Source organism: Thunnus thynnus, chromosome 19 (genome assembly GCF_963924715.1).
Source record: "Thunnus thynnus chromosome 19, fThuThy2.1, whole genome shotgun sequence".
Taxonomy (NCBI): Eukaryota; Metazoa; Chordata; class Actinopteri; order Scombriformes; family Scombridae; genus Thunnus; species Thunnus thynnus.
The window spans coordinates 3,914,373-4,032,287 of record NC_089535.1 but is presented as its reverse complement, the minus strand read 5'-3'; the positions used below and the strand labels follow the sequence as shown (position 1 = coordinate 4,032,287).

General features: G+C 39.9%; 1 protein-coding gene across 4 annotated transcripts; it reads right to left on the bottom strand.

The window, feature by feature from the left end:
• Window positions 1–56,441: 56,441 nt before the first annotated feature.
• LOC137171199 (unconventional myosin-XVIIIb-like) lies at window positions 56,442–117,630 on the bottom strand. 4 transcript variants are annotated; one of them, XM_067575018.1, is made up of 44 exons: window positions 117,442–117,576; window positions 112,391–112,622; window positions 109,202–109,347; window positions 107,054–107,464; window positions 105,549–105,612; window positions 102,805–102,917; window positions 102,542–102,709; window positions 100,937–101,147; window positions 100,707–100,849; window positions 99,722–99,822; window positions 99,551–99,614; window positions 96,738–96,882; window positions 95,944–96,114; window positions 95,654–95,744; window positions 93,265–93,457; window positions 92,574–92,654; window positions 90,255–90,375; window positions 90,020–90,167; window positions 87,023–87,206; window positions 86,787–86,937; window positions 85,567–85,676; window positions 85,398–85,463; window positions 85,183–85,311; window positions 84,055–84,198; window positions 81,554–81,643; window positions 81,324–81,443; window positions 80,979–81,084; window positions 79,478–79,602; window positions 79,230–79,384; window positions 77,892–78,015; window positions 75,022–75,222; window positions 74,820–74,930; window positions 73,057–73,161; window positions 71,832–71,993; window positions 71,626–71,739; window positions 70,109–70,225; window positions 69,942–70,025; window positions 69,601–69,738; window positions 69,015–69,200; window positions 63,005–63,138; window positions 62,852–62,893; window positions 60,218–60,391; window positions 58,623–59,554; window positions 56,442–56,678 (listed from the first exon to the last, which is right to left on the bottom strand). In XM_067575018.1, exons 2-43 carry the CDS (start codon window positions 112,425–112,427, stop codon window positions 58,633–58,635), a joined length of 6,402 nt encoding a protein of 2,133 aa, XP_067431119.1. In that variant the 5' UTR covers window positions 112,428–112,622; window positions 117,442–117,576; the 3' UTR covers window positions 56,442–56,678; window positions 58,623–58,632. The 4 variants fall into 4 exon arrangements, with proteins under 4 accessions (XP_067431119.1, XP_067431120.1, XP_067431117.1 ...); XM_067575019.1 differs by having other exon boundaries at window positions 112,391–112,613; window positions 117,432–117,572; XM_067575016.1 differs by lacking the exon at window positions 112,391–112,622 and having other exon boundaries at window positions 109,202–109,345; window positions 117,442–117,630.
• Between the last annotated feature and the right edge of the window lie 285 nt (window positions 117,631–117,915).

Here is a 117,915-nt window from a genome sequence, read left to right as displayed (position 1 = left end):
GGCACGTTGAATACAGATAGATCGCTTGATAAGAGGAATTATTATGAGCTCTTTAAGTTAAAGTGTGGCCTCCGGTTTGATCCAACTATAAAAATATACCCATATTTCTTTAATTAGAAATCAATAGTAAATGTTTTGTGAAGTCCACAGTCTTTACGGTTGAGTTTAAAAAGCTTCTCGACATGCTGTGTAATTAATTTCCTGTCATGTGTCAGAGAAGAAGTGTTGACAGCTTCCAGAGCTGCGCTGCTACCTGAGTCTCTCAGTCACCAGGTGAATAATTAAAGCCCAGATGTTGTGAAGTCCATTAAAGAACAGATTGTTTTTATAACCAGTTTCCCTCCATCGCAGTTTTCAAGGTTAATGTGCGCTGTTTAGTTCCTCTGAGGAGACGACAATAGACATGTTGACGAGGGCTGACAGACGTCTGGTATTTTCTGAGTTTTGTTTGATGGAAACTTGCTGTGACATTCGCTACTGTGACAGTTTGATGAGGACATTCAGCTCACTGAAAAGATTTCACACAGTGTGCAGATAAGACTGAAAAAATGAGTGATTTCATTAAAAAAATAATGAAGACGATGAACCGATGGAGGAAATAAATGACCTTAAAGCTCAGATGTATCTTATTGGACGACGTCAACAACTGGATTCTGTTTGGTTTGTTTGAGGGAATTAAATCTTTACATCTTATTTTCGAGTGCTAAACGAGATCAATGAGTTTGCAGATTTTTAATCCACCCCAGGAAACTGCAGCACCTTCAGTCAGAGGGGAGAAAATAATCTGTGAAAACAGCCGCTGCTTGTTTTCCACCAAAACTGCTGGAAATGCAGCATTGATACGTCTTGCAGAAAAGCAACAACAACAAAAAAACAAGCCACACACACACACACACACACAAACACGGGCGAGGAGGAATGATAATGCAGCAAAATAATAGTGAACGTTGGGCAGAAAAGGTTGTGTGACACTGAACTGTGACGAGAAAAGAACCACAGAGCAGAAAAAGCTAATAAAGAGGGACTTTCAACATGGCTGCAATGACGAAGCTCCTGTAAGTACTGACAGAAAGCTACATACAGTAACCCTCCCGCCTGTGTGTCAAAAATAACTACAATCTAGATCACAATCTGGAAACATCTGTTTGGGGCCTCAGAGAGTTGTCAAAATTGGTACCATGTACGACTTGTTTCCAGCCCATCATCTTACAGCAGCTATAATCTCTATTTTTATTATACTAATGTCTGAGCTGTCAGTGTGTAATGTGTTGGTTGTAGCTTGTAGTGATGAACCTACAGAGAATTATCAGTGACTCTGCAGCTCCTCTCGGCTTTACGGAGCTTTATAGTGAGTTTCAGCTCATTGTTCAACTGTCCGGCTGCAACTTTACTGTGTTGGTTCACTCTCAGCGCTCTCTTAGTGTCGTTTTCAGACGCAGCAGGCAGCTGTTTTCAGAGAAAAAGCTCTAAAAAGCCACCGTACACTATCTGCTCAGCACCAAACGGCAAACAGACACAGTTAGCTGTAGACTAGCTGGTGAACATAGTGGAACATTTAGCAGTCTTTTTTCCCCACATATTCTTCTGCCTTACCTAAATCTGGCACCTACATTACCCACAATGCAACTCTACTGCCAACAGTTCAGTTAAAGGTTTGGGTGTGTTATGCTAGTAGCGGCTAATGTAGCCTGGAGCTGCTAGCCTCCAGCAGAGATGAAAAGCTACAGAGGTCTGATAACCTCACTTCTCTTTAACTTTTATTACTTTTCAAACTTGTAGTCTTCAGCCTCAACTGACACTGACTCAAGTGACATCACTTGAGGCAATTTATCAGATTTCCCCTTAAACTGTTTTGGTTCAGTCCCACGGCTCTCATCAATGTTGTTTCCAGCATAAAAGCTCTACAAAGCCACTGTACACTACCTGCTCAACACCAAACGGCAAACAGACACAGTTAGCTGTAGACTAGCTGGTGAACATAGTGGAGCATTTAGCAGCTAAAGAGCCAGATATTTCCCTCAGGAGTTGGTAGAGAGCAAAAACAGAAGCTAAAAGAGAGTGAATATTGGACTAACATTCACCAGGTGGACAGAAACACGACTCCAAATGAATGATAATGTTTCAGATGAAAACAAATGGACAGAAAATGAATTCATACATGTTTAATGTCCTGAGTTAAATGGATAGTTTGACATTTTGCAGGATATCTGAGAAGTCTTTATAGTCCTTGAATTCAGTTCCGTCAAAAAAAGGCCTTAGAAGGTATTTAAAAGTCATAAGAAAAAAAAACATTTCACATGTTTTTTTACTAAAAATACACCCTCAGCTTCGACAGTTGAGGAGCAGTCAGTTTCTTCAAGATAAAAACAGGAAACCCATCCTGATCTTAAAGAAAGCAATGTGCCAGAATGTTGACATGTAGAACATAAAATGATAAAGATTGCATCTGAGTTGTGAGTGAACAGCTTCCCCTCCTCTCAGTAGTATGTGTTCAATCAACAGCACACTCTAAACAGAGCTGAACATCCTCAGCATTGCTTGTCCAGACAGGGAAGATATAAGACTTATTTTTTGTTGCAGCTGTCACAACAGATTGGATTGTTTGGAGACTCTCAGAATCAATAAAACTGTCTAGGTACTCTTCTGATGTTCTGAAATGGGCACAACTGTCCTGATTATCATGAGCTACAGTGCATGCTCCCAGGTTCTACAAAAACCCTTGTCAAGCAGCAGCACGTGGTTCCCTTTCATCCTTTCTTTGTGACAGAGAGGTCACACAGGTATCTCTGCACCCTGGGGAGTCCCCACACAACTTATTCCACAGGCCTTTGAAACATCAGACATCAAGGCTTTTCCCAAACAAAAAGGCGTATCTTCAGAGTAGCTGTCAGCTCGTGATGGTACAGTGACCTTTCACATCTGCCCGTGCAGACAGTTTTAGGCCATGTGTACAAACGGTCAACGGTATGGACCGGACCCCGACAGATTATCACCAGACTGATGGTCACCTTTAAATAGACAGTCGAGCACGCAGATTAAAAGCAAAGCTAAAAGTTTCCCTTTCAATATGAAGTATTTGCTGTCATAATTCAACAATTTTATTCACTTCATCAAGTGTCTTCAGAAGGAAGCATTAATGTTGATGAGCTGGTAGATAAAGGTTAAAACTCTTAGGTCACCGTAGTTATTATGTCCTCCATGGCTCCTTCTACATAACCATATAAAGAAAATACAATTTTAAAGCACAGGAACCTAAAGAGTAAGGCTGGTGTTAATGAAAATATGGAAAATAACACCAGAAAAATCCAGATGTAGTGCAAAATTTTAACAGAAATTTCAGAAAATCAGTTTTAAAGAATGCTAAATGAATGTGCATTTCCATCCACTACTGTTGTGCAAATATTAATAGTTGAGCACATCAAAGTAAACAGTTGGTGGCGCTGATTCTCCTATCGAGTGCAGCAAAGAAGAAGAAGAAGAAGAAGAAGGTGCAACATGATAACGCAGTTAACAGAGTGACAGTCAAAGCTGAAGCGATGGAAAATGTGAAGCATATCCTGGTGATGGAGAACATGATGGACGGCCTTGTGTCAGTTATACAGACATGTATCGAGCGCCGCCCAGAGACGAAGAAGAGAGCAGACAGTGAAAAACGTCTGCCGCCATGTTTCGTCTTCATGCTTCCTGTACGTCATCAGTTATATTCATCACGCTTTGTCACATTTTGCTTTTATGGATAGATCAACTTTTCCACTTCATCCAAGTGTAAAAAACGTCCCAGTGTTTCCACTCACGTTTTTATGCACAAATTGAACAAGCATAAAAAAAAAAGGTGGATGGAAACCGACCTAATAACACCATTAAAGCATAAATCTAACTGTTGTGTTTGTCTGCATGTAATATGTGTCAGAAAGGTTTTTCCCCATTTTTAAAGGTTTTTTTTAAACAATATCCTTAATGTTACCGAACACTGTCTTTGAATTTGTCGATTTGTGTTGTCAGTTTAATTAAAACGAGCGAATGGTCTTTTAGATGCTTGAAGACGTTTCTTCTCTCATCCAAAAGGTTTTTTGATTTCTTCTCTCAGGTATTTAACCCCTGTGGGGGCGTTTACACCTCATTTCACCTCGGTCGTTCAGGGCCCTTATAATCGACTCTCTAACGACTGTCACATGACAGACAAGAGGACTAACGACCCACATGTGACCTCAACAACCCTGGAGGCGTTAACGACCCCACAGAGGTTAAAGACCTGAGACCTGAGACCAGTCAGTCAGAGCTGAAGAAGCCTTTTGAATGAAAATGTCATCAAGAATCTTAACACTGAACACTTTTGGATACACAATGACCAGTCTGACTGAGAGTCTTCACAGTCCCTACCAGACATTGTGTTACCTTCTCCTCCAAAGTTTTTATATCCACAGGCTTGTACCTTCAACTTTTTTATCAAAGAACCAGATGTTTTCTAATTTAGTTGTTCAGTTTTTGCACTGATGATTCATCATGTTGAGTTTCATGCTGATCCAAACTGTAGAAGTGCTCAAACTTTGAGTCACCAACATTTTCTATGGAGAAAAATTAATGGGATTTTTATAACTGGAACCAGGAGTGTCCCAAAATAAGTCCTCCCTCTTGGAAATGTTATTTGAAGTGCTGGTTCAAAGTCACAGTTTGATAATTTGTGCAAATTCCTTTAAGTGCAAACATTAAAGTATTTTGATTTCTTGTATAACCGCCACAATAGCGCATTATCGTACACTTGCACACCTTGGAATTGGGACACAACTCTGGTATCTTGTGTGTGTCTCAAATTGCAGATTCACATCTGGCATCAGAATGCAACACAAATGCATCCTGAGAGGCCAGTTGCAGTTGGATTTTGTTTTCCATTCATAGCCGCCAGACAAGAAAAATACATTTTTGTACTCTGTCGTACAGTTTGTCCAAATTGTTTGTCATAAAACAGCCGAAACACATGACTTCTATGCTCACACTTGTACAGATTGCTCAATTGTCACTGAACAAAAACACCCCTGATCATTTTTGGTCCATTGACAATAAAGTTTCATTCGAACAAAATAACCACAACATCAAAAAAACGTTGACAAAAACGTGAAAGGCAGCATTACTTTGTGCAATTCTACAGCAAGAAGAAGAAGAAAAAAATTAAGTTGCAGACAGCTGGGACAAAGTGGTCTGTCTATTATGCAGTGATGTTCAGTCTCATTTAAATAACAGCACAGTCTGAGTCAAGACTACAGCCACAGAATTTAAAATACTTCACCAATAACACTAAAGCAATCTCACCAGAGGTTTCAACCAAGCAGCAGAGACCACGGCTTGAGTCTGAAGAACCTTAAAGTGCCACCGAAATTATTGCTCCGTTAATACAATTAAAAGGCTTTGATGTCTGCTGCTCTGGGACTCACACTGAGTTGAACTATTGTCACAATTTTTCACTAAGTTTAATGTTACTTGATTACGATACCTGCCCTGTTAGCACAAGCTAGCTAAAGTAGCTAACATTAGTCCAAGTGTGCAATGCTCAGTGTTCCCAGTAAGCTAGTGTTAGCTTTGGTCTGAGGTACCAGGGCGTCTTTCCAGAGTGTCAAAGGCAACACCCCGCACTCCTTATTTGGAAGTTTCTGGCTCTGAAATGGAAAAGGTGCAACTTTAGGCTTCAAATCGGCTCCCATGCAAACCAACAGGTGACACCTCGCTACGTTCATCTTTATATACAGTCCATGGTTGTAACAGATCTTTTGACAACAGTCATGTAGGAAACTGAACTGAAAAAAACCTGCAAGAAATTCATCTGGTCATCCAACGGCCAGATTACTGATGATTCTGGCAATTTATATGCGACTCCCTCAAAATGTACATCAAACCTGATCAGACAGAAATTTGTCCTGAATTTTAAATCACCCAGGTTTGACCAATTTCGGGTTAAAATGTACAGTGTCTGCTCACCTTTATGTGGACTATCGTGTCCTTCACCACATCCTATAATGAGCTGAGTCAACACATCCTCATACCAAAACAACAGGTCTATTTACAATGACTCCCAAAACAACCTATAAGAGTGTTTTCAGCGCCCTCTAGAGGACGGATGGAGACCAGAAGAATGACCTGTTTTATAATATAATGACGTTTTATAGTGTGACGACGCTGTGGTTAAGCTCTGGTTAAGTTTAGGCACAAAAATCGCTTGGTTAGGGTTAGGGAAAGATCATGGTTTTGACACTTGAGCCACAGCGACTCGCAGGGAAAGACATTTAGGCTTATCCTCCTGATAAGGAAGTCACCTTATATTGATGTCACCTAAACAGCGTCACTTCCCTGGCCGTTAGATGGCGTAAATGCAACTATACGTTGTTTTTGCCAGTCTGGCTGAGTGACTGGATCCCATTTAAAATGCCTCTTCCATTTATCTCATATAAAGAAATGTGCCGGTTTGGGAGCGTCGTTGTGTTTCTGGTTTGAATTCCCTGACTATGCAGGAAATGAACTGTGGCAGAAGTGAATGGGAGATGCGTTATATTTCATCGTTGTTTATGTGGTTTGTTATCAGATGGATGATTGAAGTCATGAATATTAGATGCCAAAAAAAAAAAAAAAAAATTCATTAAACCGTTCATTGCGTTTTCAGCACATTCCATTTGTTGGTGTAAATGCTACTTCTCAGTCTCTGCTAATGTATGTACACACAAGCATGTCTCACCGAGGAGGAGGCCCGGCACAACCTTAAACACCACATGTCGCTCTGCACATCACTCCATCAGCCACATTTAGCGTCTGAGATGTATAGAATGTGCTCCTCACAAATTAACCTGTAGAAGACTTCATTGCAGGAGGAAAACAAAGGCGACTCTGTGTGTGTGTGTGTGTGTGTGTGTGTGTTTGTGTGTGTTCATTTATTTGACTGAGAAGGTGAGGTTGTGCTCGCTACAGATTGAGTGTTGTGAAAGGAGAAACGAAGTTAGATGGAGACGGAGGCAGAATTCAATAGTCCTCAGTGACTGCAGACGTTCATTGCCACTCCAACGCAATCAAGTCTGAGGTTGTTAAGCGATGTCAGAAAAGGTTTCAACGGCGCTGAAAGGTGTGTGTGTGTGTGTGGGGGGGGGGGGGGGTCTGACAACAATGACGTTGAGCTTTTATGCGGTTTTGTTTATGTGTATTTGTGGGGTTTTTTCTGAGCCTGAACCACTGCGTTAAAAACAGAGGAAAAAAAAGCTCATCGCTTTGTTTTCTTTGTTACTCCGTTTAATTTGTATTCTAGGAGCTGGTGGCTGTTTAAAGTGCTTTATCAGACCAGAGACTGGCAGCAACTGTATTTGGAATACATTCCCTGTCTACCATATCCGTTCCCCATGGAGACCCACTGTGATAAACACACACATACACACACACACTTACTCACTAACAAACATACACACACACACAGCACGACTCAGCTGTCTGAATTCTGCGCATGCTATCACAGTTTTTTGGCTGCACTAATAAGGCAGGTGTGGTTTATCATTTTGGGTGTGCAGGAGGAGTAACAGGTTTTTGCTTTGAGCATTTCATGTCTGGGAAAGTAAAATGCCGAGCTAAATTCACCAAATTAAAGGATAAATTCAGTTCATTACAACTCGGGGATTATTTTCATAGTTTTGACCGTTTTCTATAATAAAGATGCTGAGATTATTATGGCCAGAAATATCAGGTAATTCTTCTGAAATATATAGTAAAAATACTTCACAACATGATCACCTTGGATTTAATCAAAACAAACAAACTGAACAGTGAGCTGTATATATTACATTTACCCTGTAAATGAACTAACTAATACCAGAACAGTCTGTTGTTAAGTCCTTCTGGTCATATGGTTTGTTTATGATTTATAGTGTTGTGTGCTTAAGTTTATGTAATTCTGGGATGGTTTGAATTATGCCGGGTTTAGAGTATTGTATTTTCTGGGTTTTGGTTTTCTGTTGCTCTGTGTTTCCCTTTGTGTTTTCATGTATTCCTCCCTACACCTGCCCTGCTCCCTGTGTTTCCTCAGCCAATCATCTATTCACACCCATTTCCCCACCTGCACCTCATCTCCTCGTTAGTTCAGTTGACTTTTTAAGTCCTGGTTTTCTGTTCAGTCTTTGTTGGATCGTTTGATTTGCCTGGTTCTGTCCTTGACCTCTTTGAGAATAAAAAAAAAAAGATTTTCTGTCAAATCTTCATTTGGGTCCATTCCTGCTACCCCAACTTGACAAAAACATTAAAACACCACACATTAGAGCAAGTTGGTTGTTTAAAGTTTAAAGGACATGTTCACAATTTTTAAAGTCTGTCTTAAAACAACAGTCAGGAGCTCAAATGAACATTTAAACATGTTTTTCTTGCTGTAATCATTCCTCCTGTTCATACTAACCATTAGAAGATCCTAATGGACTTACAATGGAAGTGATGGAGGACAAAATCCACAGTCCTCCTTCTGTGCAAAAATGTATTTAAAAGTTTATCTGAAGCTAATATGAAACTTCAGCATCCAAATGAGTCAAATCAAGTAGATATCTTTCAACGTTACAGTCTTTTTAGTGCCAAGGTCCCTCTTTTTGTTACTATACTTCCACCTGCAGCTCAACAGGGAAACACAAAGAGGAAATTTGATGCTAAAAAGACTGTAAATCAAATGGTCCAAAATGCTGCTGCAAGGCTGTTAACCAGGTCCAGCAGGATGACTCACATCTCTCCTATTTTAAGTTCTTTGCACTGGCTGCCCATTTGTTTTTAGGATTCATGTTAAGGTTCTTGCTATTACATATAGAGCCCTGCATGGACAGGCTCCTGAGTACATCATAGATCTTATCTATCCCTACGTCACCAGTAGGTCACTTAGGTCATCCAACCAGGACCTACTGGCTGTCCCTCGCTCGCCGCTGAAAACTAAAGGTGATCGTGCTTTTGCATTTGTGGCTCCAACACTATGGAACACTCTTCAGCAGTCTCTGTAGAAGCTTTTAAAAAACTATTGAAGACCCATCTTTTTAAATTGGCTTTTGTGTCTTCATGAGTTGTCTGATTGGTGTGTGTGATGTGTAATGATCATTTGTTTCCCCTTCTCCTTCTTCTTCTTCTCCTTTACTTTTAAATGACTGTGTGGACACACTGTGGATTTTGGCCTCCATCACTTCCATTGAAAGCACATTTGAAGGATCATTTAATATCCAGTATGAACAGGAGGAATGATTACAGCGAGGAAAACCTCTTTCACTGCTCATATGGACACCTGACTGCTGGTTTAAGACACACTTGATAAATTATGAACCCTCCTTTGAGACAGTTCTGTTAGATTCTATACAAGCACTGATATGTGCTGGTTATTAGTTGTGAAAGAACCAATAAAACCACAAACTTCCCATTTCAGTTAGCAAAGGAAAACTGTGCAGTACAGTGGAGGTCAAGCTGGAGGTCGGTGTTGCTGGACATTTTGACATTCTCCGCTAAAATTTTGGCTAATTTGGTCGTTTGTTTACAACCTGTGTGTCATCTTGCTGCTCCTGTTTCTTGCCTTGACTGACTTGTTTCAGCAGTGAGTACAGTCAAAAAATATGCTGTCATAAAGCAGAACAATCTTTCAAGAGCCACTTACTTTTCAAACTAGGTCAAGTTGACCACCAGTGTACCTCGGTGTTAATTATTAAAGGGCTCTGTATAATTGGATGAAGCCACTGGAAGCCAGGCTGTGGTAAACTGCAGCATTTGTGACCTCAGATGCGCCTGCCTCTCAGTTTCAGGCGCTCGGTAAGCACACTGCACTGATTTAATGATTTCCTGGCTGAGCTGATGACTGCCAACACAAACACATATACACACACACACACACACACACACACACACACACACTGATCGATGTTATCTCAGAATTGGCGCTTGAACCGCGCTCCGGGTCAGCGAGCCGAATGACCTGAAACTGAAAGCAGAGCAGCTATCGAACCGACCGATCAACGATGACCTCGGAGCAGATGAGCATGTTCAAAGATGGGCAATCTCCTTTTTACATAAACACAACCCAGACACACACATACTGATGCACATGAAATATAGACAAACGTCTGTATCATTCACACTTTGTGCCGTTTGTGTGCTGCCTCATTAAAACTAATAATCTTATCAAGTTTCAGCCAATATGTTTTTCAAATTTGCTGCATTAAGGAACAAAAATAATGATTCTTTACACTAATTGACTCATAACGACTAATTTTGACTGAATTTAAGGATTAAATAACACCATCCCTCAACTAATGATGCAAAAGAGTAGATGCAGCATTTTCAGACAGTTAATTAAAGTAATTAATTAAACCTGACTGATTGGAAAACAGCTGCAAAAACAAAGTTGTTTTGAAAACACCAAAACTGAGTGACTTTTTAAACTGTTCTTATTTAACTTATTTCTTAGTATAAGAGCAAAAATTCCTTGGCTTGAGTTCCAGTAGTCATTTTATTTACCATTTTGGATCTGGTTCCCAGTTGGCAAAATATCAGTATTAATTAAAAGAGCACTCCTAAAACACTGTTGGATTTACAGTGGAAACAAGCATCAAAATCGATGCAACAGAACCAGAGATATCGTCTTTGATTCTTGTTAAAACCTGGCACCTACATTACCCATTATTTTATTGTTGGCACATACAATTATTGGTTGTTCAATTATTTTCTATCATTGTCTTTTTTTCTGATGTAAACATTTATTATTCTTGTTAAACTACAATTCTAGATATTATTCTTTTTTTCCTTTTTTCCCCATGAAGGGTTTTTTAAGGAGTTCAACCTTATTTGAATCGAGGGTCTAAGGACAGAGGATGTTGTTTTGCTGTACAGATTGTAAAACCCCCTACGGCAAATTTGTACTTTATTGATATTGGGCTACACAAATAACACTGACCTGACTTGGTGGGATGTCCTCGTAAGTCCTTATCCCTTTTGACTCTTTAAAAATAATAATAAAAACATTATGAGTGTTTTGTGTCTTGACATTTGTGCAGATAAATAAACTAAAACTAAACTAGAGCTGAGACTACAGATTATTGTTATTATCGATCTGCAGACTATTTTCTCAATTAAACTATTCATTATTCATTTTTTTTTCATATTATTCATATTTTTGTCTATAAAATGTCAGATAAAAATGAAAAAATGCCTCTTTTCATTTCTTGGAGACCATGGTGACGTGTTAAAATGTCAAATATCCAGAGATACTCACTTTACAGTCATGAATGACACAGAAATTTTGGCATTTTTGCTTAAGGGGGACATATTCTGCATGTTTCCAGGTCTATATTTATATTCTGGGGCTCTACTGGAATATATTTGCATAATTTACAGTAGACTTCCGCCAGCACTGGAAGTTACGTCAACAAACCATGAAACAAACTATAGCAGTGGAGTTTCACTTATTTTTCTAGTTCTTTACTCAGCTTACGTCAACTCGTCGGCAAGGTAGAAAAAAATGCTGTAAACAAAGCGTTCAGAGCAGGTTGAAGCTCTTGACTTGCAGGGAGCATTTCTACATACATTGACCTGAAGTTTTTGGAACTTCGACCATGTTTAGCAAAGATATCCAACATCTTAACAGTATATAAATAACAGAAAACCACAAAAAGCATAATATGTCCCCCTAAAAAAACTATTATTTTCAATTATCAAAATAGTTGCCAATCAATTTTCTGTCAATTGACTAATTCTTGCAGCTCTAACAGTTGATATCTTCAGCTGCTCATCATTTGAAGTTGTATCTACAGGTTATGAATAATATTATTCAGGCAACGACTAAAAACCATAACGTTTTTAGATGCAGTGTGTGGATTCAACACTGGAGTTAGATTCAGTAAAATACTATCGAGCTGCATCCGTATGCAACACCTGTAAATCCTGTTTAGTTTGGTGTGTGTGTGTGTGTGTGTGTGTGTGTGTGTGTTTGTAGTACTCATGTTGTGAGGACATTGTGGGGACTCGCCTCCCTTGAGGACGTTGTGGGGACTCGCCTCCCTTTTGGGGAAAAAAAAAATCAAGCTCTCATAATGTAAATCATTAAATCTTGGGGTGAAAACTTAGTTTAAGGTTGGAGTAAGGGTTAAGGTTAGGGTGAGTCTCCAGGAAATGAATGTTAGTCGATGTAATGTCCTCTGAAGTAATGGAAACAGGACTGTGTGTGTGTGTGTGTGTGTGTTGTCAGAAGCAGGTGCTACTGCAGCCAGCTATGACCAGCTCAGTCGAGCAGATGGCATCATCTGTGGGCTGTTTCTCCCTCACATCATCCTTTCTCCCTCTCTCTCTCTCTCTCCTGTGGTCTTCCCCCCCTCCTCCCCCACTTCCATAATCGTGACCAGCCTGTTGGTGCAGCTGTGCTTCCTTCTCTACCTTCCATGTCAACTTTTACCCTCCTTCTATATTTTCACGTCCCTTTTTTTCTTTTCCCTGATCACAGCCTCTCTCTCTGACTCACTTTTTTTTGTTTGTTTTTTTTCTGTAAAGACATGCCTCTGTGTTTCTCCCTTGGGCAACACATATGATTAATGAGCGATAAATCCTGTTGCTCAACCATATAAATGGTTTTTCCCTTTTGGGTTTTAGCACAACGACTCCAAATCTTTATTCTAGGAGAGCGTCCTTATTTCACCCATCGACAACATGAGCTACAGTGAGAAATGCACTTTATACTGTCTCATCCAACATACCGTAGGTATATAACACAACACCCACATATAACACACATTAAAAAAGCTATTTTTGTGTTTTAGCCAAGGTCATTATCATCTCAACCTCTTCTTGGCTTTCATGACCTAAGCATGTTGTCTTAAACACAAACCAAAGTCACACTTTTGGATTAAAATATGTTACATCAGTATCGGTTTACATCACTCAACCAATGAGTAACAAGAAATGTCAGAACAGAAATATGTTTGAGGTAGTTTATAAATGGTGTTATCATTAGAGCTGCAATAATTATTTCATTAGTTGATTGGTCACAGTTGATTGATTCATTAAACAATGTTGTTCATTACATCAAGAGTCTACAGTAGGTGGTGTTAATGTCCTTGATGAGCTTGTAGTTACAGAGGTTAAAACTCTCAGTTCACTTAGAGCAGCATTTAGTGCATTGACCCAAATAAAAGCCAATATTTATATTAATAGACAATATTGTATTCTGGAAATTACATTTGAAAACATTCTTTTTGAAATGGAGAGATCACCATTTTAACACCTGCTCTGACACAGACTTGTACCTTTGACTTTTTATCATAGAACCAGATAAATGCAATAATGCAATTGATAAAGGGGACATATTCTGCACGTTTCCTGCTCTATATTTATATTCTGGGGCTCTACTGGAATATCTTTGCATGATTTACAGTTAAACTTCTTATTTATCTTATACTGGTCCTTTATGCAGCCCCTCAGTTCAGCCTCCATCTGAAACAGGCCGTTTTAGCTCCTGTCTCTTAAAGAACCCCCTCCCGATGAGCCCACTCTGTTCTGATTGGTCAGCTTAAGGAAGCTTCCTCCTCTGCGTAAACAAACTATACATAAATTCAGGGGAGTACCAGAAGTAAACAAGTGACATTACTGCAGTAGCGTCTCCCTACAATACGTGTGTGTTTGAATGCAAGCTGTTCTAAGAAGGGTACAAATTTCTACTTTCACCCTTAATTTCTATGTAAAGTTACTTTTGACAACAATGTCCAGGAGTTCAGGAAGAACCTGTGCAGTTCTCAGCTGCTCCAACAGTAGTGGCAAACTTCAACTCTCCAAAAAAAAAAAAAACTGAATGTAAAATATACAAGCCTTTGACTTCATGAAGAGTTTCCTTTTACATAGATTCCCTGGGTGTGCCAAGGACTGAGATGTTCACCAGAAGTAGACCAAGAATATTGACAGAAAGGACTTTTTTCCCCAATAACAACAGCACAGTGGGTTTTGGTTAACAGTAGTCAATCTCTATTCATCTCTCAATGACTAGCATGCAGCTGCCTAGTCTAACATCAGCTAAGTTAACAATGCTAAGCTAGCTAACGTTAGTGGGCTAAGACTATGTCTAGGAGCTGCGGTGGTCCCACAGAATAATTGATCTCCATCGACTAACTGTGGTGTTATTGTGAAATATAATGTAAGTTGCTCTAACTAAGGCAAACTAACGACCACAAAGTAAACATCATTCAATCGGCATCACAAACAGAATACGTACAATGGTGTTTTGGTTTAATGAGTGACCGTGATCACTGGCGACTCGTTGGTGACCAAATGCATCATCGTTGCTTGTAGTGACAACAGCTGTTGTAAACATGAACAGAGCATCTATGTGTCCTCTTAAAAGCCTTCAATTTTACTTTAATCAGTTTTAAATACATACTCATCTGTGTTTATTATCTACGCCGACCATAAGTAACATAAGTTACTATGAGCAACTACAGACACATTCAGCTGAAAGTCACCAGTTAACAGTTACTCGTTAAACTGAAACACCACCACTGATATATATATTTTTTTAACCATGGAAAACTTATTTGTTATTTGGCAGACTTCACTTAGCTGAATTCATTTAGAAAAAAGCGTAATGTTATTTCTTTACTCATTTGGAATTAAGGGTTATTTTTCTATTTCATATAGCTGTGTGATATCAAGGAGATTTGGGTGGCTTATTCAAATATAGGTGTTAAATTGATTGGTGCAAAGCAATTTCTATGACATGAAACACAATTTAAAGTAATGTAAGTGACTATATTTTAGGAAGAATTGTTGAGTTTTGTGATACTTGCTTCTAATCCTCATTATTCTTTACCAATCTCAAGCTGTGAGACTCCCAGGTATCCACCACCCAGTGTTGCAAGGTTTTATTCGTTTGCTTTTCAAATTGTCAGTTTTATATGATTGTTTTTGGTTTATCCTGTTTTGAAAAATGTAAGTGCATTTTTTTTCTCTCTCTGTCTGTTTTTCTGTCTTTCCTCAGGGGAAAATGTCGTCTGCTAGAGCCTCCCCCAAGAGAAGGATTTTGTTTAGCACATAGTGCACTATCTTTATATATTTGCCTTCTTCTGTGGCTGTACAGCCAACACATGATGTAAAATAGTTCCAGGTATCATGGGTAAACTAGCCGTCTGAGGGGATGAAAAGTGTTGAATGACATCTGCATTTGTCTCCAATTCTGTAGCAGTAACTTTCTTTTTCCTGGGTCCACAATCTGGCCCTTTAATCTTCTGTGTCTGGCACCATATTTTTCCAGGTGGACTAGTTCCAGGCACACACTTTATCAGTGCAGGATGTACCTGTGAAGCTTTGGGTCACAGCATCTTTCACCTTGGAAAGGTTGTGAAGGTGGTAAAGGTAATCCTGCTGTATGACTGCAGCACTTCCGTCTGTTGGCCGTACAGTCTCAGTTCACACCTACAACTCCTTCCTCTGCAGAGTTAGTTCAACATTATGATAATTGTAAATGGACTGTGATTATCAGACAGAATGATGTGTTCATCATCTGCTAGATTGTGCAATATTTGGCCGACCCATCCAGAGCTCAGTTAATCTATGAGTGACCTGTAGTTGGCATTTTGTTGCTCATCACATGCCAGGCAATTAACGAAATAATCTTGAATACCAATAAAGCTACTGGTCTGTAGAGACTAGGGATGTGCAGAGGGCCCAGTATTTGTATTTGTATCTGTGTTTGTTGAGGCAGCAAAATTATTTGTATTTGTATGCGAATAAAAGTAGAAAGAGGCTTAAAAATCCTGTTTTTGTTTTTATAATTTTAGAAAATTAAAGATGAAAATTATAGTGATGTCCAAATTAAGAAATATGCGTCATGTAGCAGGTGGATGTGACTCCCCTCATTGAGACCTGCTGATAGACGTCACAGCGGAGCAGAGGAGAGACACTGAGATAGCGACTACGGCTACAACAGTAATGGTGGCCGCCGCAAAATGCTCAAACACACAATCGGTTGCCGGATTCGTCTACAGTAGCAGGATTTCACTTCTTTTTCTCTTGTTCTTTACTCCAAATACAAACTTCTCAAATACGTCCGTACATGTTGGAGCCTGAATCAGATCTGAAATATGAGAGCAAACAACGTGAACAACCTCAGCAACAAAGGTTACAGAACGGACGGCTGTTCAGCAAGGTAGCAAAGGAAGCGCCGGAGTGGGTTGAAGCCCTGACTTTTGACTTGCAGGCAGCATTTTTACATACGTTCACCTCAAGTTTTGTAACTTTGACCAAGTTTAACATCCAAAATCATAACAGGATATAAATAACAGAAAATCACAAAAATCAGAATATGTCCTCTTTAATGCAGACTTTAAACTTTAGCCCTTTTAGCCATTAGCTAATAAATGGCTTTTGTGGATTCTTCCAGCACACAGCATTGTGTATTTCCCATCCAGATAACAAAAATATACCATTTTTTTCTCCTCACAACTTAAGATACATACAGTAGGAAATATACCAAGTAAACATAACTTGGGGCACTTAACATGTGATTAATGTCATGTCAAATGTGTACAAATAATCAAGTTTGTGGTTCAGGAATCAGAATTTTCCAAATAAATCCTCATTTCCGTAAAGTTTCTGGGACTCCGTTGTACTTTGTGACCATATTTGCAGAGACGCTCGGTCACATTTGTTGTGCGAAAGCTCACAGATGGACACAACAGTGACAGATAGATGACTATCAACACCTCCTGGGATGACTGAACTTCGAATGTCACATCAGCGATTACATTTTTTTTTTTTTTTTTATAAATATGTTTGTCATAGCAACAAGCTGATCTTAGCATGACGAAAACACTCGAGGCTTGACTCCGAGCGAGAACGTCTCTGGGTATGTGTTGGAGGCGATGAGGCGTGCGGGAGGAGTGTCGACTGTGTGTGAATGATGAAGCGGTTGTAGCCGCAGCAAGAATGAAAACACAGAAAAAAGTAGAAAATGATTTCAAGTCGTGCGTTCTTTGCTGTCACAGCTTTGGGACTCTGTGTGTGTCTTCTTATAGTTCTGTGAAAACATTTAATCCTCATGAGGATTAAGTGTTCTCAAAAAAAAAGAAAGAAGGGAGAGGAAAATATTCCCGAGTCAGAACATTTTTACATTTCTTCAGGCCTACTTCAGAGTTAGATGTGGGTTTAGGGCTAAGATTAAGATGGGATTAAGTGGAAATGTCAGAGTTAGTCGTGGTAAAGGTTAGGATTAGAGGGAAATGAATACAGTCAATGAAGTTCCTAACAAGTATGCAGCAGTAATACGAATGTGGGTGTCTGTGTGTGTGTGTGTGTGTGTGTGTGTGTGTGTGTGTGTGTGTGTGTGTTTTCTCGCCGCTTCACTGAGCAGAAACATCGCTGTGTGAGTGCACTTGCAGCCACAAGTCATTGAAACTCTCCTCACACTCCTGCCTGCCTCCAGTTAGCAGCGGGGAGGGATGAGAAGGGGGGGGGGGCAAGAGAGGAGGAGGAGGAAGAGGAGGAGGAGGAGGAGGGGGAGTAATGGAGGAAACTGATGCCAGTTGATGCCAGAGGAAGCAGACAGCTCCATCTCTCCACAGACCCAAACATCCTGCTGTGTTTTCACCAACAACCACGACTCTCTGATTTATTGATTGTGTTTTATAAGCTAATATTTTAAAGGAACAAACTGGTTGGTTTTGTATGTTTTAGCTCATACAAGCTGTATGTATTTAACATCGTTGTTGAGTCTTTTTCCAAAGCATATCATGTTTAAAATACAGTTATGTTCGAGCCTTGAAGGACTGTTTTCAATCAGCTGCTGAAGGACTTTCATAATTTAATATTTTACTTAACCGTCTGGAGTCCAGGATCATTTCTGGTTAATTTTTTTTCCTCGACTTTCTATGCATTCATTTTGGTCTTTTTCCTCTGATTTATGTGTTGCACTCTAAAGCGCTGCAGACGCTGAGAGCAGAGAGCGGAGACGTTCGGCTTGATCACGGCAGACAGATGAATGTAGTCTGTGTGAACGTGGAAGGTTCTCCGGTCTCGAAACACTCGTCTCGAATGATTTAAGATGCAGGTTTTGGGAGAAACGACACGATCTGGATGTGAAAGTGCTGTTTTGTGTGGAGTCGCTCATTAAACCAGCAGGAATGACTTGTTAGCTTCTGATTCAGTTCGTCAAACAGATGTTTTCTTGCATTGTAATTAGAATAAAAGCATTTAAGCTAATAAGAACCAGACACACATGATGCTGTAAAAGCAGATTTAGAGCCAGGAAAGCTAACAGATCAGTTTAGTAGATTATGACCTGTATTTTAACGACATATGATGACTATATTTTTAATATATAACTGCTTTTACTGGATCATCAGGACATATTTCTTGGCAAGAATGTCCAACAGTGAAATGCTTTTATATAAATCACACTGTTATAGTATGAACTGTTTCACTAGCACTGATTATTGATTAGTGGTGATTATTATAGAACAGATTAAGGTTTAGCAGCACAATGTAAGGAATAAAATCACTTATTTTAAATCTTTTCAAAGCTATAAAGGTGCTGAAACTACAAATATTAAAAGGCAGATGGTGTTTTTTAGAAAATAAAATGTGTGAAATGCATTTTTTTTTCAGTATCAAGTTTGAGATATAAGAATATCTGAAAAATGCTGTTTTTGTAAAGAAAAATCAAAGGCAATAAGGCCGAAACGATAAAAATCTGATCTGAGTGGACACTATCATACAGAGTGTGTGTGTGTGTGTCACAGGTATACGGTCTCTCTGCTTTTTAATCCATGAATAAAAGAAAAGGTGGATGTATATCTTCACCGGCCACATGAATAGTGAAAGGAGGCAGAGAGCGGAGCCGAGGAAAAAGAGAAAGGAAGAATGCTTTTAGTGTGAACCTCAGGGTGGCCATGACCCAAATGTCAACACAGAGAACACTCAGTAATAAATTATGAAGCAGAGAAAGAAAAATACAAGTGGATTGTGATAAAGAAACTGTATCGGTGTGTTACATCCTAAAGAAATGTGGCAGTTTCAGCTGCGGTATGCTGTAATTAATAATAAAGCCGACGACGTCTTTCTTTTCTATTTATCTTTTGATATAAGATTCATTCTCTTCTTTATGAATCAGCTATAAAACCATCGACCTGAGTGCAGCGTTGCTATAGAATAGTTTATGTGTCTCCCAGATGTCCATTATAGTCTTTCTATAGGACGCTCCAGAGCTATTTTTCCAGATGCTATAAGACGAAGATACACTGTTTTTTACTTTACAGGCTCGGATCAATCGGTCCTGACTTTCGACATCGATCGACGACCCCGCCTCGGCAGCTTTGTTCTGGTCCAGGACCTTTTATGAGTAAACGATCAAAAGACAGTGTTGGCTGAGTGGAGATTGATCACAGTTTAAAGTAATGACAGTAAATGATGATGATGATGATGATGATAAAAAAAACAAAAAAAAACGTGAGGATATATTTCACAGCTGCAGACTGGTGCAGAGCAGCAACATGATTGATTTATTTTTTATGTATCTCTCAAAGTGTCCACAAATGTTTTTCAGCAGCCAAAGTCTCGAATCATAGATACCAAATGCAGTTTTTAAAAATTATGATTATTACAGTGTCACTATTTGGTCTGGACTGAAATATCCTCACAACTATTTAATGGATTGCCTGGAAATTCTGCAAAGATGTGAATATTTCCAGAGGATGAATCTTACTGACTTCTGTGGTTCTTAGTGAAACGTCTTAACAACTATTGGATAGATTAGCAGGAAATTTGGTGCAAATATTCACGGTGTCCAGAGGATGAATCATAACAAAGAGCTGAAATGAAACCAGAATGGAAAACGTGTTCCTGCTGACATATTTAGTCATTTAAATAAACATCCAGCCTCAGAACAGAGCCAGCAGGTCATGTGACTCGCTTCTTATGTTTAGATAAGGACGATAGTTTTTCAAAAAAACGATCTAATGTTGTTGTTTATTCAATATTTGTTTTTTAGCTGCCTGGGGCTTAACATGTCGGCTCGGCAGTAGCAGAGAGAAGCAAACGCTGTACAGTAGGGATGTGCGGAGAGTCCAGTATCTGTATTTGTTGAGGCAGCAGAATTATTATTTGTATTTGTATTCGAATAAAAGTGGAAAGAGGCTTAAAAATCCTGTTTTTGTTTTTATTACGTTTTTAATTTTAGATAATTTAAAGATGAAAATTAAAGTGATGTCCAAATTAAGAAATATGCGTCATGTAGCAGGTGGATGTGACTCCCCTCAGTGAGACCAGCTGATAGACGTAACAGCGGAGCAGAGGAGAGACACTGAGATAGCGACTATAACTGACCTGCTCGCTGGTATTTGACATGTTTTTGTTTTTTTCTTCCCAAAAACAAATAATTTTAAAAATATTGGTATGAAACAAATATTCGGGGAAAAAAAAAAAAACAACACTATTTGTGCTTTGCCGAATAACATATTTGTATTCAGGCACTCCCCTACTGTACAGTAGACTAACAATTATTGTCATAATTGATTAATTTGCAGATTATTGTCTTGATTAATCATTTGGTCTATAAAACATTAGAAAACCGTGAAAAATATCCGTCCATGTTGCCCAGACGTCGAGGTGAAGGTCTTCAGATGGTTTGTTTTGTCCGACCAACAGTTTAAAACTCAAAATATTTAGTTTTCTATCGTGTAAGACCAAGAAAAGCAGCTAATTCTCACATTTGTCATTCATTAATCATTTTTGAAATGATTAATTAATTATCAAAATAGTTGCCGATTAATTTTCTGTCAATCGACCGATCGTTGCAGCTCTAGTAGAGATCACAGCTGAAGACAGAAAACGTTGGTGAGTTTTATAGATTTGGACAAACCAACTTATAATGATGTAAAACTGCTGCATTTGTGCTTTTTTACATTAATTCACTAATTTTTTTATTTGCACATAAAACAATCTTGTCTCGGAGCTCCAGGAACACGCTTTGTGTTTTTTTGCAAAGACCGATGAAAGAAACGCTGAGTGAGCGACTGCATCGAGTTACAGAAGCTAGTGGAACAGGAAGTGACATCATGACTTCAGCTCTTTATAACTTGGTGACTGAGACATTCCCGTTAAATATCTTGTACAATATTTTTTTAAACTCTTACGGCTCTTTTCATCTAAAATCTTATTTTGTAATGTAAAATTTAGTTTATATAATTTATAATCACCTGACTTTTGTGGTAATTGTGAGGTATTTTTGATATTTATGGGTATTTTTTCATCAAACCACCAAAACAAACCCCTTGTAAGTACAAACCTACTTGCTAATAAACCTGATTCTGATTATTACCCCACATAAATAAGCTAAATAATATTTTATCTGCGACATGTGAGTGTTGGAGGGAATGTAGAGAAAATCTATAAAAGAAACACGTTTCTCTCTCATGATTCTAAACTTTCACACAACCCAAAGTCACACAGTGTAAAGAGGCGTTTAAGTCAATGTTCTCTGTGATGGATTACCTGTCACGAGCAAGTTTCAAGTCACTGCGAGTTGATTTTTTATCATTCTGTACAGAAATGAATGTAAAGCAGTGGTTGTCTGGAGGGCAAGACATCAATCTGAAGATATAAAACAAAGTAAAAACATGCAACAAACTCCTACTTTTAGGAGTTTCCTGCCTTTTTTATCAGCCGACTGAACGGATCCAGCTGGAAATCGACAGCAGCGCCTCTCTCTCGCTTATTGAGTTTTTTTTAATGATTTTTTTTTGGGGGGGGGGGGGGGAGCTTGTGAAGCTATATTTCAAACATAAGAAGGAGTTTCAGTTTGTGAAGCAAGTCGACCCGACCATAAACAGCTGTCCTGCACTTCAGAGCTTCTGGAGATGAAGGCTTTGCATCTCCTCTCAGCCTTTAAATTCATCCTACATCACGCTTCAAAACTGTTGGACCATAAATTTCTCCAAAGCTCAGAGGGGCTTTTGTCAGTGCGAGAACTTTGCACAACCCCCCCCCTCCACCCTCCCTCCCCCACTACCCCGTGACAGGAATCAATCAATCAATCCAGGCGGCGGCGGAGTGAAGCAGCTGCTTATACATTGAACCTCACGGCCTAGACTGCAGCCAATCATACTGATAAAACACCAAGACGCCCTCTGTTATCCCACAATGCTCGTCTCCGCAGACCCCTTCTTCTTCGAGTCGAGGTATGAGGTGGGGGGGGTGAACAACGCGCACTGACTCGACAGCATGACAGGCACAGCTATCAGCGCTGCTCTAAGCGGCGTGCGGCGTGGATTATCATACACACAGATGCGGTTTGTCGAAAGCGTCGACAGACCTACTTCAGTTGGATTCCTGTATCAAAGGCAGATAGATGAGGGAGCGGAGCGGTGGCTTAGCCCTAAAGCTTTGAGGCAAATGGGAACTGAAATATTAACCTTTTAAAAGGCTTGGCGGGCAGACACACTTGATTGTGCCAATCTTCCCTGTTGAGTGAGTTTGACAAACGCAAAGTGTCGGGGCGAGTTTGTGTGTGTGTGTGTGTGTGTGTGTGACTCAGTCAGACTGAAAATCCAAATTGTCACTCTAATCCCAGACAACCGTGTCAAATCTCTCTTTGGATCACAATTCATCATTTGCCACGGAGCGAAAAAAAAAACAAAAAACAACATTTTCAATGCCCTTTCTAACCGCGCCTGTTGAGTCAGGCTTTAAAAATAGATTTGTCTTGAGGAAAGGAAATACTTTTTTTTTTTCCCCCTATAAGAAATTTGGCATGTCCTTATTCCTTCCTCTCCAGCCATGAATGAGGCTCGGAGCCAGTTTTGACGCCAACATCAAACAAGCAGAACATGTTTTTTGAGCAGAGAGGGACTTTAAAAGAAACATTTGTGTGTTGCCAGGTTATGAAAAATTTCCTGATGTTTACCCTGCTGAAGCACGACGCTTGGTTTGTCTCTTTAGGAAACTTCCTCTGAAATTAATTAATAAAGTGGTTTTTGACCTAATAAAACCTTAACCATAGTGTTGTCACATCTTTAACCCTTACATGCATGAATTATGATAACCTCAGTCAGTGTTTTTATTCCCCTTTAGGCATGAAAAAAAATATCTGAACTTCATTTTTTCAAGGAGTGGACAGATGATTAATTGTCATTTTCTCCCAATATAAAATCAATACTTGGAAATTTTAACAATTGTATTACTCCTTAGTTGTTACTTGATGTTACAAATTTTTATTTACCTGCAAGGGTCTATTACTATAGAAGGATTGGCAAGATATTCCTGAGCCGTTGAGCATTTCCGGCCAGCAGGCGGCCATCTTGGTTTTGAGAAATCTGTGTTGCACTCACAAAGGCTGGCCAATGGATGGCAGCGTATGGGACGACACACTAGAGTCCACTGATGTGCAACTATACCATTAAAAACCCATGCATATATAAGAAAACGGCTTTTGAACAGCTGTCCACTGTAGTGACCACTATGCATGAAAGGGTTAAATTTATTTATGTCTCAGTAGTGGTTTATAATGGTTTTGAAAGGCAAAGACAAATCAGGACTTGATGTAAAAGCCTTTAGAGGTGTTGGACAGGAGATTTATATCAATCATCTCATCAAACTCTGAGCAAAAAAAGTGAAAAATGTATTTCCCAAACGGTGAACTTTAAAAATGTTTAATGTCATCATTGCTTTTACACACAAAATTTGTTTAAAAATGTCTCTAACTTTTGTAAGTTTCCATCCAAATGTAGCACAAATTTTCACTAAAGTTCCAGAAAACCTGCAGAAGAAAATTTTTTAATAATACTTGTTTCCATCCGCTGCTGTTCTGTGAATATTAGCAGATAAACAGTTGAAAGAAGAAACAACACAGCGATTAAGTTCAACTATGGTCCATTTCTTTTCAGGATTTTTCATTTGGGGCCGTTAACCAGCACAATGAGAACATAAGCCACTATGTTTTATTACTTTTTATTCATTTAAATCTGCATTAACTGACTTTGTCCACTTTGTTTTCATTAGTAGTGAACACAACTCTGAAACATCATCATCTTTTAAGTTGATATGTTGAACTTGTTAGCAAACAGTTTCCACATCCAGCAGTTACGGAGCAACATTATCATTCATGTGGAGTCATGTTTCTGTCCACCTGGTGAATGTAAGTCCAATATTCACTCTCTTTTAGCTCTGTTTTTGCTCTCTACCAACTCCTGAGGGAAATATCTGGCTCTGAAAGCAGCTGCCTGCCTGCTGTGTCCCAAAACGATGCTATGAGAGCGCTGAGAGTGAACCGAAACAGTAAAAGTTGCAGCCGGACAGATAAACAACGAGCTGAAACTCACTATAAAGCTCCGTAATTCTCTGTAGGTTCATCACTACGAGCCAAACACATTACACACTGACAGATCATACATTATAATAATGGACAATATTTATTATAGCTGCTTTAAGAATAAAATTGATTTATAACACTGTTACAGATTGGTATCTGAGGGCAGATTTCACATTACTAATTGATGGCTGACAGCTAATTTTGGCTAAAAGTGATTCATGTGAATATGAGTTCTGTACTGATGTGTTTTTATTGGTTATCCTCACACGACTGGGATTTATTTTATCATCTACAGTAGATGTGTGGAAAAGTTATTATGTAAGCTATGAAAGTCAAAACCTCAGCTTTCATCAGGACCGTTATTTACCAACCGCTGTGCTTCCTGCGATGTGGTCGACCATATATGACACTCTGGGGGGCATTTCTGTATCTCACATGCATAAGGAGTGAGATTTATAATTGTAAATATCTACTTTCCTGTTTCTACACCGGTTTTGGTGAATGAGGCTCAAGAAATAGAGAAGGATGAATTAAAAAAAACCTGGATGGTTTAGTTTCTGCTACACACACGGATGTACTTAAGTCACTTTCGGGGTATTTACATTGACTTAACCTGACCCTAACCTTAACCACTGACCCAAAAATCAGCGTTTTCACCAATCGGGGACACAGCTTTTGTCCTCAGTTGCACAAGCCGTCCCCAATCAACTGGTCTTAAGTCTAGTATGTGTGTGTCCCTGAAAGTGACTTAAGTAATACACACACACACAAACACATATACACACACACACACACACAAACATACACGGCTTAAAACAGACACACACAAAGTTAAGCTTCAGTTAATTGCTTCCATTGTAGAGAAGTGTCAGCAGCATCCGTGCAATCCTGCAGCCATCCTAGAGAGGATAATCCCGGATACTGAGGCAGGCACCAACAACTCACACTGAACAACAAACACACACACACACACACACACACACACACACACACACACACTTTCAAACCCCTTTTAAACAGCTGCACTGTGTCACAAAGGTCTAAGCAGACCTGCTGAGGTGGAGACATCACTGCCGGTAAGAAGCGCTACTGATTCAGGCGTTCTCCTTTGATGTCAACACAGAGGAAGGTTAGCACCAAGAGAACATACACCTCCCCTAACTCCTCCATTGCTCACACACACACACACACACACACACAACTTTGAATAATTCACTGGGATGTTGTCGTCTCTGGTAAGTTTGTTGCAGAAGCCCGGACCATATGTCAGCGTGTGTGAGAGACCGAGAAAGCTGCAGCTCTCACTTCTGGTCCTAATGAGTGCAGGGACTAATTGAGTTGGCAGCTTGCACTGATCCAGCTGCAGAAAAGCAACAAACAAGTATAAACACACACATAATGTGCAGAGAAATCATAAGGTAGACCCCCAGACCCAACAGTTTTCTTCATGTTGAACTAGAAAAACTGATTTTTTTGAGTAAATTTAAAGGGACAAACAGGCTCTTTTGCTTTTGAGTGTGTTTTTTCTTGTTCATGTTGCATGTGAGAAGCACTAAACCTGCTCTCTAAGACTTTTTATGGGGAAAAAAATGTATATGTTAATTGAAATTTTGTTGTTTTTTTTGTCTTAATGTCCAAACATTTTCAAACCAGCACAAAAGTCCCCATAAGGATGAATAGAGGAGACTGTTGGGCTCATTCTGATGTCAAACATGTATTCATATGTAGGTTAGTGAAAAATGAAGAATGAGACAGAACAGGAGTTTACTTTCTCTACATTTACCCATAACCAGAACCTCTCTGGTCATATTTTGTTCTCGTCTTCATGAAAAGACCAACACCAACAATGTATTGAGGGATTTATCTTGTTCCTCAGTGCCTTAAACCTCCATTGTTGTCAAAAGAAGAAACACATCAGTGAGTCACAGCGCTGCACTGGGTGAAATGTTCCTGCATCACCATGAACACACACACACACACACTGTAGTTTATTTTCAATCCTACAATTTTAAAGATTTATGTCTTCAATAGGAACCAGTGAGAGCCATAAACAGGATAAGAAAATGCACAGAACTGATTGTTTTAACATCCTGCTGTGAGTGATCTGAAGGTTACATTTCCTCCAATTCTGGAGCGTCCTTGTGTGCACCAACGAGGACTCGTTTTTAAAAAACAATCTCTGGTCACAACTGTAATTATATTCCATTACGGCTGCAGTCAGAGTCAGACTGGCCGCTTGAGCAGCGTCGTCGGCCTGGCAGCAGCGCAGGTGGACCCTGGCCGCAATTAACAATTTCATAATCCATTAATCTTCCAATCACAATTTCCTAGAGCCTGAGGTGACGTCATCAAACGTCCAACCAACAGTCCAAAACACAGAGATATTCAGTTTACTATCATGTGAGACAAGAAAAGCAGCAAATTCTCAGATTTAAGAACCTGAAACCATCAAATTTTTGGCCTTTTTACTAAAAAAAAAAGACTTAAATGATCCAATTATCAAAATAGTAACTCTTTCATTAATCGATTAATCACTGCAGCTCTAAATTCAACAGTAGCATCATTTTCACAAGAAAAAACCATTGTGCATTTCATGTTAACACTGTCATGGATCGTCTATGTCAAACACCTCCCAGAGTCTCTGCAGGTTGATTCTGCAGTGACCTGAAACCAGCAGCGGTAGGAAAGTAGAAAAATCAATTCAAACCTGCTCAGCACTAATGTAACGTACGCATGATATGTAGTTAACAGGCTGAAAACTGCTGCTGCAGTCTTTTTTAAAAGCTGGACTGCAGTGATGTACTTCATCAGAACACGCAGCATTAGCTCTTCATTAAGAGCACAATGATCTGTATAATCATGTTAATCAGTGACTCATATTCTCCTCCAAATGAAAGGTTAACCCCCCTCCCCACCTCCCCTTTAAAGCCCACCTGTGCTGCTGCTGCTGCTGCCGGGACAAGAGCGATGCTGATTAAAATGGGGTCACCTCCAACTTTCTGTCTGTTTCTGTCTCTGCTGATTCCTGTTCGCTTTTGTCTTATAAGCACCTCTTTGCTTCTACCTGCTGTGACCCTGAAACCTGTCCTCCTGCCATGTGGCTCGACTCCGACTGCGCCGATTCCATTAAAATATTACTGATGCATAAAATGTTCGCTGCTGCTGCTTTACTTTCCCAATCTCCTTTTTTTTTTTTTTTTTTGGTGAACAAATGTTTATGGGTTTTACTACATCGTTTAAAGTCAGGAAGACGATATAGTTTATATACTGTGTGCCTACACCATATAGCGTGGCCCTATTTTCCACCCTTGTTATCATAAAATAATTTTTAAAAAACTAGCAGATTACACTGGATAATAATAACATAATAAATAGATAGACACCTACTGACCTCTGTAGCAGGGTCCATGCTCACAGGTGGGGGTACCAGAAGCTCAAAACAAGAGTCAATAGCAACAGCAAAATAAGCTGTTTGGCATTGGCAGAGAATATTTGGCAAATTTTTCATGGGCGCAACCCACATACTCAGAATGCATGTTCCTTACAAATGTGGCGGCATTTAAAAGGAAAATAAACAGGCTTTCCAACAGTATAAGATTTATTGCCAAGAAGTATTGTTACAACAAAGAAATAATCTACCAAACACAAATTCCCTTACTTTTTGTGCTAAGTTTACATATGTTGTTCACTGTTTCCCAAAGCCCAAGATGCAACCTCAAACGTCTTGTTTTGACCAACAGTCCACAAGCCAAAAATATTCACATTTAAGAAGCTGGAACCAGAGAATTTTAGCATTTTTTCTTAAAAAATGACTCAAAATGATTAATTGACTAATCTACTAATCATTGCAGCTCAACTCTATATCAAGTTAATGAGATGAAGATGAAGATACCGGCCTCCAAAACCACGATATGCCAGAACGCTTCCAGTACATACTGCATGTAAGAAAGAGCCAACCTTGGAGCGCCCTGTTAGCTGAACGGTTACCGTACATGCCAAGTAACCCCAACATCCCTGGTTTGATTCCAGCCAGGGACCCTTGTTGCACATCATACCCATCTCTCATTTCCTGTTCTTTACTGCTCATTATCCAATAAAGAAAGAACCAATCTGTTCATTCAAACAAGACTTGTGCTGTGTCTCAAATCGCATACTTCTGTACTTACACTTAACATTTTGAGTGCATAAGTGTGTTCACACTGAGAAGTATGGAAAAATGCAGTGTGAGTACCTGGATGGTGCACTCAAAACGATCAAAAAGTTGAGTGTGGAACTATGGACGCTTCTCGCCCTCAATGGTCGCCATCTTGGCTACGTAGCGGAAGGGGAGGGACCACTTTTCAAACTTGAAATGGCGGCCGGGTACGTTGTTACTACGGTGAACATCACCACATTATACAAATGTAAGTTATACATGTGTTTTTTAGCACTAAGCACCACTATACTGTTGTCAGATATAAGCCATCAGTATGTTTTTTGGGTTAGTTTAGCAGTCTGTAATGATTTGGTAGCGCGAACGATAACGCGAACGATAACATGAATGCTAACGCTAGCTAATGCTAATTTGCGATCGTCATTTCCGCTGTGTTTGATTTGAGACAACACTACCCTGTCAAAATGTGCACACTACGCCAGTAATATATAGTGTACACAGTGTACTACATGAAAGTGTATATATAGCAGAAATATGTGATTTGAGACACAGCTTAAGAGTCTATAGCCATGCTAGTGGCTTTTATTTTAGCATGGTAGCTTCCTAACATTTGATAATTAGCACTAAACACAAAATACAGCTGAGGCTGACGGGAATGCAGCCTGGTCGCCAGAATAAAATGTTGGCGTTGTACATTTCTGCAAACCACAGAAACGTTGACTATCTACATTTCAACACGTGAAATACGTATCATCTCAACATTTCTAAAGTGACGTAGTTCACATGCGATCTATAGGAGCTGACCCTAGGAAGCGTTGGTGGATGGTTAGGAAGTTTCTTGGCAGAAATTGAAAGTTGGCAAAGAGCACGGTTCGAGACTATATCGAAACCAATACCCGCTTCCTGTTTCAACCAACAAAAGCAGGTGGGTGTTTTTAGCAAGACGTCAGGACATTTGCACACCAAACCATGATCTTTCCTTAACCCTAACCAAGTGGTCTTTGTGCCTAAACCTAACCAGACCTTAACCACAGCGGTTGGGGAATGTCATAACAGCTCTGCAGATATTTGGTCATAAACCAAAGTATCAGTGTTACAATTTATCCTGAGGAGAACATGAATGTCTGAACCAAATTTCATTAGTCAAACCATCCAATAGTTGTTAAAACATTTCACTCAAAACCACAAACTCAACCTCATGGTGGCGCTAGAGGGAAAAGTCAGAAGATCACCAAAGTCAGTGGGATTCATCCTCTGAGGAACACGAACGTCTGAACCAAATTTCACAGCAAACCATCTAATAGTTGTTGAGATATTTCAGTCTGGAACTAAAATATGACTAAAAATTGCAAAGTGGAGAAGAAGAGAGAATAAGAATGTGATTTCTGGGAGTTAAATGAGTTCTTTTTTTTTCTTAAATATTTCTGTTTTATAATCAGGATTTATTCAGTTTCTCAGTCAATATCTTGGTCTTTATAACCGAGATCACTGCTCCAGAGGCTTGAATGGATAATAAGAGTCTACATATAGATTTTTAGTGAAAGAGAGTTTAATTTAGAGACTCTGCTGCTCGGCCTCTCACATCGAGCAGGTCACAGAGAGGTTCAGAGGAAGACTTGTATCCTATAAGTTCTTAATCTCCTCTTCAATTGTGTTTCTTTTTTTTCCGCCTCAGCTTTACTTACCGTTCATTCGGTGTCTTCTCTCTGATGCTTCCCTGACACAATATTCTCAAAAGTTCACAGCCTGAGGAGAATCTAGTTGTATAATAAGGCCGGAGTTATTCAACCATAAGAAACAATCTCCTCTGTCTCCCTTCCTCTCCTCTCTCACTTCCATTTTTCTGTCCTCTCACTCACATGTAATAGGAAGGAAAGAAAAAAAGAAGAAGAAGAAGAAGGAGCCAAAGAAAGAGGACCAGAGGAAGGAAGTTGAAGAGGAAACAGGAGATGGTGATGTGATGAGAGAGGAAAGGCGAATTACAAGATGAGTGAGTTTGAGAGAAAAGAGAAGAAGAAGAGGATTTATATATTTTTTTAAATGAAGCGGACATGCCTCATTGATATTTGTACTACAAAACAATGCCAGCGTGGGTCGATAAAAGGGCTCCGTGTTGCTCTGTGGATGCAAACTGCAGTTGGCTTTGCTTCCCAGCTGGAGCTCTCGAATCTCTACTCAGCTGTCAAGCTGTCTTTCCAGCAGATTATCGGTCTCACCCTGAGAAATTAGACCACGCAGTGATCCAGCCTATCTTCATACACAGGCACAATCCGCGCATTAAAAAAAAAAACCCAACAAAACAAACACACACACTAGCACAAACACACTCTAACCCATGAAAACACACACACACACACACACAATCCCTGTGCTGTGTGTGACTTTACATCTCTGCTGGGTGATCTCATTAACCACAGACACTGACAGTGAGATGAAACCAGTGATGCAGCGCTTGATACGGAGTGTGTTTGTGTGTGTTTGTGTGTGTTGAGTCTACAGTAGGTGTGTGTGTGTGTTTTTTCTGCTGCATTTACCAATCGAACATTTGTGCATTGTACATGAATAAAGAGATGAGTAACAAAGACTGAATTACCAACCAGGCAAAGCAGGCGACTGCACAGGAACCCAAAAAATAAAAAAGCCCACGTTGACTCCACATCATTTGGATCTACATAATTTGATGATTCACATTTTTTTTTTTTTTTTTTGTCAGAATTTGTTCCACTACTCTGACAACATGTCCACATGTACCTGCATCCACGTCGTTCACTGTGACGTTTCTGCTTTGAATGTTTCAATTAGTGTCAAACTAGTCTTGTTCAGTCCATATAACTCATATTTTTTAATGTTCATTTGTAAAGATTTTGGAAGAAGAAACACTTATTTCGGCGTATGAATAACACGCCAATCTCTTCTCTTCTTCGTGTTATCTCTACGCATTTTAAGCTTTTCACGTGTCGTTTAACGCCGTTGTTTGAGCGGAAGTGACACGTTTCAGATGACGTCATTATAATGTGACTTTCTTTTATTCATAAGGTGATTTCTCCTGATTATGAGGAGGCCTGTTGGTTGGTTGGTTGGTTGATAGTTTGTTGGTAAAAAGTTGCACGAGCAGCAGCAGAGAACTGTTCGAGACCACCGGATATTTTGACCATAACGTCAAGCATTTAAATGCTGTTAAATGGGACGTTTTTACAGCATTTTACTGTTTTAAACCCAAATGATGATCTTTCCCAAACTCTAACCAGGCCTTAACCACACCCTTGTCACAACATAAAACACAATTATTCAACTGAAAACAGACATTTAATGTGGCGTTAAATGACATGCGTAAAGCTTAAAATGCGATCAACATTGAAACGTAGAGATTCAACGTATCCGTGGTTTACAGAAACGTACAATGCCAACGTTTTATTCTGGTGGTTTAGTTGCGTTTCCAGTTAGTTTACAGCTGTTAAACCAGTTAATAAGATAATATGTTGTTATTGTTGGGTCCTCAATCAGTTTATTTGTATATTTAAGTGGTTATAATCAATATCTTTATATCAACAATGGTTCACACGACTACTTTTATGTGAAAGGGGTCGTTTGTAGTGATGAACCTACAGTGATGAATCATCAGCATCACCAGGTGCAAAAAACTAAGTCATTCTACCATCAAGGCCTCCAAACAAAATAGGTCAAATGTTGTTGCCTTCTAAAACAAGCGTGATCTCATGGGATTGCGTATAAATAGCACGCCACTTTTAAGGACACTCGCTTGTCATGTCTCAGCATTTTTTCACCTTTTTTGCGTGTCATTTAACGCCACTGGTTCGGTTTAGACACAAACACCACATGGTTTGGGTTAGAAGGCCCCGTTGTGTCGCCAGAAAAAACGGCTGCAAACATCCCGAAGTTTTGCTAAAAATACTCAGTTTTGTCGGTTGAAACAGGAAGTGAACAGCTGATCTCTGCCGCTACTAACTTTCAAGACAACCGCCCAACCCGCCTCCTCCTAACATGGACGTGAGCTCGTACAGAACTACGTCACTTCCCCTGTGATACGTATTGTAGAAACGTTGATGAGCTACGTACTGAAACATAGAGATTCAACGTATCCATTGTTTGCAGAAAAGTACAATGCCGACATTGTATTCTGGCGACTGGACTGGGAAAGCACCACCATCTCTTGACAGTATCCAGTGGTTATATTTCACATAAGAGGGGACATATTCTGCATGTTTCCAAGTCTAATATTTGGCTCTAATGCTATCTTTGCTCATCTCTGCATGATTTACAGTTCAAAATCCTTATTTATCTTATTCTGGCTCTTTACTGGCTTTGTCGTTTAAACTCCACACTCACACAAGCTTTCTGTTAAAAAATTGCAGCATTCAAGTTATTATACAACAGTTTTCACTGACCATGAAACTGAATTTTGTTGTGTAAAAATGCTGAAAAGACACTTTGAAAGTGACAGTGACATAAAAACAAAGTCCAGAAGTCTAATTTTAAGATGTAACACCATCAAACGCAACATTTTCTTCTCATCATCTGACTCCATGTTTCATTTCAAACATCATCAACTTTCCTCTTTTCTAACATTTCCTGTGTGTAAATGTCAGTAAAGGAATCCCCCCCCCCCCCCCCCCCTCCTCCCACCTCCCTGTGTGTGAGTCTAACTGCAGTGCTTGTTGACAGGTGATCTCTCTCTCTCTCTCTCTCTCTCTCTCTCTGTGTGTGTGTGTGTGTTTCTCTCTCTCTGCATCCCCGCTGATGGAGGCTCCCACGCACACGAGTGGGCTCTGGTCCACATTGACTCTCTCAGGATGCGTGTGCAGCCTTGTGCCAAACTGGTTGGAACTGCTCGCAGTTCAATAAATAGCCTGCAACAGCGTTTATTTCAAGACTTCAAAGGCTGCTTCAGACTTGTATCATCTCTCTCCCTGCTCTCTCTCTCCCTCTCTCTCTCTCTCTCTCCTCCTACGGTACGAGATGCCTCAAAACAAGACAGGGATGCCCGGAAAGACGAGTTGTTTTTTGCCCTAAGCTGAACTCAAGCTGCTGTCATTCTGCTTGGAAAGATGCCAAAACAGAGGAGTTGGATTTAGTGTTGCAAAAAGGAAAAACATGCAGAAGGTTATATTAGAGTTGGTTTGATCATCAGCTCTGCACATGTACTAGTGAAATGAGACTGTACCTCCAGCCGAGACGCTGCTCCACAGCAGTCCGATCCACAGCACCGCGTACAAGGTGTTGCGGAGTCCGACCGAGCAGGCTGCCGGCGGCATGGCGACCCAAAAAAAAAAACAACAAAAAAGCGCCGGTCCTCCAGAGGAGAAGTAAGGGGTGATGCACCGTGGAGAGACCGAACACAAAGGCGTGCTGTCGGTGTGAGTGGAGGGGGGTGGGTTGGAGGGGGTTGGTGGAGAGGGGTGGAGAGGGGGGGAATGATGTGTGCAGTCAGTGTAGGCAGGTAAAGAGAGAGAGAGAGAGCCGGTAACGACGCGGTGTGGATCAGAGAGTGCCGACGGTCCGCATGTCAGCGCAGCATCCTCCTCTCTGCAAGGAGCGCCTCCTGCTTTCTGCCTCCGATCTGTGTCCTCCTTTTCTCCTCCGCTTCTCTCTCTCTCTCTCTCTCTCTCTCGCTCTCCGTGTGTGCGTGCCCCCTCACCCGCCCACCCCCTCCACACACACACACACACGCACACACACGAGCTGACCTTAATGATAAATGAAACTTTTGCTGAGAGAGAGATAGTGTGTTTATATGTGTCAGGGTGACTTTTATTATTATTATTATTATTATTATTATTATTATTATTATTATTGTTGTTGTTGTTGTTGTTATTAAGCACAAGGGAAATGTGCAGAGGAAGATTGAGGAAACAAAATGAAGGATGGAATTAAATCAACAATGGTGGAAATGATGTTACAACACATTCGAGTAAACATAACACACACACAGAGAGGTTTCATTATACCTCAAAATGAAGAGAAAACAAACCAAACAACAGCAAAAAAAAAAAGAGAAACAATCAAGTAAACATATGAAGAACACAAGAGAGCAAAGAGACATTCAAAAAAAACAAGAAGCGACATAGATGTGTACATTTTTAACCTTTCTATTTATTTTTTCCTTATGTTTCACTGACTTAAAGTAGTTGGAGGAGTACCGCTCTTCCACTAACAATGTGATATTTATCCAAAAATAATTAAAATATTAACAGAATCTGAAATTTTTGCATCCAAGTTTCACGGTTTACTGTTGTGGAGATCAAGACACACTTACATAAGATGGAGAGAGAGAGACTGTCCCATGTTGGGAGGATGTGTGTTTTGGGAGGGGGGGGGGCATTTGGGGGGGTTGATTGATTGATTTAGGAGGCATCTCATCCCCAGCTGTTAATCTGTATAAGTAGCTGTATTTCACTCCAGAGATCTACTGGAATCCATGAAGGCTTCAGCGGGATGATTCATGCTGACAGCGTCACACAGGACACACTGCTAATGTCTAATTTGATGCTAATTAATTAATTGAATATTAATTAGTTTAATTATCATGTCGTACATCATGTCGTTAGTGATGGATTAGTGGTTGTACCTACTGTTTTTTTTGTTATTAACGTTTCCATTAACCAACAAAAACAACAACAAAATATATGTAAAAATAAATATATAGAAAGAACTCATACAAAAATAAAATGAAAATAATTTTATAACCTGTTTGACTCTACATACGGACATGTGAGTTTAAGACAGACTTGACAACGTGTGATTCTGTCCTTTCAATCTGCAATAACGGATTTTTAGTTCAGCGGAAACACTGATTTATCATCAGCTTTAAAGTTAAAGGCGACAAATAGTTTCCACATCCAGCAGTTATGGAGCAACAGAAATCCAATATTCACTCTCTTTTAGCTTCTCTTTCTGCTCTCTACCAACTCCTGAGGGAAATATCTGGCTCTTTAGCTTCTAAATGCTCCACTATATTCACCAGCTAGTCTACAGTTAACTGTGCCTGTTTGGTGCTGAGCAGGTAGTGTACAGTGGCTTATTAGAGGTTTTTCTCCGAAAACAGCTGCCTGCTGCGGCCCAAAACGACACTATGAGACGCTGAGAGTGAACCAGAACAGTAAAGTTGCAGCCGGACAGATAAACAACGAGCTGAAACTCACTATAAAGCTCCGTAAAGCCGAGAGGAGCTGCAGAGTCACTGATAATTCTCTGTAGGTTACAAGTTATCTGTTACAAGTTCTTATTTTAAATCTATTTTAAACTCTTTTTTTTTACATTTTCAACCGTTTTTTATTGTCTTGTGTGCACTTAAAATTGTTTTCACTGTTTACATTTGTTCTTTTATCAGCTTGTCAGTCATCTGTAAAGCACTTTTGCACGAAAATGTTGGAAATATTGATTGATTGTTAATGTAAAACATTGATTGAAGCCACTTTAATCAAAATTATTTCTACAGTTGTCCCAAATAACTACTGTTGTACTATTGATTGATGATTCTTACTTGACATTATCAAGGCAAGGCAGGTTTATTTGCAACAATAACATCCAACAACAACATCATATGGTAGCTGGTCTCACTGCTGTGACTAAATTGGACACCACCACCTTCTCTTGACTGTATTCAGTAGTTATATTTTATATTAAAGGACACATATTCTACACATTTCCAGCTCTATATTTATATTCTGGGGCTCTATTGGAATATCTTTGCATGATTTCCAATTAAAAACTCCTTATTTATCTTCTACTGGTCCTTTATGCAGCCCCTCAGTTCAGCCTCTGTCTGAAACAGGCCGTTTTAGCTCCTGTCTCTTTAAGGCCCCGCCTCCTGATGAGCCCACTCTGTTCTGATTGGTCAGCTACAGGAAGCAAACTATAGTAGCAGGATTTCACTTCTTTTTCTCCTTCTTTACTCCAAATGTCAACTTCTCAAATCCATCCGTACATGTTGGAGCTTGATGAGCTGAAGTCATCTCATTGTTAAAGTATAAAAACATTACAATCAAAGCGATTGGGCAGCTGAAACCTGGGCTTTGTCTTACAGGCAACATTTTTTACATACGTTCCCCTCAAGTTTTGCTACTTTGACCATGTTTAATGTCTGACATCATAACAGGATATAAAAAACAAAATCACAAAAAGCAGAATATGTCCTCTTCAACAGAAAAATCACTGATTAGTGCAACTTTAAAGTGCAGTGGGGGACATTTTTCTCCCCCTTCTGGCAGTGAAACTAATTACAAAAACACTCACTGCCGTAGCGTACTCTGTCGCTTCTGTTGCCACGTCACTACGACTGTACTGTGGTACCCCCGCGAAATGACTCACTTCACTATCAGAATTTGATCCATTCAGTCCGATAACATTCAGAAAGTCTAGAAGAGCTGCACGATTTAATTATTTTATCCCCATTCAAGTCAAGCAGAGAGCTAATCAGAGTTGTGTGGACTCGTTTGGCGAGGGCTCGTATGTAAGCGGACGTTCATTTATATGTAAAAGTTCCGCTCTGCAGGTTTAACTTCCGACTTGACCAAGGAAATGTAAGTATGATTGCCAATTTACAGCTCTACATTTTTTCCAGCACCTGTCTGAGCTTCATTCTGCTGTTATCAGTACAGCAGCAGCAGTTTCATGTAAATGAAAATATATAATTGAGTCTTAGGTTTCAAACCTCAAACTGCTCTCTCTCTGTCTCTCTGTAGGCCTGTGTATAGCGCAGGGCAAACGGTTATCAATGTGTCAGTGATATCACTTTAAAAACACGCTCTTCAGACAGACAGACGAGGACGAGGTTGTCTGTCCATCTGTCTGTCTTGTCTGGGGTTTCAGGGTTGGCTTCTAGTAGGAAGGAAGTAACACACACAGCTCATTAGACAGTGTGCTGCAACAGCTGTCTCGCCCCTTCTGCGTGATTTTTCACTCTCAACTTTCAGCTGCTGACACATCCAGACGGGCTGACGGGGGGAGCGGGGGGGGGTGGGTGGGGGGGGACAGAGAGGAAACACAGAGAACAGGACACAACTCGTACACAAAGAAAACATTTACCGTGTATTTTCACCTCCGGGCTCTGTCCATGGTGCTGAAAATAAATACTGTGTCACCTCTACAGAAGCAAAGAAAGGTCGTAATAATTAGACTAAATACCTAATTATGAAATTTTAACCATTACTGAACACTCAAGGTTGAAATTTTAATATGACTATATATATTGTAATGTATAGAATTTAAACATATAACTTTGAAAACCATCAATTTGAATCTAAATAATTTGAATTCCCCTCTCTGGAAGGTCGTCTGAGCTTCTCTTTCCTGGATCATGTGACTGACAGAGGGTGACCTGACGGGGCAAAATACAATCACCATCAATCAATCAAACTTTATTTATGCAGCACTTTTCATACAAGTCGAATGCAGTTCAAAGTGCTTTACATGTGATTGACAAACACACAGGATGGTAAATATGGATTAGAAGACTAATGCTCAACATGATACAAATAAAATACCAAAATTAAAACAACTTATAAAATGTAAATTAAACAAATAAATAAAATGGTTTAATGAAACCCACTTTTAATTAATTAATTGAATAAAACAACAATAAAAGATAAGTTAAGGGTGAGAGAACATTGTTGAAGTCTGATGTTTTGCCGCTAGATGGCGCTGTCACTGGACTTGAATGTAAATAAAAGTAACAACCGTAGCCTGTATATAAAGATGGATGTAGCGAGGTGTGACATCATCCACTGGTTTGACTGGAGCCAGTTTGAAGTTCAGAGTTGCAGCTTTTCCAGTTTGGAGCCAGGAGCTTCCTGATAAAGAGTGCGAGGTGTTTCCTTACACACTCAGGAAACTTGCCCCGCTACCTCGGACCCAAGCTAACGCTAGCTTACTGGGAACACCGAGCGCTGCACATGGATGTATAAAGAGAACTGGATACAGCGTCGGAGGCGGGGCCACGTTCATTCCTATGAAAGTTGCTCAGTAGCGCATGAAGCAAAAAAAAAAAATCGACTTCCGGGTATGAAAGTACCCGGATCTTCCGCATCGTGCGGCCCATTGAGCACTAGTGACTTTCGCTGGCCGAGTAAGCTACTTCCAGTTTAGCCCTCCAGCTAACTTGAATGGGGATAAAGCAACTCTATCATGTGGCTCTTCTAGGCTTTTGAAACGTGATTGGACCAAACGGATTTAATTCTGATAGTGAGACGCTCAGAAAAATGTATCCACTGGTTTACAGACGTCTCTTTCACAATGTAAGTCTATGGGAAAAAGTCTTTTTGGTCCAGTGTGCATCATGTGACGTTGTAATTACACGGTTTGGCCGCTATGTCAAATTTGCTTCAAAGCCTGTCGCTCTTCCTGTATCCAGTTCTCTTTATACATCCATAGCGCTGCACACTTGGGCTAACGTTAGCTACTTTAGCTAAATCATGCTAACAGCGCAGGTATCATAATCAAGTAACATTAAATGCCCACACGGCAGACAAGTCTTCAAATCTTATTAACGGAGCAATAATTTTCAAAATGACCACCAGCACACTTATTAGAGGGTCTGAATTTAGAGATTGAGACCAGAATAACTTGTTGAAAAAGATGACTGATTTAGTATTTGTAGAGCAAAGTTGAGTCAGTTGGAGCATGTAGCAGCTGTCGGTGGCACTTTAAGGTACTTTAACCTCAAGATGTGGTAGCTGCTGCTTAGTAACATCTTATTATGAATGACTGAGACGTTTATTTCTGGGAGGACAGCTAATCGCTATCATAACAGATAGAAACGACCGCCAACATGACAAAGATAAACAGATTATCCTGTTATGTACGGACCATGTTCAGAATTTCCTCAGTGTAACGACGGAACATCATCTGCATTGTGTTTCTCTGCTAATGTCCTGCCACGTTTATTATCCCCAGACTCTAAACAGGATCATTGTCCACATGAATAAACTCCTTGATTTTTGCCTTTTCTGTGCTGAGACAGGCAGCGCTGTGTTGTAACTGAGTGGCTGACTGCCAACATGGCAGAGCGCTGTCTCCTCCATCTCTGATAACCAAAGAATAAAAGGATTAGACAACGGCCTCTGAAGGAGAAGAGATATCATTATTTCTGTGAAAGATAACTCCACCACCACCATCACCGCCCCCCCATCCTCCCCCCCAGCTCACTCGCTGTGTCATCCGTCCTCATCCCATCTCATTCTCCCTCTGTCTAATCCCTCCTCCTCCTCCTCCTCCCCAACCCCCTTCCTCTTCCATCTTACCCCCAATCTCATCTCTTTTATCTCTCTACTTTCCTCCCATCGCTTCTGGTTCTCACGCTGCTGTTGTGTGTTTTTCTTCACAGATACATGTGAGGGAAGGATAAGCCGGCTGCATGCGACAGCCTGCTTCACTTCACGTCGCTTCTGTATGTCTCTCTTTCACACGGCGTGAGAGCAGAGGTCACGCTCAGAGACCGACAGCAATGGAGAGTAACTGTTATTAACATTTAAGCCAAATAACAATCTTTCACTCACCTTAAACAAAGTGCTTTCTGTTGCCTAAACCAAAACAGACTCAGGATGTGAACCTCGGTCTCTGGTCCTGCGTCTCATAAGCCCCCATGAACCGCGACCTCCTTCTTAGGACTTAAGTGTGATATGTGAATGTAAAGCTTCAATTGTTCAAACAAATGTTGCCTGTGAACATAATCCAGATGTTTGCTTGTTTAGTTGTATATGAAGGTTGGTCCACTCTAGTGTTTCTAGGTGATGAGAAACACCCGATCAACATTAAAACGGCTAAAATCTCTTCTTCTTCGTCCTATTTTCAGTAGACAAACAACAAAACTGCATCATAGCCAACATCTGGTGAGGAGTAAGACAGACCGCCAATCTAACCGAATCATTTTATCAGCTGCATTAACATTTGAACTGACTAATCACAGAGAAAATTAGAGATGCCAGGAAGTCGTCTCCTTAACTTCGCTGCCATACAGTCGACTGTGGTCAGGTTTCCATCCAGATGTAACGACAAATTATAACATTTAACATTTTTGATCGCACGTGGGCTTGTTGATAGTTGGTCTCATGTTTCTGTTATATGTTCTCTGACAATGCAGTTTGAAATAAAGTATAAAAACACTGTTGAATTCATCACCATGAACACACACACACCATCCTGCTGCCAGAAATACTCTCTAGAGCACCACTAAATGTGGATCCATCCGCCGCTGAAAGTAGTCCCCCAACAAATACACGTTTTTAGCATTACCGCCAGCTCTTCAAGGAGATTACTGAGCTTCTTTTTTAAAAATTAAACTTTATATTTGTGAGCTGTTTTTAAAAGATGCTTCAGGAGGAATTAACAGGCTTAGAGCTGAGAGCTGCAGACAGATTGATTTTTAGTGTTTTCATGGGATTTATTGCCAATAATAAAACTGTTTACTATCACCAACCTTATCCTGATCTCTGTGTATCCCTCCACCCACCTCAATGACTTCCATACAATTTGCGTGCAGCATAAAAACATACTACTTCCATCATTATAAAAGTGTTGCCAGTAAACATAATCGAGTTTTCTAACAAAATGTAAATTGGCTAAACAAATTAGTGGTATTTAAACGTAATTTGGTTGTTGTAGAAGCTGCATGGAAATGAGTTTAAGTGGCTTTATCGTTGAGAAGCAGAAAAACAGAAGACAGACAGACACAATAGATAAACATCATGCACCGACTCTTCCCGCTGTGCACACTTACCACTTAAGTCTAGACACAATACCGCGTCCACAAAAGCTGCCGGGGACGATATTTTAGGTCAGTGAGCAGGACAATTTATCCATCTATAGCTTGTCTTGAACTTTTGGAGGCAGACATAAAATTAACCAACAAACCCTCCTTTTTGTTAGCTCCAGGACAAAAACACAATGCATTTATTTCTCTCACATATATATACACAAAGCTGTAGCTGTTGCAGCATGTGTGTGTGTGCGCTGTAAGACGCCCTGAGGTGGTGGAGATTTGCTAAAGTGGAGATCCTCTATAGCTCCTCTATTGTTAAGATTTCCTAACAAGCCACATTTGGCTGCAGCAGCCTGCAGCAGTCAGATAACACACAATAGAAGAGCTATAGCCAACATTTGTTTACCTCACACAAACAGACGCTCACCAATCTGCGGACTGCATCGGCTGACATATAGCAGAAGCATCAATTATTCATTACTCAGGTTTCATTTTATTTGTCCTCCCTCATCAATTACATTAACAGTGAACTCAGGGAACATAAACGGAGATTTATATGAAGTCGTTAACGTCAGCGGTACTTTCAATCGCGAGAGTCGATCTTAGAAACATCAGAAAGTGAGTGAAACACCAGACGCTGTGAAGCAGGTCTATTACTGTAAATCAAACAGCAATTACAAGAGAGGACAATCAGGCTCGATATACATAATTTCTGCTCAGCGTGGATGTAGCAGGGAGAATATGTGGCAGCAGCGATGTAATCACAGAGGAAGGTCTCCTACTGATGTGGCATACCTAATGTGCAGCTGTTCAGCGGCTCCTAATGAGAGCTGGCTGCTTCGTTCGACGTTCACTGGTTTCATATCTGTAAATCATGCAATGAATATAGATTACATACACACACGCGCATGCATGCATGCATACACACACAAACTGAGGAGAGAAACATCATCAGCTGTTTCAACGAGTGACCCAAAATGTTTTCATTCAAGTGACAGCACCCGTTGTTCAACTTCATCAATGATATGAGCGAAAACTAACATCCAGAGGGGGGATCGGTGCTAACGTTAGCGAGCTAATTAGCTTCAAGGACTCAAGGACCTTTATTGTCATCACAGTTATATTTAGACTTCCTGGTTTGAAATGTGTTTCCTGGACTTGGTGAAAAGGGAGCATAACTTTAGAAGAATTAATAAAATAAAGAAAGAAAGAATATAAAGAATATAGTCTGCAAGGTTGAACTGGTGCAGGCATTGAAGAACTGTAGCAGTGTTTGTGAACATATTGATCTCACCATTTACTTTTCATGCTGTTGATACATGAGTTTGATCATTTCTATACATACAGCTTATTTCTTTCTAAATGGAATTCAAACTTACAGCAGCATGACGGAGACTCTCCTAAATGTTTAATATTGTAAAGAGACTGACGGCTTACACAGCCAACACGTGAGCTTGTTGAAAAAAAAGGGGGGAAAATACGTTGTATGAACGTTTGCAGGATATACAAGACGACATGTCAGTAGTGCGCCACGGTAGTTGACAGCTTGTCTCCTAGCAACACCAGCTCTCAGCTGTCAGTCTACAGCTTAAAGTGTTCAAACTTCAGTTCAACTTTAGGTGCATTTTAAAAACACTGAAAGCCTTTATAAAGCCATTAGAATAATGAAAAAAACAAGTTGAAATGATCAAATATCAACAACCTTGATGAGAGAGATAATTCTTGGTAGCAGTAAAAACAAAATATGGACAACTGCAGCAGCATCCAGGTGTAAATAACAAGCGCTCTGCCTCACATACACACTGCTGCAGACACTTTTCATGTTGTTGGTCCTTGAGTTTGATCCTTTTCTATTTGCCGGAGATCAAATCATTCAATGTCACTGCCTGAAGGTTAATTCAGATCACCTGTGTTATTGACCGCTGTAAAGACGGCATCGATGCAGGTCCTTCGCCAGTGTAAACATCAGTAATGGAACATCAGCCCTTACTGGGATTCACCGTGAGCATCAATCTGAAAAGATCAGTGGGGGTGAAAGAAAATTTGGTACTTTGAACAGCTTCTTTCAGGTTGAAAATTTTAAAGGGGAACTCCACTGATTTTACACACTGTTGCGTCCTGTGTAGTGCGCTCTCTGTACCTGCCCTCGTCTTTATAGTTTCAAGGAACTGAGACCAATCATTGCTCACATTCAAAGGCTTTTCCTCCAACTCTTCACTCTCTTTCAGCCAGCAGGAGAAAAGTCTCCTCCACACCACATCTTTTGTTCTTTATTCTTACTTATTAAACTGCCATCTGTTTTACTTAATTCAAGTTTCCTCGTTCACGTTATTTCACCCCTGAGCCAGGGTCGTAACACACACATAAAGTTGATTTGTCATGAGGAGCACTCGGTCTGTAAAAACATACAACTTTACTAGGAACACAGGGATCTCAGCAGTGTAACACAATCCAATACAACTGTAGCAGTCATCCATTTGTGGGACTTGCTGTCGTTTCCTTGTTCCGAATTCGTGTAGTTGCATGTCGAAATCCCTCCGGGTTGATTGGAGGGTTATCCAGATCACCTGTTGTGCAGGGTGTAGGGACTGGCTCCCAAATAGTAATTGAGAGCAGCTGGGTTCGTTCCCCCTCTCGGCCAATCAGGGTGTGATGACGCCCTTTTTCTGGGGTTTTAAGAGAGGAGAGAAACTGCACTCTGGTCTTTTCTCAACTGGTTGCAGACTTCATTTGTAGAGATTATCAGAAAGAAACTGTGGTCTGTTCAGACCCTTTTTGAGTCTCCTTTCCTGTCTTTTGCCTTCTGGATACAAAAAAAAAAAACAAACCTTTCAACCAAGTTACCTGCATTGGGTTGATCTTAGGGCTATTCGTGCAAGAGGTTGTGCTTACCTCATGATAGCCTAACACCTGCAGGCTTTATTTTGTTTATTTATTATACATGTTAAAGAGGCATTTGTTTAGTAAGGGGATGTTTCCCTATGAACAGAGCCTCGTGAGGTGGTTTTTCCAAGTGAATATTGTTTGGGGTTTTTAAATTTTTTATGTGGCTGGGAGCTGGTCCGAATAATTGTTCAGGGAGAATCGGTACCACCGCACAACAGCTCTGCCATAAATTCAACTTTTGCAAAGCTTAGACATTTTTTTGACATTTGTCAGAAAGGTGATAATTCTACTTTACGTTTATTATTGAGGTCGAAGTGGGTGGTGGTGTACTGGGGTGCGTTATATTGAAAAGTGTTCCTAATATGTTGCCCCCCTTCATATATATATTAATGGAGTGAAAAAATATTACCACCCACTACGACCTCAATAATAAACATAAAATAGAATTATCACCTTTCTGACGATGTCAACAAAAACTGAAAATGTAGAAGCTTCATAAAAGTAGAATTTATGGCAGAGCTGTTGTATTAGATTATAATTATATTACATTAGATTGCACAGGTGAATGAGAAAGTGTGTCCAAACTGTTGACTGATACTATACTCTATGTAACTATATTGCTGTCTTTTTTAATACATCTCTCGCTGATTTGGCTTCAATCCCTCCCAAAACAAATGAGGTTGAGGGACCATCTCACCTTTTTTTTTTTAAAATATAGCAGTGTGACCAGTCATATCAAAGACATGTGTGTTAGTGTTAATACTCCTGTCAGTACCACTGAGCACTGGCACTGGCAAAAAGAGCTGGAGTTGGTCCCCGGGCGATGCACTGCGGCTGCCCTCTGCTCCTAGTATACAGGATGGATCAAATGCAAAGGACAGATTTTGTTTCAATGTATGTGAGTTGTAATGGGGGAAATTGCTGATCACTCAATAAACACACAAAGAGAGCATTGTTAGGTTATGAAATAATGTAATCAAATGATACAATCAGAAGTATAATGCATCATAGTTCTGGAGACAAAGATACAAACCACCTAGATATCTTTTATTTGTCTCAAAAGTTAACCAGTCCCTTAAATACTACTGTACAGAATTTTAAGACATCTGTTTACTAACCTTACAGGTCAGCAACCAACCCTCAACTAACCTAGGAACAGTCTTTCTTCACAACCATATATGACAGTACATAAGCGCCAAGTAGCATCACAAAACAACATTACTACTGTATTAAATTAAGGACAAACCACACTATCCTCTAAAAGCTTATCAGATTTACACATAAACATCTACATAACTATAGTTTATCTTTTCACTGGCTCAGGTAAAAGTATAATAGAATAAACTTAACTGTTAAACACACGACTGCCTCATCTTCCACAGCAAAGAACTAAGTTTAGAATAGACACAGTACACACAAACTAGCACTAAACTGAACTTAAACACTATCTGAAACATGTATGATATATACAAGAAATACATCAAATGATAACCTGCTATTCAGTTTTCTTTCACAGAGTGCTGACAAATGACAAAAAAATCTTAATATTGTACGGAATAAAACAGATAATTTATAAATAAAAAATCAAGAAGCTACAGATTATAATAATGTCTTCAGTTTCAGCTGAGCTTAAAGATGAGACGCTATAAGAAACTGGCTGAAAATAAATGTTCCTGGAGGGAAAGTACGGGTTTCTCAACAATGTGAATCTGTTATTTGATCCTCAAAATTGAAATGCAAAATGTAATTTCACTTTGTGTGTGTGTGCTTATACAAAGTATCTATGGTTGACGTAACATAACCTGATAATCCAAACAGTAACTTTATCTGAGTTTAAATCAAATTCTGATGTTTGCTTTGGATCAATATGAATCCCAGTGAGACATTCCGGACTCCAGTCGTCTTGTAAAAAGTCATGTACCATTCAAATTAGATTGTCAGGGGGTCTGCAATTCAGCAGAGCCACTTAAGATAATTAGGATAGGAGTCGAGCATCAAGCCAATCGGGTGACACTAATGTATGACGTACTTCATCAAACTGAGGCGTTGAAGTGGGCCGCAACTTACTTATGATGCATTTACTTATTTGTTGGCCCATCACCTGTGTGAGAGACACCAAAATCCCTAAATCTCAAATTATCACCACAAGAAATTTATAAGCATTTTAATCTTCAGGATTTTTTAAAAATGATTTGTTCATCTCTGACATTGATAATACTTTCTCTATTACTCATCCTGCTGTGGCACTGGAAAACTTTTCATAATCTTTTAATGTTATTGCTGACAGACAAACATAGAAATAAAAATAGATACTGTCCTTCGATCTCCCCACAGCTCTCCAGTGCCATCCACAATGGAGACAAAACCTGGTCCAAGGCTAAATCCGGTGGCATCCCTGAGGATTGGTTTAACCTTTAGGCAACAAAGACACATCTGCACCAGTATGATTAGGAAGGCTAAATCAAATTATTTTCAGTCAGCTCTCTCTGCCTGTGATATATCTACTAAATTTTGGAACACCATAGCATCTCTTAAGAATTCATCACAGTCACATCTCCTACCACAAATCAAACAAGTGTCTGGTCATATTTCCCATAAATCATCCATAGTTGACGCTTTTAATCATCATTTCCTCTTCTCTGGTCTTTTATTTAATAATATGTCTGATTCAACTGTAGACAATTACGATATCTGTCCAACAGAGGGAGTCCCCAACGCCTCATCTTCCTCTGACTGCAAATTTTCTTTTAGTTTAGTAAGCAGTGCAGATGTTCACGAAGCTCTACTGAGGTTAAAAACATGCAAAAACACTGGTAATCTTGACCCATATCTTCTTCATCTAAGTGCCCTCTTAATCTGTCCACATTTAGCACATATTCTTAACCAAACCTTTTTTAACAGCTTTGTGGAAAAGCGTCTCAGTAGTTCCCTTACACAAAAGTGGTGACATCTCCAATCTTAACAACTACCATCCAATATCTAAACTTCCTTTTTTAGCAAAAATCTTAGAATCTTTGGTCAATTTACAACTATACACTGTATTGATTAGCTAAACGTACTACTTCACATGGGTCACAATAACAGCTGCAGTTTCAGTCATTAATTACATTGTCTCCTCCTTGGATAGATAACAATTTTGTGCTGCTCTCTTCATTGACCTCTCAAAAGCATTTGATACAGTTGACCATAAAGTCCTACTTCATAAACCGTCTAGCCGAGAGAATTCAGACTGTTATTGCTGATGGTTTTCAGTTGAGCCCTCGTACCATCAGAAATGGGGTGCCACAGGGGTCTATCCTTGGTCCACTGCTGTTTACATTACATACAAATAACATAATTCTCCCTAATCAATACTTCAATGTCCATTTTTTTGTAGATGACACTATTTTATATGTCCCAGACTCCACCCCAGTCGAGGCCCTGACTGGTCTTCAGTCTGCCTTTGTTGCGCTCCAGTTATGACTCCTTAATCACAGTTTTAAATGCAGAAAAGACCAAGTACATGGTATTCTCCACCTCCACCAGTGACTCTGAATATCCTGCCATTAAAACTTTAAATGACACCCATATTACTCTTGCTGAGTCATATAAATACTTAGGACTTTGGCTTGACAGCAGACTATCATTCAAAATTCATATTCAACGTTTGACTCAAATTAAAAATCAAAATAGGTTTCTTGTATAGAATCAAAGGATGTCTGTCTTCATCCAACCATAAAACTATTGTGCAGTCAACCTTCATGTCTGTCCTTGACTATAGAGATATTCTCTATTGTCATGCTGCCCCATCAGCACTTCAGCAGTTAAACCCTTTGTATCACAGCGCATTATGCTTTATCACAAATGACAAATTTCGTACTCATCATTATTCTCTCTATCACAAGGTTGGTGGGACTTCATTACAGAGAAGAAGAAAAAAAACATCTCATTATTCATCTATAAAGCTGTTGAAGTTTCCATTTTACCTTGCATCTCCTCTCTCATTTAAATCTAATAACTACAGAAACACCAGTAACTACTTAACCTCCAATATCCCTCATGTTCACACTAATGTTGGCAGAACTGGTTTCAGGTACTATGCACATTTTTTAAATGGAATGAACTGCCCTCAAACTTGAGTCTTACATTCCTCTTGGAGATTTTACAGCTTCATTATCTGATGTTTTTTAGGACTATTGTAACTGTTATCAATTCCTTGTTTGTTGTGTAGTTGTATTGTTTCTGTCTGCTAATTGTGTTCTTTTCTAATGAATATTTCTTGTTCTCAGGTCTCTCTTGGAAAAGAGGTCTTAATCTTAATGAGATTGCCTGATTAAATTAAAAAAAAAAAAGCTAATAGAGTTTGGTGCACAAGTTAAAGTGGGGATAATCAAAAAATCCTCCCAGGCGTTTGGAGTGAAAACACTTAATATAATAGCTGTTTTAATATCTAGTTCTGAAATAAGGTTTCATAAAAGGCTCTTAACTGTAGATCTGCCAGAGCAAAGAAACATGAGCAGGTTTAACAACTTCATGTGTGACAGAAAGATCATCACAAAACTGTCCATTCAATCCAAACCCATAATGTCACCTGTGTACTGTTGAAGCCAGCTGCATGGACATGCAAAGTGACCATTTTCTTTAACACCTAATAGCAATTGTGCAGCTTAGCAACCGTAGGCAGGACTGTCAGTCTTTGGATTTCTCCACATATTGAGGCGGTGATTCATGGAGCTGTAGTAACACAGATAATCCATATATAAAGAGTTTGGTGGGTGGTGTCTTTTTTTTTTAGCCCTCCAAAAACAAAAGAGCAAAAGTATGATGAACTGTATTTATCTCATGGATGTATTTAGAAAGCTCGATATGGCGCTGCCTTGCTACCATTTCTCCCAGTGGCTGCTCAAGGCAGCGCAACAAAAATCCCCCGCAGCCCAAAAAGCATTCTCTCCATAAACTTCCATTGTAAGATACGTCTGTGAACTGTTGATAGGATACCTTCATTTGTAAAACTTTCCCCCAAAACCTAGAGAAGCCATTTTAAAGTTTGCGATGTAATCCCAATGTAAAGTCTATGGGCTGAGGCGGGATTTGTGGTTGGGGGAAAAACATTACTAGAAAAGTAAAAACTTTTAAGAATTTTTTTGGTTCATGTGCCAGGTGAGCAATTTTAATCGAGTGAATAGGCGCCATCTTTGAGTCCTGTATCCAGTTCTTACAATACATCCGAGGTTTGTTTGCTCTAACAGAAGCTACAAACGTTAGCCTGTCTGGATAACAGGCTAAATACCAACAGCAGTAACCCGTTCGTAGGCCAAGAAGCACATGATTAACTAACATTAGTTTGTTGGGTTACATAAAAAAGGTTTGTTCTCTCCAATGTAAGCCTGTCCTAGATGCTGTCAGAGTTTCAGCTAATGTTAGCAGCTCACTCCGTCCTGTTTTACATGGATTTGGGGAAGTTACACCCCAGAAACGCCAACTAACGTTACCTAAGATAACGTTACATTTGTTAAATAAATGGGTTAGTCCTCTTCCTAAAAGCCTGTTCTCCTGTAGCATTAAAAACAGTGAAACACGGGATAGCCAACTGTTTTAAAACACAAACAAGTATGAATGCTAAGCAGCTAAACAGGGAGTTACAACAAATTAGCTAATCTTACATTTCCCCTCATCCTGAAGTGTAAAATATGAGTAACAAGCTCTACACTATAGGAACAATGCTATTTTCTTCCATGTCCTCTTCTATACATTTATAATCAACTGGGAATGTTGACTTTGTGCCTGCATGAGTTCTGTTAGCATGATATGCTGCAATCAAACGTATATAGAGTTCTTGATTTCAAATAAGCTAGCTGGAAACAACAAAAAAAAATCCAGTGTTTTCAACCAGCTCATGATGGAGATGTAAGCCTAATTGGGCAGCTGTGGCACAGGAGGTAGAGAGGGTTGTCCACTAACCACATCAGCGCCTTGCATGGCAGCTCTGTGAATGAGAGGTAAAAATTGTAAAGTGCTGTAAGTGCAGTCCATTTACCATTTTTAATTAGCTAGCTACAGCTGATAGCCTTTAAATTTATAAGTAATTCTGAAGTATTCTTGAACTTTTGTACAGACACTGTGTTGTGACAGTTTTCCACCCAACCAGTCACTGTACTGTACATTACAGCAGTTAATCCAGCGCCTGTCACCTTCAACCATACAATACAAACTAATCAGTGAAACAGCAGCTGCAGTGGATGGAAAAGCTGCAGACTCTTGACACTTTATAAACAAAGATTTTGAACCAACTCTGTTCTTCTTTTACTGCAGTATGTTTCCCTCTCCTCTGTTTTTTTACCACTTCTCTCCCTCTAGAAACAAGAAAAACAAGGAGAAATGAACAGAAACATTCAGCACTTCCCTCTATTTTTGTAAAAAAGATATAGCCCTCTCCTGTCCTGCAGCCAGTCATGACTTATTTTACTGTGCTATGATAAACATTTAATTTAAAATCCATCAGATCTTCAGATATGTAAATCTATAATCCATAATAATAAGACTATATCCCATCAGCCTATTCAGTCAGTCAGTAGCTGGAGATATTCTTAGATAATAATCCTGGTTGCCATGACTCATATCATTGATGTCACCTTAAGATTTCATTAGGCAGAGTAGGTTTAATGTGGTTAAGGTGACGTGTGTTTCCAAGGTAATGAAACAGCCGATTCCTTACAGCATCGGGACAGTTGGCAAGATGGAAAACATTAAGTTCAGGGCCACAAAAATAATTGAAAAGGCACTGAATCAAAGTAGGAGACACTTAAAGGGTAATTCCAGTTCATTTCAGGCACATTTCCCGTAAATGCGGCCACTGTGGCTCTAAGGGTCATGCTAACTTTGCACTTCCAGATCTATAGTCATAATTGTTATTCCAGTACCAGTTTCTGTGTCTGTGTACTTTCAGTGTGACTCAGAGTCAGAGACAAGCATTTGAAATGATTCATCTAAAAAACATGTTTTTTAAAAAAACATGTTTCCCTGAATCTGTCTAACGGAGCTGATGAGAGCAAAGTTTGCATCATCCACAGAGTCAGGATGGCCACATTTTTTTGGGAAACATACTAGGTAGAAATAAACTGGAATAAGAGTACAGGACAGATCTCCAGTTAAAGGACTAGTCTGGTGCAATTTTATTATTTTTCGTACAGTCTAAAAATCCATTTAAAAAGACCAAAACTAATGATAAATTGATCCTATGAAATGGTTAAAGCCAATTATAGACCTCAGTTGTTGTCCAAAAACACATCAATGAGTCACACCGCTGCACTGGGGGACATGTTCCTTCATCACCATGAACACACACTGTAAATGATTGTGACTCAATCCCACACACACCGTCCTGCTGCCAGAAATACTCACTAGAGCTCCAAATGTGGATTCATCCGCTGCTGAAAATAGTCCCAAACGAATGCACTATTTCCTCCTGTTTGTTTGCTTAAAAACTACAGTGACCAGCTGTTTTTAAAAACCTTTTTTTTAAAAAAAATTAAACTATATAATTGTGAGGTATTTTTAAAGATTTGTGTCTTTGGGTTTAGGGAAGTCAGAAAGTATTGAGACATACAACTGCACATTATTGGTTTTGGTGTTTTTCATGGGATTTGTTGACAATTTTTTAAAAATATCAAATAACAACAGCTTTCTCCTTTAACCTTAGACCCTGTAATAGTTCCATTAGTGTCTTTTGTGTGTGGCACGTAAAATGTTTTTGATAACAGATATATTAATATGCTGATCCATGAAATACTGTATATTTTCAGTGGTGGTAAAAATTATGAAATAATTTTAGGAAACGCCTTTGCTTCCATTTTTGTGGCAAATTGTTACAATGATCAGTGTCATTTTTCTTAATTTTCATGAAAACTTTATAAAATGTCCTTTTTATTAAAAGAGAACAATGCTTCTGTGATTTTTTTTTTAAAGGATAATACAGCAGAATTAACTACAGTATATGCAAGAAGTAGCTATAAACTGTAAATACCAGTCAGAATCATGGAGTCTGGTGGGAAGAAGTGTTTTACTGGTATGTGGTTTTGGCTGTAATGCAAGAGGATATAGTTAGTTGAAGGATATTTGCTGCTCTCAGACTTATTCTCAGAGTTACTGACATGTTACCTCTAGCTGAACTCTGGCTCAGCTCATGCAGAGCAACAGATGGGGGATAAAGAACATAGGAAACATATCCAGTGTACTGCTGACAGCGTGGCGCTAACCTTCAGGCTCACCAAAAAGGCTCACTCAATGCACTTCCCCGTTGAAATAAAATGCAACCCACCCTGCACATGAGGTCTATGGCTCACTTTATGTGTTCTGTGTTTCACAACATCTTCATTGTGGATCATGTTTGGAAGCTTTTCACCTCTTATTGACCCCCCTTGATAATCCAAATCCCCACATTAGATGGAAAATGAGGGTTGAGAGGCAGAGTAAGCCTCTATGATTTCTACTTTTGATTACAGGCCGCAATGTACAGGCTAATTATTCTTGATGTACAGTGTAATTTTCTTTGTACCAGTACAGTACATACGGTTACATACATAAATACATGTAGGTACAAGAGAGAAGGCTATGAAGTCAGAGAATAATGGGGTAACGGTCTGGAAACGTATAAATAATTTATACAGGAGGTATTCTTTTTAGAGCTGCAACGACTAGTTAATTAATTGCTTAATCAATCTAGAAAATGTCTTATGATCGATTAATCATTTCATAATAATCTTTATTTATAGAGAAGTTTTCAAAATCCACGTTACAAAGTGCTTCACAGAGCAGCAGAATAAAAGGGACAAATCATAAAATCATTAGATTTAAAAAAAAAAAAAAACAATTAAGGAGGATAAGAAAATGAGAATTTTAAAAGAAATGAAAATAGATATAAAAGTCAGTTTTAAAGAAATTACAAACTCTCTGACAAAATTATGTTCTAAGAAAATAATTAACAGAAGACATTTTTCAAGCAAAATGCCAAATATTTTCTAGTTCCAGCATATGGATTGTGTCTTATGTGAATATATTTGGTGAAACAAAGCAACCAAATTAACAATGTCACCTTGGCTTCAGGAAATTATAATTACAACGACATTTTTCACGGTATTTTTCAGTTTTTCTGACATTCTTATAGACTAAATGATTGATCAGTAATGAAATAGTTGTTAGTTGCAGCCCTAAAAAGTATCTTCAGTATAAATTGCATCTTGTTTCCTTGTACCTTCATGTACTGCACTGTACACCGCCAATAGAAAAAAACACACTGTAAACTGGGAATAATAACATTTTGTACAATGTGGGCTGTAATCCTCGTCCCTGATGAAGGCAGTTTACTGTTAATTGCTCCAGCTGCTGTGAGTCCAGCAAGAAACAATATGTAAGAATTGGCCACATGATCCAAACAAATAGGGAGCAGCATAAGTTACAACATAACTCTAAGTAACAATTAAATATTTACACACATGCCTTTAGGGTAGGTGTAAATCGTAAAATGTCAGTTATTTTTTTCATTAATTGCTGCCATTTAACAACACAGCAATCTATTTGAGACCTAATTTATTGATATCATATTTTAATATCAAACTATTTTACCACAATGTGCTAAAATGCCAAATGGCTCACGACAGCAAACACATAGCTGGTGCAACCAGTGCAGTTCATCGGATCAGCTGATACGACCAGCTGGTGTCTCCCTGTCTGCAGCAGCAGCTGGCTGCTCTGACGACATAAGTGCAACTTTCCAAGTAGGTGTTGTTTGAATCTAAAAGGTTACTTTCTCACCTGGAAGAAAGTAAAAAGTACAGCAGCTTTCAGCCCGGCTCCTTCTTCCTCTCATGTTGGACAGACTGGATGCTACAGTGACTCATTATCACCTCTCAAGACAGGACAGGCTGAAGCTAGCTGGTTAGCATGCTAACTTCAGTAGATATCTCTGCAACACAATACAGAGACGTCTTTCATATGATGTCAAAACTGTTATTTCTTTACATTCTGTTGATATTTTTAGTTCATTTTTTTTAATGTTTTAAACTAAAATTATGGCGAAATCTTACACATTGCACCTTTTGTAAGTCCCCCTCCACTTAAAAATGTGTTTTTTCTTATTGTTACTTGACTGTGATGTTTGAGATTCACCATGGAGAATTATTTACGTTCAGAGTTTGACACAGCTCACCTTAAATCTCAGTTTAACGTGTGAACCTACAAACAGGATTTGGAGCCAATTACGGTCCAGTACGCAACTTACACAAGTGTGATATGGAAACTTGAAGCCTGCAGTGCACAAACACTTATAATGGACTTTACAGTGATTTAGAAGCAGTTAAACTTTTGAAATGAACAATATTTGCATATTTATAGATTCTGGATTTTTCATTGAGGGTAAAAGGAATTTCTAATTTTAAGAATTTCTAACTAGTTTAAATTAAGGTTTTTGTGTGAAAACCTCAACATCAGACACAAATTATTATTCCAAGCACAGTATTTTGTCTTCAAACAGGTCTGGAGGGGATCTTTGAACATAAAATTTTAAAATACCTGCAGTGGAAGAAATATTCAGAACATAACTTAAGTCAAAGTTGCAAAACTACAGTGTGAAAATACTCAAATAATGAGACAGCTGATCAAAGGTGGAGATGATTTGAACTACTTTACGTACTGTTTGGTTGTTTAATCTTCATAAAGGACTCACTCCAAAAAAGTACAAAAGTAAATAGATTTTTAGGGTATCTCTACTCTTTTGTAAACATCAGTGAATCACCTGGTTAATGTACAACAAAGCATTACAGTATATTTGATGTGATCTGTTTTGTATGTAAAATCTTAATCTGCAAAGTTAACCAGTTATAAATGTAGTGCGGTAAAAAGTGCAAGAGTGTGCTCTGATATGTATAAAGTAGCATGAAATAGAAATAACGCAGTAAAGTACAAGTACGGAAAATTGTACTTGAGTACAGTAGTGAAGTAATAAATGTACTTTCCACCACCGCTTTGATGCAGCAGTTCTGAGTACAAGTGTCAATAAAACTCTGATTAATTGAGATCAAATGTAAACAGAATTAAAGCTGCAAGCAGCATTGGTCGGGACCTCGCACTCTGGCCCGTCGGGATCAGATCATTTTGCTTTTTAAAAATGAGGGATATTTCTTACAAGTGTGGTGTGCTTTTATTTTGAAAGTTTGATTGACATGTGTACTGTCAGAGACAATAAGTAACTGCAGCTGGACACAGAAAAATACTCATATTTGAATGGAGAGTGTGAGCGAACCCACATCTTTAGATACAGACTTCATTTGAACTTTAAATGAGTCACGAGACTTTGATCTACAAATCTTGAATTTACATGTTTTTTCTATCTTTCACGGTTTTTGAGATATTAGAGTGTGAGTTTTAAAGTCTTTTCTTGCTCCTCCTGTGATTTTATAATGAGTGTGTATTGCGGAATGTTTCACAGCACTGAGGGAGTGACATCACCAGGAGCAGTTGGAGAGGAGGATTTTAGAGTACGCTTTTTGTGAAATATCCTCATAAATCCCATGACTTTGGCCAAAGCTTACATTAAAAATCATATTTTAGTAGAAAATTTTGTTGCGATTCCATTGATACAGGTTTGAAAGTGGTCAGACTTATAGTTTAGACGTCAGAAGCCTCTGTTTGACACAAAGTTCATGCCCATAGATTGCCTCCCCATTGGTTTACATTGTAAGGGTGATGTGGCACTGCAACTTTCAGGGCTTATAAAATCTAAACCGTTCGAGTTATTACAAAGTTTTTAACAACTTTTTTTCAGCATAGTGTCATAAGTCATCTATTAATGTGTGAAGCCGATACCATTAACGCCCTTGGAGGAGACGGCGTTTGTTTGGGGGCCTAAATTGGGGCAAAGTCTTATTTTGAAAGGCTAATTGCGGACTTCCTGTTTGATTTAGGTCAGGGGTGTCAGTGTATGATTTGTAGGTCTTGATGAGATGAATAATTGAGTTTTGATTTGAGCTCTCTGACATTCCTACGGGCCGTGGCAGCCATTTTAGTTATATAGGTGGCGCTAGAGAGCACATTTTGGCACTTTAGGGGTTAATTTTTACATTTTATCAAATTTTTCACCAGACCTGACGTGTGTGCCAAATTTGGTGAGTTTTTGAGCATGTTTAGGCGGTCAAATTTAGGGTTTAAGTGACGTAATAATAAAGAAAGAAACAAACGAAAAACAATAGGCCCCTTTTGGGCTCAGGCCCTAAAAATCCAGCAGAGAAACTTGAAGAAACCTGAGATTGACACATGCAAACAGTACAAAAACGTCTGTGTTTGTAAAATACATGAAAAACACTCTTAACTGCGTGCATACTGGAATAAACTCACAAAGCAAAAAGTTCAACTCATTCTTTATTCATATACAAACAATGTTTTTTTCTGAAAATACAGTTTGACTGAGTGCTTGTGGACAAATGTACTTCAGTGGCTTTAATATTAATATGTATGTAGAGTCAAAAATCAAAAAAAACATCCTTGTTGACTTTTGAAGTATCTGATTCAGCCTTGATTGCAGCTTTACAAGTCCTCTCAGTCTGTCTGTGAAGCTCGCAGCTGGACACGGACACACTAAGAGGCTGATGGGAGAGAAAAACACAGAAAAGAGAAGATGGTCACTCCGGGGGGTGGAGGGGGGGTACAGTATGTGTACAGACACACATATATACAGGTCTGGGCTCGTATTAATCAAACACCTCAGGATTGTTCCTAGAAGTTGCATTGAATGTGGACTAAAAATACTACCTCTATACCTCATTTGGGAGAGAGTGATGTCATTTATTTACTTAACACGTCGTCTTTTCTCACTTTTTTTTTTTTCTTACAATCTGGCCCCTGTTTCCCCAATAATGATCAATTTTTTAGAAGTTAAAGTGTTTTCTAAGAGCATTTCTACAAGTGCTTTTAAAATTTCATGAGTTTTACACTAATGGTGCGTTCAGACAGAAAGCAAAGCAAATTTTTTGCCTCACCTCATTTGCTCATAATCGACCGCTGGATTTATTTGCTCCAAACAGCCAAAATACAAACTGACCATTAGCTGTAAACAGCAACAAATTAACACACACACACTTCTGTTGGGGCCCTCGTCTCCTCTCTCCTCCGTCCTCCTGCCCGTGACCCGGAAATCGATCTCAGCGCGCCATGTTTAAGGATGTCTCAATTCCTAAAATGCATCTCGAGGAGAGAGGAGCTATGAGCAAGGATGCACAGGTGTTTCCTTTGTGACGTATAGAAGAGGCGTGACACACAGCTGGAATATACAAACCATTTGTAATGCTTCACACAATAAAATATATAAAGGATATATGTGAGTGTGTGTACATTCTTGTCATATTATGCCATGTTGTAATTAGAATTAAAAGTAAATATATAAGTTGTCATGAACACTGTTCTGCTCATCTGTCAGAGATCATAAAATACAGCAGCAGGCTGTAACAAAACAATGGACAGATGATGCAACTCTGCAGCACGTTTATGTTTAATTGACATGACGGCTCTGAAACGAGGACGTCTCATTTTGTTAAATGTCTGGTTCCTCGACTCCTCCGTTCACATCTCAGGTGGGAGGGACTAAGACGCGAGGAGAGGAGGCGAGGAAAGGAATCGAGGATGTACAAACTGAGAAATGAGAAGACGGGTTGGAGTGATTCTGTGTGTTTGTGTCTCTGTACGTTTATGAAGTAGATTATGCAAATTTTTTGCTCAAGTTGAAACATTTTCAGTTTGCATGGATGCATCATTTCACACTGCCCCTAATCACACCTTTCCATTGACTTTCTATGTAACCACATCACCTCTAAAATTCACTTCACGTTCTGTCTGAACACACAATAAGAGTCTGCAGCCATGCTAGCAGCTCTGTGAGGCTGAGCTAAATGCTAACATGCTGATGTTGAGCAGGGATAATGTTTATGTTGTCCATGTTAGCATGTTAGCATGGGGACTACAGCTGAGGCTGATGGGAATGTCATGAGTTTTCCTGATATTGTTTAAGACAATTTGAAAATTTCACCTGTTGATGGCGCAACAAATGACATGAATGTCTGAACCAAATTTTATGTCGATCCATCCAATAATTATAGAGAGATTTCATTCAAAACCACAAATGTCAACCTCAATGGTACTAGAGGAGAAGTAAGAGGACACACCATCTGGGAACCAACCATGGCAAACCAACCAACACTAGTGTGACCAATAAAAATACATCAATCACAAAGTGGGAAATGTTGAAAATGACACAAACAAATTGTTATTCTTGGATTTATTCAATATGAAAACAGCTTAATGTTCAGTCGACAGGCTACAGCTTTCAACTTGCTGCCTTTTTATGATTCATGTTACTGTTTTAATCATTTCTAAAAGTGTTTTAAGTTATATTTTTGGAAACATCTCTTAAGATTAAGAAGGTTTGTAAGATACTTTTGAGAAATGGGGCCCTGAACTAAAAACTAAATTAAAGCTACTTTGTGTAAAATTTCTTATCTTCCTTATCTGTAAGTAAACAGGAATATAAATCTCACCTCATCTGGCTCAGTCAATCTCCTTCTTGAGGTATTTCTTCATGACTGAAGCCACGTCTCCTCCCTCACTGCCTTCTGCCTCCAGTCTTTCCCCTTGCGGCCTGTCAAACCTGCGTCTTGACCCTCCTGAACCCTGAGAACTTCCTCCTGAGCTGGAGGACTCCGTTTCAGAGCCTTTCCTGCTCCGGGTGGAAGGAGGCAGCTCTCCGAAGTGGACGCTCAGCGCCCTCCTGCCTCCTCTGACGGAGCTGGCCAGGCTGCTGGTGGACTGAGCTCTCCGGATGGCCGGCAGGATGTCGGAGGCTGCGTCGTCACGGTTATCACTGGTCAGCCGGCGGTTTTGGAAGACCATGGGTTCTGAACCCAGAGAGGCTTCACCTCCGTCTTCTGTGACTAAACTCCCCAGCATGCACCGCCTTGGCGCCTGAGGGGAGCGCTGCAACGGTTCCAACGAGTCCTCCTCCGGGATGGACAGGGAGGTACGAGAGACGTGGGAGGACGCCAAGGAGGAGAGGCGCGGCAGGGAGGGCATCGACGAGAGGGAGTCGCTGGAGTTGAAGCGGGAGAGTTTGGCTCCGGCTGCGGAGGCGGCTGCAGACGCCTGAGCGTCGCTGACGGAGCGAGCACTGGAGGCGCGAGGCAGCCGCGGGGAGGGCGGTTTGAGGATGCTGGGGCCGGGTCGGGGCTCCTGGAGGTTGTCTGGACTGAGGGAGAGCGCGGAGGCTCTGCGTCTGAGAGTGGAAGCTCCGGTCGTTTGATAAATCGGCAGGGAGATGGTGCTGCCGGCTCCGTCTGCTGTATCGGCGCCAGCTCTGCGCTTGCGAAGTCCGTCCAGCAGCTCGGAGAGGGCCGAGGAGGACGGGGCTCGACTGGGACCTCTGGAAGCGGCTCCTCCAGCCTCAAAGCCTTCTTCATCAGGGTCCACGCAAGAACTGTAGAGACATAAAAGAGACACTTCAGACTGTAAAACATCATAGACGGGCTATTCTGACTCATACAGGGTTTATATCGTTTCTGATGTGTTTGTCTGAGGATGTGCAACTAAAACCCTCCTTTTTAACCTGGTTTTTAATTATAATGTTTTATTGGACATTATTTATTTAATTAGATTATTTATTATTCTGTATTCATGTCTTAAAATGTTTAATCTATTTTTTGTCATTGTCTTTCATCTATTTCATCTAGTTTAACTATTGGTTTTATTATTACATTTTCCACATTTTTTACTTCCTGTGTGCATTAATCTCAAATAGTTTTCCTGTTTACAGCTTGTCAGTCATCTGTAAAGCACTTTGGATTGCACTAACCTGTATAAAAATACATTTTGATTGATATATTGTATGTGTAACTATGGACACGCTGTAGCAATACTGCTGATTATAGTAAGAACTAGTACTGTACCTTATTTACTTCATTTATTTTTTACTCCCTTTTATATTTAACTGCACATTTATGTATAAGCATAATATTTTAATTAACTTCCTTTTTATTGACATAATTAAATTGTTATAGTACTTTTTTTCAGTCCATATAGATTCAGCTAATGATCCAAATAAACAAAAAGCAGACCTAACAAACATCTATGTTGGATTTACCGGAAGCTGTAGGTGCTCATGGTGTCAGCGACAGACTGCCGCCCCCCGCTGATGGTGCTACCGCTGTACACGGAGCCGCCGCCGCGGGATCCTCCTCTAGGAACTCCCAGCCAGTGACGAATCCCCTCGCCGACATCCTCCGTCCCGATAGAGCCGACGCTGGACACCGAGTCACTGCCGGAGGAAATCACAGTTTATCCGCCTCCTCACAGCAAACAACACACATCTCTCCTCCGTTCCTTATCGTGCAGAGATGCAAACACATTACAGACCATAATATCTGACTACAGCTCAGACTGAGTTGATGATGTAACTGCAAGAAAATCATCATCATCTCTTTTGAATTGTCAAAACTTTTAATAGTTTTCCTTCCCTTTGCATAATTGTCAATCAATCAACGCAGGATCAAAGATAAAGTTTAACATGAGAAAGTTTTAGAGGCACTAAAGTAGATTTTTAGATCAATTAATGTGATTTTCTTACTTCCCAGGTACTCAATGATTTCTATTCTAGTCAGTCAGATTATTTTATCAGCTCACAGACACTTGAAATTGGTGGAAATATTTGTTAAAAACTGATCCTTTTTGGTGCATTCAAGTGCTTCTGGAATAGTAGGAAAAAATGCAAATTATCAAGCCCAAAACATACTGTATACTGGTATACTCTGGATGTAAAGATGACTTGTAATTCTCATATTTATAATGGAGGGAAACGTTGGCTTTTTCCAACTGTTAGTAGCCATGCATGCAGCTGTTTTAACTGCAGTCACCTTATAGGATGATTCAGGTTTATTGCAACTTGGGTTTTATTTGTGCAGTTTTTGGCCATCATTTCTATTAATAGCTGAGACTGGGTTTTAAACAATCATCAGGTCAGCTAAACGTATTTGCATGATTGAAGAATTAATTCATATTTGCAAGAAACTATGACCCAAACTGTCTGTTGTAAACATCCATCACAGTTTACAGTCTGACTTCCTGCTTCGACTTTGACCTGCAGTATTTATCGTTGCTGTGTCACGTTCATTTGTTCTGGATGGCAGAGATGAGAAATTGTTCTCATGTTTAAGACGAGCAGTCACACCGTCTGACGACTCCTGACTGTTGTGTTGTTGCACAGTTGTGCCGTGTAAAGGTTAAAAAAACACAGTGCATTGTGTCACAATCACATGGGAGGAAGGTCGTATGGAACATGAGCCTGTATAGCTATCAGGGTCGGTTCTTTGCTTGATCAGAACTAGTTGTACAACATGTTGTTTGACCGCGTTGGAAGTCAGAAGTGTTTCCCTGAATGGCCGCACTTTTCACTTTTCCTGGAAGGTATTTATATAATGTTGCACTCAGTTGTTCATGTGAAAAGTGACAGTTTGTTAGTAATTAACAGTTGTACGTAGCTCCTCTACAGAGAGCTGCTGCTGTAAATAATCATGATTTAAATACATCAGTACGTCACAGGAAGTGTGTTTCCATCCACCTGTTTCTATGGCGATTAAAAACCTGCATGGAAACGCAAAAAAATATCGCAAAAAAGTTTTAGCGCCTGACTGAAGTGGAAAAGTCGGCATATTGATAAAAGCAAAATGCAACAAAATGAGATGTTAAAGTGAATAAATGATGTCATACATGAATCATGTGACTCAAGCTTCCACTGAAGAGACAAAAACATCAGATCTGTTAGAAGTTTATTTTTATTTTCTCTTTTATTCTAAAAATTCTGTTAAAATTAACGCCAGATTTGGATGGAAACCAGCCTGATATCATGATGTCTTTATCAAATTAAGATTTATAACGAATGCTGTGATATGGAACGTTCAGTTTTGCCTCCACATAAAGTGGTTTTAGATAATCTGGATCTGACTTCGTTTACAATAGAAACAGCAGCCAATATTCTGCAAATAAAACCCAAGCTGTGATAAACAAGAATGCTCCTTTAATAAACCACATTCTCTTTCATATTGAACGTTATTATTACGATGAGATGAATAATGACGACACTTCAAGTCCTGATGCGACGTTCAGGTCAAACCTTCATATCTGCACAACATGAGATGACATTCGTTCCATAAATACTGAACAAAATCTACTAAGAATCAAACCAAAATATTTAATTTGTAAGTGAATAAAAATTGATCACAATATTCTGCACTTTTCTTTCACTGATCAGTTTTCCTGTTTCAGTTATTTTCCAACAACAACTCTTTCTTTCTCTGACTGGTAATCCTAATAGAAGGTGGTGCATCTTCTTAATTTCTCTATTAGTAATTATAAACAACCATATGGACACGTTGGGGGGAAATAATTGAAGTTTTACCACTTGTTGCACTTCTAGACCTTTGACCCGTCCCTCTAAAAGTAACTGACCAATAGAGACGCAGCTCTGTAAACACCTTTTGTGTCGCAAATGAGAAATTCAGCAGCAAAACTGAAAAAAGTGACGACTAAAGAGAAACCAGTCGATCAAATGTAGCAACCTTGCACTCTTATATCACCTCTGTGTTTCAAATTATTCACTTTATTTATTATTTTTGTTTGATTCTTGGGATATTTTGTTCAATTATTATGAAACAAATTATCCCACAGTACAGCCAGATACTGTAAAAACACACACACACACACACGTTCGTCAGTGTCTTACAGGTCTTTCTTTCGAGTCAGGGACTCCACAGCAGTTTGAACGCTGGATTTGAAGGGCAGAGTGGTGAAAGGTTGAGTTTACACACATATATATATATATATAAAACGTGTTTATTTGGACAGAGAGAGAGGGGGGAAGAGCTCCCTCGGTTACCTTTCAGTGTCGCTCTCGTCGCTCGACTCCACTTCCTCCAGCGCCGCCTGCAGATCCACGATACGGCGGATGGACGTCTCCAGATCGGCCTGTAACGCCTGTCTGACGGCGGAGAGCTCCTCCACCTGCATCTCCTGCAAAACAAACAAACAAACAAACAAACAAAGACGCTGAGATTAAAGGACGTTTGTTGACACGAGGGGGAGAGTAAACGGGGCCCGGCTGTGTTGTTTTTCATCACCCGGGGCTCATTCCACCACTGCAATTACCTTCAGTCCGGCTCATATTACCTCATCAGTCAAACACTGAATGACCACTGGCATGTCCTCTCTCACATGCAGAGCTACCGCCTGCCCTCTGCTGCCGGTGTTAGCACCGCTGCGCCTGGTTATTTGGAGGGAAATTATCACATACGCACGCTGACATTGAGAGAATAAAGTGATTTATTAATTAATTTTGTCTGTTTATTTTATTGTTGTTGTTGTTCTGTCTCTCCGGCATCCTGTCACACATGCCTGCACACAAAAGCTTCGAGGCTTTCAAAGTTATTGGCTTTGTTGGCTTTGAGGAGACGGGTGTGGGTGCAGCGGTTGTCATAGAGACACATAAGCATGTATGAATGTGTGTGTGTGCGTGCGTGCCGGTAACCTTGAAGAGACAATGAGGATTAATCACAGTCAGAGAGAGAGAAAGCAGGATGAGAGAGAGATGACGTTAAGGATGGTGGCGGGGAGGGAGGTGCAGGAGGAGAAATGTGTGTATGTGTCTCTGCATAGTTGGTCGGTAGGTTGTTAAAGGGCATCCGTGTGTGTGTGTGTGTGTGTGTGTGTGTGTGTGTGGGTTTTTGCTTTGTGCTAATAACTGAATAATTATTGAAGCTCCTTCTCTTTTCCTCGGCTCCAGAGGTCACAAAGAAATCTGCAGCGAGCAAGAACAGCGACATGACTGAGTGTAGAGCCGCAGCGATCGGTCGATTTTAATAGATTAGAAAATTAATCAGCAAATGTTTTGATAATCGAATAATTGTTTTGGGCTGCGACGAACAATTTATCTGCAAACTGTCAGAAAATAGGGAGTAATGAGGGTACATATGCTGTTATACTATTATGATGTCGGATATTAAACCTGCTCTTGTCATGATCCTGTATCTCCCTAACCTCTCTCTCCCTCCCTGTGTGTGTGTGTGTGTGTGCGTGTGTGTGTGGAGACAGGTGTGCAGGAGTCAGAGCAGAGCCACACCAGCTGCACCTCCTCTCAGTAATCAAGCCCTCTTCAAATCCTCATCCCTGCCACTTCCTCTCTGTCAGATCGTAGCCTCTCGCCTCAGTCAGTGTTACTACACTTCGAACCACTTCACCTGCATTTATCCAGTTCTCTTGTTGTTGTTGTTGTTGTTGTTGTTGCCTGTTTTTTTCTTTGCTTAACCCTGTTTTCTGTCTCCTGCAGTTCCATCAGACCTGCTTCCAGCCCCAGTCCTAGCTCCTAGTTACTGGCCCAAGTTTCCCCAAGACTGAGTTCCCTTTCGCCAGTCTTTACAATAAACAGCACTGAACGCTTCGTTTGAAAAGTTACCTCTCGGACTGACGTCAGATTGTTCACACGTCTGTCTCGTAGTCTTTGTTGCTGAGGTTGTTCACGTTGTTAACTCGCATATATCAGATCAGATTCAGGCTCCAACATGTACGGATGGATTTGAGAAGTTGACATTTGGAGTAAAGAAGGAGAAAAAGAGGTGAAATCCTGCTACTATAGTTTGTTTACGTAGTCTCCGGAGCTGGAGGAAGCTTCCTGAAGCTGACCAATCAGAACAGAGTGGGCTCATCAGGAGGCGGGGCCTTAAAGATACAGGAGCTAAAACAGCCTGTTTCAGACAGAGGCTGAACTGAGGGGCTGCATAAAGGACCAGCAGAAGATAAATAAGGAGATTTTAACTGGAAATCATGCAAAGATATTCTAGTAGAGCCCCAGAATATAAATATAGAGCTGGAAATATGCAGAATGTGTCCTTTAAAGCTCAAGGTGATGTCTTCAAATGTCTTGTTTTGTCTGACTAACAGTCTAAAACCCCAAAATATTCAGTTTATTATCATGTAAGACACATAAAAGCTTCAAATTCTCACATTTAAGAAGTTGCAACCACTGACTATTTGGCATTTGTTTTGCTTAAAAAATGACTACTGACTGTTTATGAGTCTTCCAAACAAAACAATCAATATATTAAAACTTATCCAGAACTCAACCAGGACAATAAGATCAGATCATATATAACTGCAGTCCTCCAGAACCTTCACTGGCTACCTGCTGTTTTTCAGAGTACAATTCAAAATCCTCCTTTTGCTTCACAGAGCACTCGCTGGTCTGGCTCCACAGTACATCTCAGACATGCTGTCAGTTTATAACCCCAGCAGATCTCTCCGGTCACACAGCGGAAATCTCCTCCATGTGTCTATAGAGCACTTTGAAAGCCTGGTGAGACGGCATTCACTATTTATACACCTAAAGAATAAGAACTTAAACCTGCTCCAACACTGATGTTCTTATAAAACCAAACTACAGACCTTCCTTTTTACACCGTATATGTACAGTATGTTTGTTTGTATATGTTTTTTTTATGTTTATGTATGAATGGATGTTTGTTTATTTGCACATTTTTGCTGTTTTATTTATTTATCTTTTTAATATAAAGCACTTTGAACTGCTTTTATATCAAGCAGCAACCTCCGGGGCTTTAAAATGAAGCCGATGCAGAAGAACCAAAAACTGCAGTTCCTTGAATGGCCACTTGAGGCTCCAAAAGCGAGTCAATCCCCATAGACCCCCATGTTAAAATGTCCAACTTTACAGCAGAAATAAACATGTTTACAGCCTGGTACAAAAAACGATTTTGGTCTCTGTAGCTAATTTCCTCTTTCATGACAACTGTACGGGGGGTGAATTTTTTATAACTCATCTGTTTAAATGTTATTAAGCCGTAAAGTTATGCATAATGAAGGACATGGCTGCTTTGAGTGACAGGGCCGCCAGCCGCTAGGTGGCTTGTTTCAGTCATTCGGCCCGCCTCTTTGCCCATTTTTGATTGGCTGGGAGTTAGACAGCGTCACGCACTGCTAAGATGGCGACGTCCAGAGCGGCTCGCTTTGAGCTTCAAAACCGCTCTTCAGAAACCAACGGGTGACGTCACGGTAACTACGTCCATATTTTTATACAGTCTATGGTGCACACAGATATAATTTGAATATGCATAAAAAGGAAGGTTCGAGTCCAAAGCTGTGTTTCAAATACACTGTGTACACTATGTACTTACTGGCGTAGTGCGTGAATTTCTACAGGGTAGTGTTGTCTCAAATCAAACACAGCCGTTGTGCACTTACCGGAAATGACGATCACAAATTAGCATTAGCTAGCGTTAGCATTTGCGTTATCGTTCGCGCTACCAAATCATTACAGACTGCTAAATTAACCCAAAAAACATACTGATGGCTTATATCCGACAACAGTATAGTGGTGCTTAGTGCTAAAAACACACGTTTGTATAATGTGGCGATGTTCACCGTAGTTACAACGTACTCGGCCGCCATTTCCAGTTTGAAAAGTGGTCCCTCCCCTTCCGCTACGTAGCCAAGATGGCGACCATTGAGGGCGAGAAGTGTCCATAGTTCCACACTCAACTTTTTGACCGTTTTGAGTGCACCATCCGGGTTCTCACAGTGCACTGCATTTTTCCATACTTCTCAGTGTGAACGCACTTATGCACTCAAAATGTTAAGTGTAAGTACAGAAGTGAAGCAATTTGAGACGCAGCACTGGTCTTTATCAGCCTACAATATGAAAAATTAGTCTGATTGGTTCACTAGTTTCTAAACAAGGGACCGTTTAAGTCATGTTGCATTTAATTTCAGCAGTTTTGGTTTGAGTGTCCGACTGTGTCATCCACCTATCTGTGTTGTTTAGGGAGGCCTCCTGTGACCTTGGTAACCATGGAGATGCTGATATACCCTCTATCAGAGAGGTTTCTGCCTTCCCCCAAAACATCACAGACAGCTGAAGTCTCAAGGAGAAGATATCTTAATCTCTGATGAAGAATTACCCTCAAAGCCAAGCCTGAGCCAATGTAACCCAATCTGTAACCTCCAGAGATGGAAAATTCCATAACAATTTTGATTTGAATACTTTTGCTGTGTCCTGTTTTGAATAGTTGTTGTAATATCTGTTTCCACTGTGATTTAGCTTATTTTACAGTTTACTGGTATATTAGATTCCTGCAAGACACTGATAAAAACAAGATTAAAATAAGCAAAAAACCTTATTAAAACATGTAGTTATTACATGTTTACAAGTGTTTATGTGATCATCCTCTGTGAGTGAGCAGGAACTCTCTCTGCTGCTGTTCCAGCTATCAAGATCTTATACTCCGCAGTAATGAAAGTGATGTTTTCAAATGTTCCAGATAATACGCCAGCTGTTGTTTTTTTGCTCATGACAACAGTAGAGAAATGACTTTTGTTTTTGGAAAGTGTGTTGTGCTTTCAATCATAGCCTGGAGGAAGTGTGTTTTTTTTCCTTGCCAGCCTCTCTAAAACGTCTCACAGCTTGGATATGATTAAGGCTTGTTGGTGGTGGAGATGTTTATATTTAGCAGCCTCAGTGGTGTCCAGGTAGAGCTGTGTGGTGATCAAATGTTAAATGAAAGTTGCAGCGAGGTGTTCTGTCCCTGCAGTTATTTCGTTTCTTGGCGAGGAGGTTTTCATCTGCTGTTTATGGTCTGTTTTACTTTTAACTGCAGCAGCAGAAGAAGAAGCAGCAGCGTAGCTCTAATGGATGTCAGTGTCTGTTCCCCAGAGACACATTCCCATCAGCCTCAGCTTTACTTTAAGTTTAGCGCTAATTAGCAAATGTTAGCATGTTAACTAAGATGGTAAACATCATACCTGCCAAACATCAGCATGTTAGCTCAAAGTCCTGCTGTTCTAAATACAGCCTGTACTCATGTTCATGTATAATTTATCGCATCAGACCCCCTGATATTATATTTTGCAATTGTTTATATTGCAGTACTTCTGCAATCTTCCAATATTTATGTGTATATTTTTTGTTTTGTTGCTTCCAGAATCATTGGTCTCAACCTCTCAGATCCTGGAGCCTGGAGACCCCCTCAGTCAGTTCTAAACTCTGCTCTCGTCTGGTCGGAGATATCAGACACTTAGATGGAGAGAAAAAATAAAACATGTTTTAGTAGAAGTTTTGTCTCTTCTGCCATAGCGGTTCATAATTCCTTCCCTTGTTAATCTCAAGAATGTATGCACTATGTAGGAATCTTTTTGTCTGCATGTATATGTGTAGCGTTAAAATGTTTCTATGGTTTGGATGAATAAATTTCCCTTTAGGGACAATAAATCTCTATATCTAACAGAAAAAAGGGGGAAACTGTCACATACATAATAATTATATATATTAATTAATTCATCAAAATAAATATGTCAGCTGTAATTAAGTAAATGCAATCAAGTCTGCACTTATTATGTCAGTTCAATATCTGCCAAAGTCTGCTGCGTAATTAAAGTCACAACTCTGATGTTTGTAAGTTTTTCTCTCCATCTTCAAAATCTTGTTGACTTCAAACTCAGCAGAGTATTTTTTATCCAGTTTATAGTTTAGTTATAGTGCTAATTATCTTCCTGCCTTCTTCTTTCCTGTGATAAAGAATCTTATGAATACTTTCCATGAAAACTGCCTCCAGCATTTGGAGTTTGATGTTTCTGAATATCTTGTTTTATAGATTGCTTTACATCTATATAGATTTCCCCAGTAATTCTCTTTTAACTGTGCTAGCTCTGAGTTTTTTGTGATTTTCTGACATTGTTATAAATCTTAGAGAGAGTGAGTTTATAGTTTTAAATCATAAATAATATAAAAGGGATGTTGCTCTGGAGAACTTTCTCTTTGTTGCACCTTTTGAAGACAGTTTCTAGCTTGTAAAAAAGAGAAAGCAGCAGTGTTTTGATGGTGTTACCAGCTCCATGCGTCTGCGGCTGCTGTCCTGCTCGCTCTGAGTCAGATCCTCCATCTCCAGCCTCATGTCCTGCAGGCGCTGCAGGTAGTAGCGGGCGTTCTCTCTCTCCCGAGCTTCAGCCTGGGCGCTCTGCTCCAGCTCCTCGCCCAGGCGAACCACGCTGTCCCTCAAACGCAACACCAGCACCTACACACACACACACACACACACACACACACGTCACGTTTTATTACTCATCATATCAACCCCTCACTTTGGAAAAAATGTATTGTTTGGATTCACTGAATATGACAGCTCTCAGTTTTATGTAATTATTTATTATTTTATATTCACAAATCAATATTCTTAAACTTTTCAGAGCTGATTGTCCAAATCAAACAATACATTTCTTCTATATCTGAATGTATGAACTCCTTTCAGCTTTACAAGATTTTAACCATTCCTTTTTCTTTTATTACAGCCTTTAGTCTCCCTGATGTGCTTCTAGACACAAGCTGCTACTGTATAATTATCTCAATCAAGCTCTTATAAAAAAAAAATGAAGTTAATTATAATTATGTGTTGAAATCGGGAAGTATTTTTTTACCTCAAACCTCTTGACTTGCCCTCTCTGAAACTCCAACTTATTTTCCAGGTCACATACACGTGCCTCCTGTTTACTGACGATGCTGCGCCCCACAGTGGACGACTCCAGGAACTGCACCCTCGACACACTCTGCTGGAGCTGCATCACGAGGAGTAGGTGGACAGAGAGAAGTGAGCCAAAAAAAAAAAAAAAAAAAGCATTTGGAGAGCTGATTTATGGACTGATACATCAGTGAATGTGACAAGAATCCACCTGAAGCTCTATTAAGATCTGCAGGTTTAATGATCCAGAGCTCCACTACAGCACATAAACCACTTAGTGCTGCATTTATTTTCTATTACCTCTTCCTGAAGAGATTGCCTCTGTTTCTTCAGCTCCTCTAGTTCAGCTTGTAGCTCTCTGATCTGTGAGATGTCGTTGGAGGACTGAACGAGAGTGAGAAGGATTTGCTTTAGAGATGTGAAGAGATTAACGAGAGACACACCGTGTCAAGTACAAAAAGCCATACCTGTGCGATGAGCGCTTTGTGCTTCTTCATAAGCTCATTGAGGTCTTCCTGGTCCTCCTCAAGCCTCTTCAGCAAATCCACCTTTTCATGCTGCAGCAAGGCTAACTGCTCATCCACCTGGACACACAAGGACAGAGGAGAGAGACTGAACTATATGCATAAAGTGTCATTTCCACTCATAAAATCCTATGTTTGCCTTCCATCAGTTTTGCAGTTTCAGTCCGATTCGCTCGATAAAATCTTTCTAAACAGAGTCCTCTGACTGACTCGCTGCCAAAATCTAGACAAGAGAAGATAGATGGTGATAAAAGTGTTATGTAGGACACTTTGTTTAATACTGTTTAATACTGATTCATGGAATAGAAGAAGATCTACAGACACGACTCATAAAAACTACTCACCCTCCTCTTCCACGGTGTTTGTGGAAATAAAAATCACTAAACTTCTATTTTGATTTACAATAGTTAATGTGCAGTTTTATTATTCTCATAAATAACATCTAACAATTGAACATCAGTCAAAGCTTAAGGCAGCAAAGGACAATGTTCCACTTTAAGTGACTACTATATTTATAGTATTTATATACTATATTTTAGTCTTAACCTGTTGTGTTTAGAGATGTAAATACAGCATTAACTCAGACTTAGCAACTCTTTTAATTGAGAACGGTGTCAATAATACAGACATTTTGGCAATATTTCTAATTCTTTAATAGATTTTTAAGAGGCACAAACAGAAATTTCATCATACTGGGTTATTTGCCAAATTAAAGGTGCCCTGTGGAGTTTTCTCATAAATAAATAAAAGTTATGCTTAAATTGTGTGTTTCTCCCTAAAATGCGTCTGTGAGGTCTAAAAAAACATGTTTATTATGCATTTCCTTCCTCCCTAAAACATTTGCAAAGCGATTTCTCTACATATTTTAAATCCTGCATTGTTTAGATCTGTGTTTACTAGAGTGCAGTCTTCTTTGTTGGTGTTTTTACTGTTTCTCAGCCCACATTACAGCCACCTGTTGATCAGTGGGATTGTGTGAAACCGCTTTTTCAGGAATGTGTTAGATGTCCTCGTGCATGAGACAAGGGGTCAGAAACTTCACACCTTTATTATAAATATATATATAAATAAACAGCATTTGCTTTTTTTGTCTTGAAGAATCTACAGGTGTGTCTACTTAGGAGGTGTTACAGCCGTGTTTTTCCGTCGTCCATCTCATGTGTCTGAATGGAGTAGATACTTTATTCTATTTCCTCTAAATAGAGATTGGGTGTTGATCTCTGAGCGCTGCCAAAGCTCGAGAGACCTAAACTCAATACTGTGCCTGACACATCCTGTATAGATACAGACAGTGGACTGAAGCTAGACGTTGTGTAATGTCTCACATACATATAGGTGACAGATGAAAGAAAAGTGCTTTAGTGAGGCAGCTTCAAAACTCCCAAGTCACTGAACTGTACTTGGAAGCACTGCATTTGTTATATTTGTCCTTTAATCATCACCTGTCTGTATACACTCACCATACTCTTATGCTTGCAGATATTCTCCAGTTCAATCTGAGTGTTCTCCAGCTCCTGGGAGAGCGTCGTCTGGATGCTCTCAGCCTCGAGGCGCCTCGCTTCGCTCTCCTCAAGCTAATTAAAGACATGAATGTTTCACGAAATGAACAGAAGGGGACAGTGCAGATGTTTATGGCAGTCGGGTGAGTGCGCAGGTGGGCGCGTACCTGGCAGTGCAGGCGCTCTATCTGCTCCTTGCTGCCGTTGGGAAGGTTCTGGCCCGGGTTGTCGATGGTGGAGAGCAGCAGCTGGGCGTCAGCCAGCAGAGCATGAGTCCTCTTCAGGTCTCTCCTCAGCTTCTTCTCCACATCGAAGTCTCTGTGCCCCACCTGCAAAACGAGAAAGGTTACATCGACCCTTCAAGATATGATCAGAACAACACAAAAACACAGGATAGAGTTATTTGGAGAGAAAAAACACACATTCTTCACTCTAAATCCTTTGAAAGACTTGAGCTGTTTGCCAGCTTGGCCACAGACCAGGTCCTGGCCACTTGTCACGAGTCTATTTACAACCCTGTAGTGTCAGAGACAGAGCACTTAATTAGCCATGCCTCTTTGCTGCATATGCTTGTTTTGTGGAGCTTGTAATGTAGGAATGACATATTCATCATCCCGAGAACATTAACCAACAATAATGAGACTCTGCGATGTGCCAAAGTTGGCCAGACGCTCATTCAGTCAGTCTCTGTAGGAATAAACTTCACATACACACACACCCGAAAAACAAAAACACGAAGAGGAAAAGCCAAAACTGTCACTTATATCTTTTTTATTTATTTTGTTTTGTATTTTCGGTGCACCTGTGAAGCAGATTGTAACTCTGGTTTTGTGTACAAATCAGAATCTGACTTTTTGACATCTGTTTTACTACATAAAAATGATTATGCACTGGAAATAAGTGCATAATAACTAATTAAAAAAATAAAATAAAATTGAGACAAAAAACAAAGCCAGACTGATTTACTAGTTAAGCAGTTAGCAGGAGGGCTGTGACAGCTAGCGTTAGCTAAAGCTAATTTACCGCCTTTTCTCCAACTGTTTCCTGTAAATTAATAAAAATAGATTGTGATGCTCCAACATCTTAGGAATTGAGTTTGTTATACCACATAAATAAAGCAGTAGGTAAATCAATTTATAATGAAGAAAAACGTAACACCAGATAAACTAGTCCTGCTAAAAGCTAGCTAGCCTAGCTTAGATTGTCCAAAAAAATGACCTTTTTATGTTTTTTTGGGAGGTTAATATAGCCGTTGCACCTTAAAAAAAAGTCTTTCCTAACTAGATAACTGTGGTGACTTCTGCCTGTATTGGAAGACAGAACAGTATAATGTGATAAATGTTTCTAGAACAAAAGACTTTGAGTAGTTTAATGTGTGTGTGTGTTGTGTACCTGGTCACACAGAGTTGCAATGAGTCCTTCCAAGTCGTGCTTTTCATGAATCACCATCTGTTTCTCTTCGTACTCCTGCTCCAACTGCATCTCCAATTGTCTCAGCTACACACATACAAAAAAAAATGAAGATGAACAGCCAGTCTGAAGGAGCTTTTATTGTCCCTGACAAGAAATTTTCCCTGCAGCAGGATGCATAATGGTAAGCATAAAAGCATCATCATCTGTGAAGGAGCATAAAAAAATAAACAGCACAAAATAACCGAGGCCTCCCAACTATCATCTGGCAAATAAATCAAGCAGAGTTTAGTGGTTTAAACTTTCTGCCAGAGGGAAGAAACTTATATGCTTCATAGAGGAAATACTTTCCTTACAACCTGCTGGTCATATATTAAGTCTGCTGGCTGCCTCAGCTTGACATCAGTAAACTCTAAAAGTGAAGGGAGGCCAAAACCTTGTTGCTGACATCACAAGCTCAGCCAGGCACAAGTCTGACTGAAATCACATTTAATCATCCCTCTTTTCAGTCAAAACTAATGTCTACATGTTTTTAAATGTATTAATAGTTTTGTATAATTAGAATGAGGAAAAAAGGGAAATATCAGAAATGCTCCTTTTTGTCTCACTCGGCTGCAGGGGGGTGTGTCGGTGTCTGTGTTTGATTGACAGCAGCTGGCAGGCTACTGGTGTTACACTGTACAGAACGGTGACAAAGTAAACAAACTGCTGTAGCTACAAGTCATGGACAGACAGTGTGTTGCTAACAGGGGTTTTGAAGAGCAACGAACAAACCAGCATCTAACAGGTCCGAAGTGACATTCGCAGGTATGTTTACATGCTGTTTAATGTGCTGCAGCTGAGCAGCTAATTAGCTATCTAGCTGCTAACTGGCATTAGCGGTGCACTTTTCCGTGGTGAATGTTTGTTTGGTGGCTTGTTCAACAAGCTAAACTGCAGGACAAGATGTGTGTTCATGTTTAGCAGGAAAGCTAATGTGGGTTGTTGTTCAGAGTCTGTGGCTCTTGTGTTGTGTAGCAGGATGCAATCAGGCTCAGTGTGACCGTCAGCTCTGCCGATGATAGACGACACGTTATCACTTTATGAAAAGATTTGATTTGCTGCATGGAAATACAGTCTCCAGCTACGTAAACAGTTGATGGAACAATATTTCATTGAAATAATGTAAAAATATCATATCATGAAATCAAAGAAAACAAAATATACATTTCTCCTTTTTGGTTTTTCTCAAAGGAGATTTACAGAGAAGATATGTTGCTGTAGGAGACAAAAAAGGCAATTTTATCCAATTTTATGTCAACCACACTAATTAGGCAGCAATAAATATTAAATATTTCATCCATTTTCTTCCTTCCCAAATGAATTATATCTAGTTTAAATATCTAGTTTAAAATGCTACAGAGGTATTTATATCATCGTCCTATCGGGGCTTTCTGAGATCAGTCTGCTCTCCTTGGGATGACCATGAACGTCTAGCAAAATCCCCAAATCCAAAATCTCTGAAAACATTCTTAAATTTTTAAGTAGGCATTATTTCTAGAAATCGCCCTCATGTACGAAAACAGAATAGCTATTTTCTGGCCTGAAATAATAACAGTTGTATAACAAAAAGCATAATAATTGGAAGTCTGGCTCAAAATTTCCACCACCATTGTACTCAGCTAAATCCAGACGTTTAATTGGTACTTTACCTCTGACTGGCCTTCAGTCATTAATGGTAAAATGGTTGCATTGTGTTGACGTACCCGTCTCTGAGAGGACTTGTGCACATCCTCTAACTCCTCGTCTTTATCCTCCAACTCTTTCTGATGGATCTGCTTCATCCTCTCCATCTCCATCTCAAAACGCATGTGGATCTATTAGAGAAGACAAAGGATAAATAAGTTGAGGAAAGCTGCAAGTAAATATATGTGAACATTTGAATGTGTCTGTTTGCATTGTAAGCACCTGTTGCTGCTGTTGTATTTTGGCAGTGAGCTTGGTGACTTCCTCCGCTCTCTCGCTGGCCTGGCTCTCAAGGAGGCGAAGCTGTTTCTTGAGGTCAGGTAGTGAATCTGCGGCGAGGTCAACCGGTAGGCTGAGGTCACGGATCTGAGCACACAACTCCTCTTTCTGCTTCTGCAGACGGTCCACCTCTGACTGGCTCTCCTACAAACACCCACAAACATAATAAAAAAATAATGTGTTCATCCTTCAACTTAGAAATGTTTGCTTTGTTTTTTTGGTCCTCTGGTTACTGCAGCACCTTCGGAGGCAGTACAGGTTAAATAGTCTAATCTTGCTCAAGGATATTTTGGCAGGTTTGGCCACAGGGGAGATGAAACTAAAGCACGCCAACACGTAGGAACAGAGACACAAAAACAAAGAAAATAATGAACAGCAGTCCACACAGAGTGGTGAAAAAAAAGAGAAAAGAGAGGGAAAAGTCTGTCTTATTTTGAAAAACAAATGCAATCTTACAAAAAGCATGACATTTGTTTTACTTAAAAGAAAAATCCTTTAAGTGTGTGATGTTAGTAGCAGCTAATGAAGCCTGGAGCTGCTAGCCTCCAGCAGAGACGAGGAGTTACAGAGGTCTAGTAACCTCACTTCTCTCTAACTCCACACCCACAGATTTCTTTACTTTTCAAAATTGAAGTGTTCAGACCAAACCGAGCGCTGACTCAAGTGACATCAATTTAGGCAATTTATCAGATTTCACAGCAGCTCCCTCTGGAGACTTAAAAGGCTTTATACTACTTTTTATACAACACCTGGAAACACATGCTGAGGTGGAAAATTGGTGGCATTCTCCACCTAGCTCTTCAGCTCTACAAAGCCTTTTAGCCTCCTTTAGTTCCTTCTTTTGGTTTTACACAAGCAGCAACCTCCGGGGCTGAGAAATGAAGCCAATGCGGAAGTGCCAAAAACCTGCATTCTATCTAATGGCCATCAGGGGGCGACTCCACTGGCTGCAAAAAGAAGTCTGATTGTAAGGAAGTCTATGAGAAAATGACCCTACTTCTCTACTGATTTATTCCCTCTGTAAACTGTTTCCTAATGAGTTTATGGTCTCAATCGCTAGTTTCAAGTCTTCTTCGATACAGCATGATACAGCATTTTGTAAATTATGGTCCCATTTAGAGTAAAATAGATGATAAAGCAGGGTATGCTTTAGGGCGTGGCTACGTTGTGATTGACAAGTCGCCACCACGACAACAACGTTGGTTACGTAACGTAACCATTATGTATAGGTGTAGCTGCTGCTATTTCAGTGTGTTTTCAGTTCAGTAAAGTTAATTGTAACATTGTGGTCACCTAAAAAAGTCTTGTTCAGCATTTAGTTGTAATAAAAGACCCATCAATGAGTCGGATGATCAGTTTTTCTAGAGGATACATTTTGTTTTAACAGTTTTAGGCCTGTTTTTCACTAGCGAAAATTAGCATTAGCATTATCACTGTTAACCATGGCTTGTAAATGCATCGTGCTAACCAAGCTAGCAGCTAGCACTATGGTCAGCTCCACCCTCTCATCCAAATATGGTCACTTCTGGCTCCAAAAATCAAACATGGCGACGGCCAAATCCAAGATGGCGATGATCAAATTGCTACACTCGAGGCTTCAAAACAGCAGTTCGCAAACCAATGGGTAACGTCACGGTGACAAGTCCATATGTTTTTATGGTCTATGGTTTTACAGCACATTTATGGTTTTGTTTCTCCCCTCCGCTTTGTTTCCAGCAGCAGTAGGCAGCTCTATTCAGCACCAAAAGGCAGACAAACAAAGCTAGCAAGAGCTAGTTGAACAGCTAGCAGCTAAAGAGCCTGATAAAAGAGCTAAAGTGATTGTGCATGAACATAATAACAGTGTTGTCAGAACAACCAGCTGTGACTCTGACTTGGCAGCGTTCACACATTATTCCAAGAAGGTTAATTGCATTGCTAACCTTGTAGTCACATGAATCAAAAAACCTGAATAAGTTGTTTTATTGTGTTTCATATTTATAGCTCCTTTTTAATCACTGATAATTCTCTGTAGGTTCATCACTACAAGACACAACCAACACATTACACACTGACATTATAAAAAATATTGATTGTAGCTGCTTGAAAGTTTAAAATATTCACATACATTCACTTGAAAAGTTTGAAATCAAATATAAAGCCATCTGTTTATCTGCTGTCATCTTGATGTTTGTGATTGACTGAATCTGCTATTTTCTTTTTTCATATGAGGAGGAAGTCCCTCTTCACTTCCTTCCTCCTCCTCTTCACACGTCCATTTAGTTTTATTATTGAATGTCTTTTTTCATCTCCAGTGAAGCCATCAGATCTGTTGCCGTTTCATTCTGTATTTCATGTAACACGCCATGATGTTAACCTTTTAGTCGGCCGTGAGCTGCCAAAAGCATCTTTTCGAGTCTGTCAAACGTTCTAATGACCCCGCACTGTTTTCATAGCACGGCTGTCTTTGACTCATCGGTCTACGGTGAAATTTGCCTCATTTTACTGGCATGACACCACGGCATGAATCAGACGTGACAACTTTAATATCCACCATAGATTATGTGCTCTTTTTCAGGTGATGAATGATAGCTATTGAAATTTTACCTTGAAGCGCATTATTTTATCATCAGTGCTTCTCTCTGTTGACATTATTGTAGAGATGAAGGCAACAAAGAGCCGAGATCACATTCACACACAATAATAAGTTATTGTGTCACTGTCAGTGAAGCTAAGTTATTACATGCTCCCAGCTCTTGTTCAAGTAAAGTTTCTTACAAGGTCTTTGTATAAACATCACAGAACATACAGTATACACGTGAATACAAACACACCTGCAGGTTGCGGCGCAGGGCGTATATTTCAGCCCCCAGAGCCGTGTTTTCCTGAAACGCTTTGTCCTTCTGCTCTCTCTCATTGTCGGCTTCCTCCAGGGCCTGCGTCAGCTCACTGTCAAACCTGTAACACACACAAACACTTTAGTGCTTCAGGTAAAAATGCTGCAGAATTCCTGTTGTTTAACTGACTGACAGTAAACATAATCTTAACCTCAAGATAGACAGCAGAAGAACTGATATAAGAAATAAGATGATGTAGCAACTACTATTGAATATCATCACTTTTTTAAGCTTCTTTGAGATGATTTGCTGCTTTTCTTGAGTTTATATCATTATAAACTGAATATCTTTGGCTACTGAATCGTTAGACAAAACAAGAGATTTGAAGACGTCATCTTGGAATATGATGGACATTTTTCACTGTTTTCTGAATTTTTGTAGACCAAACAATTAGGCAATTAATCGAGAAAATAACTGATTCATCGATAATGAAAATAATTGTTAGTTGCAGCCTTTATACATCCTTAATAGCTTATATTTATCTAGATCAAGACACTCGAGTTACAAACTGTAAATGACATAATATAGAGCTTTATTCATCCCAAAATCATCTTTTGTGCCAAAGATGCTCAATATATACGTAGTAATAATATAACAGCAGCAGAAGCCTTCTTAATTAGGAGCTACTTAATCAAAATACTGAAGGTCCTGGTTCAAAACTATTAAATTGATAAATGATCTGATATGGATGAACATTTAACTGGGAGAAAAGTATCCTCTAGAGAGAAGATGTCTCACTCTGATGACATTTGACACATTAACTTTCTAACAGAATTGACATTAATGGCATTAATTAAAGCAACAGTTAGCGCCGGTTAACCATGGAAATGAACAAGAATGAATGTTTTGTATATTACTATTCTTTGCTAATAAGAAAGAAAGAGGAGAAATGACAGATTTGTTAGTGTCAGAGTTTAGCGAATTTGTGTATTTTTCAATCCTGGTGTCAGAACTCAAGTCACACTGGTGCTCCCAAGTAATTATTCACCGTAATTTTCACTCATATTATGTAATGAAATGCTGAACAGTCGAGGCCGGCTGTCAAGAGCAGCTTTGCAGCAGACTGAAATAGTCAAAATGCAGTAGAGTGAAGAAAGGATCTGCATACTTTCAGGTTTATTTTAGCTGATATTAATCTATTAAAATATGTTCAGACAGGTCCTAATACGATCATTATGATTGGCTCAGGAGATCCATATGATATGATGATAGGATGGTATCATAGTTTGAAAGATACTTAGTAAAACAGTATGAGCAGAGCATATGGACACACACCTTCTCTGTTTGCGGTCCAGTTCATGCATCCGGCTCTGCAGACTGTCGGTGAGGACTCGGGCGTCCTGGAGGTCAGAGGTCACGCGGCGACAGTGTCGTTTCAGTTCTGTCCCACTCCTTCTGGACTGCTCCAGCTGGGCCTGTAACGCAGCCACCTACACACACACACACACACACACAGTCTTATTATCCTCAGACATTTAATCTCACATCAGTGTTGCCGTGCACGTCACAGTGTCCTGTCTCACCTTGGTATCGAGCTGTTGTCGGGTTTGTCGCTCTGCCTCCAGTTTTTCCTCCGTCTGCTTCAACCGTCTGCGGACGAACTCAACCTCTGTCTGGCAGCACTCCAGCTGCATGGCCAGCTCACTTTCTGTGTAAAGAGGGGCGGATGTGACTTTGTCAGAGGTGATGAGCAGGGTCACTCAAAATTTGAAACCTAAATCTAATGATGTGATCCAAGAGGCCCAAGATCATCGGTTCTTGTTGAAACTGTGCTCTCTCAGAAGAGTCTGCAGCCATGCTAGCGGCTCTGTGGGGCTAAATGCTCACATCAGAATGCTAATATGCTTACAATGACAACACTAGCATGTTGATGTTTGTCCAACATTTTAGTGGATATCTGCTAATTAGCACTAAACACACAGTAGAGCTGAAGCTGATGAGTTTTGCAGGTTTTTGGCCAAATCAAGCAAAGTATTGGACAACATGGAATTTTGAGCAAATGGTGAGCTTAGAATAAAAGTCAGGAGATCAAAGTCACTACAGTTTATACTGTGGTTAAACATACATACTGTGGTTGTTTAGATATTTAAATAAAGAACTAAAAAGTCAACCTAATGGTGGCGCTAGAGGAACAGTCAGAGGATCACCGAAGTTATTACATCATTACATCATCTGGGAACCATGAATGTCTGAAGAACATTATGTGTCAATCCATCAAGTAGACTTGCTGTGAAATATCACAACATGTAAATTTGTTTCAGACATTTATGTTCACCAGAAGATGAATTGTAATAACTTTGATCTCCTGACTTTGTTTAATTTGATGTTAGCATTTAGCTCAACTTGAATGTCTTTGCATGATTTCCAGTTAAAAACTCCTTATTTATCTTCTACTGGTCCTTTATGCAGCCCCTCAGTTCAGCCTCTGTCTGAAACAGGCCGTTTTAGCTCCTGTATCTTTAAGGCCCCGCCTCCTGATGAGCCCACTCTGTTCTGATTGGTCAGCTTCAGGAAGCTTCCTCCAACTCCATAGGCTACGTTAGCAAACTATAGTAGCAGGATTTCACTTCTTTTTCTCCTTCTTTACTCCAAATGTCAACTTCTCAAATCCATCCGTGCATGTTGGAGCTGAATCAGATCTGATTTACGCATGTGAACCTCAGAACCAAAGACGACAGAACAGATGGTTGTTTATGGATGTACGCAATGAGCTGACATCATCTCGTCAGGAAATTAATAAAACATTGCAAACGAAGCGTTCAGAGCAGGTTGAAGCCCTGGGTTTTGACTTGCAGGCAGCATTTCTACAGACGTTCACCTCAAATTTTGGAACTTTGACCATGTTTAACATCTGACATCATGACAGGATATAAATGACAGAAAATTACAAAAAGGCAGAATATGTCCCCCTACCCCACAATCCCTCCACACACCCTCTGGCAACACACAAGTGATCCTGGTTGGGAATCACTGGATTTAAGTCCCAACAGACATATGAATGACACACAGACGAGCTCTGTTTACCTGTCCCTGCTCCTCTGTGACTCTCAGCGATCTGGGCTTTCTGTTTCTCCTCCTCCAGCTGCTTCTCCAGGGTTTCCATGGTGACTTTACACTGGTCTAGACGAGCCTGAGGTTTAATAGAGAGGACACGCTTGACGATAAAGAGGATGCAATAATTCAAGGTTTGTAATAGAGAAGTGATATAACAGGCAGTTCAACAAATCACTGCACCCAGGAGGAGAAGAAGAAGAAGAGAGAAAAGTGTCACATTACTTTATTACTTCATTCCTCAGGATGGAGTAATGAGTAGCTAATAGATTACTTTTTTTTTTTCTGTGACAAACTCCTTAGCGACAGTCGGTCTACCTGCAGGTCTTTGTTTTCCCTGCTGAGCCGAAGTCTCTCTGCCCTCTCCACATCCAGAGCCTGACCCACCGCGTCACCACGGAAACGCTCATCGCTTAGCTCAGATGTCACAGCTGTAACCTACATACACACACACACACAGAGATCACAACATGAGTGTGTGTGTGCATGTATTTAAGTGTGTGTTGGTGTGTGTGTGTGTGTGTGTGTGTGTGTGTTGCAGCACAAACCTTGGTCTCCAGGCTGTCTGCAGTCTGCCTCAGCTCATTCCTCTCTTTCTCTGATTTCTCCAGACGGCGTCTCAGTGCTGATATCTCATCCTGACAAAAAAAAAATAAAATAAAATGAAAAACAGCATCTCGCAGCCTCGGGAAACATCTTTTTTTTCATATCACATCACATCTTAAGATCGGTTTAATGACTTGTTTGTTTTCCATTATTCTAAGTATCTTTTAAGTATCTATGTTACTGTGATGGCAGCCCACCTGTTGCTCGCGGTGATTGTTCCTGTCTGCAGGCTGCAGGTGCTGCACCAGCTGAACTGAACTCCCATTATTCTCACTAATCAATTGTCTGTCTGTTTCCTTTTTGTTACTTTTATTCACCTAAAGAACAAATAGTGCACTTTACACCCTTCAAATGTCTGTTAGAAAACAAGCGATAGAAAGTACTAGGGGTGTGCCCGAATACAAATACGTTATTCAGAAAAGCACAAATAGTGGGGTTTTTTTAACTAATATTTGTTTCATACAAATATTTTTAAAATTATTTGTTTTCAGGAAGAAAAAAAATCATGTTAACTACCAGCACACAGGTCGGTTACATCACTATCTCTCCTCTGCTCCGCTGTGACGTCTATCAGCAGGTCTCAATGAGGGGAGTCACATCCACCTGCTACATGACGCACATTTCCTAATTCGGACATCAGTCCCGGAGTTGGGGGATGTTCCCCAGAGATAAAGCTGAACTACTGACAGACATGAAGTGCTCCCAAGGGAACACTTCATGAACACTTATTGTAACACCTTAAATTTCTAAAATCAAAAGCGTAATAAAAACAAAAACAGGATTTTTAAACCTCTTTCCACCTTTATTCGAATACAAATACAAATAATTTTGCTGCCTCAACAAATACAAATACAAATACTGGGCTCTCTGCACATCTCTATTAAGTACATTTACTCAAGTACTGCACTTAAGAACAATTTTGCAGTACTTTTACTTTACTTGAGTATTTCCATTTGATGCTACTTTATACTTCCACTCCACTACATTTATCTGATCGCTTTAGTATTAAGTTGAAACTGACAGACGTATATGGTATCCATCAGTCTTTATTTCACATTGAATATAACTGAAACTTTGCTTTTGATTTACAACTTAACATATTATTTAATACAATAAAACAAATTAAAATGGACAAAAATATTGGTACTCTTAACTTCATATTTTGTAACACAGCATTTGGAGGCAATAACTGCATTATTCTGTAACTCTGAATAAGGTTTCTACACGTCTCCACTGGTAGTTTGGTCCACTAACATACTGGTCCAGTTCTCTCAGGTTTGATGGCTGTTGTCTCCCAGCTGCAGGTTTCAGCTCTTTCCACAGATGTTTAATGGGATTCAGATCAGGACTCATAGCAGCCGCTTCAGAACAGTCCAACGTTTTCTTCTCATCCACTCTTGGGTGCTTTTTAATGTATGTTTGGGGTCATTATCCTGCTGGAAGACACAGCTTTTTGACACTGGGCTGTCTTCTGATTTCATTAAGCTGCACAGAGTCAAAACATCCCCAAAACATCACTGAGCCTCCTCCGTGTTTCACGCTGTGATTGGTGGGTCGGTGTGATTTACCAAAAAGCTTTAATTTAGTTTCATCTCTCCAAAGGCACATTCTCCCAGAAGGACTGCGACTTGTCAATATGCAATTTTGGCAAAGTCCAGACTGGCTTTTTTGTGTCTCTCTCTTAGAAGTTTTTTCCTTCCTGGGTCTTCTAACATGGAGCCCATTTTCATTCAGACGGCGACAGACAGTGCGACATGAAACTTGAAGATCAGCTTGGATCAAAGTTTTCTTTGGTTCTTTCTTGACCACTCAAGCAATCCTTCTTTTCAATCTCAGGCCAATTTTCCTCTTTCGACCACGTCCAGAGATGTCGGCTACAGTTCAATGGCCCTTAAACTTCTTAATAATATTGGTAGCAGTGGTCACAGGAACATGAAGCTCTTTGGAAATGGTCTTGTAACCTTTATGTTGACCCTGCTTGGCCATTACCTTGTTTCTAATGTCTTCAGACTCTCTAGTTTTCCTTCTGTTTTCCATGTTCAATGTGATGCACACAGTGGCACAAAACATGCATGAGTGATTATAAGACTGAAAACATCTGTGACATTAATTAAAACACAATATTCTGCTTAAAGTATCACTACAAATCAATTATTTCTTACAACTTCTAAAGGGTACCAATAATTTTGTCCAAAATATTTTGTAGAATAAGCAGGAATTCAGTTATTTTCACAATTTTTTTTTGTTTTTTCCACTGCAAACCAAACATAGACATGCACTGATAATAAAATGTTCAGGGAGAATGATGCAGAATTTTAATAAAACGCAAGGGTACCAATAATTTCGTCCACGTCTGTGGATGATTATAAAGACTATATAATTAATGTGTGTGTGTGTGTGTAAGTGTGTGTGTGTGTGTAAGTGTGTGTGTGTGTGTGTGTACCTCTTTAGCCCTGAGCCTCATATTGTCCATGTTGACGGCCAGCATGGGACGAACTCGACAGAAAAGTTTCCACCAGCTCCACTTGGCCACGACCTTCATGGCCCTCAGGTTCCTCTGCAGACACCTGACTGCCATCTGCTGCACCTGGAGACACACACACACACACACACACACACACACACACACACACACACACACACACACACACACACACACACACACACACACACACACACACTCATACACGCACACGCACACACACACATACACACAGGTGTTATATATATGAGTTATAACATCAATCATAACTCCTCCTATAAAGACATATTTTATATCATTATAACTGTGTGGGAGTTACACTTGTTGACAAACACATTAATACATTATAGTGAGTTATAAACCATTTATTACTGATTACATACTGATTAAAACTGTGAAAACTCATGATAAGAGCTGAATGATTAGCGGACAGTAAATTAATCAGCAACAATTTTTTGATAATCGATGAATCGTTTCAGTCATTTTGAAGAAAACATTTGTTTGAGTTTATTTGAACCAGTTAAAATCAAACAAAGACGCAAATAACAATAAAAAATGAATGTGCAGAGAGAGAAAAACATCCAGATGGGCTTATTGATTACTCCTACCATCTCATATGTTTTATATATGTAATGTTATATGTTTTTTGTCATGTATGATCTTTTGTTTTTAAGCACGTTGAGTTCATGCCTGTCGTATGAAATGAGCTATATAAATAAATTTGACTACATACAAACATTCTCTGGAAGCTTCTCAAATTTTCACATTTGCTGCTTTTCTATGTGATATATGATAGTAGAGTGAATATATTTTTATCTTTTTCCAGCTGTCGGTTGAACGAAACAACGAATTTGAAGACATCAGCTCGGGCTCTGAGTAACTGTGAAAGTATGTTTTGTCATTTTATTGGTGAAATATATAAAAGTGGCATAAAGGTGACATACGGTGCATGTTAAGATTATGATTTCATTGTGTTGAGATGAGAGTTTGTACTTCCTGTTCACCTGTGGTGTCTCAGCTGGACTGTGGGTCACTTTTCAGCAGCTGCATCACAACTCCTCTAAAGTAAAGTAAAGTGAAGACACTGACCTTGAGTTTGCGGTATTTCTGTCGGGCCAGGTGTCCCATGCAGGAGGCCTGTAGATAAACGAGCCAGCCGGTGACCTGCTGATCCCTCTGCTGCTCCAGGTAACGCAGCACACCTCGCTTCATAAACACCTGAGACACAGCAGAGAGGAGAGGATTCATGAGTCACATCAGCCGGATTCATGTTCCGCTGTTAGATAAGAGGAGCCTCTTCTCACCCTGCTGGCTCCCACTACGACGCTCTTTTTATCCAGATCCAACTCCACCAGCAGCTCCTCCACCGCCTGAGACGCAGAGAGGAAGATTTTTTTTTTTTAACTCTGAGCTGCAGATTAGAGACGCGGTGGTGTTTTTTTTTTTGTATGAGAGAGTTTTCATCTCACTGACCTTTCTCTCATCGTGGCTGACGAACATAGAAGCGTAACGTTTCATAATCGGAGGAGACAAAGCCTGGAAATGACACCTGAAGTCACTCAGAGTCATGTGCTCCGGATAACCTGAGAGAAAGAGAAAGATAATAGACATTAAACATAATTAACGTAACTTGAGATGAAACTTTCATGAATTTAGAACCATTTAAGTTGTAGCACCATGTCCCAACTAGCAGGTGCTGAACCTCCAAAGCGTTGTTTACAATTCCATCTGAATATCATTTTTGACTCTCTGTGATTTTGAGATACTGAATCATAAATTCAAAATGGCGGCAGGTGGAGGAAATGCACCAAATACATTACATATAGCAGACGCTTTTATCCAAAGCGACGTACGTATGAGACTGATACAACACAAGCAAGGATCTAGTCACAACAACACCAGTAAAGTGCCATAAAGCTTAAGTTTGGGCCCGATAGGACGTAGATGCCAACAGGCAGTGCAACAAGACAATGACTAGAGTCTCCCTACAGTCCATCAAGTGCAGAGGTGTTCATGAAAGAGCTTTTCTTAAAGATTGAGAGGGACTCTGCAGATCGAACAGAGTTTGGTAACTCGTTCCACCACTGAGGAACTACAGAGGAGAAGAGTCTGGCTGGTGACTCAGGGCCCTGTTGTGGTACCAGGCGCCTTTCGTTGGCAGAGCGTAGTGGGCAGGAGGGAGTGTAGACCTGAATGAGGGAGTTCAGGTAGGCAGGAGCCGTTTTAGTGTCAGGGTTTTTAATACAATATTTACATTTTTGCTGAAATATTGGATCGTTTACTCAGTCCTGATCTAAGAAGGCTGTTCAATATTCTTACTTCTGCTGCTTGGAAAAAATATTGACCAGATGTATTGATAATACAACACCTACAATTGTGGCATAAGCTGATATTTTAGCCAATTAAATATCTAATATTTAAATGTTAAGACATACGGGTCAAAGACCAAATAAATATTGTATTAAAAATGATAGATTGCCAAACTGACATTTTTAGTTTATAAGGTGGCCACTGAATCTCTCCAGATGTTTATTTGTTGCATCACTGTCGACTGTAATGAGACTGAGTGATGTACTGTGCACATCATGTATTTTGGATCCAACTGAGGTTGTATTTCAGGAGCAAATATACAAATATAGTTTTAAAAAATGCTAAATAGGGGTCGGGGGGGTTAAAGTTATGAATGTGCTGACCTGTGCGGTAGAGCTGCAGGGACGACAGGATCTGTGTGGAGTGCAGCTGGACTCTGAGGGCCGGGACATCAAAGCTTCCGCCGTCGGTCTTTGCACTTACACACTGCAGGAACACCGGTCGGGCTCGACGAATCAGATTCACCAGAGCGTCCTGCACGGTGGAGACAGTGAGCGAGAGGAACAGCGATACGGTGGAAATACTCTCAGGAGGGTAACGACTGTGTTGGGAGACTTACAGCCTGTAGTTTCACTGCGATACTTTGGGAGTGTCTGCGTATGGCCGCCATCCCCCCGCTGAAGGTTTTCCTGATGGTGCCGTTCCTCTGCAGAGACCGCTGGCTGCTGCCCTCAAGCCCCCCCAGACCTCGACACATGGGGGGCACAGAGATTTTTGGGGTAAACATGGCCTTCACCACCCCTCTGAGGAAGATAACAGAGAGAGAAGCTGGCCATGTAACACCGCTGTCAACTGTCAACATCTAGAAAAACATCTGTTTTCCAGTACAGCAGCCCTGGATGTATACATAATGTGGCCAAAAGTACGCGGACATCAAACAAAGTACATCAACACCTGGATATTATTACTACAGGGGTTAATCTGCTGCTACAACAGCCTCCAATCTTCTGGTTTCAGCCTTATGTTGGAACCTGGCTGCAGGGATTTGCTCCCATTAAGACACAAGAGCATCAGTGAGGTGCAACACTGACTGGCGGCGATATGACCCAAAGGTGTTGGATCGGGTTGAGTCCAGTTCTTCATCAGTTTCTTAGTGGATCTTTAGACTGTTTGTGTCTTCTCCTACATTTTTCCGATGGTGGTGGAGAAGACAACATGAAGCAAGTTGAAGAAACACTCAGTAACCTTCTCCTTTCCAGTAACACACATCTAGCAAAGCCATGTTACACTGCAAACCTTCTGTTCACCACGATCGCTGCTCTGCTTGGATGAATGGGAGTAAATACAGTTACTGGACGGTTGTAGTGTTCCACACAGTAGCTGTGTCTGAAATCACTCCCTATTTACTATATGTTGCAGTATATTTACCCTCTTGGGAGTCAGAATGCTGAGTGTGTAAATTTATCCACTGTATTGGAGGTTAGATTTAGCTTTTAGCTTCCTTCCTCTCCTCCACAAGCATTTGTTCACTTTGAATTCACGTAGAACTGAGTAAACGGAGGTAAAAGTGTGTTTTTATAATATGTAAATGTCTTTGTGTACAAATCAAATAATATTCATTCTAAGATATATAAAAATGTATTCTTCAATGTGCAAATAAATTAATGTAATTAAAAAAATAAAACTGTTGAAAAAACTACTGTTGTGCTGAAATCTCATTTTGATATTTGCTAACTATTGAGTGTTTAATATATACAGAGTAGTGAATGAGGGACATAGGGAGGGATTTCAGACATAGATTTAACTCCAGTTCTACAAGTATGTGTACAGCAGACCAACTGAGCATGTGCAGGAAATTTGTGCTACGATACGATGCAAAATCCTCCAGGGTGGAAACTGAGTGCCACCATACATACAGGACAGACAACAGGTAAGACAATAGGAAAAAAGGCACCATAATAAATAGTGTAAACATCAATGTAACTGCACTAGTAAATGGTAGTGGTTATATATGACATCAACATATTCATGGAGCCAACATTACCACGACCCTTAGTACAACCACCATCCTAGTCATCATCATCATCATCATCGTAATCATCAACAGTGACAGTCAACGACAACGTTCATTAAAATCTGCAGGTACGAACTTCCTGAATCTCTTAGTCTGTTGCTAAAACAGCTCTTCATCTCACTAAAAACATGGTACATTGGATGATCCTCATCTTGCATGACGCTCTTGAGCTTCCTACTCATTCTTTGCTCTGTGATCACTTCTAGTTCAACAGTGGATCCTTGCCTTCCTGATCAGTTTTATTGATCTTGTTCCCGTCCTCTTAAGCTCAAGCTGCACTCCCAACAGACAATGATATAAAATAGGACACTTGCTAAATAAAAAAGCTTTGTTCAAACACGTGCAGGAGAGCGGCCTGCTGACATCAAAAGACCGGAGCTTCCTGAGGAAAACCAGCCAAAGTTGGCACTGGTGTTTTCTTTCCAGTCCAGCCTATTATCCACAAGGACACCGACGTACTTAGAAGAGGAAACCACCTCAATGGGCTCATCTTTCATCAGGACAGGGGACACTGCAGCCTTGGTCTTACTTATATTTAAATTTTCATCACAAAGTCATCTTGTTGGTAAGCTAGGTGGTTGTCTTTGACGAGTGCAGAACCATCGGAAGATTTCTCAGATGCTTGGCTGCAGTCGGAGGTTTATAAAGTGAATAAAAATGGGAACAAATGGGGCCTGTGTTGGTAATAATGGTGTCTAATACTTCACATCCAAGCCTCACATACTGGGGTCTAGATGTGAGGTCCATAACTCATGCAACAGTGGTGGTGTTTATGTTACAGTCAATAAACTTATCGGCCAATTGACCTGCATTGACTTGCCTACTGAAAATACCCAAGTATTTCATGAGCTGAGAGTTGAGACCTATAGACCTGAGATCTTTAAGTCCCCGAGCATTTGATTTATTGGGCACAGACACAAATCTCACAGCGATCTTGGACTGTGAGATGGAGAGACAATGAACTGAAGCACTGCTGCACTGTAAATTTCTCAATAAACTCCAGTAGGAAGTCAAGAGGTTGTGATACGTAGCACAACAAGCTACATTAGAACCAGCCTTACACAGAACTACTCTCTGGAGACTGAAAACATGATGCTGTTATTAGTCTTTGGAGCCGTTTCTAAACAAACTGACATGAACAAACTCTTCATGATGAAGGAACATGTCACCCAGTGCAGCTGTGTGGCTCATTTAAGTGTTTTTAATAGTTTTTGGACAACAACAGCACAGAAGAATAAGATATATCAGACGTTGGATACACACACAATACTTGTTAGTAGATTAATTCATTGTTGGTTTCACTCCAAACATGAGATTTGTTGATAATAAGATAGAAAAGATAAAAAATATCCTCTAGTAGCCCAGACCAAACCAAGAAAAACAGACTCAGACCAAACTACATAGACAGGGTTGTCCACATACTTTTGGCCATATATTGTACATCTAACACATATGAGATTGAGCCCAGCTGACTGTAAAATGTTGACATTAATGAGTGAGTATCAGCGTTCAGCCCCCCTCAGGGCCTTCACACAGACTCACATGGTGGAGTTCTGGAGCAGACAGATGGCGTTGACAGCAGACGGGTTGTTCTGGATCAGACCGAACCATCCAGTCAGGTCGTAGCGGACCGGGTCACGGCCCATCAGGTGGTTCACCTCACACTGTAGCGGCTGCTCGCACTGACGTACTGCCAGGGACATAAATATTCACAACATCCACCACTGATTGAACATACTGCATGTTTTAAAGAGTGTGTATGTGTGTTTGTTTTTACCAGTGCTGCTGTAATACTGGCAGACTCTCTCCAGGGCGCCGTTCTCACTGGAGGCTGGTGTGACCATCTCCTCATCCAGAACCCATAAAAGACCTCTAGGGTCTCCATCTGCCGCTCGGATCTAAAAACACACACACACATATATATGATATATAATTACCATAAAAAGAGAAAAATTAGCTTTTGTCGTTCAGTTTCTGGCTGCGTTAGATAATGATGGACTGAGCTGCTGGACATTTCTTTGGCATATTCATCTTCTTCAGTAAAGAGAGCCAGAAACAACAGAGTTTATTGGATCTGTAATTAATTTTAAGAAAGAATATTGCTGGTGTGAGATTAATGTTGCCAAAGGCGTCTTTTCGCTGTCATTATCTTGTGCAGTTTTTAAAGCAAACAAGTCAAACTTTTTTTTAAGATTGATGATCCAGCAAAGTGTGTCTCAAGTGTCGAGCTCCAAACTTTAATATATAATCTGATCATCTTTTTTTAACCTTTATTTATTCAGGGAAGTTTCACTGAGAGGCAGCGTCTCTTTTGCAGGAACACCTGATCACATTCACACCTGGACATTCATTCTGTTACACAATGATGTAAAGGCTACTATGAATGTAATAATAATAATAATAATAACAATAATAATTAAAGCTGCAAGCAGCGTTGGTCGGGACCTCACACTCTGGCTCGTCGGGATCAGATCGTTTTGCTTTTTAAAAATGAAGGATATTTATAACAAGTGTGGTGTGCTTTTATTTTGAAAGATTGATCGACAGGATGAGAATTTTCTGCTTATCAAATCCAAACCGTTCCAGTTATTACAAAGTTGTTGTTTTTTTCAGGACAGTGTCATAAGTCATGAATCAAGGTCTAAAGCCAATACCATTAACGCCCTCGGAGGAGATAGCGTTTGTTCGGGTCAAAAAATTGGGGCAAAGTCTTATTTTGAAAGGCTGATTGCGGACTTCCTGTTGGATTCAGGTCAGGGATGTCATTGTATGATTTGTAGGTCTTGATGAGACAAATAATTGAGTTTTTGTTTGAGCTCTCTACGACATTCCTACGGGCCGTGGCGGCCATTTTAGTTACATAGGTGGCGCTAGAGAGCACATTTTGGCACTTTAGGGGTTAATTTTTACATTTTATCAAATTTTTCACCAGACCTGATGTGTGTGCCAAATTTGGTGAGTTTTTGAGCATGTTTAAGGGGTCAAATTTAGGGTTTAAGTGGCATAAAAAGAAAGAAAGAAAGAAAGAAAGAAAGAAAGAAAGACAATAGGGTTCTTGCCCTTAGGCAAGGACTACAGTTTTACTGGGTATCCTCTGCCTTTTGGGCTCGGTCCCTAATAATGAATTAGATTTATATAGCGCCTTTCAAAACAGCCAAGGACGCTTTACAAAAAAGGAGAAAAAGAAAACTAAGCCGAGCTTAAATAATAAGCAACTGAGAAGTTAACTGGTTAACTGTGGGCCAGAAGCCTGAGCGAAGAGGAAGGTTTTGAGGGCTGATTTGAAAGAGTCCAGGGTAGGAGCGTTACGCATCTCAGAAGGGAGAGAGCTCCAGAGGGTGGGGGGCTGCCACGCTGAAAGCTTTGTCTCTGAAATTACGTTGGCTGGTGGGAGGGGGGGGTGGAGAGCAGCCCCGAGTCCAAGGACCGCAGGCTTCAGGAAGGTGTGTGTTGGTGGAGGAGGTCTGAAAGGTACTGGGGGGGCCAGCAAGTGGAGGGATTTGTAGGAGATGCGGTATTTCACAGGGAGCCAATGTAGGTGGATGAGAGTCAGGGTTTGGTGTGGGTAAGAACCCTGGCAGCGGAGTTCTGGACATATTGGAGCCTGTCCAGGGTTTTACTGGGAACCCCGAACAGGACTCCATTGCAGTAGTCCAGACGATTTGAGATGAAGATAAATAGACCAGATAAATAATGGTCTTAAATGAGCAAGTGTACTTTAGAAGAAATAACGCACAGGTAACTTTTTATTTACTGGAAGCTGCCCAGTACAGCCACAGTCTGCCACTGAGCAGCTCCACTGGAGCAGTTGGGATTAAAGGCCTTGCTCAAGGGCACTTCAGTAGTAGAAACGAGGGGTAAATGCTGCTTCTTCACTTCCCCAAACCAGATTAATCCTGCCTGTCTGGGGATTGAACTGACAACCTTTCGGCTACAAGCTCGCTTCTCTGACCTTTAGGGCTATTACCGCCACCGTCCCGGAGAGTTTGTAGACTAACGCTGGTTCCTCCAATCAAAATGCAGGTTTAGTTCCCAAGTTCCTGAAAAGGTTCTCCCTCCCCAGATGTTTTAGATGTAGTTAGTGTGAGCTGTGTACCTGTGGAGGCGGCTGGTCGATGGCAGACACCACCTCCGCCGGGCTGCTTTCTGGGCACTCAAAGTCCACATGAACCTTCTCCTGTAACAGACAACACGTGTATGAGTGGGATCGTCAAGTCATCAAACAAACTGATTGATCAATGCAGCTGAATATTATTGATGTGGTTTTTTTTTTGTCCTCAAATCTAAAGAGTGGGAATACTTTTTAAGCCAGAGAGGGTTTACTTTCTTTACACTGAAACTAGCTGAGAATAAGATATGAGATCATTTCTACTGTGAACCAGAAACTTGGGGAATAAAAACTTCTTGCTCGTGTCTCCTGAGAGGTTCTGTAATCCACACTGTCAGAAAAAGAAGTGTTTGAGTATAAAAGCTTGTCACTGGGGCAGTAGCCTACATTTGAAATACACTAAGGTACTTCTTCCTGTCAAGTCAACTTTTTGCACTTTTTGCACTTAATCAGTGTAACTGGCTTTACAGATTAAAGCTGTATTCACTGATATTAGTCTGGTTAAATTTACAAATTTGCACAAAAACTACTTTAATGGTGGAACAAATTTAAAAAAAAAAATGTCAGTGTTGTCCTACATTATCACCCAGCTGTGATTTTTATGTTTGTGTGCTGCAGAGAGATGATAAACATGAAGAAAAAACATTTAAATTGTTACCGTCAGTGATGTGAGTGCTACCTGTACGTATCTCTCCAGCGTGTGTGTGAAGGTGTGTGTGTGATAATGCTCCAGCAGCCTCTCCTGCAGGTAGTTGTGGCAGAGCTCGGACCAGCTGCCTCCCCGCTCCTCCGCGGTGTGTCTGGGGTTTCTCAGGCCCGGCGTGTCCACCACCATCACGGAGGCTAACGTCAGCTGCTTACCGCTCAGAGCCCTGCACGTGAAACACACAGCGCACGTCTAACACGTGTATCTGATGTGTGTGTATGTGCTGTAATACACCACCCGCTCACAAAACCAAACAGGTGGCTGCTGTGATACTGAGAGGAAAACAAATTAATGTCTTCGAGGAAGTTAATCGAAATCAACAAAGATCCACATGACCAGCCTGGTCGCCGGAATAAAACGTTAGCACTGTACGTTTCTGCAAACCACAAAAACGTTGTATATCTACGTTTCAACAGGTGAAATACGTAGCATATCAACATTTCTACAAAACGTATCAGCTCAACGTTTCTCAAGCGACATAGTTCACATGTGATTTATATGAGTTGCTCTTTCCTATGTAGGAGGAGGAGGGACGGGTGGATGGTTAGTTAGTTTCTTGGCAGGGAGAACGGTTCGAGACCACCTCGAAACCAAAACCAATGTCCGCTTCCCGTTTCAACCGACAAGAGCGGGTGTTTTTAGCGAGAAGTCAGGACATTTGCAGTCGTTTTTCTGGCTAGAAATTTTTTATTTATTTATTTATTTTAACCCAAACCATGATCTTTCCCCTAACCCTAAAGAAGTGGTCTTTGTGCCTAAACCTAACCAGACCTTAACCACAGCGTCGTCACACCATAAAACATCATTATTCAACGGGTGGAAATGTTAATATGCTACGTTTGTAGAGATGTTGATATAATACGTATTTCACGTGTTGAAACGTATATATTCAACGTTTCTGTGGTTTGCAGGAACGTTCAATACCAACATTTTCTTCTGGTGACTGGGTTGCCATGACGCACCGGAGCATCAGTGGTCTGTAGACGTAGTTCCTTTCCCAACTGATATATAAATGTAGCAACTAATGAAACCAGGAAAGTAACATTAGACTGGTTTTACTGGGGGTTGTGTGCACAATTATCAGCGACTTCCTGGAGGTTTCTTGTCACCATGAGGTTACTTCCTGTATTCATGCTAAACTAAGCTAAGCTAACCATTTTTCCCGCATTTTATTGTTTTAACCCAAACCATGATCTTTCCCTAAAGCTAACCATTGTAACCCAAAGCATGGAAGGATTGGGGAATCACCTGCAAGCAAAGACGTTCCTCCATTTTGAAACAATCTGAATTTGATCACCTGATCCTGTGCAATCAATACTTAATTCCGTACCAACAATAATGCATAGGAATCCGTACCAGTAGCCACTTCCTATTATTTAACCAGGTTAGTCTCATTCAGGGGACTAAATGACTCAGGTAACTGACAGTAATGTCCACACTAAGCCGGATAAATCTGAAAACACTGTTAGTATGAAAGAGGAAAATTAAGCTTTTGGAAAACAATAATTCAAGCCTGGTTGGGGGACTTTGTGTCAGTAAAGTTATGAAGACAACCCTCTTTTACCTCTGATACAGGTGTTGTCATTAACCTGTATTTATCTCAGCCTCTCAGCAGAGTCGCTGTTAGCCTGGTCAACAAGCTAACAACCTCAGTTCTTTAAAAACCCATCCTGCATGTTTAGGAACTGTTTTTATACTCGTTCAGCTGTATGGACACAGTACAGATGACAGAACAGAGTTTTAACCAGCTGAGTAACCACACTGTTTGTTCCTCACTTTAATAAATGTTGACAGTTTTATAGTTTGAAGAGATTTAACCGTTTTCCTTTTGTTTGGGCGTTTTAGTGTGAATAGAGGTGTTCATGAAAATGACCTGTTTACAGACTAGGGATGTGCAGAGAGCCCAGTATTTGTATCTGTATTTGTTGAGGCAGCAAAATTATTTGTATTTGAATAAAAGTGAGAGAGAGGCTTAAAAATCCTGTTTTTGTTTTTATTACGCTTATAATTTTAGAAAATTTAAAGATGAAAATTAAAGTGATGTCCAAATTAAGAAATGTGCGTCATGTAGCAGGTGGATGTGACTCCCTTCGTTGAGACCTGCTGATAGACGTAACAGCGGAGCAGAGGAGAGACACTGAGATAGCGACTATAACTGCCCTGCTCACTGGTATTTGACATGTTTTGTTTCTTTCTTCCCCAAAACAAATAATTAAAAAAATATTTGTATGAAATAAATAAAACCCACTATTTGTGCTTTGTGCCCACCTATATTACAGACACGCAGCGTTTTCACACATAAACATCTTTTTCAGATTGATCCGGCTGTGTGGACGTACGGTAGTCTGAGATGTTTCCGTACCTGTTGATGAGTGAGACTATGGAGGTGAACAGTTCTTCATAGAGTCCAGCAGCCATCCCAGCAACACACTGAACAGCTGTCAGCTTGGGACCTGCACACACCAGAAGTACAGGAGGAAATGTAAATATAGTTTTCTCAAGCTGTGTGTTTAACTGGGTTAACAAGGGTAACCTTTGTTTTCTGGGGTGTAATGATCTGATGATGCATCCAGTCTGATTTATTTAACCTTACTAGAGGCCTTCAGTATCACCTCAGATAAACAAGATCAACCCTGGACCTTCCCTCCTCACCTTCCTCCGACTCCGCAGCAGCGTTCCTCTCTCTGCTGCCCCCGGTGGCTCTCTGCAGCAGCTGTCGGAGGTGATGTTTGAAGACGGCGGTGTGCAGGTCCTCTCCCTCGCTGCCCAGCACGCTGCTGGCCACCTGAGCGCTGTCGAAATTTGCAAACTGTTTCCTGCCCACTGTGCAAAAGGGATGGAAAAAAACACACACACAAGAGTGGATGTAATTATAAGAAGTCTACTGAGGGAGGATATCAGTCATAGTGTGAGGGTTGTTCCAACGACATAATATGATTGCGGTGTGTTTGTTTCCATAACACAAACTCAGGAAAGGCAGCCCTCCTGTGGATTCTATTTACTGACTAGACTGTTGACATGTGTGTGTTTGAGCATCTTTTATGACATCAGTGGAAACACCATGAAGTCAACAGGACAAAAGCTGCACATGCACACCTGCGAGGAACATCCACATGAGAGCAAAATGCAAGACGGAGAAGGAACAAAGGGAGGAGAAAGTGAGATAAAATAATAAGGATTTTTGGAATTTGATGTGCTGTTCTTTATCTAGACTTCCCCTTTCTGTTGCTTGCAGATTGCTTCCTTGCAGAAATGACTGCAGCAGGAAAAGACTGATAACTTTACATTGGAAACCTATATATTATTCATTCGGAGCCATCGGTGGTGAGGCTGAAAACTGTTTCTTTCATAAGAGATGCAGGTTTCTCTGCTCACTTTACTGATTGTTGGGATAATAAAGTGTGTGTGTGTGTGTGTGTGTGATGACGACCATGAACTAGTGTTACCTTTACAGACCCCGGCAGCCCCCAGATGGTAAATACCAGCCAGAACATGCCATATCGCCTTCTGCTCGCCGGCTGAGAAGCCCAGCGTTTCCATGGCAGTCAGCAGCTTGGTGAAGGCGACGGACGCTCGCTGCTTCTCCTCAACCTGAGAACAGAGAGGGAGGGAGGGAGGAGGGAGGGAGAGGGGAAGGGCATCTGTCTATTCTGTCTCTAGAATCAGACACTTAATAATAAGGTGGAAGAACAGCTGAGTCACAACTCATCTCCCATCACAGCCTGAGTCTCTTCCAGGTGGCTCTTTTCACTGCATGATTTCACCTCTTCAGATAATCCTTTTGGGGACATTTTTTTATTTTTTTTATGCCTCTAGTACTTCACTTTACACAAGCACCGAGGTCACAGGAAAATATTGTAAACACCTCGCTGTGAGGAAGTGTCAGCTAAAAGATAAAAATATGATTATTATATAAAATCAACTCAGGAGAAGAAGTGGGGTCAAGTCGACAGCCCTCATGCGAGATGCAGAAGAAGTGGCCTGTTTGATCGGTTCCTCATACTTCAAATGTTTTTTTTCGTAGGTAAGAATTAAATTCACCTGTTGGACAAGTCATGAACTGACAGTCTGTCTTTCTACAGCGCATAAGTCTACATATCCTGGTAGAATCTGTAAGATATGTATCATTCATAGTGTCTATAGTTGTGACCATAAAGTTCAATTTTGGTCTCATCACTCCAAATAACTTTGTTCCAGAAGTTTTGAGGCTTGTGTAGTTGTTGCTGTTTGGCGTATTGTTGGCAGGCTGTTTTGTGGCGTTGGCTAAGTAATGGCTTTTTTCTGGCAACTTGACCGTGCATGCAACTTTCAGCTGAAGTTGCATGTGGGGTTTTTCTTTGCAACCTGAACGATTTTTCTGGCAATTGTGGTTGAAATCTTTGTTGTTCTACCTGACTGTGGCTCGGTATCAACAGAACCCTTCATTTTCCACTTCTTTATCAGAGCTTGAACACTACTGATTGGCATTTTCAAATCTTTGGATATCTTTTTATATCCTTCTACTGGTTTATAAAGTTTAACTCCCTTTTTCTCGCAGGTCAGGTTTGACAGTTCTTTTGCTTTCCTCGTGGCTCAGTATCCAGTACAGTCAGAGCAGAAATGTGCAGAAACTCATTGACTGATATTATCAGGTCAAACATTCAAGGGTATGTAAACTTTTGATCAGGGTCATTTTGGTGATTTCAACGCGCAATATGTAATTTCAGCCGCTAGGGGTCTCAATCAAAACAATAACAAAAGATGGAGTGTGATGACGGTGTGAAGTAGCAAGGGATCATGGGAGTTGTTGTCTTCGTTGTCAAATAACCAGCTTCACCGGGATAGGATTACTCCAATGTTAATCATTCAGGATGTCTTTACCGGGAGCCAAATTACCGGCGGTAATTGTAGCGGACAAACACAGCGCCGCCGTATGCATCTTGTGCATGTTTACTCTTTGATAGAGGAGGTATGACGTCATTGACAGGCGACCAAATGAAACGGTCCGTTACTTTGATTAAATTACAGATTTCTCTGGGTTTGAAAATTGTTGGAAACATTTGGGATAATGTAAGTACACAACTCAACAAAATATATAACATAGGTCTAGTTGTTTTTAGACATTTTAATGTGGAATAATTACATATTATACCTTTCAGTTGTAATTATGATGTAAAAAGGGGCAAATATAATTATGTGAAAATAAATGGCTTCACCTGACCACTATCATTAAATAAAACAAAAGTTTACAGCATGATCAGTCATTTTTTTCCAAAATATGGCCGATATTTCACAAATTCTACCAGGTAAACTTATGAGCACAACTGTACATGGCGGGAAAAAAGTCTTTTACCTGAAACGATAATGTCTTAACCTGTAAATGTCATTGTACAGATGATTTGTGGTTTTCTGCACGAACAAGTTAAAGTCGATCTTGAACTTCAGTGAATTTGGAGTTATAAGTATCTCTGTTTCCCAGATAATAAATCTCATTATAATTCTTCTTGGTTTTTCTCAGCTACATGCAAATTAGGGTCGTATCCAATCAGACACATGAATGTAATAAATGAAGTGTGACTGTGCCGTAATCCTCCTTTAAATGACTTTGCGGGATTATGATCCTCTCTCTCTTTTTTCTGAAATTCAATTCTGAGTGGGATCAGACTTTGAGCAGGAGAGTTGATCCGAGAGTAATAACCCACAGCTTTAGTAATTAGTGGTATTTTCCCATTTCGTTTTTAATTAATATTATTGAGTGACTTTTGTCCCTTTGCCATCTTTGTCCACCTTTCAGGTTGGTAATAAGTCATGTGCCTTCATTGGTTTCCGTGCCTCTCCGGTGCACGGCTGCTCGGCGTACGACCGGCTGAGTAGGAATACGTCCAAACTCATACGGATAAACTGTAAACTCATCTTTTTCTCTCCGTTTCAGCCCTCCATCCAGACTACAACTGCATATTTCTCACCCAAAAACGTCCTCCATAGTGTGTAAATCTCAGTTTGTAGGGGGGGAAACTGATCTTGACGTAAGCTTGACTTTATGTCGACTCAAATCTTCTCTGTGATCACTATATTTAATGCAAATATCGCCGAATCCGCAGCACACGTTGTCAGACGATGTTGCAATCATAAAAATAAAACTGCAGCTTGGGAATGACTGGCTGGTTAACATTTAGTGTTCATGTCTGACAACAGAAAGAAGATGTGTAGAGTAAACAATACTGTATATATTGTGAGTTCAGCAGCGTTAAAACTCAGAATAAGTGATCAGAGACTGTACCTTAGTGGGATGAACAATACCAAAAGAGTTGGATTCAGGCAGCTGGTGCAGCTGCAGCTCTGTCCTGAAGAGGAATCATCAGTGAGAGAATATTCAGTACGTGATAAACTGTCAGATGTAGTCAAATCCAATAAAGTAACACAGTTGTTTTATATGTGTAAATGAGATTACCTCATCTCTGTGCTGATTCCTGCCAGCATGTGAGAGAAAACCAGGAAGTTACTCTCTCCCTGAGTTTTCTGACACACTTTCCATTTGTCCAACATCATCGTCTGATGGAGAAACAGGAGAGATCAGAGGGTGAGCAGGTGGAAACCAACAGAAGAAGACATGAGTAACGAGGTAGGCAAGCGTTTAAAGATCCTCTTCAGACATGTTTAAAACAGGAAGTGATGGAGGTCAAAATCCACAGTGTGTCCCAGGGCCGGCTCTCTCCTAGACGAGATTTTAAATTGAAACCTCAAAAGATTTAGATCGGAGCCCTCAAAAAAAATGCAAGGTCAGATATGAATTTGCACTAAAAGCAATTGCCAGAATGGTACCTACAACCCAGACACAGTCGTCCCAGTCCTCCAGACAAAAAGGCAAGCAGGGGTCAAGGTGTCATTCAGTGGGTGTTTGATGGCATTAAAAGTTGATGTGAAGCTTATATGAGGCTTCAGCAGTCTGAGTTAGTCACATCAAGTGGATATCTGACACATTTACAGTCTTTTTAGCATCAAATTCCCTCTTTGTGTTTCCCTGTTGAGCTGTGGTGGAAGTATAGTAACAAAAAGAGGAACTTTAGCACTAAAAAGACTGTAACGTTGAAAGATATCTACTTGATTTGACTCATTTGGACGCTGAAGCTTCATATTAGCTTCAGATAAACTTTTAAATACATTTTTTGCACAGAAGGAGGACTGTGGATTTTGTCCTCCATCACTTCCATTGTAAGTGTATTATGAAGGGATCTTCTAATGGTCAGTATGAATAGGAGGAATGATTACAGCAAGAAAAACATGTTTCAATGTTCATTTGGGCTCCTGACTGTTATTTTAAGAAAGACTTTCCTCCTTCAGGTGATTCTGCACGTTGAAGCTCAAACATCACAGTCAAGGAACAAGAAGAAAAACATGTTTTTTGAGTGGAGGGAGACTTTAAGTGTGTTTCGTGCCTGTAGGTGTCCAGCAGCAGCCTGTCCGGCATGGTTAAAGTCCAGCGAGAACACCATGGCGAACCGAGACGAAGCGTCACTGTGCGGAGAGCTCACGCAGCCGAAGGACCTGAGGATGGTGAACATAGCCTGCACGCGCTCCACTGGAGGAAGACAAAACACAGCAGGATGAATAAACAGGTTGCAAAGTTCAGACATCTCTTATTATCTGTACTGTGCTCTGCTCTCACCACTGATGTTCTCCGTGGTTGTACCGGCTTGTTTGAGGAGAGCATGCGTGAAGGCTTGGCATGCCGTGGTCTTGCCGGTCCCGCTGCGCCCAAACGCACACACGCTGTGGTCTCTCCGGGTGCCGACCACGGACACATACACCCGTTTGACCAGAGCGGCCAGAGCCGGAGGAGCGTCCCACACCGACTCCCCTCGCCGGGACTTTGGAGTCTAACAGAAAAGAAGATGCTTTCAACTTATCACTTTTCAATTACAGACTTCTTTTAAATGCAGCAGTGTGTCTGAATATTCTGCTGTTAAAACTTTAAATGGTGGCCATATAACTCCTGCAAGTCATAAAAATACTGAGGAAAACTGTCTACGAGATTCATAATCAACATTTAACTCAAAAATGAAAAATGTAACTTGGCTGTCTGTATTTTTTAAACTGTAAAACTATTGTTCAGTCAGCTGTTCTGTTCTGCCCCATCGTTACTTCATACTGCATTAAACTTTATCACGACTCACAAATTTCATCACTGCTGTCTTTACTGTAAGTTTGAACAGACTTCTTTACTTTCAAGAGGAAATAATCATCTCGTAATATCCATATATAATCATATCTGATGGGTTTTTATGACTGTTTTAATGAATTCTTTGTTGATTGTGGTTTTCTGGCCTTAGTCGTGTATTTTTCTTTGCTGGTTGTGTGACACAAAACGGCTCAAACTAACAGAATAAAGCCTCTCTAATGTCCTTTTTTTGCCATTTAACATGTAGTTCTTTAAAGCTGCTCTAATCCATTTTCTTATATTAACAATGAATCAAATGACTATGTGTAATATAAAAGTTGTTTGTTATAAAAAATTATGATCACACTGTGTATGAGTGTTGTTCCTGTCTTGTACCGCAACGTCAGCAGACTCATCAGCTGACGTTAAAGGAAGTTCAGCGTTATATTTGTAAAGAGGAAGATGTAGAAATTAAAATTCGTTGGGAGACAGGATGGGACATGTCATCTGGGGGTCAGTTAGGCAAGATGGCTCCTGAACAGGAGGAACTGAAAACACACACCGCGTTATCTATAAGTCTGTATTTGATAGATTAAGAAAAGAACTGTAATAAAACCCTGTTGTAAACGCTCCACTAGGAGGCTTTTACTGTGTGTTGCACTGCGAAACGCTCCTTCTTGTACAAGAAAATAAATTCTGTTAAATTTCGGTACTTTTTTGGCTCCGGTTTTAAAGGTTTAATACAGAAATTCATTTAACACTGTTGCTTGTGGTAACAAACCAACAGAAAATCATCTCCAACCTCTGTTATTCCTCTAAATTCTGTGGAGCGTTTTAGTGTCTTTCAGCTCATTGTTTTGGTTTTATGGCCCACAACTTTGCTGTAAATATATATATATAAAGGGTGACTCATTAAAAAGTGGGACCTTTTCTTTTTTTTATTAATTTGCACTGACCCCTTTGAAATACATCAGTATATTACAGTTTTTAACCCAAGCAGCTGTAATTTTGTTTCGGAAAATCAACTTTTCACTGTTTTCTATCAATCTGAGCAGCTGAAAGCATTTCTGAAAGTATAAGTGAGCGATTACTGGAGGAAATGTTTGCCTTCACCTTGCTGTGGGCCTGTAACGGAGGCCAGAAGTTCACCAAGTTGGGTCCTGCCAGTGTTAGCGGCATGTTGGCTTTAACTCGACTGGTCAGCGTGTGCAGGACTCCGCATTCGTTCACGCTCTGGAGGTCGCTCAGGTCCTCACAGAGATCCTGCTCTGAGGGGTTACACTGAGCAGGGAGAGAGAGGGGAGACACTCAGTCAGTCCATCAAAGTGTTAAAAACAGACAGAAAGGTGTTTAAAAAGGGAAGTGAGCTGAGCTACCTTCTCGATTTCATACTCTGTGACATCATGCAGCGACCCGTCTGTCTCCAGGCGGACCCTCACTCGGCCTTCTGGGAGTTCAGGTGTCCCTTCATCTGGCTTCAGCTGAGTGGCTGAAACGAGTGCAAACCAACCAATCAGAGAACAAATAGTGACCTTGGAATTATAAAGGTTTATCTGAATTTTTTGTCAAAATTGAGCAATTCACATTCACATTTCATAATATTATATACAGTAGTGAACAAGTACTGTGGCCTACTAAAGTACAATTTCTAGTTACTTGTACTTTACTTGAGTGTTTCCATTTGATGCTACTTTATACTTTCACTCCACAAAATCTGTAGTTCCTCAAATGGCCACTTGAGGCTCCAAAAGCGAGTCAATCCCTATAGACCCCCATGTTAAAACGTCTCTACAGTTAATTTCCCTGCTCGTAACAACTGCAGGGGGTGAACTTTTATATAACTCGCCCCTTTAAACTTTATCAGGCCTAAAGTTATGCATGATTAAGGGCGTGGCCACTTTGAGTGACAGATGGGTGCCGTCACTATTTCAGTGTGTTGTCAGTTCGTGAAAGTTAATTGTAACATTTTGGTGGTTAAAAAAAGTTTTGTTCAGCATTCGCTTGAACTAAAAGACTCTAAGTAGTCAGATGTTCAGTTTTTCTCCTATAAATACATTTTGTTGCCTGTTTTTGTTAGTGAAAATTAGCATTAGCATTATCACAGTTAACCATAGACTGTAAATGCACCGTGCTAACTAAGCTAGCAGCTAACGTTAGGGTCAGCTCCACCTTCTTGTCCAAATATGGTCACATCTGGCTCCAAAAATCAAAGATGGCGACAGTCAAAATGCACACTGGAGGCTTCAAAACCATGGATGTATAAGAGCTGGATAGGGCTCCACCACTCAGCCTTGCAACCAATTTTTCCCAGTGGCCATTCGTGGTATTGCAACGGAAAATCCCCCTGCGGCCCAAAAAGCATTTTCCCCGTAGACTCCCTCCAACTGCAATCAACATCAATTATGACTCTTTCTATTATGAAATTTTGATCCATGGAGGTTTAATATTTGTAAACTTTTCCTTGAGCCAAAAAAGCAATTTAAAAATCTGTGACATCATCACAAAGTAAAGTCTATGGGCCGAGTGGGAACTCGCGGGCGGGGCCAGTTGGAACCAGTGGACTAAACTAGCTAACTGTATATAAAGTAGTGTAAACTAGCTCCACCTCCAGCAGCTACAACAGTAACATGCTGCTCTAACACTGATGCTTCACTATTAATAATCTAATGATGTCATATATAATAATATATCAGTCAGAGGGACCAAACCACTACTTTTACTGCAATACTTTAACTACATCAAGCTCATAATACTTATGTACTTATGATTGATTGATTGATTGACCAATAAAATAGAGGTTTTGCTATCCAGGAGGTGAAAACTTTGATCCTCAATATCTCAAAACTGCTCAGATTGCAGATAAATCCAAAGTTGCAAGTTATGAAACTCCCTCATCGATAGCACACCTACATGCACTGACTGTCAAGAAGCAGAAAACCTTTTATTACCCCTGAGTGGCTAAAATGAGTCACCAAAAGCCAAGTCAGAGCCACAGTGTATGGCTGTGTATACATACACTCTCATAATTCTCTAATTCTCTGATCCCTGCATGTAAACGAGCAGGATCAGAGGTTGTGTGGGCAAACAGAAAGATGTCTAACAGGATTAGTAGCAGTGCTGTAAGTAGCTGAATAGATGGACGTGAGGATGCTGGCTGGATAAAAGGAGCAGATGGATATGGGGAGTGGATCCAAGCACATACGGTCTGCTTAGTTAATATCTAACATGATATGTAAGTAATAGAACAGGCTAGAAGATTACTGGAGAGTGTGTCTGGATTAGCAGAAGCATCTACACTAATCCAGGAACACATTATGCCCTGAATAAGTGAGAATAGGCCTCATGAAAGACTCGTACAAACAGAGTCGTAGGATTTTCTCTGAGGTACAAAAGCCGTCTTAGGAGTCATGAACATTCACGACTTTCTTCACTTGTTTGACTTATAATCACAAACTAAGAACTCCCTAGCTCCCATAAAGTTAGGCCTAGAGGTCTGGAATTTTATACAGGTGTGATTGACAAGATGTAGAAGGTATGTGGTGATTTTCATGGTTCTGGCATAAAGCAGGTCCTAGTTATTGTTATTCAAATATGACTCATTATAGACCAAAAAACTGAACTGATCTGGTTGTGTTTTAGCCACATGCTAAATAAGCACATTTCTAGAAACTAGAAGATGTTACTTTTCAAATGAAGCCTAATACATGCATTTTGGCCTTACAGTTCTTTTCCATTTGGGCATGCCAAGAGGCTACAGAAGAAATTATTGGGAGAAATATTAATATGTCACCAGTCTCAGTTTATAGATGTAGAATGTCTCTCGACAGCCTGCAAACGCATACAAAAAAACTTACAACTAATGTTACCGTCTACAGCAGGAAAGAGACAATATTTAACACCTTTGTGGATGAAATTTAGTACTTTTTCGTACCTTCTAAGGTCTGTTTTTGAAGGAACTGAATTCAACACTTTTTAAGCTGCCCTGAACTCACACACAGCATTTTTAAACATATCCATAACATAGACAGTGTTTATTTTAGGTTGAGAAAGCTGAAGCTAACTTGTTAAATGTGCTGTTTATGTGCATGATGTGTGTGTCGAGTTTGTTTTCATTTCTCACCGAGGTTGAAACCGTCCTTGTTGGCAAACCACACAGTTCCAGCTTCATACCAAACATCCCTCACCTGAGAAACAGAAGAGCAAAGACGATCAATCACCTGTGAAATATTCTCTGTGTGGACGTTTCTAAGTGTTGGTATAAACAAGATAAATGTCTGTGTTGTGATACGGAGGCTCGAGTGTGCCACCACAATAATTATAGATGTTTTCTGTACATTTAATTAATTTCTGTTGCTTTGATTTAATTGGATGTATTCAATTTTAATTTTTACATTAAAGAAAGCAGTCACTGAATGAAAGCGATTATAACTTGTAAATGTTAAAGTAGGAGGCACGTTAGTAAATGAAATCACAACAAGAAATGTATTTTATTCACTGATCAATCACAGAAAGAATTTAAAGGATAACTGGTGATATTTTATATTTTACTCAAAATGTTCTGAAAAAAATGGATACTCTATTCACATAAATATTCTAAATATAGGGGCTTTAATGCATACTTTTAATTAATTTGTTTTGTTGTTGTTTTTTTAAATTTACCAACTTCAAGTCCCCCTATTTAGCATTAATAAGTTGTATACAAACACTTAATAAATAGTTTATAACACACTACAAAGTAGTTATAAACAGATATAAGGATATATAAAAGTGTTTATTAATGTACAGAATTATGAATTCTCCTATAAAGTCAACTTTTATGTTATTACAACTGTGTTTTACTATATTGTCCTTCATTATCTGTTTATACAGCAGCAAACACTTATGTGTGTCCACAGTAGGAGTTACAGTTGTTGACTAATACAATATTATATATCATATCTGCTTATAACTACATTATAGTGTGTTATAAACCATTTATTAGATGTTTATGTGCTGCTTTTAAATGATAAACATCAGTGGTGGAAGAATTACTCAGATCTTTACTCCAATACAGGTAAAAGTCGTGCATTTAAAATCCTACTTCAGTAAAAGTACAGAAGTATTACCAGGTAAATTTACTTGTAAAGCAAAATACTTGTTTTGCAGAAAATCAAGCTGTGACTGTATTAAACATGTTTAATAAAGTGCATTATTAATACTGATGAATCAGTGCATGAGCAGCATTTTATTGTTGTTATTTGATCTTCAGGACAAGATGAATCTGCATCTATACATACATTTGGATTCATTTTCCAGAACTTTTCTCTCATCTTTGCGTTTTTATGAAATATGGGAGTTTTACCTCTCTGGATTTTATCTAAAATCATTAAAATGAGATACAACTACACACTGATTTTATGTGAAGTTTGGAAACTGCTGAATTAATCTTAAATAATACAGTGTAATGTGTTATTTAATGTAAAATTGTAATTAAATAAAGTAACTAAGGCTGTCCTATAAAGGTAGTAAACTCTGATATTTCCCCCTGAATTATAGTGGAGTAAAACTACAAAGTACCACATACCTAAAAATTGTACTTAAGTAGAGAACTTGAGTAAATGTACTTGATGACTGCAGCGTTCGTACCTCTCTCCGGTCCTGCTCTGTTATGGTTGCGTCTGCTTGCCGTCCCTCTGGTTCCTGCCTCTTCTCCATCTCTTCCTCTTTGGTCTGCACCTGCTGCACCTTTTCTATCCTCTCCTCCTTCTTCTGCTCAGCCTGTGGCACCTTCGTGCTCTCCTTCTGTGACGTCATATCCTGTTTCTGCTTCGGTGGCTCTGGTGTTACTGCCGGTCTGGTTTCCGGTCTATTTGCGGGTTCAGGGCTGACGATGTGCCTCAGAGGCGAGGACGTGTGGTCCGACTGGGCTGAATTGCGGCCTTGCCTGCTGTTGCTGATCAGCTTCTCGGCCCGGAGGGACATCTCGGCCTCGAGGATCGGAGGGGTCTGGTCTGGGAGGAGGAACTGTTGTACGAGGTTGTCGCTCAGTTTGCTGGGCTGCAGGGGAAAAACACAAAAAATCAGTGTGGTCCTCTAAAGGAACAGTTCAACTTTTTGGGAAGCACGCTTATTTGTTTTCTTGCCAAGAGTCAGGTGAGAACGTTGATACCACTCTGATGACTATACGCTAAATATGAAGCTACAGCTAGCAGTCAGTGTTTATTAAAGTCTGTTTCCCCTTCGTGTTTCCGTTTATCTTAACCTGAGCCTAAACCATAGCCTGTACAGTATATAAAGATGGACGTAGCGAGGTGCAACATTGCCCGTTGGTTTAATTGGAGCCAGTCTGAAGCCCTGAGTTTCATCTTTTCTGTTTGGCGGGGTGTTGCCTTTCACAATCCAGGAAACACGCCCCGCTACCTCGAACAATTTAGCTAAATTGTGCTAACGGGGCAGGTGTTGTAATCAGGTTCCATTAAACTTAGTGAAATATTGCGACAACTATCCGACTCCCGTAGGCAGGGAGAGCAGTGGATGAGCCAATTGTCAATTACAGCAGACATCAAAGCTACTATAAGTCTTCAAATCTTATTAACGGAGCAATCATTTCCAAAATGACCACCAGCACATTTATTAGAGGGCTTGAATTTAGAGATTAAGACCATAATGACTTGTTGACATAGAGAGAAATTGAGGTTTTTTGAATGGGAGTCAGTCGGGGCATCTAGCGGCCGTCGGTGGCATTTTAAGGTGCTTCAGCCTCAAGACATGGTCCAAAAGTATCTTCAACCCTGTTGTGATTGAGCAACATGTACATTTTCCAATAACACTGCCAAGGTGTAGAGATATCACAGTTTGGAGGCCCCTGCTCAAACTAATTCACGTGCTTTTCATTCATTTGCTGGACTGGATGAAGGAGGTTGGGTTTGTGTGTCACTGGAAGCACCTGTTGATCAGAGGACGCTGAGAAATGGCTTCCATTGATGAACTACTAGCGTAGTGTCTGACTTCCCCTCATTATCGGGATGTTTGGTTTTAATTTAACTTGGACACTGAGCCAGATTGGTGAGGCCGGGCATCAGTTTGGGTTCGCCATGGAAACAGCACGTTGGAGGAAGCAGCGGTTGGAGGCTCTAGTGTTCTTCGGATCGTCAGGTAAGCCTGCATCCCCACTCCTCAACTAGTCCAGCCTAAATCCCACACACTCCACCAACATCTCACTTTTATAGGTCCAAACTGAGTACCCCAACCAGGTGTATCCTCAGCCCAACCTTACCCTATCCTTGACCAATTTACTCTACAAGGCCTAACCACACCTAACCTTTGCCCTAACCCGAACGATGGAGGGCAACAGTAGGGTAAACTATATTTGAAGGAGAGGGAAACACTATTTGAGGCTTCAACACAAGGCAGATTAGCTTAGCTTAACGTAAAGACTGAAAACAGGTGGAAACAGCTGGTCTGGTTCTGCTCAAAGGGAACAAAATCCACCTACCAAAGGGCGATAACATCACATTGTGGTTTTACCAGGAGTATTGGTCTCTGCTGGTTCCTTGAGTCAACATGAGTAGGCTTTAGAGATGTTAGTAGCCATTTTCCCCCCATTTCCAGTCCTTATGCTAAGCTAAGCTAACTGGCTGTCGGCTGAAGCGTCATATTTACTGTATGAGAGTCGTATCAATCTTCTCAACTATCTGCAAGAAAACAAATAACTGTATTTTCCAAAATGTCAAACTTTTTCTTTAAGAATCTTCGAGAACTGACCAGAACTGAAATGAATGAAAAACCACTCACTTGCTTCTCGTCTTTGACCTCTGGCTCTTTGGTTTTGGTCTCCTTCTCTGAATCTCTCACCAGCTGTTTGAGAAAGCCGCCCGGCAGAGCTGACAGAGGTGGAGGAGGCTCGGCCGTGGTCGCCGGCGTGTTCTCCTCCTTTATCTGTAGTTCGATCGATTGATTGATCGATGCAGGTACAATTAGAAAGAAAACAGCAAGTCACTGTGGGATCCAGACATAGAGTTCACTACACACTGCAAAACATCAGCAGAACCAACTCATATTTTTCATTAACGTAATTTAAACATATAATATTTAAAATTTAGAGTTAATTAAACCTAAAATGTCTAGTTTTTATGTCACTACTATTACAGAACTCGTATTTATGAGTTCTTCTGACTTAAAATAATGAGTTGAACGAATTAAATGCAACTCATTAAATTAAGTTTCTAAAGAAACATGCATTGTTTGCAAGATTTATGGACATTCTCTTATCAAATATCTGTTTTTCACATATATTAACAAATATATTTGCAAATATATGGCAGAAGTATTTTTTTTACCATATATAATAATATTTATGTTGCTCAATATATACCCAAATATACAAAATAAAAATTTGACATAAGCGATTTTAATATGTTTAGACCTTACATGTATTATGAAAATATGGCTATACATTCCTTCATGTACAATATAAAATACAACTTTGTAGCCCACAGCTAATATGAAGTGTTCAATTTTCAGTTAGGTTTGCAATATATTTGTATATATAATAATCTTATCTATGCCATGCTTATCTATGAGGTTAAGAAAACTGTTGCAATATTTGAATAAATAGTGAGGTATGTAAACGTCCATACATCCATGTTCATATATCATATTATAACAAGACAAAGAGCCATGCTAGCAGCTATGTGAGGCTGCACTGAGGCACAGCGGTGCTTTGAGCTAAATGCTAACACCAGCATGCTAACATGAGGCTGCATTGAGGCACAGCGGTGCTTTGAGCTAAATGCTAACACCAGGATGCTAACATGCTCACAGTGACAATGCTAACATGCTGATGTTTAAACAAACACATACAGTAGTTGTTTGCACATTCCCTGCTATGTTTAAGCTGGGTGCAGATTGTTTGCACCTTCCTTATTTAACTGTAGCTCCCAAAGATTTATTGGACTGAACGTTTTGTTTATTACTGAAATGTTGCCTTTTTCAGTCCAACACATGATGTTTAGCAGGTTTAATATTTACCATGCTCACTGTCTTTGTTTAGCTCATTTGCTAATTAGCATTAAACACAAACTACAGCTGAAGCTAATGGGAATGTCATTAGTTTATCAGGTATTTGGTCTTAAAGCTGATGATGGCGCTCAAGTAAAAGTCAAGGAAACACCAAAGTTACCACGACTCATCCTCTGGAGACCATGAATGTTTGTACAAAAATTTCATAGCAATCCATCCAACAGTTGTTGAGATATTTCAGTCAGGACACTCACACACTGTTAGCGAGGCTAAAAAAAACAACAGCAACTCCAGAAGCATCCATGCTGGATAATCCACAGAACACACAGTCAGCAGTTTTCACTTTCTATAAAAGAAGACGACCCAGGACAACAAGGACGCTGTTTATGAAGAGACATGTTACCCTTGAATGTTTTTAAATGTCATTTCGTCCATATTGTGAGCATCACAAAGGAGATCTAATTCACCTCCATTGTGTCTGAAATGTCAGAGTCAGATATCTCAAGATCCAGACAGATGAAACTAATTACATGACTAGATACCACCAGAGTTAAGGAGATATACGGTAGTTTATCATTTGGGGTGAACAGAAACCAACAGGGAGGGGATAACGAAGAGGCACGTCAAGACAAGGATTCTGCACATTCACTGCATTTGCTCGTCAAGCTGAGATTGGGAAAAAAAAGAGCCTCTGATTAGTGGCTTTGATTCGGCTACGATACCTGACGGTGACGGTGTGTCTGCACCGGCCTGCCGGTAACAATGCAGGTAATAGATATGATCGATGATTGTTATCTACTACTCCTCCTCCTCCTCCTCCTCCTCCTCCTCCTGGGCTGAGTGTCGAAACCCGTCGTCCTCAACAATAATCTCCAAAACTTTTCACAGTTGAGAACAAGTTTTCCAGTGTATTCCCAAACTTTACAAGGAAATATGAGTCAGCGGATATGACGGGTATAATGAGGGCATGAGAAGTGCCAGACAGAGAGATGGCTTGAGGCCTGACATTTAGCTAATAGATATCACCTGCTGGCACAATAGGGAATATCAGAAAGGTCAGTGGGACAGCTGTTTCAGTCTGTGACAAGCTACAATATCTAATCATGAGAAACTGTGAGAAAGAAGCAGCTGAGTAATTATAACACTTTTGGTTTTATGAGGACGACACATAGCTCAACATTGACATGATCAGCCAGTGAACGAAGCTGCATGTCAGTTAAAAAATCTGCTTGAGCCTTGTTATCCGTTCCCCCCACTTCAACGTTCCTCCTCATTCAGTTCATATAAGTCCAATCCTGACGCCAAATTTAGAGCAGGATCCACACGAGTGTGCTTGAAAATGCTTTTATCAAACTGTGTATTGGATGACTAACCAGACAAATGGTGCCAGCCACGGTTGCATTTTTTTTTTTTTTTATTAAAGCTGCACTGAAATATGGCATGCTGTGAACTTTTCGGTTGATCTGCTTCAGAATTTCATTAGAAAAGGTTTTAGTGGAAGGTTTCAGTGTCACAAAATGGTACTGAGTGGGGGGTTTTATTTTGGAGGGTTGGTCGAACAAAACAAGATATTTAAAGACGTTATCTTCAAATAATGACAATAATCCTTAGTTGCAGCCCTAAAGTGCCAAATGACCTTAGCTGCTTCCTACTAAGGGTCTCAAAAGATATTTATTTATCGATTGTACAAAACATATTGACCGTCAACAGAAATATCAGCGACTAAAAGCTTCAAACCACAAATGTCGGTGACGCTATGCGGCTTTAAAAAGCTCAAACGTGTCGGCTAAAACATGCAGGATGACTAATAACACCGGCAGGCAGGCTTCACAGTGACATGCCGTGATGATTCAGGGTTAGAACAGAAGGTCCAATCACTATGTAATCAATGCTACATCACAACAACACACATATATATTAGATGTTCAATTAACGCAGCATGCAACAACTCTGCACCTCCCTTCTTCTCCCACAGTTTTAAGCGTGAAGACAACGCCATGGTTGGAGGAGGAGGAGGGGTCAGGGAGGGTTCAAGGATGTGTGGGGGGGGTGGGGGGGTGGGGGTCACGGTGATGTCAGCAGCAGGATGTGATGTCAGAGTGGCGGCGGCAGTGGTGGCGGTGCGAGTGTGTGCAGAGAAGGACAGTTGAAAGTGAAGGAAGTGACAGATCAGGCTTCAGTTTGTCTCCAGCAGCTGTAAAAAAATGATGAAAAGTGTTCATTTTTTTCTACTTTTGCCTTTTTAAGAGAGTAAAAAACACATATCAGTCAGGGACATGTTGAGTTATTATACATACAAACACTTTGATACATTATTCCATTACTGGGACGCTTCACAGCCTTTGTGTCTTGTTGTTTTTTATAAGAAACTGCCTCCTCAAGAGTTCACACCTTCTTTGTTTTCCGCTTTGTTGTCATAAATCACACTTTTGCAGGGTTTTTTTTACCTGTCGCCACAACATTATATGGACGCTTTGGTCTGTGTAAATCCTGAGAGAGGTGGAAGAAGTATTCAAGCCAAGACAGCAATGTAAAAATACTCCATTACAAGTAAAAGTCCTGCATGAAAAACCCTTCTACAGTAATAGTACATAAGTATTATCAGCTTGATGTAGGTAAAGTATTGCAGTAGTGGTTTAGTGAGTAAGTAAAATGTATTTGTGTATCGCATTTCCTAATACAATATACAGAAAAGAAAGAAATCATAACAGATGAACCATCCTAGTCACGTGATTTAAAAATGCACAATACACAATTAAAAAAAAAATGCTGACATGGTGCATTCAGGTAACCCTGCCTGTCTCAACAGGTGTGTCTTTAGCTGCTTTTTAACAGAATCAGCAGACCGTCGGGGTGCAAGCAGAGTATTTCATAGTTTAGGTGCTCGATCACCTCGAGTCTTAAGGCGAGCGTGTTGGACAGAGAGAAGTTTAGCATATTTGACCTGAAAGAGCTGACGAGTGACGGTGAAGTAGATCAGACACATATGCAGGAGCCTGAATGTGCAAAACTCTGCAACAGACAACTGGATCATATAAGAAACAGTGAAGAGATTCAAGTACAGATGTAACATGAGATCGTTTGTTTGACTTAGTGAATAATCTGTGGCATCGTTCTGGATTCTAGTTTGGTCCCTCTGACTGATATATTATTATATATGACATCATTAGATTATTAATAGTGAAGCATCAGTGTTAGAGCAGCATGTTACTGTTGTAGCTGCTGGAGGTGGAGCTAGTTTACACTACTTTATATACAGTTAGCTAGTTTAGTCCACTGGTTCCCAACCTAGGGGTCAGGCCCCTCCAAAGGGTCAGCAGATAAATCTGAGGGGTGGTGAGATGATTAATGGGAGAGGAAAGAAGAAAAAACAAAGTTCTGATTCACAAATCTGTTTTCAGTTTTTGGACTTTTTCTCTAATCTTTGATTTTTGCTGAAATATTGGATCATTTGAACATTTATTGAAATGAAAGCATGTGAGAAGTTTAGAGGGAAAAATCACTATTTGGTGGAGCTGTTAACAACTCATAGACATGTGAAATGTGACCCCGACTACACACTGCTTTTTGTAAGACGTCAAAAGACAAAAAGGTTGGAAACCACTGGTTTCATCTTTAACAATGTGTTGTATTTTAAAAGCTTGTTATATTATCCATTGTGTCAAATCTTCATCTGAAAAGTAACTAAAGCTGTCAAATAAATGTAGTGGAGTAGAAAGTACAATATTTCCATCACATGGAAATACTCAAGTAAAGTACCTTAAATGGTATTTAAGTACAGTACTTGAGTTAATATATTTAGTATTTTTCCACCACTGTTCGCAGGATTCAGCCCAAAATTACTTTCAGGTCTTTAGAACTGATTCCTTATTGATCTCTTTATATGGGGCCGTCATGTGTTTAATTTTCACACTTTAATTAATAAAAACCTGCAGAATCGGTGAAATCTTTTAAAAAGGCATTTATTTAATTGATACCACACAGTTTTATTACTACTGTTGTTTTATCGTTTTTATTTCTATTATTATTATTATTAAATAAAATCTTATACTAGGAGTATTATTCCTGTTTTATTTAATTAATTAATTAATTGATTTATTTAAATTGTCTGATTTTACTGCCTAATTGTAGCACTTAAATGTTTTAGCCATGTAAAGCACTTTGTAACTTTGTTTTGAACAGTGATGTATAAATAAAGTTTATTATTTTTTATTATAACTTAAAAATGCGTTGATTATTCATACGTGCTTTTGTTGTGTGTTTTGCTTATAAATGTGCAGACAATGTTAAATACTTTGCTAATAAAGATATTATTATTATTATTATTATCATTATTATTGTTATTATTATTACTATTATTATTATTATTATTTACGATTATTATTATTATTATTATTATTGTTATTATTATTATTACTATTATTATTATTATTATTATTATTATTATAAAGCAATGAAGCATCAAATGCTAGTGTTGGAAATGTTAAAAGAAGGATTTTATCTGTATAATGTGGCCTTAAAGCTGCATTTTAATATTTTTCAGGTCAAATGTGTGAAAGTTGTCAGTTGAAGTGACTTTAAAGCATTTTAGCGTCTTTTAGCTCTTTGTTTTGGTTTGACAGGGTGCAGTTTCATTCAGACTGGATATATGTCTGCAGGGGGAAGTGGGGGAGATTTTAATCTGGTCTGTGGGTCATTTTTCAGCTCCACCCCAGTAACGATGAACTAAATTAAATTAACTTGGCTGCTCCAGCTGTCATTTAAATCACCGCCTTATATTTTAAAATGGATCTCTTGAGTTTTGGCTGATGTGACAGATGGAAACATGCTGACACCGACACGTCAGCCTGTTCGCCTCTGTTAGGACTTGTGTGTGTGTGTTTCAGTGTTACTGGTTCCTGGTTGGGTGGAGCTGGAGACCATTAGGGAAGTGGAGGGAGCTGGCCACTGTCTCCCAGTAGGTTATATGATGATTTCCTGTATAGTTACTTCAGCATTTCCTCTGTTAGTCTGGCAGTAGCTCCATCTGCCCGCCTCATCTGTTATCTTATTATTATTTGTTATCTTAATTGGACAAAACTAATCTCTGTTAAATAAAATTCTGTTTTAGTTCATCTCTCGTATGTTTCTCTTATTGGTATGATCTCAGAGCTGAATCAGTATGACAACATAACAAAATAAAAGCATCAGAAAGATGACTCATCAGAAAAAAGACTCTAATGTGCTGCTGTAATGTCAGCTACAGGTAGGTGCTGCTGTTCTCTTTCAGACCTGTTTTTACACCAGATTTGTTTACATTTTGTCAAAAGGTTTCCATTAAAAGTGCTGAATCAGCTGTTAGCAGCTCCTGTTTGCAGCGTAACATGATGTACAGAAACTATCACTAGATTACTTTGATACTGAAGAAAACTTAGAGGTTTAGATTATAATTATATCCTCGGGAAGAATTACTAACTTAATTTTTTATTCTTATCCTTCTGTTTTTCTTGCTGTAATCATTCCTCCTGTTCATACTGACCATTAGAAGATCCCTTCATAATGACCTTACAATGGACAAAATCCACAGTCCTCCTTCTGTGCAAAAATGTATTTAAAAGTTTACCTGAAGCTAATATGAAGCTTCAGCAGTTAAATAAGTTGGGTAACAGTGTTTTTGGTATAAATTTCCCTCTTCTGTTGAGCTAGTGTGGAAGGACAGAAACAAAATGGGAGAAATTTGTACTATTACAGCTGTAACTTTGGATTTTGTCCTCCATCACTTCCATTGTAAGGTCATTATGAAGGGATCTTCTAATGGTCAGTATGAACAGGAGGAATGATTACAGCAAGAAAAACATGAACATCAATGTTCATTTTGGCTCCTGAATGTTGTTTTAAGACACACATGGAAAAAAGGTTTAAGTAAATAAACTAACTACCACTCTTCACCTCGTCAACTACATTTGATCCTGAACATATATTATGAAATCTCAGCCTCTGCCTGTAAAGGCCACATCAGGTGACTGACGTCTCTGTAAACAACTCAACAACTGGCTTTAGCAGGACAGGAGGCCTCGTGTCACCCAGGACACTCGTCATGAACCGAAAACTTTGGACATGAAGGTTAATATTCATATTTTACAATTTAGGCGACATCTTAAAGGGCAGATTCACAATTTTTCAAGTGTGTCTTAAACAGCAGTCAGGTGTCTGTAATCATTCCTCCTGTTCATACTGGACATTAAAAGATCCTTCAAATGTGCTTTTAATGTAAAGTGATGGAGGCCAAAATCCACAGTGTGTCCACACAGTCATTTAAAAGCTTCATCAGTCTGAGTTAGTCATATCAAGTGGATATCTGACACATTTACAGTCTTTTTAGCATCAAATTCTCAAACTCTTTGTGTTTCCTCGGACAGTGTTTCCCTGTTGAGCTGCAGGTGGAAGTATAGTAACAAAAAGAGGAACTTTGACACTAAAAAGACTGTAACGTTGAAAGATATCTACTTGATTTGACTCATTTGGACACTGAAGCTTCATATTAGCTTCATATTAGCTTCATATTAGCACGGACTGTGGGTTTTGTCCTCCATCGCTTCCATTGTAAGTGTATTATAAAGGGATCTTCTAATGGTCAGTATGACATATTCACACTTTCAAGAATTTTGAACCTGTCCTTTAACACTGCAGCTCCTGAATGCTTTTTTTTTTTTTTTTATTTATGAACCATTAGGAGTCTGTAGAAATTTCCTCCTAATGAGTCATCAGACAGAAATGCACTTTGCAGTAAAAAAAAATCGAGCCAACCATAAAAACCCCAATGTTCCAGCGTCTGAGCTTGTACGGTGTTAAATTCTGTCTGAAGCCAATGTCAGAAAATCACAGCCGGGGGGGTTACTGTACCACACAAGGCCTCTCTCTCTCTCTCTCTCTCTCTCTCTCTCTCTCTTAGACCGTCTATAAATAAAACCTGGAGAATGTCACTATCTCTAGCGGACACAGGACGGCACAACACCGAAGACACATCAGCATACCTTCAGAAACGGCAAAGAAATAGAGATCCGGATGGTTAAAAGCAAATCCTGTTGCGAGGCCAAACGAGAGAGAGTCCCAACCACTGTCACACAAACACCACCACACACTCTGGGCAACACACACAGACTGAGTGGGGCATGTAGCAGTAAAGTCAGAAATAGAGTCACACACATACACATACAGTGACAAGCAACAGGACAGAGCTGACAGACGAGTCCTCTATAAATATCTGCAGGCATAGGGAGGTCGAGGAGAGGAGGAGGAGGAGGAGGAGGAGGAGGAAGGGGGGGTTTCTGCCCTCTTTAGAGAACAGCTTGAGATCAAACCACAGAAGAAAACAAGCGAGAGAGAAGTTAAAGATGTGACACCATCGATAATCTGATGAAACTCTGGTTTACAACAGAATTAAGGAGAGTTTGTTGTTGGAAAGTGTGTCAGCGTGGTGGAGGGGGTTTTAGGGTTTAGAGGGGAGG

What these genes read in the sequence shown, in the direction of transcription:
- LOC137171199 (XM_067575016.1), bottom strand. Translation starts at nt 117,621, where the DNA reads ATGTGTATGTGTGTGACTCTATTTCTGACTTTACTGCTACATGCCCCA. An exon ending in AACCACGGAGAACATCAGTG is followed by an intron (nt 100,850 to 100,936) that starts GTGAGAGCAGAG and finishes GTCTTCCTCCAG; the next exon opens with TGGAGCGCGTGCAGGCTATG. An exon ending in GACAACAGCTCGATACCAAG is followed by an intron (nt 79,385 to 79,477) that starts GTGAGACAGGAC and finishes GTGTGTGTGTAG; the next exon opens with GTGGCTGCGTTACAGGCCCA.